The sequence below is a fragment of the Micromys minutus genome, assembly GCF_963924665.1.
Source record: "Micromys minutus genome assembly, chromosome: 12".
NCBI classification, from domain to species: domain Eukaryota; kingdom Metazoa; phylum Chordata; class Mammalia; order Rodentia; family Muridae; genus Micromys; species Micromys minutus.
In genome coordinates, this window is record NC_137981.1 from 38,197,155 (window position 1) to 38,304,390 (window position 107,236).

At 44.0% G+C, this 107,236-nt stretch overlaps 2 protein-coding genes across 2 annotated transcripts; one reads left to right on the plus strand and one right to left on the minus strand.

The window, feature by feature from the left end:
- The first annotated feature begins 833 nt into the window (after positions 1–833).
- Positions 834–11,711, plus strand: LOC308428194 (RNA transcription, translation and transport factor protein). Its single transcript, XM_080926583.1, has 8 exons — positions 834–973; positions 1,922–2,046; positions 4,250–4,349; positions 6,754–6,840; positions 7,605–7,693; positions 9,306–9,374; positions 11,266–11,314; positions 11,411–11,711. Exons 1-8 carry the CDS (start codon positions 913–915, stop codon positions 11,563–11,565), a joined length of 735 nt encoding a protein of 244 aa, XP_080782709.1. The 5' UTR covers positions 834–912; the 3' UTR covers positions 11,566–11,711.
- Positions 11,712–11,846: 135 nt separating this feature from the next.
- NID2 (nidogen 2) lies at positions 11,847–68,541 on the minus strand (the record flags this gene model as incomplete). Its single annotated transcript, XM_080926945.1, has 21 exons — positions 11,847–12,417; positions 12,537–12,649; positions 13,538–13,661; positions 14,742–14,899; positions 16,692–16,863; positions 17,314–17,443; positions 19,430–19,599; positions 20,111–20,332; positions 23,909–24,157; positions 24,902–25,021; positions 30,342–30,485; positions 31,370–31,498; positions 32,006–32,149; positions 39,702–39,932; positions 40,991–41,191; positions 41,715–41,960; positions 42,557–42,706; positions 51,190–51,911; positions 56,795–57,027; positions 67,213–67,521; positions 68,314–68,541. The coding sequence occupies 21 exons, from the start codon at positions 68,539–68,541 to the stop codon at positions 12,407–12,409; spliced, it is 4,206 nt and encodes a 1,401-aa protein (XP_080783071.1). The 3' UTR covers positions 11,847–12,406.
- Between the last annotated feature and the right edge of the window lie 38,695 nt (positions 68,542–107,236).

The following is a 107,236-nucleotide window of genomic DNA, read 5'->3' on the forward strand; positions in this document are numbered from 1 at the left end:
GGTAGTCTTGCTCATGTTGCCTGTTACTCTGTAACTTTGCACTATAGCTTTGCCTCAAATGGAACTATTTTGCTTTTGCAAATTTGGAGACGAGGCTAAAAAACCCCGGACCATGCAACTTAGAACAAGCACCGACAGCTTTGCTAAAAAATAAAAAGAAGGTTTTAAATGGGCGCTTTAAATAAAGCAGTCGGGTTACAGAGTGGGGACATGGATCAGGAAAGGCAGGAGAGAATAAATGGCAGGAGTTAGTGGCTCACTGAAGGTAGTGAGAGTTTTGGGGAGAAGGCCGGTTCCCGGTTTCTAACTTCACTTTTTGGCGACAAACTAAAATATGGCATAGGGGTTGTACGTAATCTGTGCATCACTCCAACCAGTCCAAAAAAATATCCTGCAAGGATCTTTCTTTTCGATCTATGCATTACCAGCGTTCAAAGAGGACCAATTAATACGCTAAAATATTAAGCAGCAACTCAGAGCCAATAAGAGCTATAGCCGATCGAAGGGAGAGTACAAACATCTTTTTTCTTTGGGGTTTGGTTTGGTTCTGGGTTTGCCTGCTGTAGCAAAAAAAACCCCATAAAACCCAAACAAACCAAAAACGGAGTTAGATCCATGAATCGTGGCTTCCGACTTGCTTCGGCCCATTGTACAACTAGGAAGCTGACAATAAAGTTTATTTGAGCGTCGACGTGCCCGACGTGGCCCCGCCTCCTCAGCAGCAGCGATGATTGGCGAGCGCTTGCCGGTTGCCGGCGTTCCTAAGCTGCGATTGGTTCCGTCCGCCGTCCGTCCAGAGCGTCGGTCACCGCCCCGCCCCCTCGCCGCGTCGCCGGTGCCTGAGCCGCCCGCCTCACCTCGCTTCTCCTGTCCCGGCGGAGGCCCGGGCGGCCAGCGCGAGCAGCGGGGACCATGTTCCGACGCAAGCTCACGGCCCTGGATTACCACAACCCCGCAGGCTTCAACTGCAAAGGTGGGTGGTGGCCTCGGGGTTCGCCGTCGGCGTCTCCTCGGCCGGCTCCGACTCAGACCCGGCGGCCGCTTTCCCGCGGCTTTCCGCACGCCGCCCGGTCCCTAGGCAGCTTGACGGGCACCTGCTGGGGCAGCGGGGCAGGGTAGGAGACTGGGGATGCTTTTGGGGCGCGCAGAAAGTTAGTGGTCGGCTGCCGGGGTGGTGGAACCGTTCAGAAAAAAAAAAAAATATTGAAGTCCTGCCGGCCATGGGAGACCGGGAGTGAGACAGGGACCAGGGTCTCATTCTGCTGTACATTACGCACCGGTAGAAGCGGGGTAGCAGCGTTTGATCTCTATCAGGGTCTGTGCTGGTTTTGTACTTGGCTTTTTACTCAAAGCTTGGTGGGTGGCGGTAGAGCCGAAATTGGGGTCTGAGTCCTCAGTTCATGTGATGTGTAAAACTAGGGTTTTTCCTGAGGATTTCTGGGGAAAATCTAAGGAAGAAAATGCATCCTGGTAACTGTACACTATCTCCTAGCTTTCAGATATCAATATTTGTATTCAGGGTGTTTTAATCGTTTATTTCTTGTTTGTTTTACTCTATTTGTTTGCTTCAAAGTTTTTACCTGCCCAGCCCCCCTTAAACTCTAAAGGGACCAAAGTACAAGTACAACATAGGGAACAGTTTTCCATGCATGTTTAATTCATTTACTATCCAAAACATCCCCATGAAGTAAGTCTCATTTTCCTCATCTTTTATCTGAAGAATCTGAAGCTTAGACAGTGTATCCAGTTTTCTGATGCTCAACCAGAGTTTGAATATATTGAGTGATCTATGGCTCTACAGTCTGAACTTTGAGCTCTTGCTTACTTCTCTTGGGGTCAGTTAACGTAGTGTTTGCAGGTTAGAAAGCCACCAAGGATCATGAGGGCTTCTAGTGACTTTATATTTGTTGTTTTGTTGAAGATGAAACCGAATTTAGAAACTTTATCGTTTGGCTTGAAGACCAGAAAATCAGACACTACAAGATTGAAGACAGAGGTAACTTGAGAAACATCCACAGCAGTGACTGGCCCAAGTTCTTTGAAAAGGTAATGAATCAGGAAGTAAAAGGAAGCGCACAGAACGTTTGTAAAAGCTGTATGAGGTTGAGTTGAAAATTCCTATATTCTTTTAAGATATAATAGTGATCAATATAAGTAAAGCTAATTTCATGGATTCAAAATTTGCTGTTTTGATTTTTTAGAGCAAATTATAGTATCACCTAACAAGTCTTCAGTATTTAAACATCATTTTCTAAATGGCACGGCATTCCTTACAGGTTTGCCTACATAATTTGTATGTATGCGTGTGTATGTATTTTTATGTTAAGTATCCACAGAGGCCAGAAGAGTGCAGCACATCTCTTGGCGCTTTAGTTATGTTAGGTGCAAAAATGCAGAGATAATACTTTTGAGTGCTTGTCTTAGTTACATTTCTGTTACTATAAAGAAATAAAAGAAAGCATTTACTTTGGGATTTGCCTATGGTTTCGGAGGATGAGTCCATGACCATATGCTGAGTGTGGCATCAGGCAGGCAGGCATAGCACTGGCCGTAGCTGAGAGCTCACATCCTTATGTTAGTAGGAGTCAGAGAGATAACTGGGAATTGTGGGAACTGAGAAGATGTGTGGTGAGGGTGACTTTTGAAACCTCAAAGCCCACCCTCAGTTACACACTTCCTCCAGCAAGGCCACATCTCCTAATCTTTCCCAAACCAGTTCCACCAACTATGGACCACACATTCAAGTATATGAGCCTTGGGGGCCATTCTCATTCAAACTATCACAATACTCATTAAAAGACGTAGTTGGAATGCCTGAAAACTTGAAACTGTCATGTTTATTTTTTATAGGTAAGGTACAGATGTCCCTATATTTGATCGAATGTTTCTAAAAAGCTTTCTGGATGTTTTTGTGGCTAGAATAGTTTCACATTGATTTATTTTGATTTTAGTAATATTTTTTCAGGAAGAATTGTTTCCAAACTCAATAGAAATTCCATTATGTCATTACAGTAGTGTCGGTGAATAGGAATGACAGTGGCAGCTGTCTCTCTGTGTCCTGTTCAGGAGCCATATACTTGATACGCCTGTTCTCACAAGTGTTTGCCCATAACAAGGCCTATATGCTTTTTGCCTCTGCAACTACTTCTAGTGGTTTATCTTTGTTTACCCTTAAACTTTTAAAATTTTTCAGTGGACTTTTAAAAATCTTAAAATATAGTGCTAATGTTTTCTGTTGGTTCACTTGGCCTCTGCAGCTGTTCCTCCATGTTAAGGTGCAAATGGAAAAGTGTGCAGAGATTAGAGACAATTACCTGTTTAAAAGACCCAGACAAAAAGTAAAATAAACATAAACCATAAGTCACCCAAATACTCTCAGAAATGCTGTTTAAGGTATCTTTGGAAACATGTATTTGGTAATCAACACTGATCTTAAGTTGTTAATTGTTATCTTTAAAATGCTTTCAGTACTCACAAGTGTTTTTTTTGATTGTGGCCAAATCTTATGAATGAGACTTGTTTGTTTTACTAAAGGAATGGAATTTTTGGCTAGAAAATGAATTTTGACGAAAACGCATTGATTTACAAATCATCCCTAAAGTTTTCTCTGGAAGCTTTGTTGCTAGGATGAACTTTGAGCTCCGGAGAGACTGAAGGACCAGCTCGTTGGCCTAAAGGACTTGTGTATAGCTGACACGCATGCTCCATGGCTTGATCTGTTAAGCACTTGTACATGAGATTTACATACGAATGATAACGTTCCAGTAACTGACCGAACTGTCCTTCTAAAAGTCGCACTTTTTATCTAATCGCCCTGTGCTTTGGGACCTGGAGTCAAAGCTAAGGTTCTGATCCCACATGACAGTGATTTAGCCAGTGTTGAGTATCAGAGTTTTCTAGGCTGCAGCTTTCTTGTCTAGATGAGATTGTTTTTTTATCTCGTTGTCCTACCTGGGATCTCCAAGTGCAAACATACTTTAAAAGGGAATATTGTATTGTTTTCCTTAAAATGGTAGTTTTAAGCATTTTCTTCCGAGCTGTATAATTACAATAGATGCGGTGGTGCACACTGAAATCCTAGCACCAGGAGAGTGGAGGTGAGAGAATCAGGAGTTCCAGGCCAGTCCTGGAGATCAGGGATTCAAGAGTCTGGAAGAAATTCTTAAAGCTCCAAACTGAGCCCTCTATTGGTCTGCTGTTCTGTGGCTATATGATAATGAAATTGATTTCCTCCTCCTTCTCTTCACAGTATCTCAAGGATGTTAACTGTCCCTTCACGATTCAGGATCGGCAAGAAGCCATTGACTGGCTTCTTGGGTTGGCTGTGAGACTTGAGTATGGAGATAACGGTATGTTTTGTGCAGTGTGTAGGTGGGTGTTGACTCATGGGGCTTCTTCAAAGATTGTTATTTTTAGTTGTTTATGTATTATATGCATTCCTACTGTACCCAGAGGCCAGAGAAGGATATCAGATCTGCTAGAGCTAGAGTTACAACTGTGAACTGCCGTATGGGTACTGGGAATCTAGTCCAGGTTCTTTGCCAGGGGTTTAACCACTGAGACACCTCTCCAACTCATCTTTATTTCAGTGTTGTGGGTGTTTTTTGTTTTTGTTTTTTAAGATGAGAAAAGGTTGTGGGAAGATGTCTTTTGTCTACTATTTTACTTTTGGTTTATTTTATTACAAAAAAGTGGAGTGTGCTTTATTTTGTCTTACTTATATTTTCCTTTTAGAATTTGGAAGTTGTTTTCTGAAAAAGGTTAATAGAATACCTTAACAAAGGAACATTACTTGGTTAATTTGCCAGCTTCCACAGTCTACAACTAAGTCATTGACACTGTTGCCAGCCTCAGAGCCCTCGGGTTTGCAGTATTGGTTGCAACAGCTATTTCACAGGGGATAGAAACATACTGGTGTGTCTGATGCTGGTGCACGTTAAGACAGCACAGGCCTGCATGTATGTGCTGTGTTTAATCTTCTATTATCTGAAGCTTTTGAGTTTGGTGACAGTGGAAAGGGTGACTTATTACACTTTCAGGTCCTAGATGTGTGCTCTTGAAACCTGTCTGACATGTGTGGCTTCTCTCTGCCCCACCCATCCCGTTACCTTTAGTCTCTGTCCGTGTCTGTTGTATCTCCTCTGTCCCTGCTGCTGCAGCCCTGCTTCAGCTCTTGTCACCTTCTGGTATCAGGTGGTACCACCTCCTGTTGTCAGCTGCATGTCCTTTGGCTAACTTTCTGAAATGTGTTTTAGAATGAAGCTTCTTTCTAAAGACCAGCTCTGGTTACATCTTCTAATCTAACCCTGTGATGATGGAGTGTGTGGGACTGTACGCCTGAGACCTCAGCCTTGCTGATGTTCTGGGCCTGTTTCCTGCTGTGTGGGAGGTTATTTGTAGCAGAGTATCCTGGGACACTGGGCCTTATCTAGACTGATCCTCAGCTGCTCCCAGGTGGATTCCTAGCCATCCTCCCTTGTCTTTTCTCATCATATTTGCTCCATCTTAAGCCTTCAGGGTTGTTTGTGCTGTAGCTCAGCACAATGCATTCACTACTGTTTGCATTCATTTATTCCTCGTGTGGTTTCAATAAAGTCTTGTGTATGAAATGTCTTTTTTATATTGGGAAAAGAAAAGTTGAAAGATAAATAGTGTAAAAGATATATTACAAATCTCACCTAGACAGCATGCTTTGTTTAATCTTCAGTTTTAGCACTGCAAGAACAGAGGCACGGAGTTGATTACGGCAGCAGTGCTGGCTCTCACCTGCAGGAGGCGCTGGTGTTCTTACCATTATACAACTAAATTTGTTGAACTCATTGAGAATTTGTGTGCCCTTCCATTACTTAAGAAAACTTTTATTCATATGCCAGTGAATGTTATTAAAATCCGATTTAAATTTCACTATGTTATAAAAGTTTAGGTTGATAGAAAAATTATAACAGTACTAAGAGTTTTTTCTTATACCATGATCTGAGAAGCCATTTTTGGCATTAAGTTTATTCATTGCTTCTTTTAAAATATTTTTCAAATGAAAACAACATACCTTTTAAGCTTTTAATTTCCATGACATTTCAAGTCTGTATGATACATTTTAAGATATTTTGATTTTTTTATGTTGAAACTAGTATTTTACGTATTGAAAAGATTTGGGAGAATTTGGGAGATTTTTTTTTTTTTTTTAGTGTTTGCTCAATACTCTTTTTCTAACTTTTTTTTTTTTTAACTTGAGGCAGGTTTTTTGACAAGTTGCCCATTGTGCCCAGATTTAATTTGTAGCTCCAACAGGCATGTGACTTGTGATCCTCCTGCTTGGCTTCTGTAGCTGGGATTAGGGATGTGGTGCCTTCATGCCCTGCTTCTGTTTAGTTCCTAGGACTTAATTACTAGCGTGCTGTCCCCCCTCTGTCTGCCACGTGCCCCCCACCTGTTCTTCAGCCCCAAATTCGAGAGAAAATTTAAAACGAATGTTTCCTAATCTCTAGATGTTGAATTATTTTTAGGGATGTTTATGTCTGTAATCCAAACTTGAAGTAGAGAAGGGTCAAAGGTCAGGGCCAGCCTGTGGTACAATAAACGTTATCTTAGAACCTTGTGTCAGGTGTAAGTAAGGATTTCAGCTTAAAATGTTACATTATCTTTTGTGTAGTGAAGTATAATCTGACTAAACTAAATTCAGTAAATAAGCAATATTTATCTTTATTTTAAGTTGCAGTTATTTTACCTTGTTGCTTGTTTTTTTGTTTTTTGTAGCTGAAAAATACAAGGACTTAGTACCTGATAACAGGAAAAACACTGACAACGCAGCTAAAAATGCAGAACCACTGATCAACTTGGACGGTGAGTGGTACATGCAGGTGGCAGCCCTGGCTGTGTGGCTGCTTTCCACCTGTGGCAGGCAGGACACATGGCCTAGTGAAGGCTGACATGGGTGCACCGTCCGTCACTCGGAATAGTTGAATGTTAGAAGACTAGTGGTTTTTTTTTTGCTTCAAGTAATTTGGATTTTGATTTCTTGTTCATTGTGACACTCATTGGTAACTTTCCTAGCAACATAATTTTTTTTTTAATCTAGTGACAAATGGTAAAATGTTTTATTATTACAAGTCTCATATGCCCTTTCCTTTTAAAGCCAGAATATTATGGAAATTACCTAGAGTATAGTGTGTTACATAAACTTTCACTGGCTGATTCATTGTGACCTGCAACAAGCTGTTCTTAAGTGGGGAATGAGCTTCTTGCATACTCCAGAGCCACAGGAAAGTGCTGAAGAAAACGATCCATTGAATGCATCTGTATTAAAATTAATAGCTTTGGGGAGAAACATTAAAGAGTGTCTGTAAGTGGTCTTGCAGACGGCTCCAGGGAAAGCTTACTATGAGCTAAATTAGTCATTTATGGAAGTTCCTCGATGTGGCTGGTGTGGTTAGTAAGTCTCCTGACTGTAGACATGTTGTCCTTGCTTTATGTCTTTCCTTGAATGCAGCAGACCAAAGGCGAGTTAGTCCTAGAAAGCTGCTGCTTCTGTAAACTTGTGTGTTCAGATAAGCAATTAGGATGTTTGTAGAGCTGGTTTTTGCTTATTCACTTTTAATCTTTTATAGTAAATAATCCTGATTTTAAGGCGGGTGTCATGGCTCTGGCTAACCTCCTTCAGATTCAGCGTCATGATGACTACTTGGTAATGCTTAAGGTAAGCTGCCCATTTTATTCTTGACAGAAATTGCACATGTAGAAAAACCTTAACTTTTCTATATGCTATCTGTTTTTACTTAAGTTTATAATGGAGTGATAAATAGAAAGTCAGAAGAATGTGGGACCTAGAACACATACATTGTTATTATTTTAATCTGTTCCACATCATCCAGCAGTAAGCTGGTATCTGAGCATTAACTCTTAGTACATCAATGTGTTCTGTCTTTACAGTGATGAAATTTCACTCAGTCCTATTAATAATCATACTGAGAAATACTAGAACCAATAAACTGGGGCCTAGGGAGCTGGCTCCGCTGGCAAAGTCTTAAGCCTAAGGACCTGGGTTTGGAACTCCACACCCATGTAGAAAACCAGGCACAGTGGTAGGTAACTAACCCAGTGCTGGGAGGGCAGACACCTGGGTCCCTGGGCGTGCTGGCCAGCCAGCCGAGCCAGGTCAGTATGAACCACCTCATATCAGCACTGCCCTCACTTTATTTTTGACAAATACCTAATTCTGCAACGAGGGGCTAACTTAAGAAAGGTACACACCCATATTCACAAGTTTGCACAATTATGTGTATACCTCACACCCAAAGGAAAGGTTTTATTAGGAAACAGATCTAGAAGGTAACGAACATCCAAGGCAGAGTGATAGCGCCTATTCTGCTCGGTCTGTTGAGAGTTCAGTCTGTGTTAAGGAAGGGGGAAATGCCAAATCACTAATGGTGAGTTTAGCCACACAGCAAAACCAGCATAGCAAACAAATGCTCTCATCTTCAGCATCTTCCCTTTCTAGGTAAATCATGCAGCTTATACCTCTACATCGAGGAACACAGCTTTCTGAAAGAACTTGTTGATTTTGAGAAAGGAAACCATTTCAGAAAGTGCTGTGACTGTGCAGTGGGCGGGGCAGGAGGACGCAGCCTTGGAGGCTGTTAGGTGACCGCTGTTGCAGATCTCAAGAGTGAAGCTTACGATAAACTACTTCATAATAAGTGAATCAACTTCCCTCCACCCAGAAGGGTTATAATTTAACCTTATTAGAATTGTATGGGTTACGTGGACAGTTTTACAACAGAAGTAGTGTTCTTAGCTTAATAGAATATTCATGTTGAATCTAGATGGATTTTCCTCACCCAGCTTGGATGCCAAAGACATCAAGTTGTTAGTGAAATTTAGCTGTTTCAAAGTTTATTTTTTGCTCGATCTAGTATGTAAATACTTCCTAGGGACAGTCCCCACATCAGTTTCAGTCATGAACTAAGGTAGAGGAAAACACATAATGCAGTATATTTGGGGTTACTTGTACCAAACCTTGAAGACCAAGAGTACTGACACATACAGTAGCTATATCAAAAAGCTTTATAAGGTCCTAGGGCTAGATCCATAATTACCCTCTTGGGCATTAAGTAATCATGGTATTGTATGGAGGGAATCTTAGGTTTGCCAGGCACTAAAGTTAGCATATTAAGGGCTGATATAGCTCAGTGGTAGAGTACTTGCTTTGTGTGCATTAGAACTTGGGTCCAATCCCAGGGGCATGAATGGACATTTGAGTATTAGAGATTTGCCAAAATAGTAAGCTTGGTCTTTATTGGGTTTCCTAGGCAATTCGCATTTTGGTTCAGGAACGTCTAACACAGGATGCAGTTGCTAAAGCAAATCAAACAAAAGAGGTACGTGTATTTCTAAGATTCTGAGCCAATTAATGGAAATTCCTGCTGGTATTGCATGCATTTAAACTTGTTATTTACACATCTGGGCTGGTATGTTGCACACACCTTTAATCCCAGGACTCTGGAGTCAGAGGCAGGCAGATCTCTTGAGTTTGAGGCCAGCTGGTATACAGTGTGTTCCAGGACAGCCGGGACTACATAGAGAACCCCAAACCACACTCCACACAAAAAAGATGCCAATTCTGTTGGAGCAGGAGAAAAGGTAGCCAGATTTGATTAAGTAAACTCAATGTATTCAATAACTGAGGTTCACATAAATGGGTGAACAGTGAGTTTCATGATTGACCACATTTCACATTCTAGAGAATCTACAAGTCCATTCAGTCTGCAAACTGAGACAGGTGCCAGGGGCTAACTTGTGAAATGTGTTGGACTGTTGGATACATGGTAGAAAAGGGCAGGATACACTTACTACTTTTATGTTAAATCTTGATCTCACACACTTGTGGTTCTTTGTAATTTATCTCCTTTTGCTCAGCATGTCATGGCCACCTCCCCTTGAAAATACCGCTAGAGTATTTTTAACCATGTCTTCAGTACAGATATCCCTGAAAATGCCAGGTATGGAGATACAAGCATTTAGTCCTAGTACTAGGAGAAGGGAGGTCTCTTTGATTTCAAAGCCAGCCTGGACTCTTGAGGGCTTAAAAAAAAAAAAAAAAAAAAAAAACAAAAGTGAAAGAAATAAGGAAAAATTAAATCTCCCCAAAGCCACAATGCTGAGAATGTTCTTTGGTAAGGAAGAGCAGTTGCCGTTATCAATAATGGTCTCTTACTACACAGATGTTGAAGTGACTTGCCTTGGGGCATAGCCAACATTCTGCGGACTCTCCCCCTCCTTTTCTCCCCTCTCCCTCAAGTCCTCCAATGCCCTTTGTCCTGTGACCCCTTTAGTAAGTCCAGTAGTAATGAAGGGCTGCTGATGCCAAGCTGCAGTGTAGGCACCTCTGAAACACACCCTGCTTTCTACTAGGGGTTCTTACTAGCTTAATTATGTATGGATTGGCCACTGGAAACTGGATCAAAGATCATCTTATTTCACCCACACTACAGAACAAGCAGCAAATTGTTCTGGCATAATAGTCATTCATTCACCAAAATGATGTCTTTGGTTTGGAGGCAATGCTGAACAGTGCTGAGCCAGAGCTCTCTGCTTCTGTTTGCAGAGTAGAATCTAGCTTTTCATTGCTGCAGTTTCTAACTTCAGATTACTATTCTTTGTGGCCATCCCTGACTGTTTGAGGGATATGGTGGATTTCAGGGATTGCTGTTCCTTGAAGGTCTGTTGGCAGACAAAAAAGAACCCCAGTTTGTGGTGCCAGGTGACCTGTAAAGCTACTCAACTAAAAAGTCTACTCTCCTTTGTTCTCTGTTATTAGCCCCGTGAGAGAGCCTAGGTGGAGCAAGTTAGCAGAAAGCCCAGACTTCCTGGCCTCCTTTTTGTATTAGGTAGTTATTGTGAAGTGTAGTTTGGTATCATCATTCCTGACTAAAAGTAACTTCTATAATAAAATACTAACATACATAAGGATAATCTGGTAAACAAGCTGGCTGAAAACAATGTTTGAGATACATTCGTATACTTTGTAGTTTCATTTGTAATCTGATTTGCACAGCACTTGTGTAGCCATGTTAAGTGCAGTCTCTGCTGGCCGGTTTTACGGGCTTTGATGTCTCTGGGTACATTTGAATAGCACTCTTTCCTGGGTGGCTGGAAAGCCAGGTCATCACAAGGTAAAATGTAATAGTCCCTAAACCAAATAGCCAGCTGGTCTTTAGTTTCAAATAAGAAAAGTGGCCCTTAACTAAATAGTCTTGTTTTGTTTTAAAGGGCCTACCTGTTGCTTTAGACAAACATATTCTTGGCTTTGACACAGGAGGTAAGTTATTTTGAGGGACTTGGTGTACTGAGGTGAGTGGGTGGCTGGAAGCACAGAAACCACACATACAGATGCAATGTTCTCGTCTTGTGACAGACGCAGTTCTTAATGAAGCTGCTCAGATCCTGCGGTTGCTGCACATAGAAGAGCTCAGAGAGCTACAGACAAAAATTAATGAAGCCATAGTAGCTGTTCAGGCCATCATTGCCGATCCAAAGACAGACCACAGACTGGGGAAAGTTGGAAGATGAGCACGAGGGTGTCAGCTTGTCACCTGCTTCGGGACAGGAACCGTCACACCGGCATGTGCGTGGAGGAGTCCCAGGAGACTGACCATGTTCTAGAGATTTACCACCACTGCTTTTTTTCTTTAATAAAGTTGGAGACGTAAAAAGGCTTTTTTGTTCTGCTTTGTTTTGAATTGGTGTACTCTGCTTCTATAATTATTGTCCCCAACCCTTAACTTTGTCCTGGAATAGATATTTAGACCACAAGCAAGCTTTAAAATATTTTATTGGAGTTATATAGAAAATTTAAGAACTGCTGCATCTTTGGTGTTTTACACAGAATACTTCTGAGGGATGCTTCTGTAGAGGCACTTGGGAAATCATTCTAGCACCTTTAGCATAAATAAAGTCTGAGGACTTCACCAGGCAGTATAAATAGGCTGGGTCAACCCCATGGTCTGTCTCTGACAGGGGTCTCACTGGGCTTTAGGAAGTTTTCTCAACCATCCGTTTGCTTCACTTTTCTTGGCCAGGTAGAATCCATGGCAAACAAAAATCAGATTTAGTGTCTTTGCTCTAGTTGGTTCTTTGTTGAATGAATTTGGCCTTTTAAATAACTGTCTACAAAAGTTGATTTAATAAGCAATGATTAAAATTATGTTTTAAACCTTTTTTTAAAATACAGTAGTAAAGATTGAGGTATACATTTCACAAGACATACTTGAATCTCGCTGTACTGAAAATGCTCATTTTGTGTGCCAAGAGCTCATAATGGCCAATTCCTTTTTCACTGTCTTTGCCTTTATAGCAAATGTTCTTAGGTCAAGATTCTTGTAAACTTGAAATCCTCCTATACATTTAATGTTCATTTTCTTCCTGTGGAGGGGAGTAGAAAGCAGTATTTCATTAGTTAAGACAGGCAGAGACAGTTACCACAGCCCTTCTCACCCACTGGTCCAGGGAAGGAGCATGGTGATGCACTTTGATGGGCTCACCTGTCGGGCAGTAGGGGTAGACTGCAGTGATCCCATAGAGGTGAGACCGCTGCTCGGGGAGAAACTCATCAGTAAACTGGCCACTGTCTTTATTCACTGATATAACACCATCCCTAGTAAAAGAAGGAAGAGGGATTCGTGGGTAGTCAGTCACAAGGTAAAGTTTCAGTGGATAACAACTGGGCAATCTTTTATAATACATTAAAAAACAATCAGGCTACATGAGCTTTGACTCCGTTTGTCTATACCAGTGATTCTGGATGTAGCCCCTCCACTAGTACCACCTAGGAACTTATAGGAAATGCAAACTACTGTTCCTTCTCCCTAGCCCTTCTCTAAACCAAGGTCCTGGGACAGGACACAGTGTATTTAATGTTCTATGGGCATAGGAACTCGTGGTTAAATCAGTTCCCAATTCTGGCTAGGTCCATGGGGTCTATTCAAGTACTGCTGATAGGTATTGTGGAAACTGTAAGAAGAGGGAAAAGGATTCAGACATGCGCCTCTGTTCTATTTTGAAGTGTTCAAGATGGGGAGTCAAATAGCATTTTTCAGTCTTTAAACAGTTGGTTATTGTTACTGATATCTTGTTTTTTAGAACAGGACTCCTCTGTGTAGTTCTGGCTATGTAAACCAGGCATACCACCAACTCAAGAGATGCCCCCTGCTCTGCCTCTAGTGCTGGGATTAAGGCACACACCAGCATGTCCTGCCTCTTGGTGTTACTTTGTACCGCTTAAAACTACTCTCTAAGTGCATATTTAAATAAATGCTTCTTATTAAGTAGTTTATTGCCAAGTATCTTCAATTTACCTGTTGCCTGCAAGCAACACCATTAAACTTCAGGGTAAAATGCAGGGACGATTTCAAGCTGTAACCCTGCAAGACTGGTTGGTGTCTACTAACAAAGTCTAACAGGGCTTCCAACCAAAGTTGCTGACTGTCAAAGCACCGTGTTCTCCAGAACCCGCTGCCCTCCCAGGCTGCTGCAGAGTTCTCACCTCCGCCAGTCCGTGTGGTAGAAGTGATCTGCATAGCTGACGATGCTGAAGGGGTAATTGAGGTGGTTTTGGATGACACGTCGTCCAGTTCCATCAGGTAGTGTACACTCGAGTTTTTTGGTTCCTTTTAAGACAACCAAGAGGGAAAATGAGTTCTCTCCATGTCCCGAGCAAACCACTGCTAAAAATGAGGTACCAGAATCTCAAGGGAACAGAGGCAGAATTTAAACTTAGGGCATTTTATGTCCATGGCAGTCCACATTATCATCTGTAAATCTTGCCCTAAGATTCCATCTGGTACGACAGAACTCTAGGTTTGAAGTTCAAACTTAATCTTTTCATGCAAGAATCTAATATATTGAAATCTGGCAGTGTCTCTAAGGATGGCATTAAAGATAAGGATTTTTATAATTATAAGTCTGAACTTGTAAATTGAAAACATGCAGACTGGCCAAAATACTTATATATTTATAAATTCTAGGTATAAGAAAAAAGAATATGATAGTGGTTATTTTTATTTGGTAATACTTTGAATGTTTGAAAATTAAAGAGTTCAAGAATTTTCAAATTTTATATTTCTTAGGAAGACTGAATTTCATATACCATTTTAAAACAATATTTAGGCAGCCGGATTGTAAAAACACCCAGCTACATAGTTTGTAAATTTGAGACCTTTCTTATTTTAGTAGAATGAGATATAAACACAGTGTCTTTAAGGTTTTGGGTAATGCAAAGTACTCCACAGAATAGACAACCCCCATGTTAACCAAATGCATTTCTGGAGGAGGGCATCCTCTCAGAGGATCACAGCACGCCAAGTGATAAAAGTCTTTTTAGTTAAACTATAATAATGGCCCAGAAGGGAGACTAACCTCAGCTCATCCAAGTGTCAACAGCAGCCAATACTTTAAACTTAAAAGCTTCCAGGTGTGCAGTGGGGTCAGGGGTCAGGACAGATATGCTATACAGTGAGGTCAGAGGTCAGGACAGATATGCTACACAGTCTAGCCTCCCTAAGCCCCAGAAAATTTACTGTAAGAATCACTCTAAAATGTTCTTTTAAAGCTTACAGATCTGGCATGCTCTGTGCCGACAGAAATTTAAACCAGAGGATCTAAAAGATGGGCAAGATTTGGTTTGCAGTGACATCCCAGGAGTGCTCACACTACGGGAGGCTCATCTCTCTCCACATCACCAGTACTACCTGCGTCTGCCCAGCAGAGAAGTTTGGAGAAGGGGTCAAAGGTTAATCCATTGGGTAATCCAATATCTTTGTTGATCAAGATTCTTCTGTTTTCGCCGTCTAAAGAGGATGTTTCAATTTTCGGAGCTTCTCTGTTCCAGTCTGTCCAGTACAAGTTGCTGTGGATTAATTGTAAGGTTGTTATGAACTGGGATAGAGCTTAGTAGTGGGGCTCTTGTTTTAGTATATAACCTCCAGCATCGTGCCCCTACACACACACACACACACACACACACACACACACACACAAACCCTAGGCACCAGCCACATTGGCCACCACTGACTGCTACCTCCTGGGATTCACAGACTTTATTTCCTTGAATTTGGTTGAGTTTGGTGTCTTGCTATGAGTTTTTTTTTTTTTTTTTTTTTTTTAAATGACTTCTGTCCAGTGCTTTTTTTTGCTCCCCAGGGGAAGCTGGATTTTATACTGTAAGCTACCTCTTGCCCAATGGCCAGCAATAGCTTAAGGCCTGCCAACATGAACCTTCTTTCTCAGAAAGTCTGGATCAAGCTGGCCTTGCCTGGCCGGTACCTTGATTGCTGTTTCTTGACATTACCTCACCCAGATACCTCACAGTAATAATGTCGTCTTAGGCTGCCAAGGCTTCCTGACAATCATAACTGTGGGAACTCATTATCTATTAACTGTCTAGATCCGTGCATCTCACACGCCGGATGCAGAAGAAACCCTTAATTTGTGGAACTCTTGAATTAGAGCTTGGGCCCAGAATTCAAAGAATTAGATTGGTTAGAAAAAGTCTAGTCGAAGCTATGTTACAAAGAACTGGGTGGGATGGAGGGATGGAGTTTTCTGGAAAGCACCAAGTGTTGAAAGGGAAACTTAGCTATCCTGCACCTGGCAATGACCTGGACCAACACTGACCCAACAAACCAAATATTCAGCAGGCTCTCATTAACTGGAAATAATAACTTATACATATGGAAACAGGGCTACAGAGCAGAAACAGTGAGACCTCCATGAAAGCTATACATATTTGGTGGTTGAACCACAGAGAACCCCAGCAAAAGGGAGAGACCCAGTTTCCTCTGTGTGGACATCACTCCTTGTGCGTGGCAGTAAGGGCTGTTCCCGCTTTGTGGGGGATCCACACAGTGAGCAGTTTCCTTGGCGATGAGTGGCTAACCCTCTGGGAAGCTGTGAGGGCTCAAGTTACATGCACGCAAACTGGTGTGACATTGTCCTCTAGACTCTAGATCTTGGAACCCAATGACTGAACAAGGCACCATTGTTTATAGTCCCTGCCCTGTCAGACTAAGTACCAAGAGGAGCCCTAAGGGTTAGTTAGTCCTTCAGATAAGGAACTTTCATGTGTAGAACTTTAAACCACCTTTCAGAAGAACCTTCACTGCCTTGCAGGGCTTCTCTGTGTTCGTGGAAGGTGCATTTCAATAATTCTGGGGACCCTTGGCCCAGACCTGGACACCCCAGTGACAGCCTTGGTGGCTATCACAGAAAGAACATTTTTATCTGGACTTTGTACACTCTCCATCTAGAAACAAACAAACAAACAAACCAACCAACCCAAACATCTGCTGTGGGCTTTGTGCTCGAGGTACTGCTGAAGGAAACCACTCCCTCCTGTTATTTTCCAAGGCCCTGTCTATGATCATCTGATTCAGGGAGCCACTGGATCCTCCCATGATGGAGTCTAAACTCTTGGTGTGACACATCTCATCCCAGGCTAATAAACACTCTTACTGAATGTCATCTTACGTCCTGCCTCATACAATGCAAGCGCTTTAAAAAACAAACAAACAAACAAACAAAAAGCCCTAATATGCCCATGAGAATGCTTGACACCCAGCATTCCTATGCTGCATAAAAGAGCCAGGGGCTCCAAAGCCAGATCTAGAGGTGAAATGAAAGAACAAAGAAAGCCAGCTAACCCTCGTATCGGATCCACAGTGATGGCTCGTGGATTCACCAGGTCTGTGTGGAAGAGGACCTTACGCTCAGAACCATCCAGTCTGGCCCGCTCTATCTTATCCAGGCCACTATCTGTCCAGTACATTGTTCGACGGAAGTGGTCGACGGCAAGTCCTTCGGGGCTTATCAGACCTGGACACAAAGGTAAGACAAGAGCATTGGCCAGTGTAGGAGGCAAATTCGAGTTTCTTATCTGCTGAACAGCTTACAGAATCCAGAGCATGAAAGCCTTAATCCCCATAACGAAGGCCAAGAGGAATGGATCCTCGACTGCCTTTTCAACCATATCCAGCCTCTCTGTGCCGCTCTGATGGCACCTGGCATCCGTGGTGCTAAGGACAAGCAATATAAATGCCAGACCCACTCCTCTGAGGGCAGTTCACCTCATCCTAAAATCAACTGTGTGTTCGCCACGTATAAACGCACTTGTTTGCAGAGGGACCAGGCTCGTGCAGCTTAAAATTAATTTGCACAGAACTTTACCTTCTCTTTCGACAAGAGTGAGAGAAACCAGGACTAAACGGGTCGATGGCAGGAAAATAAAAGGTCCCACCAAAGTGTCCATGGGAAGAAGCTGCTGACCTGAGGTAATGATGGTCTCGGGTTCGGCTCCTGCCTCCAAGCTGGCGCGGCTGATGGTCCGACCAGCAACGTCTGTCCAGTAGACCATCTTCTCCCGGCAGTCATAGTCAATCCCCACAACTATAGAGCCCTTTGTGGACCAATGGTGACATCAGAAGGGTTAGGATTCCTCGAGTCCCCAACCCTAAGTTCACAGCTATACTGCACTACTGTTGTTGCACTGCGGTGGTTCGAGGCAGCGGACAGGTAGACTCCTCCCTCGGGTCAGAGCCAGGCTCAGCCGTTTAATCTCTACGCTTTCATTTCCTCCAACACAGCAATCAGTAAGGGGTTTATAAAGTGCCTGATGGCAAACCTCCAGACACTAAACTCCTCCAGCACTGTGAGCCCCGGCTGTGAAAATGGTCATTTTATGAGAAAAATCAGTCCTTTCACTGATGAGAGGAGCATCCCATTAAGTAAGCCCTTAATATTTAATGGTGCAAAAGATGAACGCTTCCAAGTGTTACTGGCCCTTTCTCAAAGAGCCTTTCTAACTCTGACAACACGTGCCAACAGAATTTTCCCTACTGGGTGAATAGATTGAAACCCTCCCCACCCCAAGGTGTGATCTTCCCTGCCTCTTAATATAAGCATTCAGTTGTGCGGTATACAAGAGAGCCTGTAATTTAACAATTTGGGAGGACTGTGGCCACCAGCCTTTGGCTGGTAGTTTCTCCCTTTCCTTCCCAATGAATGACAGTCTTATTCAAAACCCTGAACCTGTAATGTTCCTGTTTGAGCTCCACACAGGACTTGCTTCTTTCCATTTCTAACCCACTTTCTTGCTGTGAAAACCCCCAGCAGACATGAAATTCAACATAGGCCACACCAGTCTCCGCCTTGCCCAGCAAAGCCTCCTGGGGCTTGGCCTAAAGTAGTCACCATGAGACACTGTATGAAGAATTTGGCTCCTGTAGAAAAGATGGCATTTATATGGGGGGACCTAAGGTCAAGGTACTTTTATTTGTAAATTAAATTTAAAAGGCCCTTCATCGGAGGCAAGAACACACCTTCCTATGGGTGGCAATGAGTCCAGGGATTCATGGGATTCATAAACCAAGTTTCTCAGTATGAAGGTCAAACTTTAGGTAACTTGCCCTAAAGTGTGGTTGTAACTCCCCCTTCTCCTTTAGTTCCACTATAACCATCACCTCCCTGCTCATTAGACATGTTCAGAAATGCAATCAAGTCGTCTGGTATGGTATGGTAAGATGGTTAGTATGGGGAAACTTATCAGCATTAGCCTTATAAAGTGGGATCGCACACTGGCTGCTTTGATGCTTTCTTGGGAACACCAGTTCATTAACAGAAGTAAACAGAGAGAACTCTGCCCTGTATGAAAAGTCTGCTCAGTGTACACTGAAGATGGTCAAGACCATCTTCCATGATAGCTATCAGTGTCTCTCTTGTTCCACTTCAGAGAAGAAATCCCTCCTTCCACATGGAAGTATCTTGCTAGCTCAAGAGATAACCATATGCATACCCAGGGGCGGAGCTGGGGGCAGGGGGTGAGGGGGCGGGGCAGGGGACTGGACAGGGCTGGGGACAAGGGGTGGGGGGTGCATGGGCAGCACACATTCCTCAAAGCTGCACAATGGACCAGGCAGAGCTCTAGGAAAGAAGTGAGTCAAAATGAAAGAAGACATCCTGACAAGCCTTTCCTGATTTCTACCCTACCATCTCAAATGACCACCTCCTGGGGTTTTGGTTTATGCTTAAGTTGTGTTTTGACTTCCACAAGTCTGTGACCTGAACGGAACCCCCAGGAACCTGAGGTAACAATGCTCTTCCCATAAATAGCCAACAGCTCTGAAATTCTTTGGCTTATCTGAACTTCCACGACACCCTGAAGACATAGCAGCTAGAATGGATCAAACATGATTTCCAGCAATTGGGCCCCACTAAAGCAGATGGACGCTCAGAAGATGCCAGGATTCCCCACACTTCCCTCTGAAAACTACAAAGTGCTGTTCCTCCAGGCCCACAAGCCCACAAGCCCAGCCTGCAGGCTCACCCTCATCCCAACCAAACCCCATCCTTATGGAGCCCAGCCCCCTGGAAAACCCCAGTTTACATGGAGTGACAGCAGGGTCCTGGCTGCATCCTTCTGAAGCCGGCTGCCATTGAGAGGCAAGTGGCCAATCTGCTGGCCCTGGGCATAGAGCAGGAAGGTGCCCACAGACGGAGGAGTCACATCAGGCCGGGGTGTTGGTCGGACCACAGGTGGAGCGACGGTGGGTATGCCTGTTTGTGGAAAGGTGGGGAGAGAAGGGAAACTTACTTTTGTCCATGAGAACCTCCAAAATTACCCAGTTCTTCATGGAACATATTTCAAAGAAATCTTGGTTTCTAAGGAATTTTTTTTTTCTTCAAAGATTCATTATTCAAACTTCTGCCATTTACTCAGGAGATAGACAACTAACCTCCAAAATGCAGAGTTTCAGGATGTGGTACAGCAGTCAAATGTTCACTGGGGCCCTAGGGTGGCATTGTCCCCTTTCACCCAGGGCTCAGGGGTGGAACAGTCACACTGTGGCCTGAGATGAGCTATTCTCATAGCAGGGACTACAAGCTAACGAAAAACCCAGACTGGGATCCTGAGATACCCTGATGATAAGTCAACCCAGCATATCGGTGAGGTGACTTTATTCATCAGACTTGGTAACCGTTCCCCTTCCTACTCTGCCCGCCTCAGGAAGCAAGACCAGAGAGCCCTCAGTGGCACAAAGGAGAGCCTGGGCCGTCCCATACTTACATGCAGGCATGGTGCCTGGCTGTGAGCGTGTGCCCTGCACCTCTCTGCCGTCCTTGTCCACACACCAACAGAAATCACTCTTCCCATGGCACTGCAGGGGGATGAAGTGGCCTAGGTCGTCACACTGTGGCACGTACTGGTCATCCCTGGGTGTGCCCCCGTAGTGTTCCAGCAGGCTTTCCCGCCAGCGCTCACAGACAGTCCGAGGCCTCTGCGTAGGCTCTAAGATGGAGAAACAAAGCCTTGGATGGCCAATCAAGATCAGTACAATCCCAGGTCCTAACTCGTGATCTCCTGGCCTTCCTTTTCCTCTCAAAGCCTTAGGCACACCTGTGGACGCTGGGCCAAGGAAGCACATGTGCTGTCAGAAACTCTCTGTGGGAACTCAGAAATCACCCTGATGTTCTTGATGCTCCTGTCTCCCAAGGCCAGGGGGACTGTCATGGAGGCCCAGCCACACCAACAGAACAAGAAGACAAGCTCATCCGTACACCTCACTCAGGCCAGTGGAGATGCACATGGACAGTTAGCCATGTGCCCAGGGCTCCTCTGATGACAGAACACTCAGTGACCCATATGACACTTTAAAGCAACTCTTTCCCACTTTGTCCCAAGCTCTTGCTAAAATAGCCATCACAGGCTGACCTATGTGTCCTAGAAAAAGAGGCCAAAGACCTTGCTGAGATGTAGGTAGTCCTTGGTTTCACTGGCCAGTTACAAGGAGCAAGAGTGACGGGACACTGTATACGGCACAGCAGAGGTGGCACTGAGCCACGGGGAACTGCTTCTTGGACTATCTGGTTTTGAGAATTCACTGCCATCATATTGCCGGAACTATCTCAAAGCTGAACCTTTTCTCCAGAGTCTAGTTTTCTGCTACAACACTGTCCTGATTTCTCTAGTTCTCTACACCCCCAACCCTCCTCAGATCCTCAGGCTTCTGGTTCACACCATGCATGACTAAAGACCTGCTGCTGGCTTCTGATGTATGCCAGTCCCTTCCACCACCCCTACCACCCCCACTAGGCTGCTGCCCCAGGGCCCGGGAGGCTCCGCCCCACACAAAGTCAGATCTACAGAGGCTGCACCCTGTCAGCTGTTGAAATCACTTTTTCACTGAGATTGGACAGCCTGCAGAGCCCAACTAAAGGCATTTCTGGTTCTGTTTTAATTGCTGCAACTCAAAGCCTATGCTATGCAGAATCACACAACTAATCTCCTCGCTACTACTATCTGGATGCATAAAGGAAACCTCAGCACAAAAGGACAAGCCGGGCTCCTGCTTTCTCCCAAACTGGCTCCCCGCACCGACGGTTCCACCACACAGCACCTGCATTTTCCATTGCTCAGACGGAATCACCCCAGTGCCCCCTTCTCTCAACTCCTCACATCTCAGGTCAAAAAAGGGTCATCAATTTTACCTCCAGAAACACTGACTAAAGGTGGACGTAGTAGTGCATGACCTTAAGCCAGCACTCAAGAAGCAGAAGCAAGTATCTCTCTCTCTCTCTCTAAGTTCGAGGTCAGCCTAGTCTACACAGTGAGTTCCAGAACAGCCAGGGCTACCTAATGAGACCTTGTCTCAAAAACATACCGAAACAGACCAAAACCAAACAACAATAACAAACAAACAAAACCCATAGACTATCTTGATTGACTTCTTGCCACTTCTCCCTTATGTCACCCTGCTTACAGGAATTCTCTCTCACACTGGGATCATGGCAACAGCCTTCTGGCTGGCATTTTTGCATCCCACCTTTCCTCACCAAACCAGTGTATACTTAGCCAGCAGCTACAATAGAGCATTTAAACCCAAGGCATCGTCATTTTACCCAGAGACCATGGCAACAGACTTTTGGCTGGCTTTGCTGTTCCCACCTTCCCATGCCTTCACTCAGCCAACAGCCACAATGGTACATTCAAAGCCCAGGGCATCTTAATTCATTTTTTTGCTAAAAAATCTCCAGGAACTTCAAAGAACGAAGCTGGGGGCATCACAACCGAGCTGGAGGGACCAGTCCTCTGAGACTGGTGGAGAGATATCAATAAAGTCCTGGATCTCAAACTCAGCAAGTTCAATCAAGACTCACGTGTTTAGGAAGTGTCTGACCCTCAGGCTGAGGCAGCTCATGACCCAATAGGAAACAAAGGCAAGACCAAAGTACTCCAGGACAGGAGGGGGGACTGCTACCCCCTCAAAAACTTGCCATCTACTTCACAGTGGGATGTGCTGGGAAAACCAACAACCCATTCTACACAGAACACCCCCAAGCGTCACTCTTGTTTCTGAAGACCACCCACATGGGTATGTGTCTGGATGGAGGCTCAGATCACTCACGGGTAGGCACCCTTCTTATTCCATACTGCTTTAAGCTACACTATTCAATCCTGAGCTTGCTTCTTTCCTGCTTCTGGTTGGTGAGGGTTCAAACAGTCTTGAGTGCAGAGCATGCTAGCCTCCATCCAACTGACCTGGTTATGCAAATAAGACTAGTCAGAGATGTCAGGCAGGGCCAAGCAGTGCCAGGGAAGAAGTCTGGGCCACGGGATGTCTGCACAAAGGAATGTGCCTGAGTCACTATCCTTAGCACATGTTATTTTAATCAACTTAATAGAATGCCAAGCCATCTCTCCATGGGCCCCACCGAACCTCTCAAACCTCTGACAGAGAGCTGGGGCTTTGGAGAGGAGCCATGACCAAAGCAGGATTTCTCTAGGCACCTTATTTTTTAAGGCTTGCAGAACTGTCTTCCTAAAGAACCTGTTAGAGGCAATGGGTGTGAGGTGTGGGGTGTGGGTTGTATAGGTCCCCAAATCAGTTTACTCCAGTGAATCTCTAGTTTTATTTTGAGAATTTTGTACAATCTATTTTAATCATATTCACCCTCCCTTCCAACTCCTCCCAGATCCATGCCCCTAATTTTTATCTACACAAATCTTAGAAATGCTAAAGTTATGAATGTTAAAGGATTGAAAACTAACTGCTGGAAACTGTCCAGCTTGGTGTCCCTCGCACATTAAAAGCTGAGATTAGTGGCTTGTGTATTTAACTTTTTTTTTTAAATTATAACTTAGCGGTTCTTTGGATACTAGCTCCCAGATCAGGAAGTGTCTGGGCTGAAGCAGCAGCATGTGTTGCCCAGTTCTGAACAATTCAGCACGAGGCTGGAGAGCTGCCCGGTGTAAGTGGCCTGCTGCTCACGCTGCTGGCGAGACTCTGCCCACCGTGACCTAGGCACCTTGGCATGAAGAAGGCAGATGATGGCCATGTTTGCCATGAACACCTTGGATCAGATGGATGGGATCCTATACTTCCTTTGAAAGCAGCTCTGGAAAGAAGGCCTTCCCAAACCCACGTTGGATTGGCTGAAAAGGGATGAGTCATTGATGAGTCATTGGATTAGAAGGAAGCCCGGTGGATCCATTCCGAGTTTCATACCTAATTTGCCCGCTAATATTAGTACAGCCTTCAGACTTCTTCCTACATGGTTACCTAGAAAGGAGTCTCGCTTTCAGTTAAAACGCTATGCTGGGAAAACCCTTTAGCTCGCTCAAGCCTCTCAAGGGTCACAAAGTGACTTAAGACACTCAGCTTTCAGTCACAACTCAACAAGGATCTATGCAGCTGGAGTCTAATGTATAATATATCACCTATATATCTTGTCCTTATGACATCAACATGCATATGGGGGTGTCTATGTCATCTGCAGAGTCAGAGCTGGGTTATAAACCACCATTTTCTTCCTTGATCCCAGGCCCAAGCAGGCATAAGGCATTTCTTTGGGGCAGGAGGCTCACCTGGAGCTGGTCCACAGTGAGGAGGGGTGGAGCCAGGTGGAGTCTGGGTACCAGGGACTTCATGGCCATTTCGGTCCACACACCAGCAGAAGCCAGTGCTGCCATGGCACTGCAGTGGCACAAAGTTTCCTTGGTCATCACACTGGGGGATGTGGATCTGTGACCCAGGGTAGGCATGCTGTGCCTGGGCATAGCGCTGCTGGTATTCACAGGGCTTCAGTCCTGAGACAGAATCTCCCGGAACCGTGTCTGAGGGAGACATGAGGGAGAAAGAGGAGGTGCTGCAACCCATCCCCCCATAATGTCTTCTGCGCTGAGCATTTCTTCCATACAACTGAAAGTTACTCTGACGTTGAGAAATAGAAAAACACTAACATTTTAGAGTCCTGAGTTCTTATTTTGGCTTTGCCGCCATCTATCTCTCCAATTAGTACTAATCCCCTCCATTTTCCCCGTACGTCCCTGCATGAATATAAATGTCAGCTAGCCCAGTTTGTCCCTCAGCCTTGGGGACCAATTGACATCTGGGCAAAAAGAAAAGTAAACTTCCTGGCCTTCTGGGAGACTCTGGAGAGAACAAGTTAACTCCATCCATTCTTTGGAGTCTAAGTCTGAGAAGCCCGGGTTATAGCAGCCACATTACTGTATGTTGGCCAAGCTCCATGAAAGCAGTCACCACGAGTACTGACTTCTGGCTCATTAGTACACGGGGCTCCTACTGAATAAGCTTCTCCTTAATGGGTTTTCCAGACAACACTCAACAAAGTAGATCAATTGGGTGGTAAACCAGAGGAGCCACAGGGTGAATGACAGACTCCAAGTTCACATACCCAACTAGCAATAAGTGGACATCAGGAGTCTACAGAGAAGAATGCAGACCTTGGAAAGTCCCCATTCTCTGGCCTCAGACCAGGTTCCATCTTGGGCAGGAAGGAAAATAAGAGGGAAAGAGCTGGGAGATCCCAGAGCTAAATCAGGTCTTTCATCACTTACCAGAGGTGCAGTGAAACCCGTCCCCGTGATACCCAGGCTGGCAACGGCAGGAGAAGGACCCGGGGGTATTGTAGCAGATAGCTGCCTCATGACATCTGTTTTCCGCACATTCATCAACATCTGCAGAGGTCAGGGACGGACAGAGAGGTGAGGAAAGGAAGGAAGGAAGGAAGGAAGGAAGACCATGACTTCACCACCCAACAGCTGTGTGACTCCATGGTCAAAGTACATATGGCTCAATAAGTTATCAACTTTAGAACATCCCTGGGTCTGAGCTGAGATATGCTAATGTCGAACAGCAAGCATAACAGAAAAAAATAAGACAAAACAAAAGCCATGTGCTGGCAGTTTTATCATCACTTGACACAAGTCAGAGACATAAAAGAGGAGAGAGTCTCAATTGAGAAAATAAGGTATTTTCTTAATTAGAGATCACTGGGGGAGGACCAAGACCACTGTGGGTGGGCATGGTGCCATCCTTGGGCTGGTAGTCTTGGGCTCTATAAGAAAGCAGGCTGAGCAAGCCAGTGAGGGGCCCCCTCCTTGGCCTCTGCATGAGCTCCCACCTCCAGGTTCCGTTCCTGCATGAGGTCCTGCCCTCTCCGCTTTGGATGATGAACTGTTATATGGAACTGTGAGTGCAATCAACCCTTCCTTCTGACAGTTGCTTTTGGTAGGTGTTTCAGAGTGATTGCAGCCTCAACAGAGACAGAAACAAATCCAGGAATGTGTGAGCTAACAAACGAAATGCATAGAAATCTGACCCAATCTGAGCATAGGTACTCACGGAAAAATGTTCCGCAGTGTACTTCTGCGGTGTTGTTTGGCTACCATGAACTCTAGAAGTTATTTTTTTTTTCAACTATTAACCTATACTGTAAATCATGAATTTCCTGTCAGCGGTATTACAAAAAAAAAAAAAAAAAAAAAAAAAAAAAAAGATTAAATACAGGAAACAAGTTTTCCTTCTTTGTTTGGCATCCGTTCTCTTTATACTCCTGTGGAGGACAGGTGTCAGATAAAGCCCCGAACACATTCTCAGTTTGGAAGGAACTTCAGCCTTGCCTGATCAGAGTGTTGTCTAAAACCTCCAACCAGAGACAGTCTTACAGAAACTTACTTTTCACTTGTACAAAGAGAAGAATGTTATTGGCACTTTTAAAACAACACATGCACTCGAGGGCCTGAACTTACTGGGCACAGATAAGCAGCCCAGGCCCCTACACTCTACATGAGATTCCCCGAGGATTGACATAATTGTACTCAACACTGCAAGACGAACCGCTGGAGCGAAAGGCAGTGTTTGGTGTGCCTTCTCTTCTACTTATTAAAGTTGGCCCAGGCTATGTCAACAGTGAGTCACCTCTTCCCCCCCCCACACACTCAAAACCCCCAACACACTCTCCCACGTGGAAATGCTGAAGCTGATATCAGGAATGAGGTAAGCTCTAGGGGGGCAGGAAGTCTTCCAGAGGAAAAAAGGGGGGAAACAAAAGGTACAGGTTTGACTTCCAGACATTGGCTAGACCAAAAACAAAACAAAGCATGGGTCACACCCACAAAAGCAAACAAATGTGTGAGGAGAAAACCAAGCCGAACCAAAACAACAACAAAAATACATACCACCTTGGAAAGTGGAACTTTATAGTGGGAGCAGGGACAGTCTCTACCAAGCCCCATTCTCCAGAAGCTCCTCCGATAGCTCAGGAGTTTTTTTGGCTGGCAGCCTCACTGTTCCTTATGCACAGGTATTCCATTCCCTGGACAGGAAGCCCCTGTACCCATCTAGGGAGCATCTGCTTACCCTCTGCCTTTGGAGAACACAGTGCCTTTGAGTCCAAGAACCCCTGAACGCTCAACAGAGCAAGATCAATTCCACCCCGAGTGGCTCTCCCTGGGCAAGAAGACTGTTTTTCCTGGCTATCTTCACTTCCCAAGATTAAGTTAGGAGTTGTTGAGTGACATCCTAGATAGCAACCCAGTTACTAAACAACTGTTATTTATTTTACTTTATTATTGGGTATATTTTATTTACATTTCAAATGTTATCCCTTTTCCAGGGTTCCCCTCCAGAAACCCCCCTATCCCATCCCTTCTCCCCCTGCTTCTATGAGGGTGCTTCCCTCACCCCCACCCCCCAAGAACTGTCATTTTTATCCTAGTAGCATACCCTGTCTCTTCAAAGGCCAGCTCCAGGGCACAGCCCAGTGAGGAGTTGGCTGAGCCTAGGGGGGCTCTAAAACCGACAGAGGAACCAAAGTTATAAAAATGAACTTCCAGCCAAATTCAGGAAATTCCAGCTATGTCAGAACATACTCTAAAAGTACTTCCAGTGTCGACAGGAACCCCAAGCAATGGCAGGAAGCAGGAATTCCTGACCCCACAGCCTATTGCAGGACCCCAGGGAGCCCTTTCTTAGGCTATTGTTTAACTAAGGGAGAGGGGATTCCCCAAGGTGGCTGAATCTCTGGCCTTATTAAAACCCTCACCTAAGGATACTGACCAAACCCGAAATGCCCACTTCCCCATTGTTACGTTCTTCATGGATGCCACAGTTATAGCAGACAGTAGTTGTCAGGAATGACCAGCAAGTAGGAAAAAAACTCTTGAAGAAGTTTAAAACATCACACCGGAGGAATCCCTGACCCCCAAGCTAGAGAACTATAGGCTCCCATGGAGCACCTCCATGATGAACACAGTAGAGTCAGGGCTGGCTTCACAGCGCGGGAGCACAAACACCATGGGGTTTTCAGGAAGTCAGAGCTCATTTCACAGGACGGTAAGTGTCCAGATAGAAGATGGGGAAGGACTTTGGCCTCTTCTCAAGGCAGGAGCTATCTTTTTAATCCCTGCGGATAGGAGGATGCCCATAACAATTAACTGGTGGGCGGGATGATGTTCAGGTGCTGATAGAAGACTCAGGTCAGGACAGGAGGACTGAGTGGAGTAGGACAGTCCCTTGTCACAAAGGCAACTGAAAAAAGGCAGCGAGATTCCGGCACAAGAGAAGCCTCCACCACTCACCCATTAAAACTAAGGGATCTGTTAGAAAAACATGTCTGGAGCCGTCCACTGTAGCTCATGCTTTGGAGCTTGGACATCCCTTCCTGCCCTCATTCTGAACAGAAGCAGCTGGGAGCAAATTCAACCACTGAATGACTGACTTGTGCTCATTGTTTTAATTCTCTGGTGCTGAATAACCTTTACCCAGAACCCCATGCTTTGGTCCATATGTCCTTGCCTTCTCTCTGCTTCCTAACTGTCCAATCACACATAAACGTCTGCTGTTCTTGTTTGTGTGGCATGTGGTGCTCTCCTTTAGGACCTGTAATTGTGGTTGTGGTAGTGACAAACATTGTTCCCTCTATGATCACACCTTCTTGTCAATGCTTTCCCCAGTGTCTCTGAGCACAGACATCCTGGGAATAATGTCTGTACCATTCATCTGCCTCCTGAACAAACATATAACAGACTCTCTCTACCCTTAACTCACATCTGAAACTCCAAGACCATCTGTTCTTCTGGATTCTTAACAACAACACGCCTGGGAACTCCCCAGCTCACACACAGGCCAGAGTGCTGCAGCTGGAGGGAAGGTGGAAAAGACTTGACTCTCTTTTTTGCATCAAAAGCCTCCTGCTGGTGATTTAAACCAGACTGAGAGCTCAATTCCAAGTGCAGCCTTTCCAAGTGCCTGGTTCCCAACAAAGCATGGCTGGAGGAAAACCCACACATCCTCTTTTCATCTGATGGAGTGTGCCTAAAACACAGACATGAGTACTATGAAACACCTCTCAATATGAATGCTTACACATATCCAACACGTTGTAGGTTTATTCTGTAAGTGACCTCCATGATTGGCATAGACTATCATGCGGGATCTTTAGGAAAATGACCCCTCTCTGAAGAGTGGATGGTTACCAAAGGTGGTTGTGGTTTGTTGGGAGGCCTTCAGGATGGACCTCATTGAGTCCTGTCCATGATGTGCATAATCTCTATCAAGCCTCTCCTTAGAGGCATGCGCATCACAACAAATATGGTAAGACAACATTGCATCCATCCAGCTGGCAGGCTACAATAAAGCAAGTCTTGTGACTCAAACAGCCTTGTCTCGATAGAGGCCCACATGACAAGAAACCAAAAGGCACAGCATGCTATGACAGAGCAGAGGCTCTGTGTCCAACAGTCCTGACACTTGTCCATACTAAGTGGTGACTCTTGTTTTAAGCCTTACTAGAGATCCTAAGAATTAACACCTACTGAATCATGCCCAGACTCCTGACCCACGGGGAACAGGTGGGGCCTTGTGAGGTTGTTTAAAGATTAAAGTCATACCCGATAGCATGCATGTTTAGGAAACTGAAGAATGCATCAAAAGAAAGGTTATTCAGGGAAGCTTCTGAATTGTCTAAATAGACTATAGTATATAACAGCACCGAAACTCAGTTATTGTAATGAATATCATGAGAAAATAAAGGTTGGGAAGTACTTGATGGAAAAGATAATCTTTCCTCCTTTGCCACCCCATACCTGGGCCTTCCAAGATAATGTGCTAGGACAGTCTTGGAACTCCCTGGGCTGCATGACCAACGTCAACAGTATGCCCCTACACCCCAATCCTTGTTCTATTTTGCTTTTTTTGTTGCTGAAATAAAACACTTACCAAAGGTGGTTTAGGAAAGTTCACTTTACCGTTTACACTTCCAGAACACAATGCATCTCAGGAACTGGAGCAGAGACCATGAAAGATCAGTGCTGCGGACCAATGCCTTGCTCTCCTGCTCACTCTCAGGTGCAAGTTAGCTAGCTCACTTTACTGCCCAGGAGTAGACCCCCAGTAGACTGGGCCCTCCTACATCAGTTAGCAATCAGGAGTATGTCCACAAGCAAAGATCAGTGAGACAGTTTCTCAACTGAGGTTCTCTCTTCCAGATAAATCTTGGTCAGGACAAGTTCACAATAAAAATGCCAGGTCTGATGGAATACCTCTTTGATCCTTGAAGCAGAGGCAAGAGGATCTCTTTGAGTTTCAAGCCAACTGGGGCTATACAGGGAGACCAGACCTTGTCACTCACCAACCAACCAACCAACCAACCAACCAACCAACCAAACCAACCAACCAACCAACCAAGTTAACCAACATAATAGCCCATCTCATCAGGTGTTTGATGAAGGTAAAAGAATTTAGAAAGAACTGTTAATTATGAATCCCTCCAGCCTAGACTAGCTCCAAGAAACAGAAGGTTTCCAGCTGACACCAACGCTCCAGGACAACCACAGGTGTTGATGACCACCCTTGGGCTCCCTGACTCTAAAGATGCCTGCTTTCTTTCAGCACTCCCAAGGCTGTCTGAGTTACAGGAGGAAAGAAGCTGTGTCTCTATGAGGCTGTATATCTAAAGGGACCATGCAGAGTCAAGACTTACCCACAGGTACTCACCAGAACACTGATGCCCAGTGCCAACAAAGCCTGGCAGGCAGGCACAGCTGAATGAGCTACCTCCGTGGTGAATGCACCGGGCCTGCCCCTCAGGGGCACATGTGTGACTACCATCAAGGCAAGGGTTGGAAGGTGGGGCAATCACTGAAAAGAAAGTGAGAGTTTAAACCTCTGTATGTGAGACACACACACACACACACACACACACACACACACACACACACACACACACGCACCTACAAGCCTTTCTCTTCATCACCCCATCCACAGACTAACAGCATCAGCATCAGCACACCTGTGAAGCTTATGGAATTCAGGGTCTCAGGGCCTGTATCTGTCAGAGTCTCAATTTTAGCAAGATTCCTAGCTCAAGGTTCATATGGCTATTAGAGTTAAGATGTGCTAGTGGGTGTTTATGTTCGAAATATTAGATATGACAATAAGTCCTCAAAATAGATCCAGGTTACAACTTCTAATTCCCTAGAGTAGTGCACACACATGACAGACAGACAGACACACACACACACACACACACACACACACACACCACACTGTTCCTATAACACTGTTACTTTGTCATCATATTAACAACGCTGAAATGTCTACTTCTCTATTACCAGGTAGCTCCATCAATCGGATAAATTTGGAATTCTAGGTCTTTCAGATCCATTCATAGAGGATATATTTATTGTGGATGAGGTCTTTGGATCCTCACATGAGACAGGCACTTGAATTCTTTCTAGAGCTAGAGTGTTATTAGTTGCTGTCCGATCATGTGACCAGGCCAGGAGTTCCAACTGAGAACATCGTCCGGTAACTCACTATGATACTTAAGATGGAGAAAACCCAATGGTGACGTGCCATTGTGATAGAACTTAGCTGAACTGCAGGCAGAGGGCTGCCTATTTCAGAAAAGCCACACACATCAGACCCTCTGTACAGCAGGTTCAGTAGAGACATAAGTGAATCAAAAGGTAGGACTCAGCAGCCTCCTAGCTAGCTGGAGGGAAAGGGATGCTGGGACTCACAGATACAAGAGTGCTGGTCATCTGCGAATTCATAGCCGCTGCGGCATTCACACCTGTAGCTTCCCACCAAGTTGACACACACAGAATTGGGACCGCAGCGATGGAAGCCAGTGGCACATTCATTGACATCTAGGCAAGTATGAGAACAGAAAGCACTGGTGAGAGAGTGTTCTAGAAACGAAGGTCCGATGACTTCGTTCTCCCAGCACTCTGAGGCTTCAGTGGGAATAATGGTTGGCAAATGAAAAGCATAGGAATTCCAGAGTTTTGGACACTGAGCAAAAACCCAAGTAGCAGTTCATCAGAAACAAGGAAAACCATTTTCAAATCTTTGCTGTTAAGCCGCAGGAAGATAATTTTTAAATACTTTGGAAATTCTTTTAAAAAGTGAAAATGCTTATATTTTCAGAATATGGTTTCCTTTTATAGCTCTAACCCAAATGCCCACCTTCGAATTCTCTTCCCAAACCTAGCTGGACTCTGCCTCAGCTTTCATATAACAACATCCAGATTTACAGAGGCTAACATCATTGCCTGAGGATGGCCACAGAGACCACAGTCTTCCAGACTGTGATGCAGGAAAGAGTCAGGTGAGGACCACGGTTGTGCAACAGAAACAGTGAACGCATCTCTTACCCACACAGCTCCGTCCATCGCCCTGGAACCCAGGTGTGCACTCGCAAGTGTACTCTACACCTGTCCCCGGGTGGCACCGTGCTGTTGTGTCACAAGTGTGGCTGCCGTCATAGCAAGGATTCACTGCAGCAGGAGCCGAGTCCACTATGCACAGGAAACAGAGAAAGTCGGAGTGATTGTCACAGAGACAAACATGGGAGAGATGAAGGAGATGGGAGTCCTTGCTACGTGACGGGTTCAAAGCTAAGGTGAACTACTTGCATCTCAATGTTAATTTCAAAGGCTTCCTTGTGCCTACTCTGCAGAGCAGGGTCTGGCTTTCAGTAAGTTTGCTTCCAGGGCAAGAAGGCCTCCTGCATCTCTTGGGCTTTTGGGATAATTCTGTGCTAGACTTCTGTTCACATAAGAAAGGTGAGCAAGAACCATGGGATAGATTACTTGAATTCAGAGTCAGCGAGCGTGTTGGCACAGACTTAACCTCCAGACTTCTGGCTCTGTGCCTGTCAGTCTCTCACTTCAGTCTCACTGTTTCTGTGGATTAAATCTAAAACCTCACAGGGTCTCAGGCTCTGTTCCAGTCAGAGTCTCGATTTTAGTAAGATTCCTAGATCAAGGATTCATGTGTCTTAGCTGAGAAGTGCTAGCATGTTGGGGATAAAAATACGAGGCATGGCGGTAAGTCATCCAAACAGACCTTGGTTAAAGTTTGTAATGCCCCAGATCACTGCATGCAAATGATTAACTGAAAGACAGACAGATAGACCCACAGATGTGCGTGTGCATGCAAGCACGCGTACACACACACACATAGTTTCTACTACCATTGCCACTTTCTTATCCTACTAGAGATTTGAACATTTCTCTATTATCAGCCATCTCTATCAGGAGAATAAATTCGAAATTCTAAGTCATTTTGAAACTTAATATATATGTGTGTAATTTTGTGATGTGTACGTACACACACATGTGCACACTTGAATGCCCAGTGTACTTGCAGAGAACAAGGGGCAGCTTCGTAGAGTGTGCTCACTCCTTCCACACTTATGTGGGTTCCAGGAATTGCCCTCTGGTCACTGATTAGATTTTTATCAACTTGACACACACTAAGGTCATCTCACTAAGGGACTCTGGTTTGAGGAAATGCCTCCTCCACCAGACTGGCCTTGATTAATGATTGATGTGAGAGGGCCCAGCTGACAGTGGGTGGTACAACCCCTGGGCAGGTGATGAGGTGTTTAAGAAAGCAAACTGAGCAGGCCAGGAGGAACAAACACTTTTCCAGGGCTCGCCCTCAGTGGATTGTAATCTACAAAATGAAGTAAACCTTTCCCTCCCCAAATTGGTTTTGGTCATGGAGTTTACACAGCAATGGAAAGCAAAGCAGAACATATGGCAAAGCTCCTTTACCCACTGAGCCATCTTGGGTCATCTTCAGCCCCCCCCTAAATTTTCTTTGTAAAGCACAATGAAATAAATAGAAATAGCTTCCCGTTGCCTACTCTCCCTAAATCTTGTGAACCCGTCTCTAAATGGCTTCTAGAGTGTCCTTGAGCGTCCCCTCAGCGGTGCTCAGAACTCTCCGTATCCAACCCCATTAAATCTGCACGATCACATGTGCAGACAGCAGACGTCATCAACAGCCTACCTTCGTTCTCTACGAGGCACACGGTCAGGTAACTTGCCCAAGGTTAGTCAGGGGAAGTGGGTAGCATCAGAAGAATCCAATCAGCCCCAGGCCAGGGCGCAGGCCGCCCACCTCTAACCTTATAAAGTTACCTATCTGACCCAAAGCCACGGACAACAAGGGTGACATTCAGATGCCCAGTGACTCCTTTCTGACTCCTCAATGCAAAATCCAAATGACAATTGTTATCTCCTGGTTTTGCTCTTTAAAATGGAACATAATGTATGTGTAAGGCTGACGTTCCCATTGAGGGACATCCTGAGCGACCTGTCCTCCCTCCTCCTCAGTGTGGCGGCTCTTTGTCCTTATCTGAGGTGTCCGCTTTGCCTGTCTGTGAATTGTAATCTTGGATACGGAGAGCTTCCGGAGCCCCCTGGACAGCTGTCAGTCTCTGCACTGAGCCACTACTGCTATCACACTACTCCGTGCATGAGATAACAGGGGCCTCTGCCTCTTAAGTCTGTGTCTGAACCCTGTCTTGGAGGGCAGGTCCGTACACACCCCAGGACACCCCACCTGTTACCTGTACAATAGTTGTCTCCCCGTTGGAAGCCAGAATTCTAGCATCTGCAGACACCTTGGCGGGACCTCTGCCTGCACCGAGCGGCAGGATTCTCTCACTTCTACCTCACCCAGGACTCCCCAGCCACCTTCTAGACTGTCCAACGTAGCTGTGGGTTACCCCAAGTGTTCGTTACCACAGCCTACTCCAGAGGGTCGGCTTCCCCGAATCCCTCAGGGCTCTCGATGCCTCCTTAGCACTTTGACCATCCCAATACCCAAGTTAGATTCTTCTGGTTTGCTTCAACAACAGCCTGCAGTTAAAGTGAAGGGCAAGGCTGAGATACCGCCGCTTCCTAGTAGACTCCTCCCATCCACTCTATAAGACACAGCACAGTGCATCCCTACGGCAGAACAAGACCTTGTCAGTTCCCCAGTCAGAGCCCGAGAGTGAGGTTGGCTATGGATCTGTCCTCAGTTCACCTCAATGTTGGCTAACGTAAGGGAATCTCTGCCAGACCAAATTACAAAACAAACAAACAAAAGCCTGCCAGCCATCTTGGGAATGCCAGCCTTCTTCTGGACCTGTTTGCCAAGGGACAAGAACCCAGCACTGGGGTAGCCGTGCTCAGCTAATGCGGGCCTGCAGACAGTTCCTGAAGCCAGTCTCTGCAGATTCTAACTAAGAACAGGGTCACAGCCTCACACCAGGCCCATACAAGATAAGAACCTCGCTCTCCCCACAATTACTTCCTCATTTTAGAATAGATATTCCAAAGGGAATAGTCATCTTCAATACACCTTAGTTTATAAATACTGAATGCTTAGCCTTCTCAGGCAGCTCCTTTCGGTGTCCACATTTGAGCCCAGTGAATTCCGGGAAGGATTAATGAGTTGTCAGAGCCCATCTCCCTGCTGGGCATTTAAACAAACTACTGTCCGTACATCAACACGAGCGCAACCACAATTACACAATACTGATTAACAGACAGCACAGTGACAGAGTCCCTGCAAAGGGGAAATGCAGAGCCCCGTGTCAAGAACAACGACAAAATTGTAAGAAAATCAGCCACTTCAGCGAGCCCTTCCGCATGCAGCCGCTAAGTGTAGCTTCCAGGAGCATCTTGAGAAAATGTTCCGAAACCACTTCACCGTTCATTATTTCTGAGCCTGCCAGCTCTCTCCTCTCACAGTCAGCCAAGGACGCACACGTCCCTCTTTATAGTCATTTCATATTTCACCCACTTAAACTAGTGACTCCCCGATGGAAGAGCTGGAACTCACTGACCCACTTAGAAAGAGAAGAATGGATTCCTTAAAGGAGCCATCACTGGGCTGTCGCTGAATTGGTCCCTGCCTAGACGTCTCCCAAAGATCCCTGGTAAGGGAGGAACGAGCAGCATGTTCTGCTCTGTGACAATATGACAAACAACTGCCTGGGACAAAGGACTGTGGTTGGAAGACAGCAAGGGCCACAGGCTTCTTCTCTTCTTCACTGGGAAATTGCACTATCTGGATCTTGCAAAGCCACACGGTGTTGGAGTTGGTCTTGGGCGCTGTGTATTCAGATGCTGAGTTCTGTGCCCTAAGATCAGGTTGCACTGGGGACATGGGCACTGTGTTGGCCGATGCTGTAAGGAATGCCCCCTAATAATCTCCAATTGGCTAATAAAATGTGACCGGGCAGGAGAGAGAGGAAGGCAGGACTTTGGACCGAGTGAGGGGATCTCATGTAAGGACCATGAGGAGAAGGACAGAAGAGAAGGGGAGGAGGAGGTCACCATGAGGCATGATGGACCATAGCACGTGGCCAACAGAAGCTCGCACATAGGACACACATAGAACACAGCAAGACTCAGTTGGCAAAACAGTCATTTATCTGGTTATTGATAGACTAGTTGGGTTACAATAGCTCAGAACCTGCCCCACAGTGCCATCAGCTTGTGAACAAAATCTGATCTTTATGTACTCAGGAGCTAAACGGGATAGAGTGGGGGCAGAACTCCCCCGAGAAATAAAATTACTACTGTAACACAGAGCCATGTAACGCACAGTTATGTGACCTGGCGTGCCTTCCAGAGCAATGGAAACCCCGTCTGGAACAGCTCCTGTGCAGTGACGGGGGGAGAAAGTGCGCGAGGCACAGCTCAATCTCAAAATGTTAAAATCTACACTCCTGTGGGGTCTGGGTCTATGCTAGAAGGTAGCTGTGACGTTGACAGAGGCCATGTGTTGCAGCTGAATATGTGGGGCAAGTGTGGGCTCTGGGCCCAGTGCCAGGGTCTGAGTCCCAGCCACTTTACCAGTTGCATGTCAAACTGTTTCACCTCAACATGTGATGTTTTCCATCTATAAATAGGGGACGTCACACCCCTATGGAGTAGAGGCTGCCGTGGGGATTCAACAAGCTAATTCATGTAAGGTTCTCAGGACAGTGCTTGGAAACACACCATACTATTGATTAACTAGCATTTGGGTGGAAAAGCTCACAAGACGAATTAGCAACTGGCACTTTCTGCTAGCTTGCTCTCATTTGGTAAGAAGAGAGCCAAAGGTATTTCCAAAGATAGGAAAACCACTTTCTTAAGTGAATCCAGGGATTCTAGGACGTGGATGGCTCTTCCTCACAGATCAGATCTCTGCGCTTGGAGAGGGCAGAGATGGGCATCTATGTGTGGAGAGGTGGTGTGTGTGACACAGGTGTGTGTTTGTGTGTTTGTGTGTGTGTTTTATCCTTCCTCCCCCTTATGGAGTCTTCCTTCTTGATTTACATTCTGCTCTAAAATCAAGCCGCATCTCCATGCATTATTTACTATGTTATAATGCCATCTTTGGCCGCCCAGTGCATAGATCCTAGCTCAGTTTCTTTTACCCAAAGCAACCAAACCAACAAACTGAGGTTTCTCCTTTCGTCCAAGGTCCTGATGATGCCTTCCTCTTCAGCTAATGCACTGCAGAGGCAACACCCATATTGAATCTGTGGAGGCACCAGCCTCAGCGATCCCACATCTCTCACAGGTGTAGCTGATTCTGGGCTCACAGTGTCACCAGTGACTGGGGGAGAAAGCTCCATGTATTGGTGAAGGGAATTCAGATGTCACCTTGATTCTCTGTGGACTTGATTTTGCAGACCCACCCTAGCTTGTCTAGGTCATGTTTATAAAGAGACAGCCTTTGAGGAACAAGCAGGAACCTACAAAAGCTGACAGAACTCCAGCACCAGTGGATCTGATGCTTCTGGCCTCCCTGGGCACCTGCACACACACACATACACACACACACACACACACACACACACACACACACACACACAAACACATTTAAAAGTAATAAAAATCTTTAAAAACTATCAGAGTCCACTTTGTGTGAAACTGTTCAGAGTTGGGTGCACTACGGCTTCACAGACTTAGAAGGTCCCTCTCTTCTCCACCATCTTCCTCTCCACCACCTTCCTCCCTACCATCCTCCTCTCCACCTTCCTCCTCTCCACCATCTTCCTCTCCACCTTCCTCCTCTCCACCATCTTCCTCTCCACCATCTTCCTCTCCACCAGGCCCATCACTGTTCTTTTTACCATCTCTACAGTTCTCCCTTCTCTGGTGTTGCAGAGTTGGAATCACCCAGTCTACAGCCTAATGAGACTGACTTCCACATAAGGTTCTGCTGCGTTCTACTGCTGATGGCCACAGAACGTTCCTATCTACCAGGTGGGGCCAAGGCCCAGTGAAATGTGAACCACTGAGTTGCTTCCTCTGGTTTCCTTCAGTGGAGATCCAATACCTGTGACGCACAACCTACTCACTTGAGGGGCAAAACAATTTCACCTCAGTCAGGGCTGCACGACCACCACGATGATCAATTCCTAGGACATTCATCACTCTAGGAAGGAACCCTGCACCCCTAAGTGATTATCTCTTGGTGTGTTCCCTCTTGTCCCTGGGCAACCATTATATCATGTAACTCTCTGTGTCGCCTGTGTATGGGCATTCTACATACATGGAATCAGGTACTATGCCATCCTTGTCACTGGCTTCTTTCACTTAGCGTGATGCTGCCAGATGCAATCTACTCATGCTGTAGCACACATGAGTACTCTATTCCTTTTCATGGCTGAGTAATACTCTACTGTGTGGGTTTAGGACTGTTCTGCATGTTCGTCAGCTGACAGTCATCTAGGTGCTTCTCCCTGTTGGCTGTTGTGATGTTAGTGTTACCATCACTGCCTCAGAACACAGAAAGAAATTCAGAAAGAACAGACTTATTCTGGCTTGGGCTTCCATCTACAGCCTAATTCTGTTGCTTCTGGCTATGGTAAAGTGGATCACGATGGTGGTAGTATGGGGCAGATAGGACAAGATATGACCCATGAGGTCATGAGGTCATGATCTACTTCTTCTAGCTAGTGCCCATCTCCTAGTTTCTGGAACCTCCCCAAATAGTACAGCTATCTGGAGAAGGCCTTTAGTGAATGCAAAGGTTTAATCCTCACATTTAGGTCTTTGATCCACTTTGAGTTGGGTTTTGTTTATGTGTGAGGTTGGACAAGGGCCCTACTTTATTCTTTTGCATTTGGATAGTTGATCCAAGATGATCTTATTAGCTATTAAAGGGTTCCTGGAATGTCTGTTTTAGAATCAATTGACTTGTTTCTGCAAATGAGCTAGTTGATTTCTGATAGAGGTTGGGCAGATCAATAAAACAATTTGGGAAGTAATACCAAATCAATATTACATCTTCTAATGAATGAACTTGGAACATATTGTCACTTACCTGTGCGTGTATATTTGTGTGTGTGTGTGTGTGTACGCGGGGGGGGGGGTGTTTCAAGACCCAAGTATTACGCTGTTTATGTCTATAGTATAGTGTAGTATAGTATAGTGTGTGTGTGTGTATATATGTGTGTGTGTGTGTGTGTATTGGGGGGGTGGTAACGTTTCAAGACCCAAATATTACACTGTTTATGTCTATAGTATAGTGTGTGTGTGTGTGTGTGTGCGCGCGCGCGTGTGTGTACGTATGCATGCACATGTGGAGGCCAGACGTCTTCCACGGCTGCTAATCTCCACCTTACATTTTAAATTTTTCCGTGAGTGTACATGCACAGAGACTCACATGCCATGGTAGCAAACCGCAGTGCATGTGAACCTCTTGGGATCCAAGGGATCAAGAACAAGGTCTTGTGCCCACAGCAATTCTCACAGCTCACTGATTCAGCTGTGCGGGCCAATGAGCTCCAGGGATCCGCCCATGTCCGTCTCCCCAGCACTAAGGGCCAAGCCTGGCTGGTACCACCCAGCCTACAGGTTGACACTCTATGCCTGTGTGTAACCTTTGGCAGGGACTGTCTTCTCCATGCTGTATATATCTGCCTGTCTACACCTGCAGGCCAGAACAACCTCACTGACTTTTCTCTATCTGGCACTCACCAAAACTTTACTCCTCCCACACCTGTTTTGAGGCTTCTATGAAAGGATGTGATTTTTTTCCCCCTCAACAAAATGAGATACATACCTTCAACAGGGCCAATCTGATTGGTCACAGCAAACCTCAGCACACCCTCATCCTCACTGTACAAAGCAAAGGCCCGGTCCACAGTCAGCTGCTGGGTGTCAGGGATGGCCAGGTGTCTGGGAGCGTGCCTGCATGCCTGGTAAGTGATGTTCTGCTCGATGTGGTAGGACCACGTTTGGTTGATAGAACCAGAAGTGAGAGAGAAACTTCTGGAACTGGAGGACATCACGACTGTAACAAACATTTTACAGGCAAAGTGGTGAGATTTTAAAATACTGAACACAACCATGTTCATGTTTGGTGTATTTTCCTAGAGTTTCCTACCCCATTCCCGGGAGCAGGTTCCCTTGAGAACTCCCAGAGGTTCTACAGGAAGCTTGCAAGGGAAGACCTAGAACCTCCTGGAACATGAGTGGATTCAAAGCCACACTGCTGAGGAGAAAGGGACAAGTGCTGCAGCTGTCATGACACTAGAAACAAGAGTCTCGTCCCGGTGTGTGAGAGCTGAGGGTCTGTGTTCCAGCCATTCCCATGTACCCAGCTCTCATGCTGGAAGCCGGGGGTACAGAACAGGTACTACTCAAGACATACCAACTGCAAAATGACAATTGTGACTACTGGAGCATCATACACACGGCTAATACTGCGAACAGATGTGCCCAGCCTTCTGACACTCCGACATGACACTATCATCTGCAAATGTGTTGGGCTATATTCACAGCTACCCTGAGACGGGGTAAGCTGGACATGCTTTGAACAGCGATTTACACTTTATGCAACTTATCAGCAGTAGAAAACATTTTTATTCTTATGCTAAAAAGTGAGAAAATAGACTTTCCAGTGATTTTTTTTCCCCCAGAGACTTTAAATGGCAAATCCAAGATGTGCATCGATTTATATGTTGACTCCAAATCTCGGCTTTGGTTTGGAACACTGGAAAGCATCTTTCTGTGACTCCTAAACTAAAATCAGCTGAAACAGTTACAGACAATCATACATTCTAATAGTCAATACAATCCGTGCCTAAGAGGATAGCATCAGTTATTACTATCAGAAAATAATGTGCAAATATATTGACATTCTTGTGTATAGAAGTAGGTACTCTGATTATCTACATATTTTATATATATTTAGACATATCTATAAATAAGAATGAAATTACATCAACCTCATTTTATGTTCCAAGCAGTTTGGGACACTCCTTGTGACTGTCATTTAAGCTAACCCTTGTCACTATCTTGTGAGGCCAGCACCATGTCCATTTTACAGCTGAGGAAACTCACACTTACCCGAGTCCCTGTGATGATAAAACTCTTTGTACGGAGTAATGTGGGCTGTGAAATTCGCTGGGATAAAGGGCACCTGGCCTTCAATGTTGGTCCTAATGCTCAGATAGTTCTCTGGGTCAAGCCCCTCGGCAGTTTGAGTGATTCGAACCCTCTCCTCTCCAGGGTAAAAAGTAACCTCCACATCATGGACGAAGGTAGCACCTGCAGGAGACAGAAACTCAGCAAATGGGTGACAACAAGAACTCTTGCTTAAGTCATTCTGGCTGGGGCTTGGGTGATACAGTGTCTGCCTATCACATAAGAGATGTGGGTTCAAATAGCCAATCACAAGTGTGCATGCCCTCTCCCCAGTCTGTGTTGAAGATGGTACCTATGGATCGTATGCCATGCCCAGGCTCAGTTCTAGAAGCTGCAGAGCCCCTGATCTCCCAAAGGTTTCAAAGACTCTCAATTCCCCTGCCCTGTTCTCTTTAAAGTCTGGCATATTAACAGAGAACATTCCAACTCGAACACACATGCTGAAGGATGATAGTAGAAAACAGGAATTGACCAGTCATGAAACCATCACGTTTCTGTAAGAGCAGAAAGCTTTGTATGTACAGCAACAACTCTGCAAATTCGAAACCTGGAACCCGGGCACATGTCTCCAGAAATAAACTCATCTGCAGAGGCTGCCCAGGTACCACTTTTGAATCCCTGTTTGCCAGATTTGAGCTCTGCTCACCTGTGAGGCTGAAGCCATTCTCAGAGCCTGGCTTCTCCAAAGCAAAGAGCCAGCCGAAAAGGCCTCCGATGGGCAGGACAGGGAGAAGGGCCTGGGCTGCCGGCTGTGGGATATGGCTGATGGCAGTGTAGGCTCTGCCATCATTGCCCACGATGTAAGCGTGTAGATCCACGTCAGTGAAGTGCACGGGAGTGTGACCCACTCGGAGGTGGCCACTCACCTTCCCATTCACTCGGTGAGGCGCCCCTGAAAGACAAAAGCAAGCCTTTCAGCCTTGGCCATCATCAGGCTGGGAGCAGGTGGACACAGACGAACTCACTCTCCTGACCGTGCTTCATGCTCACTCTTTGGAAACATTGGTTTACTATTATTATTATCACTGTTGATTTTGGCTTTCTTGAAATAAGCTTTCTATGGATGCCAACTGAAGATTCACAGTGAGATCCAGGCTAGCCTTCAACTCTCAATCCCTCCTGCTTCTCCTGTCCCAACAGTGTAAAATTTGCAGGCATGAACCACATTTAGTGTAACAAGTCCCTTCAATGGCCGGTTCTTCACTGGTCACCCAGTCCTGACTGTAATCTCTTCCATTCACCTTCTTTATCCTCCCCTTTAGCTCTACCAAGTTAGGAAGAGGGCTAAAATGGGAACACTTCAGGTCACTCTCAAAATTGGGAAACCAGTCCAAACCTAGCTGTCACTTAGTCATCCCCTGAACAGTTGTGGGTCACTGGTGCTGGGATCCAGGCAGCAGAAGTAAGGACCACCAGGCAGAACCCACACTGTAACTAGACACAGGCAGGTATCAACGAAACACACAGCCACCCTGGCCTGTCAATCACCTTCTGGCAAGCAGTGCCTCCCGTTTCCGTAAAACCTAGACTGGCAGTGGCAGCAAAAGCCAGTGGTGTAGTCAGTGCAGAAGGCGTGCTGGGAGCACTGGCCGTGGCTGTGTTCACAGCTTTCCCGGTTGGCGCCGTTATATGTGAAAACTGCAGAATAAAACAAAAGAGCATCAGAAAGGCCGAAGGATTCCAGCATCGCCACCGAGCTTCGCCGGACATCACAAGCGCTCCGTAGAGTCGGTTTGGACTATAATAAACAAATAGGTTTGCTGTTGCAAAGGCAGGAATAACATTCAGACTGAGGGATTAATTTTATATTCTCTGGCAAGAAGCTCAGACCACTGCAGCCAACTGGGTCTCGTGGCGACGCTGGAGAGCTGAGTGGCTGCATCGCTGTGGCCCGAGAGCAGCCCTGCAGGCAAACTGTAAGTGCTCCTTAGAGTGAGCTTTATGAAATCAGTTTGATGAGAAAAAGAAAAAAAAAAAAAAGAAGGCCAAATACTAGGCATTTTGTATGACGCAATGTAAGACTAACCTTTTGAGAGAAAGCCATAAAGACGGTGGTGGGAGTGCTAAGAATCAGGATCTAACTCTCAAGGAACCCAAGCCTAAAGGATGTACACACCCTTGTGTTCAAATGCAGGACTGGGGAGGGAAGAGAGAAGACCACGGACTAGGGTTAAGGAGCTCCAGGTCCTTGCAGGCTTTGTCCTTTCCAGCATGAGTATGGTTTTCATGCAATAGAAACGACCTAGTCCACAGTGACAGAACCCGTCTGAAGCAGAGTAAGCGTCATCCCCACATCTCAAATATTCTCTTCCCACTAAAGAGAGGTATTTGTGCAAGAGGAAGAAGAAATGGAGAGGGGAAGAACGAGAGGAGCCTGGAACCAATGCCATCATGTTATCATCTGAGGAAGATATGGCCAAAGTGTGCCTAAAGTTGGGTCACAGGCAGGTGAGTGCTTTATGCTAGGATGCTGGGCTATACCCCAATCTCAAGCAAGGCCACCAGGAGGCACGGTGGCTGTGCTCCCTTCTGCCTCCCACCACCCAGAAGTTAGAGTAGGCTAGAGACACCTAGAGAATTTGGATCAAGCAGGAAGGGCAAAGAGTTTTAGTACACTCTAGCCACTGATGCCAGTCTGAGTGTCCACTTTGGCCACTCAAAGGAATAAAAGAGGCTGTGGTGGCCTTCCAGGGCTTTGTCTGAAAATGAGGAAACAGGCCCGGGTGGAAGAAATTGATCACTCAGTGTTTACTGAGAGTATTCCAGGCAAGAACAAAACCCAAAACAATGAGAAGATCTAGCTCCCGATGTGGAACAATGTAGCAGAGGGAAAAACAGGTGCATCAGCAAACACAGTATCAAGAGCTAACATTTACACAGGCTTCACATAGACCATCAGCTTTAACATTAACCCTCCGTTTGGGGTAGCAAGTACTACTTTTAATCTGTTTTCCAGATAAAGAAAGGGAAGCAAAGAAAGGATTATGGTGACTCACCAGAAGAAGTCAGGAGGAGAGTAGCAAGCTGCTGGGTCTGAACTCTGAAGGTTCCAGATCCTTACTATTCCCCAGGGGTATCCAACTAACACTAAGGGTGTTTGCAGCATGTTAAGAAAAAACACACAGGTAAGAAGTGTCGGAGGGGCTGGAGATGGCTCAGCAGTGAGGGGTAGTAAGGACAGAAGTTCAGTTCCAACGGTGACTTCACAATCACCAGGAACTCCAGACATCCTCTGCCCTCTTCTGGCCTGCTTTTGCACCTACACTCATGTGCACATTCTCACACACACACACACACACACACACACACACACACACACACACACACACACACACACACGCATTAATTAAAATACTTATTGAGAAGTACCAAGAGCAGCATAAGCATTTGGCAATTACACATCCCTGGGAAGCAGCAAGCTGAAGGGGTATCAGGTCCGAACAACCTGGTTAAAGAGAGAAGCTCAGCCGTCAGAAGTCAGTGGGAGTGAGTGATCCCAGCTTGACAGAAATAGAAAATTAGTCGTCAACATTTTCTTTTAACAAAAAGTGACAGGCATTAACTTTTTTTAAAAAGAAAAATGACAAAACTTACTGCATTAAAAAAGGGCAGAATGGATCATGACAAGAATATCACAGGCTTTTCTATGGAGAAAACTACTTACTGTTATTGGTTTAGGAATGGGAGAGAGAGAGAGAGAGGGAGAGGGAGAGAGAGGGAGAGGGAGAGAGAGGGAGAGAGAGAGAGAGAGAGAGAGAGAGAGAGAGAGAGAGAGATTTGGTGATTTGGTGCACATGTACAGGTGTGCTCCTGAGTCATCCCAGGTGCACATGTACAGGTGTGCTTCTGAGTCATCCCAGGTGCACATGTACAGGTGTGCTCCTGAGTCATCCCAGGTGCACATGTACAGGTTGCTCCTGATTCAGCACAGATGGTGGCACTTCAAAAGGTCACAAGCTGGGCCATCTTCAGCTGCTCTGTGAGGCCACAGGCAAGCATCACCTGCACTCCCTGGCCTCAGAAGTCCCCAACGTGCACAGCCAGAGTCAGCCTCTTTTTTACCTCTTTTCTGGAACTAGGGCACAAAGGCAATCTAATGCAGATGGAAGGGGACTCGTTTTCATTTGTGTCCATTAAAAAGAAAACAGGTTTCCACACGACATGGCTTGCAAAGTAAGGAAGGGATAGATGGATTTTGCTGTTTCTGTTATTTTGTGAAGACTGTACTGTTCCAGTCCCGACTTTAAGCCTTATCGGGAAATGAAGCATAGAATGGAAAGGGAACCAGAGGCAGAGGAGTTAGGTTAATTCATCTAAGACACTAGATGTGATCACTGCGTGAGTCAGACACTGTCCAGTAGCTCAAGAAAGACTTTGCATGCAAAAGGCTATTTTAAAACTTAATTTATTTAGTGTGTGTGTATGTGTATGTGTGTGTCTTTGTGTCTGATAGTCAAAGACTAACCCATGAGAATCAGCTCACAAATGCATGCGCTCTCTCTCTCTCTCTCTCCCTCCCTCCCACCCTTCCACATAGGTCCCAGGTCATCAGGTATGATGACCCACTCTCAGTCCCAGGAAAGTGCTCTAAGTTAATAAGAAACCAGAATGTAAAAAAGGATAAGAGGCTTCCTTCTCAAGGCGAAGACTCCAACCACAACGAATGAACTCCTTATTGGAAAGCTAACCTGAGACCCTTCTCAGCTTTTTATGGAAATTTGTATTTTGAGAGTGGAACTTGAACCACGTGTGCGCCTTTTCCAGTCATGTGGCAGCCCTGGGTTAAAGAAGCTGTGCTCCATTTAAACCTTCGTCCATACACTCACATTCCTTTACATGTGAAATGGAAACATGTCAGCGAAAGCAAACACCTCAGGAGATTCTCTGTCTTTCACTTGTACAATAGTTAGACAAGTATTTACTAAACACTCTAAGCCGCGGGTCGAGAAGTCGGACAAACAGCTGCTCTGAAGCCTGTGTTCTCCTGGGCAGCAGCCAGTCAACAAACATGGCTGAGCGCACTGAGCTGGGGCCCTGGTAGTAAGAAATGCTTACCAATGAAGAGCATGAGAATGAAGATGTCTAGGAGACTCCGGAGGCAGTGGAGACAACATGAAGTGTGGGACAGGGAGGAGTTCGAGACAAGCCTTGGTGTGGGACACCGGAAGGGTGAAGCGGCTGCCCTCGGGCGCTCCGTGTGGAGGGCAGGCTTCCGGATGGGCAACTCTGACAGCTGCTGAGGGAGGGTTTCTTCGGGAAACTCTGGCAAAGCCCACCCTCAGCGTGGCATCTTCACAGGGAGGGTTAGTATGTTAGGAACACTGACCTTAAACCCATCACTTCCTAACTCTCGACGGGAATGCCAGGAATCCGTGCTTCTGCCTACACAAACTATAGCTGGTTAAGATGCTACACAGCCGAGCCTGGGCGGGCAGTGGGCAGCGGCTGCCAGGTTTAATGAGCTCAATTTTCGATACACTTGACATCTGAGGTCTGACAGCTGCAAAGGACACCCGAAGGGTTTTTTTGTTTGTTTGTTTGTTGTTGGTTTTTTTTTTTGTTTGTTTTCATTTCACTTTTAGGTGCCATGCTAGCACAGTAGGTAGCAAGTCAGTCTGATAAAAATCAAACTTTTTTTCCATTTAATGGTTTTAAACTCTCCTCATATCCTTAATAGAAAGAAAAATGGGGTGGGGATATGTACAAGAATAAAGCAAGGGTGCTGCCAGGGTACTTGAGGCTTCTCCTAATTGGGAGTTTTAACAAAAACAGAAAATTCTCCTCTGGACTTGCTCTGACCCATCCTTTAATTCTGTTTGTTTGCTTTTGCACAAAGGCTGAAGCCCTTGTCCTCAGCCATTGGCTTGCCTTCTCACAGAGTGCAAACTCAGGAGGCAAGAAAGTCCCACGTGCGCATCACAGGAGGAAACAGGGTTTCCTGCACCTGCCCCACGGCAGCCTGGGCAGACTTTGGCCTTTTACAACACTGACAGCTCCCTTGAGAACAAGAATCAATGTTTTCACTGCAGGGCAGATTCCCCACCCTCCCGCCCCCAAATGTTCCCATTTCCCAGAATGACAGATGCCACAGAAATACTGTATCTGCTTTCTAACAGACAGCAGTGGCATGCTTTCCCTTCCAGTCTGCATGGCCATTCTTTATGTGTATACAAGGTGTGTGACAATGCTGGTGGCAAACTGATCAGACTTACACTAGGTGTCAGGACACTAACAGGGACAAGACCCACCAGGGACTTTCTGCACATAGGTATCATCATAGGAATGGGACCCTCTAGTCACAGACTGTCTTGGCCACCTGGAGGTAGACTCAGGTTTGAGGCTTTTGGGGCCAGGAGGGCTGGGTTAAGTGCACAGCCTGCTAGAGTTCCTCCAAGAATGGACCCCCAGTGAGCAGAACACTTGCCTAGAAGGAGAGAAGGGATCAGCCTCTTCGAGGATAAATGACTTCCAAACAGAAAGAAAAGGACCCCCCCCCCCACCATGGGGCAGAACACATGAGTTGTCTAGAGTCCAGGGGCCCATACTTCTAATTCACAATGCCAAAGGAAACCATACTGAAGTTCGTATAGAAGAGCCTCAGCAGGTCCAAGAACACCCCAAAACCCGTTAGTCAGCCTCAGTGCCTGTCTGCCAACACAGGCAGTCTCCGGTCCCTACCAGCTGAAGCGTTTCTGGTAACTCCTTAACTCACCCTTTCCCTGGTTCCATTTCTACCTCTGTAACTACCTTTCCAGAGTGTTCTTAAACTCCTCCCTTAGATTTAGATTCCCCCCAAACCTACTTCAAGCATCCCTCCTTCGGTAAGACTTCTCTGACTGCAGAAGTCACTTAGCAAGACACTACCTATTTCCAGCCTTCAACCAGGAAGGCTAACACTATCTCTCCTTCCGGTTAATTCTGAGCACCAACCAAGATAATCTAAAGTAAAGTTCCTGCTTAGATTACCAGAATCCGCAATGCGGCTCAAGAAAACTCCCCCCTCAGTCTCTCACAGAGAGAAGCACGCTGGTGCTTGGGTAATTTCTTGGCTCGATAACAAACTACTGGAAAATACAAGTCAGCTCAGAGAAAGGATGCTCCCACATCCGCTGTATTACCGGCTCACCGCTGGCTCTATGGGTTCTGAAAGCAGTTTAGCAAATGATACAAGGCCAGAACCTAATGTGCCTGATGCAGACATAATTTAAAGAGAATCTGTAATTTTGATTAGAAAATAAAAAAATGTCTGTAAGTGGACAAGCATGTTGGTGCACACCTTTAATCTCAGCACTCAGGAGACAGAGCGAGTGGATCCTGGTAAGTCTGAGGATAGCCCAGTCTACATAGCAAGTTCCAAGAAAGCTAGGGCTACGAAACCTTGCCTCAATAGTAAATAAATACATAAATACATAATTTGTAGGACTCAGGTAGTGGGTCAATCAGCAAAAAATTTGCTTTGCAAGCATTAGGACAGGAGGTTGATTCCCAGAACTCATGTTAAAAACAACAACAAAAAACAAAAACAAAAAAACAAAACCAAGAGAGGCAGTTAGTTCCCTAGGGCTTTCTGGCCACCAGTTTGGTCTACTTGGCAATTAACTTCTAAGCCAGCAAGAAACCATGTAGATACATCCCTAAGGTGACACTCAAGGTTGTTGTCCTCTCTCCTCTACCCCAGTGCACCTTGCACACATACACACACAAACCTAATGAAAACAATACTAAAAACAAGAGAACTTTTCTTAGCCATTAACAAAATCCTAACTCCCTGACTCAGCAAACTGAACACCACACGCTTAAAAGGGGAAGTTACAGTTTCTCCAGAATCGAGCTCTCTATTCAGAAAATAAGGTTCAAACAGCATCTCTCTTCAAACTACACAACAGAGCTGTGGGGGAGCTCAAGTCCAGCCACCCCAGAAGCCCTGGGCTTTCTACCCTGAGCTGGTACTTGCAGGTCTCAGTCACCCCATACCATCAGCTCCGGACACCAGTGTTTCCTCTGAACATAAACAATAACAACTGCAGGCTTCTGTGCTTCACACAGCTCACAAACATTCTTTCTTAAGTACTGGGCTTTCATATGTGCACACATGGACGCACATAAATATTTTTTAAAATAGAAGTATTTTCTTTCCTCTAAGACTTAAATAAAAGCTTCCAGTTGGACAATCTCCTCCTGAATGTCTTTTTCATAAACATTCTGGCATTTAGATGTCAGTACTGGCTACATTTGGCAGCTGATAAATACCACAGTTCATGCCCCTCTTGGGTTATGCCGTTACCCTCAGTTCCCAGTGGCCAGTTCCATTTAGGGCCTTTCTGAACTCTTAAACAGCCATGCACCACCTTTGACACTGTGACACATTGTCATCTACAAAGTTCGCACTTCAAGAACCATGACTGAGTTACAAAAGGAAAACCTCAGAGTGTTTTAAGTAAGTTTACAGTTTTGTGCTGGGCCATATCCAGCTACGAAGGCTGCAGCCAACTGTACACACAGCTCCACTTTTCGATGACTGTGTGCTGCTCTTCTTGGGCCAGGGAACACAACCCCCAACTAAAGGCAACTCAGAAACACATCTGTACCACAAAAATTCCTTCAAGAAAACCTTTGATTCATGCCTTTAAATCTCTTTAGATAGAAAGACCTCACACTGAAACTTCTGGAGACTTTTGGAAGGACGTGAAAGTTCTAGAACCTTAAAAAAAAAAAGATCCATGCCTTTGGCTTTATAGAAACAGCTGCTCATCAGACTACATCAAGGAGAAAAGGAGCCAGGAGGCAAAAGCTTTTTAATGAGTTTTGTTTTCAGTTTCTCTGTTTTCCAACCTAGCGTTCACTTTCCACCCATCCACCCTGATTCCTAAGTTTTAAGTCCTCCAAAGATTAATAACAATGACCACTATTTTCTTTTAAAAAACTGACTAATGGTAGACGGCTTAGAATGTCTCATATATTCACATTAAATCCCGGCAATACATTTATATAAATATATAAAAAAACATCAAAGACTTGGGGGTGAAATTGGCCTCAATATGGCCAATGTTCAAACTTGACACCAACACTCCTACCCTATGCTCTGTTAAACACAAAGTTTTCTTCCCTACTCAAGTATTTCTCCAAACAACTCCCGAACCTGCAGAAAATGTCCCAGCAGAACCAGGTCCTCTTTGCTAGGTTATTGTTTTTGTCAAAACACTGAAGGAAAAACTGTCAAGTTGAAACGTGGTGGAGAGAGCTGTGACCTCTGACCCTTCCCTCCTGGCAGAGATCAGTGAGCAGGCCCTGGGACAGTGGGGATGAAGCTAGAGCCAGTTTCCCATTCCATCAGTGTGGATGAAAAGTTGTCCCCTCTGGGCATTCCCCTGCCTTCCTCCAGCTACACGGAAAGGGGACAGGGCTCCCGGGAGGTGAAGGCCACAGCTGTGGGGACGAGAACCAGAAATACCAGCAGACACAGGTGTCTTCCATGTTCTGTCCCTGCAGGTTCTTCAGCATCTTTGCCTAAGCCTGCACCACGAACTCACCCCAAAGCTCAACGGCTGTGCCCTCCTTCCTGTAGAAGCCTTGAGATGACTCAACCTTCCCTGAACTTGCAAACTGAAATACTTCATTACACTTGGGAGGGGAGCTGGCACAAGCCGCCCAGTTCTTTCCCCACTCCACGAGGCCTAATTTTCTTAGAACACATTATTAATGGTCAGGAGGCTCCAAGAAGAACTCTTTTGCCAAGATGTACTTGGCAAAGGGAATTGATCTCCTTTAACACAAGGAGGAAAAATCAGTTCCAATATGCTTGCTAAACTTTTCACCTATTCACTCAGAAGAAAACCACAGCTGTATTTTGTTGTTGTTGTTTTGCTTTGGAAAAGGTTTCACTCTATAATCCAGGCTAGCCTAGAATTCTCTCTATATTTAGCCCAGGCTACTCCTGAACCTAGACAATCCTCCGGCCTCAGCCTGCTGGAGCCTGCCGGAGCCTGCCGGAGCCTGCCCCAGCCGGCCTCAGCCTGCCCGGAACAAGGATGAGTGCAGGTGACTGACAACGTCCAGTTTGTCAACTCTGCTACATTGTCTTTAAACAAAACCTCAAATGCCCAGGTTTTCAATGCGCTTACCTTGATCATTAGAACTCACGTGGTCCTCCAGCCCTACCACAAATCTCCCTCCACTCAGGGGCGGCACGTGACCAGACACCGGGTAATTAGGAAGGATTTCTCCTTCCAGAGGAGGGACAGAAACTTCTGGCTCTGAAGGCACTGGCCCTGCCTCTGGATAGGACTTCGTGTTTTTGTTCCCAAGGTCTTCCTTGTCTTCCCAAGCTGCATCTGCCTCTGAAGGAGCTGGGGTTCTGATACCCATCTGATCCAAAAGCTCCGAGGGGTCCCTGAAATCCAGGACCTCTACCTCTCCCACAGGTGGCCCCTGTTTGGTCTGCGGGTCCAAAGAAGCAGATTCTGTTTCCCGGTAGGATGGCCAGTTACCAGGTACTGGGTGCGGCAAAGGAGAAGCGTGGTCAGAACCTGGAGATGAGGTGCCACCATCCACGAGCCCCGGATCAGCCTTTGAATTGAAAGACACATCAATTCTGCTGTGGCCTTCCAGGGCCTCCTCTGGTTCAACTGGTGGGTATTCAACATCCTCTTCATTCTCCTCGTAGTAATCGAAACTGTCCTCAGTATAGCTCTCCAGGGCTGCAGCGTGGTTGGAGGAGTGCTCCAGCGCTGAGGAGCGGGCTGTGGAAAAGTCGCCTCCAATCGTGGCTGGCCTGACATTTTCCAGGGCAGACCTGCTGCCGATGTGAAAAGCCCACGCTCCAGGAATCCCCAGGTTGCTTAGTCTAAGAACAAAGGAAAGAGCTGCTTATAACCAGTCCATTCATCTTCCTTCAGAATTTGTTTGGAAACCAAAAGACTATAAAGATCAAAGTCGAATTTTCCCTGCTATGTCAAACAGAAGCTACCGTTTAGGAACTTTGCTCTAAGCTGTCTTCGGTCTGGCATTGTGAGTGGAACACTAAACCATCAGGTTATATATGTCAGCTCCAGAAGCCAAAACCAAATGTTATGTCAAAAACCTGGCTGTCTTGAGAGAAACATGGGATGCATGCGTATTTTATGCTTTCTCTACGAGAATGAAAACTTAAACTGTACTCAAGCTTACTGAAGCTTACAGTTCCTTAAACGCTCAAGTAATACTGATTTCTACAAGCTTTGGACTGGCCTAGTCTACACCACTGCTTGTCAGTGCTACTCTGTGATGTAGGGGTGGTAGCTATGCTCAATCTTACTGAGAAAAAAGTTGGTTTAGAGAGGCTGGCTAGTTTTACGATCATACAGCCAATAGCGGCAAAGCCAGAGCATGAATTTCATGTTAACAAGAAAATCTGTTCCAAACATCTCCATGTACTATGATACACATGGACTGATCAATTAATGACAGAGGATGATAGATATCAGTATTTTCCAATGCCCAAGTCTAAAACAAATTTTGAGCAAATTCTCAACTCCGGTGAGAAACAAATGTGTTAAAATGAGGCTCAGAATCTGGGAACAGATCTTCATTTTCTCTGTAGAGTAGACCATGAACCCCCCTCTCTGTTCCCAAGAATCTTTTTTTTTCAGGAGTCTCACCAGATAGTCCCAGCTACACTCAAACTTGTGATCTTCTACTGGGACTGTGAGCATGTGGCACTCTTGCCAGCTCAGTGACCCACTATTTCAGTGTCAACAGCATACTGTGGAGAGGACAGCTATGTGCAAGACACCTAGCCCTAAGAGAAAGCTGGAATTAATAAGGCTCTGAAAAGCTGGAACTGGCCAATGACACCAATCCTGTGTTTGCCCTAAATACCATGCTCAAAAGTCTCCCACACCATGGAATTTCCTCAAAAGTCAACAATGAAGAGCAAGAACGAATAGCTAATAAGAAGTTTTAAAATTCACTGACTCGTATAACAAGAGATCTTTGTTCACTGGGGCAAGTATTCCAGTCTAGGTTTCTACTGCAACAATGTTTTTAAAACAGTTGAGGTTTTCTTCAGTTCTCTTTCTCATCCTGTGCACTGTCCACAAGCCTCTACCTGTGCGCAAGGGTGATACTGCTGTCACACTGGTTGGATTTTGTCACCTTGATGCAAACCTTGACTTATCTGGGAAGAGGGAGCCTTGTTTAAGAGATCACCTCAATCACACAGGCCTGAAGGCAAGTCTGGGGGGGGCATTTTCTTGGTTAAGGACTGGTGGGAGGAAGAGCAGCTAACTGTGGGTGGTACCACCTTAGGGTACCGGCTCTGGATGGGTAAGAGATCAGGTTGAATAAGACATGGGAGCCAAGCCAATAATGATCTTTCCTGGCATCTGCTCCAGTTCCTGCCTCCCTCCAGGTTCCTGTCTTGCCTTAGGCTTCCCTAACGCATCCAGGATAGTAAACCAAAGGACCCCTTTCCTCCCCAAGTCAGTGTTTTGTCACAGCGACAGAAAGCAGACTGCAGTTACTGCTACAGTTCCCTTAGATGCAGAAAGCAATCGTCATTCATCCCTTCTGCGATTTGCTACATTCACCTGCTATGGTTTCTTCCTTCCTTCCTTCCTTCCTTCCTTCCTTGAGACACAGTTTCATGTAGGTCAGGATAACCTTGAGTTTCTCTTCCTCCTCCTTCCACTTCCTAAATACTGGGATACTAGGAGTGAACCACTGTGCCCTGTTTGTGTGGGACTGAGGACAAAACTCTAGGCTTTGTGTCTGCAGGGCAAGTATTGGACCCCCAGAGCTTCATCTCTTCCCCTCACTTGGAATGCTTATAGAAATTAAGGTTGCAAATAAAACACACTACAGAAGACAAAATTCCAGGCTGATAGAATGACTCAGCAGGGAAACCCTCTTATCTACAGAGCTGAGAGCTATACCCAGAATCCACATGGTGCAGGGGGGGAGGGGCACAAACTCCAACAAACTGGCCTCTGACTCAGAAACCCACCACCCGCCCCACAACTGCCTCCAGCCCTCAATTCTGCACAGTAAATATAATTTTAAAAACTGAAACCAATCAGTAAGAGGAGACCCTGGGGCCTGAGCCCTTCCCCACAGCAGGGGTGCTGCTCCTGGGAAACCTCTTAAGCGTGGACTCGGTCAGCTATAAAAGCTTCAAAGAGGAGAAAATACAAATTATGGAAGAGAAAAGCTAAATAAATGCCTTCTAATGAGACATAAACCAATAACTTGGCATTTGCCACAGTGCCCGATGGGAATCTAAGCAATTAGTTTACCCTCCACTCTGAGGTTGTTCGGAATGCTTGTTGATAGAAATAATTTGTCTCCTAGAAAGGAAAACTGTCTCATAAAATGGGACAGCCATGCCTTCCTGCCTGAGCTCTGAGACAGAACACATGAGAAATCCCACATTAAAGGCCCAGCGCAGGCCCTGTGGGTAATACCTACCTAATAACTACTCTCTTCTCTTCCTGAATGTGCACACATGTCACAAGAACCCTGCAAACATGAATGATGTATGACCTTTGTATGAGGAAGGGATTTCAGGACTAGCAAGATGATCTCCTCCTTTGGGATAAACAGCAGAGCATCCAGAAAGAGCTAGGACCATGATCATGAGCGAACTTAGTTCACAAATGCTGTCCTCACAGTGCTGGGCATGTATGACGCCATGTTTAAACCCTTATGACAGTGATAGGCTGGAGAAAGAGGCCTAGGAGACACTGTTGAGCACGAAGACACGGAATGAGAGGCAAACCCCACTCCGGAAGGGAAGGAGCACAGCTGCCACTCAAAGTAGTGGTGGGATAATTCTGACTTGCGTTTCATGTCATCCCGTTGTCTGTATCTTGTCTCATTTTATTAAGCCTGAGGTACACTGAATCTGTCAATCATTCTGGTCATGTCTCACTCTGCTCCTCTCCGGCAAGTCTGATATTTCTGGAAAGCATCAAAGGAGGAAATGAAGGAAGAACTGGAGTGGGTGGATGGCGGGGTATGTGTGTGTGTGTATGTGTATGCACGTGTGTGTGACACTGTGTGTAAAAGCCTTTATCTTTGCACGAGTACACACATACACACTTATGGCCATGCAGATAGCAATTCTCATTCTAATATTCTATGATTCTTGGTCCTCCTTTACAGGTGCTGTGGACGTGCAGGACCTGTGTCTTAAAAAGCATATTTTGGACACCAACAGCATCTGGGAAGATGGACCAAGAATCACAGAAAAGCAGAATGAGAAACGGCATCTGCATGGCCATAAAAAGCTAGTGTGTGTGAGTGTGTGTGTTTGTGTGTGTCTCTGTGTGTGTGTGTGTATGCACCCGTGCATGCACACTCATGCAAAGAGCTTGTGAGGAGAGGCAGTTATGTTTCCCTACTAGAGCCATAAAGGCCTTCGTACACATGTGTCACACACCTGCATGCATGTGCACACGCGCGCGCGCGCGCACACACACACACACACACACACACACACACACATGCACACACCCTGCCATCCACCCACTCCAATTCTTCCTTCATTTCTTCTTTTGATGCTTTCCAGAAATATCAGACTTGCTGGAGGAGAGCGGATCGAGATGTGACTGGAATGACTGAAAAAATGAAACAAAATACAAACAACGGAGTACCATGACAACGGAGTACCATGACAACAGAGTACCATGACAACAGAGTACCATGAAACCCGAGTGAGAATCTCCCTATCTCTACAGATATCACCCCTGCTTCTGTGATTCAGAGCTCTGTCCACTATGGCTTGGCCATTTAACTCTGACATAAGCACCTTCCATAATTTCTGTAAGACTATCTGTAAAACTGGGGAGTTAGCTATGCTTACCGCCTAGAATTCTAGTGAGTTTTAACTAAAACCCAATCTGCAAGTATTTTATCGCATGCTTTGCAGCTAGAAAGTGATCAATAAATTCTTGCTGAGTCACTCTATCTGCCCACAATCCAGCTGCTGTGCACAACAGATGCATGCAAACATGTATTTCCTATAACCAAGAGGGAGTCAGTGTGACTGAGAAGCAGCTAAGGGGCCACAAAGAAAGTATTGTGGGCAAAGCCAGTACTGCAGAATACAAACACAAAAGAGCCTACCTGGAGTCAATAAATCTCATACGAGCACTAATTGGCTAGACAACTGCAGAATGGCCTAGTGCCTCACTACCAGAATAACCCACTGGGGAGACTAAGAGATGGATTTGTCTCTGGCAATGCTGTGGGCAAACCAATCAGATGATTTCAGGTGATAATGCCAGGTGAAATCCTGAGACTTCTCAAAACCTCACTCATCCCCCGCCCCCAATTACTCATAATTTAATCCTTAACAATACCTGTTTTAAAAACTAAAGCATGATGTCTCCTCTTGAGAAATCATTAACCTGAAGAGCCTCCACTGAGGCAGTTATTACTGGATATGTTTATGTAGCTCCAAGAACAATGTTTTTTCATAGCAAGCCCCGGTGGTTCTACAAAAACAAATATAATCGCTGCTGGTTCTGGTTTCTATGCCTGACTGACAGTCCAGGAAAAATAAAGGATCTTTTATATCTTGGAGAGCCTGAAGCTCCGGGGTCCAAGCTTAGCTCCTGGTTTTGAGCCAGTGCCTTTCTCAGAAGCCACTAAAAGTTATTATCAAATGCTCTCTGGTCACTTGAGATCGTGTCCCTCCTGAATGTCTTTCCAGTGGCATGGCCCAGGCACACACTCCACATTACTTACTGGTAGAGATTCTTCACAGACTGCTCAGTGTTAGTGAGGCTGAAATACAGCGCTTCTCTCTTCAGATCATCTGCCTCCCCTCGGCAGAAGCCCACCCTAGCGGGAAGATGCAGCTGAACATTGTAGGACTCTTTGGGTCGGGTTCCAAAGAACTGAAGGCCATTGGCAGGATAGAGAAAGAGGGCGTAGGTATCAGATTCATCAAATGCCAGAACAGCCTGGAAAGTGTTCAGCTGTGGACAAAAAGGAATTACAGACATGCTTAAACAAACAAATAAACAAAAGAAGAAAAACAGAACACAGGCAAAGTGCTCCAGCAAGGTGCTGGACCCAAATCCTTTTTAGGATTTCTCCACATTGGTTTTGAACACAATCTCCTTTAGAATTCCCTCTTCAAATTACACACATAATTTTGTAAACCTTATGAGTCATTATTTTGAACCTCTTCTACCAAGTTAGATCAATAGTTAAATGATGCATAAATAAAACACTGGTTTAAAAACGTTAGGGCTGCAGGTAAGAGGAGTGGATAAGGAAGAAATAACTAACACTAAGGATGTTTAAAAAGCCATATGAAGGGTCCGAGAGATGGACAGGTAAAGGCACCAGCTGCTCTTCCAGAGGCACGGGTTCAATTCTGAGCACCTACATGGCCATGGGAGCTCACATCTGCCTGGAACTTCAGTTCCAGGACTTCTGACAGTCTCACACAGACATACATGCGGGTAAAACATCCATGAACATTAAAAAAAACAAAAACCATATGAAAACCTACTTGCCAACATACAATGAATATTTAAAATCTTACATGAGTGGGGGTTTGGGTAATGCTCCTCCCATTGGCCACAGGTCTTAAAAAATCCAGAGCCAGGTGTAAGACACCTCACCCCTCAAGTTGTTGGTCAAAGATGTCACAGAGACAATACCAAAGTTGTCAACTGTCATTCCTCAGGGTACCCCATCAGAATGTGACTGCGAGATCCTATAGCTGATGACACCACACATTTAGGTCAAAGAACTTAAAGAAATCACACACAGGCATGTACACACGCATTCACGCACACACACACACATTTTAAAGCGTAGATACTTACCGGGAAGCTTCCATCCCTGCTAGCTATCCTTTTCTATGCTAGTAGATGTTAGGCAGCTTACAGTCTCACCCCACCATGACTGCTCAGGGTTACATAACAAAAGCCCTGCAAGATGTACTCACGGGTGCCATAAATGGCAGGAATGTTGAGGATCATCAATCATTTTCTGGGTGTATGTAAGTAAGGCCTGCTCTGCAAGAGGAAACTTCTGCCTGGTATTGTAAATCTGGCCAAGAAACCATGGCGGAGGGGCTCATAAGCCCTGGGAGTGAACCATGACCATTATTTTGTTAAATGGATATATAGTATCAAACTATACCAGCTATAAACTCACAGATTAGCACAGCTCTCAGTGGTCATTGGGGGAGCATCTTCGTACAGTGGATGGTAGTTAATACACACATTCATAACTAGTCCAAGTATAGAGAACAAACTATCTGTGGAGAGCTCAGCCACAGATACCCGCACCTGTACCTATTTCCCTCAAGGCTCAGGGAGTATCGGAAAGAAAGGAGATGGAAAGGGTTAAGAGCCAGAGGTCAGAAGGAATGGGGTCAAAGAATGTCTTGTGCCTGTGACATGGCTGTTGTACTCATAAACTCACAGCAGCTGTGGCGGCCAGCGGAAGAGCAAAGCACTCAGCATTCCGCATGGTTGGGGGAGAGCACAGACACCCCTACTTATAGCTGAGAAGATACTGATAGTTGATGACTGTTAGGGGAGAGAGAGTTTTCTTAAGGGGTGTGGTCCCTGGTGGATGGACCATGCTGCAGTGGTAGCCCCTCACCCACACCCCGATAGGCTTCACTGTACGAAGGGGGTTATTAAAACAAATAAAAGACATGAGGTGGATATACTGAAATATATTGGATAAATGTCTGAAGTTCTCAAAAGTAATGTTAAGACCGTGTATTTAAAACTGTTAAGGTTGCAATCTCCTCCAGTCCTCCAAACTCTTTTGAGAATTCTGAACAAGGAACAAAATTAACTTGCTCATTCTTATACCCTTAGTCCTGGTTTGTAATCTTGCGTCTTGGCATCTCTCATACAAATCATCCATCCACCCACCCACCCAATGCCCACTGCAGGCAACACTTAGTAAGGAATCGACTGATCAAAAAGGCCTCCTTACTGATCTCACAGCCAAACTCCCCTTCCTCTTCCATCTCTTTTCAACATGAGTTATCCCGCCATGTTTCAGATGAAGAAGGAGACCCTGGAGCTTGCTTAAGGCAACGAGTCCAGCAGTCCCACAGTTCGTCCCCTGCAACAGTCAGCCATCTGAACTCTACCTAACAAGCCATTCCAGGGCACATGCTCTGACCCAATCTGCCTTCCCAGACTTGGCTCCGATAAGTCCTCAACAGTATTTAAGGGTCCGAACTCCTGCTATGTGCTTTGATGCTGTGTTCATAGTTCCTTGCACCAAGAATATCCTAACCAGCAAGCACTGCCTCCTGGGGTCTGAGTACTGTGATTCCCTACGGAGTACCCACGTTGTTGGCTTCCGGGATGTACTCAGCTCATGTAGATTGCCTGGTTTGGCTCTGAACTCCACTCACTAACCCATCTGAATAGTAATTTATCGTGACTGGGGACAGGCATGGTGGCAGAGGCTACAGAGAAAGGAGTGTCTAGGACATCAGAGTGGGGGTGGGGTGGCATCACAGTTGCAGCCAATGAATGAAGATAAACACGGCGGTAGTCAAAGCAGACAGAGAGAGACACACACAGAGAGAGAGAGAGACAGAGAGACAGAGAGAGACACACACAGAGAGAGACAGAGAGAGACACACAGAGAGACAGAGAGACACACACACACAGAGAGACAGAGAGAGAGAGGCAGACAGAGAGACACAGAGAGACAGAGAGACACACACACACAGAGAGACAGAGAGAGAGGCAGACAGAGACACACAGAGAGAGAGAGAGAGAGACAGGGAGACAGAGAGACAGAGACAGAGAGAGACAGACAGAGAAAGACAGAGAGAGACACACACAGAGAGAGAAAGAGAGCCGGAATTAGCCCTTTGTACTTCCTACTCAGTTTTCTGCCTTTACCACCTCCTTCCACAAAGAATGAGTAAAGGATGCTCCACTGTCTTCGACTCTGTAGTCAGCTTCTTTCACTAGATCATATTTGTTTTTACAACTTAATAGGGAACTGGGAAGACTTTTTTTTGAAATTACTCACTTTATAAAGAAGATGAATGACAAGGAGAAAAAAAAAATCACTTATAGGTATCCTTTCCTCTAGTTTAACTTTGCTGTGACTGCAATAAAACTCTGGTAACCATGGGCAACCCTGACTGATGATGTGAGTTCTCTGCCTGTACCTGAGTTCTGATGTTCTGACCTTTCTGGGGAGGGTGGAGCTTTGCTGCTGAGATGATTGAGCAGCACAGCTGCAACAGATGTGGCAGATGGAGACTGAATACACGGACCTTTTTTGTTTAAAAAAAAAAAAAAACAAGGTTAGCAGACTCCCATTTAGAGAATACAGAGGAGTTGCATAGATTTGATTTTTTTTTAAAACCATATTAATATTGCATTCCTTTGTCTTACTACCCGAACCTCAAAGCTATACTTTAGCATTACATGTCAGGTAAAATTAACATTTGAGATGTTCTAGAACGAGACAGAAAAAAGGCGCGAGGACACATTCGTTCCTTGTATTCAATTTTGAGGATCTTCTTGTGTCGTTTGAGGTTCGGGTAGTAAGACAAAGGAATGCAGTCACAGCAAAGTTAAACTAGGGAGATCAAAAGCAGAACGAAGATTCCCATCCCTAAATAGCCAATGGCGGAGGCTTCTGGCGTGCCGGCCACAGTCCACATCACAAGATAAGGGCGAACCAAGGTTCTAAATTTAGAGAAATTCCATATGATAAGGGCTGTCTACATGTGGAGATCGGAAGGCGGTGGGGAGGTGGTCTGGGGAGAGCTGAGGAAGCTGTGGATGGAGAGCCTGGCTTTTTAACCTGGAGATCTGTACATTTAGTGCCTTACTGGTTCTGTGTCTTCTCTGTGTCACCTTTTGAGAAGCACTCACTTCACATGGCAAGTTTTTAATTTCCTTGTCTCCATTAAAATAGGCAAATCCCAGAGGAAAAAACAACAAAAACTTCCTTTCAATATAGTTTATGATCCCCAAGTACACTCCGAAAGAGGTTAACTGCTTAAAAACTGCCCACACATGAAAAAACCCCTTGTCAGGGTTACAGATGTTCACACAGAACGGCTAAGAGGCCACTTCTTAGGTCCTGAAGGGCCCCTCCTCACAGACACCCTCTGTCTGACTGGTTTCCAAAGGGAAAGGCCCTCACATTCCCAGAGACAACCTTTCCAAGGGCCCTCCACACAGGTTCTGAAAGGAAGCCCTCAGATGCACTGCCAAACCCTGTACAAGAGTCACTGACTCGAAGCTTCCCTGGAGAGGAAGAGAGCGTGCCAGGGAGGAGAGGGGCTCTCCACAGGATGGAAGCAGCGCAGAGGATCAGGCCAGAGCTGCCTAGCTGCATGGTCTCCAGTTTCCTGTTCAGACAGAAAACCAGAAGCCTTCGGGAAACCACACAGGAGCCTCCATGTTCTTTCTAGATTCAGAATATGGCTTTCCGGTGTTGATAGGACACTGGCAGAGCCCGGTGTCACAACTAAGACGTACCATCTGACAGGAGTAAGACATCAGCCAGCAGAAAGCCATCTTTACAAAAAGGGATTTGTTTATCCAGCCTTAACAACATGATAACAAAGTTAGAAATGGGGTGATCTCTTCCTGGGGACAAAGTTCAATGTTCAGTCTTCCTTAAGGACATTCTCTGGAATTTTAAGGCCACTGGTTCTGGCCTCCTACGCTTGGTGTGAGCACCAGCCTCCACTTTGTTATTCTTTCCCTGTTCCTGTGGGGGTGCTGGCACTCTTGGGGTGTTGTTCCATATTCACTCCAGTATTGCACAGTTAAGAAAAATGCCTAATACTTTCACAATGGCACAGTGTGTCCTCCTTCATGTGTAGTCTTCAAAAACACCTTAACAGTTTTCTTCCACCCACCTTCATTTATCTAGTTATCTCTATTCTCTTTGTCTTCACTGACATGTGGTAAATTATACACATACCCTTCCTGTGAACTCTAGCTCCAGAAATTAAAAGCTCCAGCTAAATCCAAAGTTCTTGATTAACAACTGTCATCTCTGTACCAACCCAACACCCGCTGTCCCACGTTAAAGTGTTCAGTGATCAACTGTGATGGACACTAATGACTGTCAATCTAACAGTATCTAGAACCATCCAGGAAATAGCCACAGGGCATGTCTCTGAGAAAGTCCGAGAAGGTGTCTTGATTAGGTTAATTAAGGAGAGAGAAGACCCACCCTAAAAACAGACACCACCATTCCTTGGGTGCAGTCCTGGGACTGCATACAAAGGAGAAAGCAAGCTTAGAACCAACATCCATCTTTCCCAGCCTCCAGACGACAGATACGATTCCATCCTTTTCTGAAGCAAGACTCCTCCACCCCCATCCTTCTCCCAGGATGCAGCCCTCTTGCCGCTCATTCTCCCTTCCCATTCCTGGGGTCCTTCCATGCCAAAGGAAATTCCTCACCAACAAAAACATTCAACATACTGCATAACTCAGTTCTTGATAAGGCTTTCCCCTCAGTGAGAACACAACAGCCCTCCCCTGAAACCAAAAACACACAGAGCAAAAATAAAATAAAATAAAATAAAGTACCTATCAGTACTCAGATCTTCCAGCCGTAGCCTCTTTGCCCTGTGAAGTGACAGTTTAAGAAGTCTCAAATTAACTAACAGAACAAACACTTTATTTATTCATCTTTTTTGTGAAGTTGCACCATGACACTCTTGCATGCCAGGTAGAGCACTGCCACACCCAAGTGTGACCATCACGGAAAGAACGAAGGGCGGCAGAAGCATTTTACACTGTGAAGATGTTATTCCTCTGATGTCATTTCCAGTAACTAATAGTGAGATTGCTACACCAGAGGTAAGAAAACTGGAGATCACAGGATCCTCCAGGCAACAAAGAAGATTACTGTGTGCCAAAATCTACCTTAAAAAAAAAAGTCTATCAAAGCAAGAGCTCAATCCCAGGGCTTTCGAATTATTCAGAAGAGCCGTCCATAGGAGTACTTGAAAACACCCTGTGTACAGACCCTCATCGAACAGAACAAATCCTGAAGCCCACTCAGCCTACAGCAATATCTGAAGAACAATCTGGATGGAAAAGTTAAAAGAAAGCTGCACGAATTTCCCCACCTAATTCCCCAACAAAAAGATAAGAGTCCTTATAAAGAGGGCAAGAGGAGGCTCAGCAGGTAAATAAAGTCCCTGCCTTGAAATCTGAGTTCATTTCCAGGAACCCATGTAAAAGGAGAGACCTGGTACCGGGAGGTTCTTCTCTCAAGCTCTGCGTGTGCACCATGCTGTGTGCACACAAAAATCATATAAAACCACATACCGTACATGTCATACACACCCTACACACATACATCATACACACACAAGTGGCGTCAATGCAGTATGCACATACCATACATAAACACCACATACACACTGCCCCCCCAAAAGGAGAAAGTGTCAAAGAATGTTGCTGATGAAATGAGAATCCTAAGAAGTAAACTCATCTCTCTGGGGCTGCAACCTTCACGTTAGAAAAACACCAATACACTTGGGACCCACCGCAGCCTCAAGACCCCAGAGGTTCGGTGCAAATGCATCTTGCTCTATGTTTTTTTGTTGCAAGAGGCTAATTCAGCTGAACTTGCCCTGGGAGCAGCAGAACACCAATTTCAAAGTGACAGTGTCATCAAAGGGTCCCTCACAGCAACTTCACTCTTCACTCCAGTTCACACCTCCTTTGAATGTGGCTCCAAGAAGTGTCCTAGCACTAAAGCCTATGACAGTTGTAAGCTATCATGTGAGTGCTGGAACTTGAACATAGGTCCTCTGGAAAAAGAGCCAGTGACCTTAACCAGGGAGCCATCCCTCTGCCTCCTCTTCTTACCTTCTTGCAGGAGTGTTTTATACTGTCTCCTCAACACAGTCCCACAGGTTAAGTGACATCACTACTGTTTATTTCGAGGAAGAGAAAATAATTTCCAAATCTGTCTTAAGTGAGGCAAAGGCACCTAAGAAGACCTAGTTTCCCCCTTTCTTACACTTCCCATACAAGGCCCATTTTCTATGCATGAATCATGTAAGTAGTTACAATAATAAACACTAACCTTACTTATCCGATGTCTTTAGAAAAAGCACAGCTATTATTACTGTATTATAATGGGTCTTGTATGGAAAGACAATGTGCATAAAATACAAGCTTTAAAAAATTAAAAAGAGAAGTGTGATGGCGTGAACTGACGATTTAACAGCTATCTAAGTAGTTTGCCCTTCAACCCTTACTAACTACTGTCACCAGAAGATCAGTGGCTCAGCTAGTAGAACGCCTGCTCAGAATGCATACCCGTAACTCTGGGTTCGGTTCCCATTGACTGGGCAGGGTGTGACATTGCACACCCATTATCTGTGCACACAGGGCAAAAGGATCAGAGATTCAAGATCATCCTCTACTATGAGATTTGAAGCCAACCTGGGATTCATGAGGCCCCATCTTAAAAGAGAAAGAGATGGGGTTGGGGGAGAGGGGGGAGTCTATCAAAAGCAAAACAAAAGAAAAAACAAGAAAAGTCAGACTCCTCCACTTCAGATCATTCAAGGCTGCCCACTGTCTGGGTACCAATCTGCACCCCTCAGAAGGGACAACTTGTCTCTACCCTAGAGCCTTTGTGCCTTAGATAACCCATCACCCCTGCTCTTCTGAAAGACACAGTGCCTGCCATGCCCCCAGTACATTAAACTCCAGAGCCCAGGCCTTCTATCCAGCAAGAATTAACTTAGCTTGCTCATGAAACCTACCTAAATGAATCCCTGAACCCAGGGGTTAGGAGGAAGCTCTAGGTAGAGGGGCCACCATATTACCATGACAAAAGTTTATCAGAGGTGTCCCTACTAAATGTGAGGACTTCCAGTGTGAGAGCAGTCCACTCCGAGTCTGTATCTATTTCAGTGCGATATTAGGCGTTGTATAAAACTGGCCTCCAAATTAATAAATATCAACTATGTTCAAGTAGATTACACATGCATACACACGACTCTGTTACACTGATGGCCTTTTGCTTTGTTTTGTATTTTTAAGATTGTAAGAGAAGCTGAGAAGGCAGCACAATCTATGAAGTGTTTGCTGTGCACGTATGAAGTCCTGAGTGTGATCCACGGCACACATATGAAAAGCGGGGCATGGCCGCACACTTATAATCTCAGCTCTGGAGAGAAAAACAAGCAGATCCCCAGGGCTCAGTGGCCAGCAAGCCCAGCCTAACCGGGAGGCCCCAGGGCCCAGAGACACCCTGAGTTGAAAGACAAGATGGCTCCCAAGCAAAGACATTTAAAGTTGACCTCTGATCCACACATGCATGGGCACACATGTGCGTGCGCACGCACACTCTCACTCATAAATGAAAACTTTTAAAAAAGACTATAAGAAAACAGAAATATTAGGACTATTTTGTTTTCGATTATTAGGCAAGTGTTTAAAAAATAATGTATGAATGAATGAGTGGAAGAAAGCTAGCAGTGGAGTCTGTCTTCTCTAGCCCTCTAGCTGGCTGGGCTGCAGAAAGGAGGCACCGTGCTTGGGTTGAAGGTATTCTGTTGAACTGTAATTGAGATGTTAACCTGTAAAGTAGGAAACTGTAAGTTCAAATAATGTTTATTTCTAGATGTCTGCTAGTGCAGACTTTAGGAAAACATGTCTCTTCCTTTAAGAACACGGAACAAAGCACAGCCACTGTCAATGGGACGATAGGCAAGTTCTAAACCTCTTAGGGAAGACACCACTTCTGTAGCTGAGAAGCACTGGGGGAGTTAAAGCAAACTGGGTTTGGCTCCTGGTCTACGCCATTTTACACCCAGGTGGAATGTCACAGAGGATTCTGTACCTATACCAGGAATGCAGAGATCTGCAGTCACCCACCCACGCCCACTTCACATGTCACCAGGATCAAAGCCAGGTACAGAGTTGTTGGTGCTTTCTCCAGCAAGACTGCCAAACAGTGTCCTGCAGACAGAAGTATGTAAACTGTAAAGCAAGGGGGGAGGGGTGAGCTACAGGGAGCTTACTGAGAAGTACATGGTATCCTTTAGCACTTTCCTGTGATGTCAGCTAAGGCTGTGCAATGATTTGACTCCTTAAAAAGCCTTGGCTTCGGGGAGGTGCTGGAGAGGTGGCTCCGCAGTTAAGAGCACATGCAGTCTTTTCAGCATGCTAGCTCAAATCCCTGTGTCCACTGTCAACCAAGCAGCTCACACACAACTGCCTGTAGGCAACAACTCCAGCTTCAGGGAATCCAAGCCCTACCAACACCAGCAGACACACACACACACACACACACACACACACACACACACACACACACGAATAAAATAAAAACCTCGAAAAGTGTTTTATAGTACTGATTATAATTTTAAAAAAACATGGGAGCAACCTTAATGACCACTAGGAAGGGTTATAAATGTACTGGGTGGGGTTGTATAAGGTTGTTAATAAGTGTTACAGAAACACACCGACAAGACCATAGTATCCAGCAGAACAAGCAACTGAAACAGTAATATGGGCACTGAGAACCCACTATTGTTAATGGCAGCAAAATGCTAAAGAAACTAGAAATGTACATACAAAAAAAAAAAAAAAAAAAAAAAGAATGGGTTATTTTTAGTTTGTCGAGACAAGGTTTCTGTTTATTCTGACTGTCCTGAAACTAACTTTGTAGACCAGGCTGGCCTCGAACTCACAGAGATCTACTTGCTTCTGCCTCTGCTGGGATTAATGACATGTGCCACCATGCCCAGCTCATACCAAAAAAAAAAAAAAAAAAAAAAAAAGGTGGTAGAAAAATAAGACGTTCTTTTTTTAAGTTTCCTGAATTTTTCAATCTTCCCTTCAATGAACATATCATTAGAAATACTATAGGTGGTTCCAGAAAAGAAAAAAAAAAAAAACTGTAAAAGTGCCTCAAGTTCCCTCAGAGTCTTTCTACTAAGCGATTTCCCTTGCTGATTTAGCCAAGTTAGGGAGCCTTAGAATGCTCCCGGAGACAATAGACTTCACTCAGAAGCTGCCTAAGCACTGGTTTCATCCGGTTCCACAACGCCAGATCAAGGGAATGCCTCCCAGTCAAAGCCTTAGTTCCCACTCACAACTCAAGCCCATCCCTTCAATTTGTTCAGCTGCAGGGTACCCCTCGCTTACCTCTCCCGACGGTGCAGCCCCGCGCCTGACCTCCTCGTAGGCGCCCACGTGCTCCCAGGTGGCCAGGAAGACGTGGGTGGGGGTGAAGCTGGACCCGGACAGCGGGAAGCCTGTGCGCACATAGCGGGCAGCCAGCCTCAGCACAGCCGGGGAGGTGTCCTCGCGGTACAGGATCCGGCCCCTGCTGTGACTAGTGTCTATGTCAGCCAGGAAAGGGGCGATGGCTGGGAAGTCAGTAGGAAAATCATCATCTACATATTGAGTCTCCCTGGGGAAGTCCTGGGTGGAGATGATGCCGTTGGTGCCCACCTACAATAAGACCACGGGGCGGTGAGACAGTTCAGCAGGTAAGAAGGACACTTTGCCCTCAAACCTTAAGGCTTGAGTTCTGGGACCGGACACAAGATGGAAGGGGAAAAACAAAAAAACAAAAAAAAAAAAAAACAAAACAAAACAAAAAAAAAAAACTGGTTGTTCTCTGATCTTCAAGTGCACGAGGTGGCACGTGAACCCGGCTCCCATAAACATTTTTAAAAGGACAAAATCGTAATGGTCTCTCAAACCCAAGGGCAGCCACCATGCTCTAATGGTATGCACCCTACGATCCCTCGGAGCAAAAGAGTTCTACTCAAGTCAAGAAGACTCCCTCTCCTCACAGGCTGAGACACATCCAGGGTAGCAAGTTCAACTTCAGCGACGGTCTTGCTCCTACACCACCCCTCAATTGCACTGCGACCCACAGGTGCGGCCGCTCTCAAACCCGTCCATCTTTCTCCACCACTGCACGCCTTGGGCGCCGCGTCCTTAAGAAGCTAACTATGCCGGCGTGCACGGCCTCCCACCACCCTAAACGCAAACCCCACTGGCAGCCTCAACTTCATCTTCCTGTCTAGGATGTCAAAGTAGAGGGGCACGGTTCCAGCTCTCCCTTGAAATGATCCTTATTCCTCCACGGCAGGGATCAAGGAGCTGCTGCACCACTGCTAAGCCTGGTCCCCGAGGGGGGCGACTACAGTTAAACATGGAGGTTAGCTGTTCCACACCCAGGGAAGAGGCTACGAGTCCCACACCCAGCCGCGCACCTCTGGGAGCTGAACTTACGTAGAGGTTGCTGAACTGGGCATCGTAGAAGCGCAGAGGTATTGCCAGCCTCACAGCTGCCGAGCTTTCGTCGTCGCCCTCGGGCAGCAGCTGGTCTCCCCATGACTCCCCGTAAGGAAAGAGCTCGTCAGGACGCAGTGCCCCGACTCGCGACAGCAGCAACAGCACCAGCAGCAGCGAGAGCGATGAAGGCGGTGCCAGCCGCCCGGCTGTCGGGTCCCAAGACATGCTCATTCCTCCCCGGTTCTGCCCTACACTCCGCGAGTTCCTGCGGGCCACACTGCCCGCCAGACTCCAACTCGGACCTCGGGTCCGCAATGCGGGCCCGCCCAGCGCGCTGATTGGCTACAGCTCTCGGCCATTGACCAATCAGCAACTCTGAGAAAGTTCGCCAGCGGCCACTACATCTGGTTCTCATTAGGTTTTCTAAGACTGCTGTAGTTTGCTGGTGCGGCCGGTCTGGGAAGTTGAGGCAGCTGGCCCGGTCTGGTCTGGGCTGTCCCTACTACTCCTGGGCTGCCCACAACTCTCCAATATGGGCTACGACGCTGCAGGAGGTGACTCATGGGCTGGAGGGACCCTCGGCGCGCGCGTGCAGCTGTATGCTGGAGCGATTGTGCGCATTAGGTTGGCAGAGCGAGGGAGGGTAATGACTTTACACTCTGGAGTTCGCGCCCTGCCCTGGGGTCCGGGGTACCCCTCTCGCTAGAGGCCAGGCCCTCAGATAAAGATTCAAAGGAGCTTTGTCTCCATTCGGGGGCTGCTCCGCCCCACCCAAATTTCCTGCTGAGAAGCATGCCTTTGTGAAAGGCTGACTCCCAAGTTCTATCCGCAAGCGCTGGCTAACCTTTGGGAGGACACTGCCACCCTCTGAAATGTCCTCCCCCCAGCTTGTTTGCTTTCCCTGGGGAAAACCACCCCAGAGCAGATGGTGAATCCCACTTTGTGTGACCCCCTTGAATTGGAGCCTGGAGTGAGGCGGCCAGGCGCCGGGGCGGGACGACTGAGTGTTTCTCCCAAAGCCTGGGAGCATAGGAACTGCCCTAGCAGGAGGCCACAGAGTCCGTAACCCGAGCTGCCCTGTAGGACGGGAAAACCTCACAACCTGGAAAGCAGCTGCGCCTGTGTTGGGGAACCCCCTCCACCATAAACATCCCCTCTGCTAAGCCCTAGGAGCCGGATGCGATTTTATTACCATTTTATTATCAGGAGCGTGAAATTTCCCACATACAGTCCGTTTTCTCCCGGCTCGCCCCCCCCACCCCAACAGGCTCGTTAAAAGCAAAGGTAGTTTTTTTTTTCTTTTTTCTTTCTTTCTTTCTTTCTTTTTTTTTTTTTTTTTTTTTTTTTTTTTTTTTTTTTTTTGAGGATCCTTTAAAGGACTCTCAAAAAACAGCTTTCTCTTTGTGTTTACCCAGCTATGTAATTCTTAAAGACCCAAGGGGCCAAATACTAAAATCCTTGAAGACACCAGACTGAAAGACTCCTAATTGACACAACAAAAAAGGCCCAAAGCAGTTTGCTCCCACAAGCTGGAGAGGGGTATGTTTGCTCTTACAGAAAACAAACTTAAGTTTGCACATATTTTTTTTTCTCATTTTTCCTCCTGGGACCAAATATTTACATTTTGCTGAGAACAAAATGGTGTCTCAAAGACAAGAGGTGATTTGACTTGTCCAAGGTCACCTTCTGTTACTCTTCCACCCACCCTAAATTCCTCCGATGGTTAGACACCCTTACATTCAGCACAACAATAGCAGCTAGCACTGGTGGTCTACCCTACAAATGGGTGGCAATTAACGCCAAACCCAGATGGAATCCCCACAGCCTGATTTCCTAGTGCTCCGTCCTTTGATAAGCCCTCTCCCCGGGAAGGGTGGGCTAGACTGTGACTTCTAACCTACAGAATGGGACCATAGTGATGGAAATTCACTTCTGAGGTCTTGCCAGCCAACACCATTATCTTCATTGGTTCTGAGGAAGCTACATTCTACATTAGGAGGGCAAAATATAGTAAAGAATTCCAAATAGCCTCTGGTCATCAGCAAGCAAGGAACCAAATTCTGCATCCAAGAGTCATGTAAATGAGCCTTGTGGAGTCTTGAGGTAGCACTATGGCCCTGGTTGACCTTGGTTGCAACTATGATAGACCCTTGAAGCAAGCTTTAGTTAAGCCATAACAAATTCTTAATCCATAACGGCCCTGAGAATTACCAAATATATGTTGTCTTAAGACATTTCATTTGAGAATCACTGGACAGCAATAAATAACCAAATCAGCAGGGCACTATGCTAAGGAAATTAAGCTTGGAGAGTGTTTCAGGTTTTTTTTGTTTTTTTTGTTTTTTTCCTTAAATCATCATTGCCACATGACTGGTGTACATTGGAGCTTTTGTCTAATCTTTAAACTTGTACCCTCAACCTCAAATTGTACTGATTCAATGACATTTTTACTTTGCAAAGTAACTTAGGTTACTTCTCTTTCTTCATCTCTGGCTTTGCCATCAGCTTTCAGATGCCACCCCTTGTATTTCATGATGCAGAAGAAATCACACACTAGTCCTCTCCCCTATGGTAGGTAAGTTTTCCCATCAGTCTATAAATGACCCTTTGCATCTTTCAAGACATAAAGCAGAAGTCTTCAGAAAGCTTTCCTGGAAAACATCTTGATTTCTCTTCTTGCTCAGCACATGCCCCACGCTTACCATGGTGGAATCTCTTCCCACATCTCTCCTGTGATCTGATTAGCCACCATCACTATGCTTTGGGAGAAGAAATTTTGCCTTATTCTGGGCCTATTATGATGCTTTGAAATTCAAGAAATAATTGTTGAATTAGTGAAGCCAAGTAAGCCACCCTAGGACTAGGACACAGCTCTGCTGGCCCAGAACAACATTCTTTCTTCCCCACCACCTTTTCTACTAATCGGACCTAATCTGTAATCCTCTTTACCAGGCTGCTTAGCAACCCACCCACTACTGTTCTCCAGTTTCCATCATTTCATCTCCCGTTCATTAACACAATATTCCTGCAAGTTTACCCTTGTGGGTAAGATATGAGGGCTTTCATGACCTGGTTCTCCACCTTACAGGCTCACCATCACAATAAGGTTCAGAAAATTAGGCATAAGGACAAGGCTCTAACATATGCATTCGCCAGCAAAACAGGCAAACTGGCTTTGAAAATAAAGATAGCACTGGCTTTGATTCCTGTGTAGTTTAAGAACCAAGAACTGGATCCAGCAGAGAGATGGCTGAAGTGCACAATCTTGAATCCCAGCTGTGCTTAAACAGACATTCTTTGGAGCTTTTATTCTAATTTATTTGTAAACAACTCCACCGCACCACAAGAGAGGCTTCTCCTTTAAAATGCCATGTTGTGTCTTGGGGAAAAGAACATTTCTGTCATAGCTGTTTCACTAGTCAGAGGGAAGAAATGCTTCTCTCTGGTACCCATAGCTCCATTTGCAAGGATAGACCTACCCAGCTGGCTGAAGAGGCATAGGGCCATTTCAAGCTCAAGTTGTAAAGGACTGCAGAAGTGTTTTGCCCTCCTGGGTTGGGTCCTTCCAGTAGACTGAACACCATTTGAGAATTGAGATGATTTTTATCCCTCTCAAGCTAGGGTCTGAACCAGACACCATGCCTTCCAAAAGATCTCAAGTGACTCTCCACACATTTCTGTTATGAATACCGTGACCTTGAGAATGATGATACTTCCTGTTATTTTTGCTTAGGAAAATGAAAGCACATCTGTTCCTCAGTGTGCAAATAGATGCAAGTCCTCAAATAGATGATATAGTCTATGTATGACCAGGCTAGCCACAGTCAATGCACAGTCAGAGGAGCATGCTCAATGGTTAGTCAGATGATCATGCTCCATGGATAGCCTAGAAGTGTATGCGCCATGGATCCTCAGACCAGTGCAAAGGCAGATGAGCATACTCTCCGTGTAGCCCAGTGCTTTGGTACTCAGGGATCCTTTGCATAACTTTACTATCCATTATATCCCAAGATTGGAGTGTTGGCCTGTGAAAAAACAGAATTGGGCAGATTAGCGTGTCTTCTCAGGCTGAGGCTCAAGTGGAACTGTGTTGGGCCCAAGAAATACCATTCGTAAGACAGTATTTGATGTAAAGTGTACCGTGTATACAGACTGAGTCTAGCAATCTTGTCATCTGTGCCACTGAACATGTACAGAGAGATGGTATGGTGGACCTTCAGATTCTTTCCCCACAGTCTTCCTCTTCTTTTCTTTGGACTCAGAAGCTTCCTGTTGTTCAGATCCAATGTGCAGTAAACCTAGGAAGGATGGCCACCAAGCTGACAAATAACTAAAATGGGTCAGGCAGTCATGATTACAGTTGCTACCTCCTCCATTGCAGAACTCATCCCTTGGATGTTGAAACTGTGTCTTATGACTTCTTGTATGCACCCCCAGGACAGCACTGAGTTGTGAGTTAGGTGCAGCAGAAGGGGCTCGGAGACAGCTGAACAGCTGACAGAATTTGCCGCTATTACAGAGCTCCTGAATTTGATACTCAGCACAGGACTGTCTGTTCATACTCTAACTCCAGGGAATGTGGAGACCAGAGACACGCAGACACACATTCCTACACATAGTTAAAAATAAGAAGAAGAGTAAATCCTAAAGACATTCACAATAACAAAATCGAACAATTATAACAAGATGCTTTAATAAAACTCATTTTAAAACCTATGCATTATTTATTTCTGAAAACTTGGAGGCTGCAGTTAGTTGGCCATGAATAACTAAAGCAATAAAATGCAAAGCCATGGAAAAGGGGAGATGCCTCAGTGCCTTTCCTCTTTCCTCCTGTGTCTCCAGCCCTTCCCTTTCTATTGGCCTTTCTCCTAACCCCTAAATATGCCCCAGTCGAGCCATTAAGTTTTTTCTCTACTTCCTATTGCACTGGTTTTCTTCCTCTGTATTTTTAGAGCTCTGCTGAGAAGGAATTTAAACCAACCAGCTGCCTTCCTTTACACTACAGGGAAATGGATTGTCCCATCTCCACCAATAGACTGATAGGATCAAGACCAGCTATGAAGTCACATGACAAAATTCTCCATGCATTTTTTACTCTTTTACCTTGTTGGACCCCTTTGGTATTTCTGGCCCTTCTAGAGCCTCTTTCTAGAAATTCTCTGCCCCCTTGGCTTCTCCGGTCATCTCCTTATAGAGTCTCCCTTAAGGTTTTCATCTTCTGCCTCTACTCTCTAAAAACATGTCATTACTGTGGCCTGCCAGACACTTCTAATGACCCCTCCTCCCAGCTATAGTCTCAGATCCAGCCCTGAGCTTTTGAACTTACATCCAGCCCTTTGCTGAGTTTCCCCTGAGATGGCCCCTGACTCCACATCAAGAACTAGATTGGAGTTTCTAAGTTCCAAGTTCCTTAGCCGCCTGTTTGTTTCATTGTTACCATTAACCTGCCACAGGTCCTCATTGTAACTCACCTGCTCCCTTTGGTTGAAGAAATGGTAACTTAACTTACTCATTGGTTATTCCCAGTTTCCCATGCCCAAACCTTTTGTACAAGGAGGATTATTGCTTGCTTAGCTTCTCTTACAGTCAAAGGAAGCCATTGGAGGTGGTATCTACCTGACTGGCAGAAATCTACAGAGGCTGTTGGTCTCCGGAAGGGCTTTTATGATGGTTGATAAAGGAACTGTTGGCTTATATCCCTCTCTTGTATCCTTAAACACGATTGCAATGTGCTGTGCTCAACCAACCATGTTCTTATGGCGAAATGGCCTTTGTGAGAGTGAAGTATGACAAAGCCAAACTGCAGAGCTGAGTATCTGAATCAGTCAACGACTGTCACCTCACCGACTGTCTGTCTCCACCCCTTCACTATGAGAGAAAACACACCCCTGCTGGCTTAAGCTTTTCTTACATGGGGCATATTTAGAAGCTAGGAGAAAGGCCAATAGAAAGGGAAGGGCTAGAGACACAGGAGGAAAGAGAAAAGGCACTGAGGCATCTCCCCATTCCCATGCCTTACTAATACACTCTACCCCTAAATTTGTGCTGTCCATAAAATTTAAACAAATCTATGACATGTCTCTGTCTTACATGCTCAGGTGAAGCTTCCCCACCTTCCTGAAAAGCTGATGCTGTCCTTCAGTTCTGCATCTCACCTGCTCTATCCTGTTCTTTCCAGACTTACATCCTCAGAACTCTGAACTGTTTCTATCTATTACCCTATCCATAAAAACAGCTGGATCCTGGTACACCTCAGTGGATGCCTCTCCTTACCATCCCCACCTGCAGATGTTATGAAGGACCTGCTCTTTCTGCATGCCTAATACGTGGGCATATCTGCCTCAGCCTTTGGCCTAAACTATCCAGTTCTCTAGTTAGGTCTGTCATTTCCAAAGGCTACAGGGATTGAAATATAGTTTCCATGTACATCTTTGACCCACTTTGTCTCTGTCGCTGTCTCTGTCTGTCTGTCTGTCTGTCTGTTTGTCTGTCTGTCTCTGTCTCTGTGTCTCTGTCTCCCCCTTAACAGCCACCCCTCCCCTGGTGCTCTGTTATCTACTTAATGTAGACACTTAAGAATGCGTGTTTCTCTGACATAGGACAAGAGAAAGCTTTACAAATGTATTCCTGGCTGGTCTTGCATAGTCATTGGAATATGGTCAGAGACACATAGTATCTCTTTATCTTATTTTTCACAACACGGACTGCTACACAGGGCTGTTCAGTAAACCCTTACAGGCATGAGTAGGAAAAAATACTACTAGGAAGGCTTTCCCAACTCCCACACTTTTCCTGGATAATCCACTCCCTGATTCTTTGCATTCTTGCTACATTCTTGTTACTAGAAATAAATGGGACTTGAGTTTAAAAAAAAAAAAGGCAAACCTACACACAAGTTATACTTAATTATATTGTTATCGGTTGTCTATGTCCTCCACACAGAAGTCTTCCCCTCCCCAGATTCTATGTTTCTCTGAGGTTCTACTTTTCACTTCCTTTAAGACTTTCACAGCTGCCCTAACACAGTGTTCTATAAATAAGGGCTGATGGACTTCTGATGAGTTGGGTGGTGGCCCAAAAGTAACATCGGTGTGAGCTGTCTCCACTGGTAGTGAAAGCAGCCATGTTTCCAGTTTTCTTCGGCTTTCTTTGTGCTGTTTTCCTAGCTATGCTGTGCTTCTCACCAAATCGAATCACCTGTTACTGTTGCTTGTGACCTGCTGGCCATCGGCATTTTCCCTAGAAGTTGGTACTTGAGATGGAATGATATTCCTGAAGCCAATAATAACAATACCAGCCTTAACTTAACCATTTGCAGCCTGCAGGACTCAAGCTGGGGACCCTTTCCACTGTTCATCCAGTGAATGGGCCCCATTTTCAGATAAAGAAATGGAGTGGAGAGGGATTACCTGACTTAACCAAGAACCCACTCAGCAAGAGTAAAAAGCAAATCTAAGCCCAAGCTATCTGGCCAGTGACCACCCTCAAAAAGGCATCAGCTGAACCTCTAATTCTGCCAGCCTGTTCTTATGTTTCCTATTTTCATGAAGCCAGACTTATGCTCTCTCAACTGGACATACCTCATAAAATTAGAGGACCTTAAATATCTAAATTCTGTAGACTGAGGAAATATGACCCTAGGCCCTTTAAAAGCCTACAATTTAGATTTGTTGATGATATTGTCATAATTTATTAAAGACCCACCACACAAAAGACATTGCAATGAATTTGCAATCTTTATTACATTTTTATGAGATAAGAAAATTGAGATTTTGAAAGTTTAAGTGGCTTGCTCCAGTTCCAACAACTAACAGTAGTTAAATAAGAATCTGGATGGTCCCCCAAATTAACCTCACACATAAACACCTATGCTTCATTAATCTGGCAGCAGGAACTGGGGTTGTAAGCCATCCAGAACGACTGCAAAGTTCAGAATTCTCAGAATTCCTCCAAGCGTGAGCATCAGACATTACACCACAACATCAAATACTAAATGAAGAGTGGGTTCCACTGACATAGATGATATCAATTGCTGGTAGTGGGATGTTCATGCCATACACTCTTCATCTCTCTTCCTTTTGAAATACTTTTGTTGAGATTATCCTGGGCAGTAGTGAGTTCTTACCTGTTCAGTGATGGAAAAGGGGCCTATGTTCTAAGGCTGCTTTTCTTCTTCTTTGTTTTGGTCATTGGCTACTTTAGAGTCTTAATTTGGAATTATTTAGGTCATGTTAGACTATAGGCATGTTTTGGTGGTGGTGGTGGTGGTGGTGGTAGGTATTTTAATTTTTTTTTTTTTTTAATTCCAGCACTCAACAACTATTTAACTTTTGGTACCAATTTCTGTTCTAGTCTTACTTGTATTATTGTCATACCATATCTTGCCAAAAAGCAACTGAGCATAGAAGGGATTTTAGTGGTTTGAATGAAAATGGCTCCTGTAGGCTCATATGTTTGAATGCTTAGTAGGAAGTCCCAGCCCACTATGGGCAGCACCATTCCCTAGGCTGGGCCCTGAACTATATATAGAAGGGAAGAAAGTTGCCAAGTAAGGATCTCTTTATGCTCTCTTTACTCTTGTCTGTGAATATTTTTCAATCATCTGTCTCAAATTCCTGCCTTTATGATTTTCCCGCAATGATGAACTGATACCTGAAATTGTAAGTCAAAAAAAGAAAACCTGTCTTACTACTATTATTACTTACTTATTATTATTCTAATGCTATGAGGAGACACCACAACTAAAGCAACTCTTGTCAAAGAAACCATTTAATTGGGGGCTTGCTTAGAGTTTTAGAAAATCAATACATATCATCTTGACCAGAAGCAAACAGGAAATGGTGCCAGAGAGGTACCTCGGCTGAATGAATATTGATTTTGTTAGGCTTTCTATTTTAAATTTTCATTACATTTTTTATGTGTATGCATGTATATTATGTATGGGTACGGAGGGTACTTGTGGGTGGTTGCTCCTTCTACCATATGTGATCCAGGAATTGAATTCAAGTCATCAGGCTTTGTGGCAAATGCCTTTGCTGAACCTTCATGCCACTTAATTAAGAAAATTGGATATACCATAGTCATTACCATAGAGCAGCTTCTTTATGCCCCTTATTTGGAAGGTCTAGTTTCTTAGACCAGACTCTTTAATAGTACTCAATAATAATACTGAGTATGGAGTAGGATTCTTCCTTAGAGAGTCAGAAAAAATGGATATGACACAGAAAAGTTTAGCTTTTCAGCTTCACCCAGAGGTCCTCCACCCTATTCTCCTTTTTCCTTGCTTCTATATTATTACCTAGGTCCCCTTCTACCTCCCTCCTTTTTCTTGCTCTGGATACACTCTTACCTCTCCTCTATTCTCCACATAAATTTAAAAGAAAAGCAACCCAAAGCAATGCTTTTATTTTACTGTATAATAATAATAATAATAATAATAACAACAACAACAACAATGATGTTATTATTGTATATATACATTGTATGTGTGTGTGTGTGTGTGTGTGTGTGTGTGTGTGTGTGTACACAATAGTATTAGCTTTACAGTTCTTACAACTGAGGAGATTAACCTCAGATACTCTAGTACTGCCTAGTGTAGCATTATGAATTACATGTTAGACCTTAAGCAGACACACTGAGTTCAGTCCAGAAACCCATCAGACGAGAGGCTCCTTGCCCTGGCTGTAAAGCACCTGTACATCCAGTGTTTGCACATGGAAGAAGTTGAGGAACTTAAGGCAGACATGACTGAGCAAGGTGAGGGTTCCTCCAGTATGAAAGTTGGTTGCTGTTAAGGCTTGGCATACTCCATCCATAGTGTTGGGCATGTTCACAAGTGTCTGGCTTCCCTGATGAAGGGTTTGCCTCTGTCTCAATCATTCTGCAGTTGTGTGGAGTTTTCCAAACTGTAACTATGAACTCCCAGACTTCCCTCAAGAAATGAGAAAAATCACTGTTCCACCATCCTCTCGGTTTCAGTAGAGCCAATGCCAGTTTCAAAGCTGCTTCTCTTGACTGGCCATAGCAAGGCCCTGGGATAGGTTCAGAGGTTCGAGGAGCCTGGTGATGTAGCTAGTCATCAGAGTTTTCCTGGCGTGCGCATGGCCCTGGATCCCATCCTCAGCACAATAGAACGAAAGCTCACTTGGGAAGAGGTTTCTAAAAAAGAAAACGTGAATTGAGTATATTTTGATAGCGTGTTTCTTTTTGAAACAGTAATTTTAGATTTACATACAATCATACTCATTTTGATACACAGATCTCAGAGAGTGACAGATGCTTAGAGACATGTGAGCAATACCACAGCCAGGAGAAACAACTAGCTGCTCTGTCCCTAAGGACCTCGCTGGGGCTTCCACTTTCCTCATACACCACCATCAGACTGTGTTCTCCAACCCTCTGGCAGTGTTGCTTTTCCCACAGCATCCTATAAATGGGAACACAGAGTCTTTGACATCTGGCTTCTTTCTCTTAGCCCAACGCCTTTGGCCTTCATTCACAGATTGCAAATATGTGTGGCACGGTTTACTTTATTGCACTGCACCAGGGTGTCAAGGCTGCCCATTCACCAGTTGAAGGACAAGAGCTGCTTCCAGATGGCCATGGCTGCGAATAAATCAGCCACAAATATTTGTGTGTGATTTTTGTATGAAAGTAAGTGTCTGCCTTTTCCTAGAAGTGGAATTGTTGGGTCATTGGCTAAGTGTATGTTTAACTTATTAACAACACTTGCAAACCTCTGAGTGGCTGCACCCCTGGAAGCCTCCAGTAATGTGTAAATGATTTGCTGTTGCATCTGCTCCAGCATTTGGTGTGCACACCTCCTGCAGTCCTGTAACCATGATTGGTATGGGACAGTATTACATTATGACTTTAACTTGTGTTGTTCTAATTGTAATAATCGTTATTTGATGTTGAGACTATATGACTATTATCTCCACATCCAGATGTTTGACACAGTGATGATTTTATTTCAAAGATGATACATGCATGTTATTAAAAATAGAAAGATAATACATTGCCAAGATTGGTGACACATGCCTTTAATACCAGCACTTGGGAAGCTGAAGCCCAAGAGTTAAGAGTTTGAATCCAGCATGGGCTGAAAAGTGGGTTCATGTTGGCTCAGGAAGACACTTTCTTAAGTAAACAAATTAAAGCCAGGCAGTGGTGGCACATGCCTTTAATCCCAGCACTCTAGAAACAATACCTTTTTGAGTTCCAGGCCAACCTGGTCTACAGAGCTAGCTCTAGGACAGCCAGGTCTGCATAAAGAAATCCTATCTCAGAAAACCAACCCACCAGCCAAACAAACGAACACAAACCAAGACGAAAACCCAATGATAGCATGCTATAGAAATATTTTATAGAAAAAAAGTTTTCTATAAACACTTCAGTTTCTGGTTGTAGCTACTGTTAACATATCCTCGCATGTTTTATATGCTAGCATATACTTTGTGTATAATTGTTTTGCTTGTACGTGTGGATGTGTGTACCACATGTGTGCCTGGAGATCAGAAGAGGAAGTTGGACCACTTGAAACTGGAGGTACAGGCAGTAATGAGTTGCCATGTGGAGGAGCAGTAAGTACCCTTAACCACTGAGCCCTCACTCTAGGCCCAGTAGCATATGCTTCTTATAAAAGTTGCTGTGGGTGTCATCAAAGCTGTGGACAAGAAGGCTGCTGGTGCTGGCAAAGTCACCAAGTCTGCCCAGAAAGCTCAGAAGGTTAAATGGATATTATCCCTAACACCTGCCACCCCAGTCTTAATCAGTGGTCTCAGGACTGTTTGTCTCAATTGGCCATTTATGTTTAATAGTAAAAGACTGGTTAATGACGACAATGCATCGTAAAACCTTCAGAAGGAAAGAATGTTTTGTGGATCTTTGTGTGTGTGTGTGTGTGTGTGTGTGTGTGTGTGTGTGTCAGTTTTAAGTTATTAGTTTTGAAAATCAGTACTTTTTAATGGAAACAACTTGACCAAAAATCTGTCACAGAATTTTAAGACCCATTAAAACAAGTTTATCAGGAAAAAAAAAGAGCATTTTCTTTAATGCTGGCATTTTGTATATACTACTTGAGAACTTTTTAAGATCGTTTCATAATAATCTCATATAATATTTATATTATCTATTTTTCCTCAGGTGACTTTGTGATAATCCCATGTTTTACTCATATTTTATTTATATTTTCTAGTAGAACATAGATTTACTATATTTAAGTTGAAAAGTCATAGTTTGACAATTCCATGTTCCAAAATAATAGCAATAGCACTTTTGGTATACAAGTAAAATTTGGGGTAAAATCTACTAGTAAAGCCTAGTCATCTTAACCTTAGACCTCTGGGTGTGTTTGCTTAACTTGAAAGGAATAAAGGGAAAATCCAGTCAATACTTTAAAAAGGATCCTTTTACACACAGATAGGCACAGTTAATTGTACATTTATTGTACTGCTAAAGGATGAAATTACACATTGCATGCTTTGAGCATGTGGCAGTTCTCTTAGTAACATATGATTAATTGAATTCTGCAGAGACATGAAACAGGGTCCAACTGGTTTCATGGTGATGCCTCAGGAAACTCAGTGTGGATAGCTGCAGTACCGTGGGGGTGAGCAAGACGACCAATAATACGTGGCGCTGTATTATTGCTTCCCTGGGTTGTCCACATTAAGCAAGCTGATTCCAGTGTGGACCCACAGTAATCTCATTAGAAGGCAATTCTTTCTGCATCAGTCACTCCCACTGGCTTGTATAATACTCTCAGGGGAGCTGAATGAAGTCCCACCAGTGTCCTCTTTTTTATTTATTTGATTTATGTCTAGTGACTTAACCCCAGACCCTGGTGTTTATTTAACTGAAAGAAATAAAGGGAAAATCCAGTCATGGTTAATGTTCCTTTTATCCATAGATAGGTACACTTAATCCTAAAAGGGCTTTACAGATGGAGAAAGAAGATGATTATTCTCCCTCTCTCTCTCTCTCTCTCTCTCTCTCTCTCTCTCTCTCTCTCTCTCTCTCTCTCTCTCTCTCTCTCTCTCTCTCCTGTCTCAAGAGTATTTAATGTTTTGGTTGTCTAAGCAAATCTCTTGCAGCTGCAGCTGTTCAGTTCTCTGTTCGTGCCAAGGACCCTTTGTTTATAGTAAGTGCACCCAAGGAATTGTTCTTACACAAGTTGTACTACTTAAGCTCTTTTGCAAGTCTCAGACTTTATCACATCCACAGGGAAGCAGAACCAGGCTCTTCTTTCTCAACATTCTTTCTGGTCAGAGCAGAATGAGGAGGATTTGATTTCTTGCACAGCATTTCCTAACCTAAGCATGCTTGTGGTTTCCATGTAGCTATGAAGGAGAAAAGACTTCCTTGGGCCTATTTCTGAATGCACCCAATTCCGTGCTAGGCGAGGACTCCTTGGAGGGGCCTGAGCAAATAGTCCATCTGTTGAAACCTTCAAGTCAGCAGAAATCAAAAAGCCAAAGAAACAGGGGAAACAACTTGAACAGAGGCTGCAGAGGAACAGGAAGGACAGGACCATGGCAACTCAGGGCCTCTCATAGCTGTGGGAAAACCCAGTTGACACATTTCCTCCCCCACCCTTGTTTTTTAATCAACAAACAAACAAACAAACAAACAAAAAAACAAGGTCTTGCTATACAGCCCTGTTTAGCCTCAAACTTTTTATTTTTCATCTTTATCTTCTCAAGTTCTATGGCTACAGGAATACACCACCACACCTCTATTGTAGACCGCAGGCATACTTCTTTCTCTTCCTTTGTCTTTTCTTAGCGTGGGGTGGGGGGTGACTGTGTGTGTGCTTACCTGCCAGCCTGCCTTTCTGTCTCTGTGTGTCTGTGTGTCTGTCTGTGTGTGTCTATCTCCTGTCTCTGTCTCTCTGTCTGTCTCTCTGTCTGTCTCTCTCTCTCTCTCTCTCTCTCTCTCTCTCTCTCTCTCTCTCTCTCTCTCTCTCTCTCTGAGAAAGGACCTCACTGCTCTAGAGCTCATAGCCTTGCTGGCTGCCAGTAAATCCCCATGGCTTATCTTTTCAGTACTGGAATTTGAATCACAGGCTATCACACCTGTTAGTCTCTGTCTATCTGTCTGTCTGCCTTCTTCCTTTTCTTTTTTCATATTTATTTGTTTTGTTATTGGTTGGGGGAGGTTGTTTTAACCATCTCTCCAGCACCTAGACATGCTTTTAAGGCCTATGAATTTTGTTTAAATGCTAGTTACAGATGCTGGAGAGGTGGTTCAGCAGTTAAGAACACTTGTGGTTTTAGAACGAGCCTTAGCAGAACAGGCACTCAGGCCATATGCCACCAGGAACAGCTGAGATCCAGGGGCACAGGCCTGGTGAGACTGCCCTTCGAGTAGCCAGGGCACAGAGAGGTCTGGGCCAAGCACCCGGAAAGCAGGTCCCCCTACCCCCCTCCCCCATTGGTTCATGGGAGCAGAAACTCTGCCATAAGGACTTGGTTTCCACCCAGAGGGCCCTTGCTTTCAGAACAAACGCTCAAGCCATCTGCCACTTGGAACAGTGAAGATCCAGGGACACAGGCCAGGTATACGGGAGAGACGGGAACCAATCAATGACAACAAGATCACGTATAATCACAGACAACAAGATAGAAAGAGGAAAGCAAAAAAACTTACCCCAGGGAAACCAAGACAACCCGGCAACACCAGGACCCAGCTGTCCCATCACAGCAAACAGCAGAACACCAAACACTCCAGAAAAAGAAAACTCAGACCCGAAATCATCCTTCAAGATGATGATAGAGATCCTTAAACAACAATTGGAGGAAAAGCATAAAGAAATAGAAGCTTTTAAAGAGAAAACAAGAAAAACACTCAAATCAAAGAACTAGAGGAAAACAGAACCAAAGAGATGAGGGAATTGAAGAAGGAATTTAAAATGGAAATGGAAACAATAATGGAAACACTAAAAGAGATAACCCCAGAGGTAGAAAACCTAAAAAAGAAATCAGGAATCACAGATGCAAGCATCTCCAACAGACTACAAGACATGAAAGAGAGAATCTGAGGGGCCCAAGACAACATTGGAAACATAGACAAACCAGTCAGAGAAGATGCAAAAGCGAAAAAGTTCCTAACCCAAAATGTCCAGGAGATCCAGGACACAAAAAAAAGATCAAACCTAAGGATAATAGGAATAGAAGTGACCGAAGAATATCAACTAAGAGGCACAGGAAATATCTTCAACAAAATTGTAGAAGAAAACTTCCCTACGCTTAAGAATGAGATGACCACGAGCATAAAAGAAGCCTACAGAACTCCAAATAGATTGGACCAGAAAAGAAAATTTTCCCGACACATAAGAGTCAAAAACACCAAGTGCCCAAAGCAAAGAAAGAATACTAAAAGCAGTAAGGGAAAAAGGGGTCATGTAACATATAAAGGCAGACCAATCAGAATCACACCCGACTTCTCAACAGAGACTATGAAAGCTAGAAGATCCTGGACAGACATCATGCAGACCCTAAGAAAATACAAGTGTCAGCCCAAGCTGCTATACCCAGCAAAACTCTCAATCACCATAGATGGAGAGACCAAGATATTCCAAGACAAAACTATAAAAGTTGCTGTGGGTGTCATCAAAGCTGTGGACAAGAAGGCTGCTGGCTGCTGACTGCAAACCCAGCACTACAATGAATTATAGGTGGAAAACCCAATACAAGGAGGGAAACTACATCCTAGTAAAAACAAGAAAATACCTAATCAAGAAAACCAAAAGAAGAAAGACACACAGGTACAATACTACCTCTAAAAGCAAAAATAGCAGGAAACAGCAACTACAATTTCTTAATATCTGTTAACATAAATGAACTCGATTCCCCAAGAAAAAGTTATAGGCTATCAGAACGAATACATAAACAGAATTCAGCATTTTGCTGCATACAGGAAACTCATCTCAGAGACAAAGACAGACACTATCTCAGAGTAAAAGGTAGGGAAAAAACCTTCCGAACAAATGGCCCCAAGAAGCAAGCTGGGGTGGCCATTCTAATATCTAATAAAGTACATTTTCAACCAAAAGTTATCAAAAAAGATAAGGAAGGACACTTTTTACTCATTACAGGGAAAATTTGTCAAGAGGAACTCTCAATCCTTAACGTATATGCTCCAAATACAAGAGCACTCATATTCATAAAAGAAAACCCACTAAAGCTCAAAAAATATGTTGCACCCCACAGAATAATAGTGGGAGACCTCAACACCCCACTTTCATCAATGGACAGATCATGGAAACAGAAACTGAACAAAGACACAGTGAAATTAGCAGAGGTTATGAACCAATTGGAATTAATAGACATTTACAGAACATTTCATCTTAAAACAAAAGAATACACCTTCTTATCAGCACCTCACGGCACCTTCTCCAAAATTTACTATATAATCGGTCACAAAACAAGTCTCAATAGATATAAGAAGATTGAAATATTCCCATGCATCCTATTAGATCACCAAGTCTAAGGCTAGTCTTTAATAACAACAAAGAGAATAAAAAGCCCATAGAGACATGGAAATTAAACAATGCTCTATTAAACAATAGTATAGTCAAAGAAGAAATAAAGAAAGAAATTAAGGACTTTCTAGAATTTAATGAAAACAAAAACACAACATACCCAAACCTATGGGATGCAATGAAAGCAGTACTGAGAGGAAAACTCATAGCTCTGAGTACTTCCAAAAAGAAACTAGAGAGATCATACACTACCAACTTAACAGCACAGTGGAAAGCTCTAGAACAAAAGGAAGTAGATATACCCAAGAGGAGTAGATGGCAAGAAATAATCAAACTCAGAGCAGAAATTGACCAAACAGAAACAAAAAGAACCATTCAAAGACTCAACAAAACCAAGAGCTGGGTCTTTGAGAAAATTAACAAGATTGATAAACCCTTAGCCAGACTAACTAGAGGGCAAAGAGAGAGTATCCAAATTAACAAAATCAGAAAGGAAAGTGGAGACATAACAACTGAAACTGAGGAAATTCAAGAAATCATTAGATCCTACTACAAAAGCCTATACTCAACAAATCTGGAAAATCTGTAGGCAATGGTTGTATTCCTAAACAGATACCAGATACTAAAGTTAAACCAGGACCAGGTAAATCATTTAAATAATCCCATAACATCTAAAGAAATAGAAGCAGTCATCAAAAGCCTCCCAAGAAAAAAAAAGCCCAGGTCCAGATGGGTTCAGTGCAGAATTCTATCAGACATTTATTGATGACCTAATACCAATACTCTCCAAACTATTCCATGAAATAGAGTCAGATGGAAAACGACCTAACTCATTTTTTGAGGCCACAATAACCCTCATTCCTAAAGTAGACAAAGACCCTACAAGGAAAGAGAACTTCAGACCAATCTCACTTATGAACACTGATGCAAAAATACTCAACAAAATCCTTGCAAACCAAATTCAAGAACACATCAAAATGATCATTCAGCAAGATCAAGTAGGCTTCATTCCTGGGATGCAGAGATGGTTTAATATATTGAAATCCATCAATGTAATCTACCATATAAACAAACTCAAAGGAAAAAAACCACATGGTCATCTCACAAGATGAGAGAAAGCATTTGACAAAATTCAACACCCCTTCATGTTAAAAGTCTTGGAAAGAACAGGAATCCAAGGCCCATACCTAAACATAATAAAAGCAATATACAGCAAATCAATAGCCAACATCAAACTTAATGGTGAAAAACTTGAAGGAATCCCACTAAAATCAGGGACTCGACAAGGCTGCCCATTCTCCCCCTACCTATTCAACATAGTACTGGAAGTCCTGGCCAGAACAATTAGACAGCAAAAGGAAATCAAAGGGATAAAAATTGGAAATAAAGAAGTAAAAACATCACTCTGCAGATGACATGATAGTGTACTTAAGTGACCCCAAAAATTCCACCGGAGAACTTCTACAGCTAAAAAACATGTTCAGGAAAGTGGTTGGATATAAAATTAACTCAAACAAATCAGTAGCCTTCTTCTACTCAAAAGACAAACATGTGGAGAAAGAAATTAGGGAAAAGATACCTTCACAATAGTCACAAACAATATGAAACACCTTGGTGTGACTCTAACTAAGCAAGTGAAGAAACTGTATGACAAGAACTTCAAACCTCTAAAGAAGGAAATCAAGGAAGATCTCAGAAAATGGAAAGATCTCCCATGCTCATGGATTGGAAGGATCAACATTGTAAAAATGGCTATCTTACCAAAAGTAATCTACAGATTCAATGCTATCCCCATGAAAATTCTAACCCAATTCTTCATTGAGTTGGAAAGAGCAATGTGCAATTTCATCTGGAATAACAAAAGACTTAGAATAGCAAAATCCATTCTCAACAAGAAGAAAATATCTATTGGAATCACTATCCCTGACCTCAAGCTATGTTAAAAGGCAACTGTGCTAAAAACTGCATGGTACTAGTAAAGAGATAGGCATGTGGATCAATGGAATAAAATAGAAGATCCAGAAATGAGCCCTCACATATATGGTCACTTGATTTTTGACAAAGGAGCCTTAAACATTCAATGGAAAAAGGACAGCCTATTCAACAAATAGTGTTGGTCCAACTGGCACTCAGCATGCAGAAGAATGCAAATAGACCCTTTCTTATCTCCTTATACAAAGCTCAAGTGCAATAGGATCAAAGGTCTCCTCATTAAACCAGGTACACTGAAATTATTAAAAGAGAAAGTAGGGAAACATACCTTAGAACACATAGGCACAGGAGAAAATTTCCTGAACAGAACACTAATGGCTCGTGCTCTAAGGTCAAATATGAACAAATGGTACTTAATGAGATTGCAAAATCTCTGTAAGGCCAAGGACACTTTCATGAAAACAAATTGGCAACCAATAGATTGGAAAAAGATCTTTACTAACCCCACATCTGATAGAGACCTAATATCCAAGGTATACAAAGAACTCAACCAATTAGACACCAGAGAATCAAACAACCTTATTAAAAATGGGGTACAGAGCTAAACAAAAAGTTCTCAATTGAGGAATATCGAATGGCAGAGAAGCTTCTGAGGAAGTGCTCGACATCCTTAGCCATCAGGGAAATGCAAATCAAAACAACCCTGAGAATCCACCTCACACCAACCAGAATGGCTAAGATAAAAAATTCAGATGACATCAGATGCTGGCAAGAATGTGGAGAAAGAGGAACACTTCTCCACTGTTGGTGGGGTTGTTAACTGGTACAACCACTCTGGAAATCAGTCTGGTGGTTCCTCAGAAAATTCGACATAGTACTATCTGAAGACCCAGTTATTCCTCTTCTGGGCATATACCCCAGAGACACTTTAATATACAACAAAGATATATGCACCACAATGTTCATAGAAGCTCTATTTATAATAGCCAGAAGCTTGAAAGAACCCTGATGTCCTTCAGTAGATGAATGGATACAAAAGTTGTGGTATATTTATACAATGGAGTACCACTCAGCTATCAGAAACATGACTTTATGAAATTCTTAAGAAAATGGATGCGTCTAGAGAATATCATCCTGAGTGAAATAATCCTGTCACAAAAGAACAGACATAATATGCAATCACTGATATTTGGATACTAACCCCAGAAAGTTTTGAAAACCCCAGAAACAACTCACAGACTATATGAAGTTTAAGAAAAAACAAAGGACAAAAAAAAAAAAAAAAAAAAAAAAAAAAAAGAAAATGAAAAACCATTATGCTTAATCTTTACACACCAAGAAAACTTTGACTATTTCCATGTTACATCTTGTTTTACCTGTACTTTATGCTCATTTTAACTAGTAAGATTTTAATGCATACTATCAAACCTTTTAAAAATTCAAATACTGACAAAATGTATTCGTATACTTTTATGCAAAAATGCTTAAAATCTGTACATTTATCTTTGTTTATTTTTTAAGTAATAAAGAAAAGAAAGAAAGAAAGAAAAAAGAAGTAGCCCTAGCTCTCATTTCTGTGGATCAGACTTTCCCTTTGGATTCCCACAGGTGCCAGGCATACACGTTATGCACATACAGTTAAAACATTCATATACATAAAATAAGATTAAAAGTCTAAAAATACTTTTAAAAAGTTGGTTATCACAAACTGGTTATGCTGGTGCATGCTTTTAATCCCAGCAGTTAGGGGGCAGAGGCAGGGAGATTTCTGTAAGTTTGAGGTCAGTGTGGTCTACATAGTGAATTCCAGGACAGCTAGGGCTACATAGTGAAGCCCTGTCCCAAAATTAATTAATCAAGAAATAATAAATTCAGTTATCTTTTTCTGACTAAAAATTACATAGTTTCAGAGATGAAACTTCAGGTAGCTGACTGCTGACTCAATTCTAGACATCTTTTTTTTTTTTCCATCAGAACTGCTTTACTAAAATATCTGAAATTCCATTTGATTTTGAGTTTTGGTTACATTTTTGATTTTGGTTTGGCGTTTATTGAGACAGGGTTTCTCTGTGTAGTTTTAACCGTCCTGGAACTCACTCTGTAGACCGTGATGGCCTCAAACTCAGAGATCTGCTGACTCTGCCTCCCAAGTGCTGGGATTAAAGGTGCGCACCACCACATCCATGGAAAGTTCCGATGTTTTAAAAAAAAACTGTAAACACAGCCAATATCCTGATAAGTGTTTGTTATCACCAGTACAAGTAACCAACAAACAACGTCTGTCCCATAGCACTTGACTAAAACTGCTTCTCTCTGGTGTTCATTAACTTCTCGATGCCTTCTCTAAAGGTCACCTGTGAGGTGTAAGAGTCTGGTCTAGCCTTAGCCTAGACCCACTTCACTTGCATTCTGTGTGATCTCCACCAAACCATTTAAACTCTTTGGATCTCTAAGTTCTCTTTTAATGAAGTAAGGGAAACAGCAGTGTCTCCTCGAAATGGTTATGACTAGGTCAAGGTAGAAACACCATGTAAACCTCTAGGGTAGTGCAGGGCTGGGTTCTCACTAGCAGTGTTCTGGGAAGGACCCTTGTGGGAATGAGCGGTCAGGTGACAAGACAGGTATGCCAGGCTCCTCGGGGTGTTCGATGACAATCAGAACGTACAAGATGAGCTTCGTGAGCTGGAGACAGCTGATGTCAGGAAAAGTAGATTTGGTACATTTCCTCACAAGTCCGTTCAGTGCAGTCAAGTTAGTAGCTGGAGATTCGCAATGGTGAGATATTTATGGGAACCACAAATACTATGAAGCAGTCTCTTCCCTACCAAAGCCCCAAATGGTAAACTCTCAGCGCAGCACACTGCCAGGCTGGAAGCAGCTCTGTGCCTCACCAGCTCTTAAATCTAAAACCACAGCTTCTTGAGCTGGAGACCAACTGATGTTTGGCAGCAATAACAGATTCGAATACTCTGTATTGCGCATGTGTCATAACAGATTCGCGTACTCTATTGCGCATGCGTCATGCTGGCAAGGAGCGCCCAGGGAAGCGCCTGGGCTCAGAGCATTGAGTGTTACAAACCACCCAGCTTTCCCTAGTTAGTTCTCTGCTCTCCTAGTAACCTAGCGGTCTCATTTCAGAAGACAGAGACTTTTAATGTTATCTGACCGTTATGCCTCGGCAAGTAAATGCCAAATCCATACAGCTCTGGGTTTCATTATGTTGAAATGTTTGGTTTCAAAAATAGCTGTTTGAATTGTGACTTACCTTTCTCAAGAAAAAAAAAAAACATGCAGTGAATTTTGGCAATCATGCAATGAATTTCCGAAATTGCTGCAAATATACCTTTGTCAGCTAGGTATTTATTTTTCGGTATTCTTAGCATTATAAAGTCAAAATCAATTAATTCTGAAAATGTAGAAACAATGAAAAATACTATGCCCCACAATATTAAATATTCACCAATATAATACACATTATCTCATTGGCATGCAAATTTGTTTTCTCTTTAATAAATGGTGAAAATATCAAAGCATGGCTTTGAAATGAATGATGATTCATTATCATAAATGTTTGATGTATATGACTACTTTATCTACCTGTATGTCCTGATTCATGTAGAAATGTTTCAAATGAAAAGAGTATCAAGTAGGAATGTTTAAGAAGCCCTGCCTTTGGGCCGGAAAGATGGCTCAGTGGTTAAGATCACTGACTGCTCTTCCAGAGGACTCAGTGTTCAATTCTCAGCATTCATATGGCAGACACAAGTGTCTATAACCCCAGGATCTGACATTTCACACAGACGGACATGCAGGCCAAACACCAATGCACATAAATAAAATAAAAAGTATATAGATTGCTGAAAGCAAAGAACCCCTGCCCTATACCAGCTCCCTCAGGCAACCAAGACTCCAGCTTCTTGCCTGTACTTGAGAAACATGTATGTAAGGTAAAGGAGTGTCAAAAGTGAAGCTGGAGGTCAGGGTGCAATACCTGGAAAACTGAGGCAGGAAGACGGCAAGCTTGAAGCTAGCCTGGACTTTATACTGAGCCTTGTTCCTTTCCCCCCAAAAAGGATCATTAAAAAAAGAAGAAAAGATACAGGAAGGACTTAAAATGTAACAGTAAACAAATTGATACTTGCCAGTTCCTGTTGAAAAACCAAGAGAATACAAATCTCAGCTGAACCTTGCATCTTTTATTTGTTTGGATAAACACCCTATAAAGATAAGAATACTATGTTGGAGTGAATTGGTGAGCCAGGCTTGGGAAAGAGTTTTGTTTTGTGGGGGGAAATTCTATTCAAGTTCTTTCCTTGTTTCCGTTTGAGAAACTGTTTAAACAAATTTGAACATCTAAATAAAGATAGACTCAGAGCCCCAAATCCAAGTGCTCTGGGTCTCCTCTGAGCAGTGTTCAACAATGTTGGGCCCAGAGCCAGAACATGTTAGAAACGTTTTGAACTCACCCCACCCTGTCTCCACGGCCATCCTCCCCCAGAATCTGAAACAGCGCCAAGAATGGGATCTTGTAAATGTCTTAAGGCTTTTATCCTTTCCCCTTAAAAACAAAAGTCCCTATGACCTTGCAATGCAACAGATGGGGCTGAAGAGAATACAGGAGAACTGTGGGGCAGAAAATGTACTGGCAGACCACTGGCTGACATACTCTTGCTTTGTGGCAGGAAGAGCCCAGACAACCACACAGCTGGCTTCCTTTCCAACTCTCCAGACGTTCTCCCCAGTTCATTCATCAAGCAGAGAGCAAGGTCTCACCCCAATGGGATCCTTGACCCTCCTAGGAGCTCAAGACTATTCAGTCAGGCAACTCCGGGATGGGCCATGAAGTCCCCTGCTCTCTGTTGCTATAAAGCATGCAGAGGGAGTGGTGGAAACAGGAGAGGAAAGACTGATTCTAGACCCTGGTGAGGCTCCGGAAGCCACACCTCATGGGCTGGGGAAGGACGGAGAGAGGAAGCTTCTGGAATGCTCTCCTGTGTTAGGGAAGTTCTAATACTTCCCTTTTGTCACTGCTGTCTGCCTCCTTTTGTTGGCAGGGCTGCTAGGAGCCTGGAATGCTCAGTGTACCACCCTAGGCTAGTCACATACCAGCACCAGCATGTGTGTGTGTGTGTGTGTGTGTGTGTGTGTGTGTGTGTGTGTAGAGACCAAAGTCAGGTGTCTTCACTGACCACTTTTTAATTTATCTTTTGAGACAGGGTCTCTTGAAGAACCCAGTGCTTCTAGGCTGACTAGACTGGCTGACCAGTCAGCTTTGGGCATCTGTCTGTCTCTGCCTCCCCATGCTGAAGTTACAGATGTATATGAGTATGCCCTGCTTCTTAAATGTGTGCTGGAGACACTGACTAGGTTCCTCATGTTTGTGCAGCAGGCACTTTATAGGCTAAGTGTGGTGGTCTGAATAGGAATGGCCCCCATAGACTCGTGTTTGAATGTTTGGTCCATAGGAAGAGGCACTATTAGGAGGTGTGGCCTTGTTTGAGTAGATGTGGCTTTTGTTGGAAACAGTATGCCACTGGCAGGGATTTTAGGCTTTGTAGTCTCCTTTGCTGAAGTTGAGCTCAAGTTACATCCATGCTCGCTGTGGACACAGTCCCCTTCTGCTGCCTGCAGATAAAGATGTAGAACTCTCAGCTCCTTCTTCAGCACCACGTCTGCATGATGCCATGCTTCCTGCCATGATGATAATGGACCAAACCTCTGAAACCGTAAGCCAGCACAATGAAATGTTTTATTTTGTTTTTTAATAAGAGTTGCCATAATCATGGTCTCTCTTCACAGCAATAAAACCATAACCAAGACATTAAGCCTCTAGTCTTCTACAGAAATTTTCTGGTACACTGTTGTATAATAGTTTCCTCTAAGACTGGAACATTTCATACTGCAGGAAAGTTCCTTAAGTAGGTAGGTAAAGGACTCAAAATAGTTTTAGGAAGTCCCTAAAACTGAGGAGACTCACTGTGTCTATTCCTACCAGAGTAATCATTAAAAGCTGAGAGTTTCTCTCCAATGAAAGAGGGCTACAGGAGGATTCTGAGAGCAGAAAAGCTGCAAAGAAGACTCTGAGCCCAGACCAGCTGCCTGGAAGAAGCAGAAACCAGCTGAGTTGCCTGGAATATGTTAATACTGGAGCCCCTTGGGAAGAACACTCTGCAACTTTCTGAGCTGCCAACAGGCTGTGCTGTGTGCTCCAGGTTTCCTAACTTAGTGAGCTGTTAGCCATGTTGGGGTGGGCCTGGGTGATGCAACTGTCTTTGAGTCATTTCAGCCCCTGTAAGTAACCCTTAACCAATATTCCTGTAAGTAACCCTGGGAAAACTCATTGGTTTCAACAATTTGGACTTTGGTGGTTGTAAGTGTTGCAGCTCTAAAGGGGAAAGGTTTCCCCAGTGGAACCATTGTTGCTCTGAGGGTGAAGAAAGATAACCTAGCAACTGGGAACCAAGGAATATCACAAAGTCACACTGCACAACAAACCTCACATGAGAGATTTATTTGGAGAGACACAAGAGGGTGCCTGCCTCTGCTTGGATGAGAAGCAGCAAGAAACTGACAGGAGGCAGGCTTTATATAGGGATTCTTGAGGGTAGAGTTTTCCAGGGTGAAGATTTCCAGGGTGGATATTGGTGGGATCTCAATGCGAAGCCAGGGATTGGTGGGATTTTGACCTCAGGGGTTGCTGGGTTATCACAGCACACACCCGTAGCATTTCCAATCTACGCTATTGCTGTGGAAGCTAAAAAATAAGCAAAACTGTTTTACTCTGTTCCATCTACAAGATTCTACCTCTGAAATCCTTGGGAAGCTGAAAATTTACCAGTGGTCCATCTAGGGTTAGGGTGGTCTTTTCAAATGTAATTTTCCCTGTTCATCTGCAAGTTCTCAGACTTCAGTTCTCCTTCTCCAACTTCACTTTGTGAATCCTGCATTCTGAGGCTAACCTAGAACCACAGTCACAGTCAGAATAGCCCCCGTCCTTCCATTTTTTGATCTGTGCCAACATCACCTATTTAAAACTAAAACACAGATTCTCTGTCCAAAGGATATGGTTGCACTGCAAAGTACAGGAATTCTCTCTGCAAAGATTAGTCCTGTTGATAAAGTTTTACGAGGAGGGTTTAAGGGTAAATTGTAGCCAGCAGTGGTACTTTATGTCAATAATGACACAGGGGAGGAGGAACTAGAAGGTGTGGCGGTTTGAATACTCTTGGCCCATGGAAGTGGTAGTAGGTGGGGCCCTATTGGAGGAGGTGTAGACATTTTAGATGAAGCACGTCACTGTAGGGGCAGATTTTGAGGTCTCCTCCTAGTACTTAAGTTCTGCCCAGTGTAGAAGAGAGCATCTTCCTGAGTGCTTACAGAAGAGAGTCTCCAGGATGCCTATAGATCAAGATGTAGAACTCTCCACTCCTGCAGCACTACGGCTGTCTGAACATTGCTGTGCTTCCCACCATGACGGTAATGAACTAAGTCTCTGAAACTGTAAGCCAGCTCCAATTCTTGCCTATATAAGAGTTGCCTTGGTCATGGTGCCTCTTCACAGCAATAAAACCCTAACTAAGGCAGAAGGATACCTGTAATTCAAGCCTGGAGTTCATAGTGAGTTGCATGTGTGACTAGGCTAAAGCCTGTGACCATACCTCAAAACAACAACAGAAGAGTGAATCTTGATGAAAACTATCTGTGACTTTAACATTCTATCGAATTATAGCTATAGTTCTTCATGGAAGATGTGGCTACCCCTTCCTACACTGGTCCCAATTACTTTGATAGTTGTTTGAGTGTGGACATAGTCATTTTCTTGGTCAGTGAGCTATGAAGAAACGGATTTGTGTGGTTTTGGAAGAGGTCATGACTCATCCTAAGGTAAGCTAAAAGTAGGGAATGACTTGATTACCAGTGGTGACTAAATGACAGTGAATACTAGGAATTTTTTTTTTTTGTATTTATATTTAATTTTATGTGCACTGTTTTTTTTTTAATTAAGACTTATTTATTTATTTTATGTATGTGAGTATACTGTCACTGTCTTCGGACACACCAGAAGAGGGCATCGGATCCCCATTACAGATGGTTGTGAGCCACCATGTAGTTACTAGGAACTTGAGGCAGAAACCATGAGGAATGCTGCTTGTTAGTTCACTCCCAGGATCATGCCTGGCTAGCCTTATTATGCAGTTCATGTTCACCTGCCTTGGGATGGTACCACCCACAGTAGGCTGGGTCCTCCTGTGTCAGTTACTAAATGAAGCACTCCTGCATTACCATGTCTTCAGGCTAATCTGACTTAGGCAATTTTTCAGTGTAGGCTTTCCTCTCAGCCGACTCTAGAATGTTGGGTAAACCAGAAATGGTAACTGAGGCTAACTCTAGATTTGCTATGTGGAGGTATGGCTTGTCCACTCAAGGAGTCAAGGTGGCCAGCCTCTTTATTCCAGTCACAGGATAATAAAGACTTTTGCCCTCAGCTCTGCTGACTGTCCAAACATCTGAATCTGACTTCGATTAGCATCCCGGATACCTCCACTCCAAATTTTGCTGACTATTACAGCTTTCAGCTCTCTGTAGCCCACAGCTCATGCAGAGTCCAGCTGCAAGCATGGAGCTTGCCAAAAGTGCTATCATCCATCATTCTGCTGGAGTTAGACACTGCCCCTGGCTCAAGCCTGTCCAGCAAGCCTGTCTGTAATTGTATGCTTCCTCCCCCCTCTCAAGATCTCTGTTCACCAGAAAATTACTGTTTTAATATCAGGATTGTGTGGGCACCCACTGGGATTTCCAGGTTCTTGTTTCTTGGAGCAAATTGGATGGAGACACAAAGAAAGAGGCAGGCAAAGCAAAAGAATTTGTGAAGAAAGATTATATTCCTCAGGGAGGACGTGGGATAAAGCACAGATATGTTTAGAAGTTCAATGGCAACAGTGCTCAAAGGATGGCTACACACATGGGTGGGTGAAGAGTAGGTGGACAGTGGGGGGGGGGTTCTTGTCGTCTGGTGAAGGTTTGGGAATCATTTGTATAGTGCAGACTTTCTCATACATGCTCTCTTATGTGTGGTCCATAGAGAGTCACCTACAGAAAATGCAGTGCCCCTGAACCTGTGCCAATGACTCCAGGCTGTTCTTAGCCTGTCTCGAGGTGTCCAACCCACTTTTTTGGCAGTAATTTTTTCATATGCTAATATTTCAGCCTTTGTAAAATGCATTTTGGACTTTTTTTTCCCTAGGGAAATATTGTGAAATTGTAATAACTGCATGTCTTATACCAACATGGCCCAAAGAAGAAACCAAGACATATAGCAAGGTTACTCCTGCAGTTGGTTTAATAAATAAGACTCATCTTTGTATTTTAAGTTAATGAACTACAACTTTGTTTGAAGACAAATTTCAAGTCATTTAGAATTTTAAGAGTCTTCAGGTGTGAAACAAGCCACATATTTGAGATGGTCTTAAAGCTGTGGAGAATCAGAAAGGGAGAAGTCTATCCTACAGAATAAAGCTTTTAGTTCTTTTAAATCTCGGTGGGGGCCAGCCTCTGTCAGCCCTGAAATGGTGTACATGTCACCTGAAGATACTTGTGTCCCTGGCAAGGCTCGTCAACCAGCATGGCTTTAGTCACTATAACCTTTTTGCATTTATTTATTTGTGTCTATACATGCATGCACAAATGTCATGACATGCATGTGGGGATCAGAGGACAAGTTAAAGGAGCAAACTCAGGTCACCAGACTTGATGACAAGTACCTTTGTGCTACTGAGCAATCTTGCCATCCTGAGTTGCTGGAATTTGCAAGCATTCTAGCCCACTAGTTTTGGTGGAGAAGTAAACCATGGCTCCAGGAATGTCTTCCAGCTTTTAAGTGAGGACTTCCAATGCCGTGCCTCGCTACTAGGCCATGTGCAGGGCAGTCTTCAAGGCTGGAGCTGAAATATCAGCTTATTTGGTTTTGGGGACATTCTCATCAACAGTTGTTTCTATACATGGTCACTTAGATTATTTCCTGTTAACACACACACACACACACACACACACACACACACACACACACACACACACACACACAAGCACGCACGTCCTAGATAATCGATTAAGGTAGAGAATAAAGTCCCAGTATTGGAATGAAATTCAACACCACTTTTCTTTTTGACTTGCCATGTTCTTGGGATGCTTCAGTGGTTTTCTGGAAATTTATTCAATAGGGAACTCCGGGCAGTATAATTTTTCACTGGAGATTAAGGTTCATTCTCTCTCTGTGACATCTCTTTTTGCCAAGTGGACAAAGCCCTGTTTTCCAGAATCCTACTGAGGGCAGTGACTCTCTAACACCCTGGTTTCCTGCAGCCGTGGTAAGAATTGCTCCACTAGACTTTTGTCTTCAGTGGGATTTCTGTGGGATGGCTGACTGTTCTCTCCCTGGATAACTATTGAATCCCTGCAGATGCCTTCAGGACTAAGGGTTTCAGCTTGGGCTTGCTCTTTACCTGTAATTTCTTCCCTGAGCTTTTTGGATGGTATATGGTTCCTGTTGTTGAAAACTTAATTTAAACATTAACTCTGAGGGTCTGAAACTAGCTTCTTTTTTATTCTGGGAGAAGATTGACTGGCAAAATAAGTATCCAACCTAGCCATATCTGACCTTAGTGAGAATTTTAATATTGTTTACATTTGATTTATGTATTGTGTGTGTGCATGTGTGCACGCACATTTGAGTGGACATACACACACCATGGCACATGTCTAGATGTCAGAGGACAACTGACTCGCAAGGTTTGGCTCTCTCCTTCCACCATGTGGGTCCCAGTAGTCAGGTCAAACTTAGCTCATGAGGCTTGGGACCACGGACTCAGTTGTCTCATGAGGCCCCACTACATTTCTTAAAACCCAAATTATGACTGAAGTTTTACATCTCTGCCCTAATTTTCTGCTCATTTCACACATGAGCTTGTTAAAGCAGAGGTGTCTTAGATCCCAGGAAAAACAGAAGCAGTCCCAACCCCGCAGTTACACCTTGGGCAGGAGCCGCCATCTGAGAACCAGTCTGTTCCTTCAGACAATAGGGTTGTTTTTGGATTCACCAAGCTTTACCAAGATGTCCCAAGTTATGTATACCTCTGTCTACTGTTTTAATTTTATTTCTATATTTGAAATTAGGAATTTAAATTTAAGTTGAGCAACATCCCATAGGAAGCTTATAAGCACTGTTTTGAGCCCTTAACTTTTCTATGCTTTCTTCTCCCGGGCCAGGATTTGAACCAATCATCTTTGTTGTCTCTTCTATGGTGAGTTACAAGTCCCTGCTGTGGGCATCTCTGAAGCTCCTTTTCTAGTTAATCTTTCTAGTGCCCCAAAGACAGACCTAACATTATCAGTTCTCTTTATTTGCTTCTCTAACATGGCTACATTTATTAAATCTCTTCTTTCTGTCCTTTGCCATTACTCTGTTATTGTTATTGTTGTTATTTTTTGTTTGTCTTTGTTTTTTTTTTCCAGGCCTAGTAGGGGCTGCTGGGAACAGGATGCCTGCTTCAAAAATTAGATACACAATGAACCAAAAGGAATTTGGACTAGCTCATCAATTCTATTTTATATAACCACTTACTTGTAAGCTAATTTGGTACCATGTAACTAATGGAGGCTGTTGGTTTTATTTAGCTCTATCATTTGCCAGTTTTTAAGACAGACTGATGATATAATTAGTTTCTCCAAAGCATTTACTGGAGATTTGTGCTTCAAACGACCACTCTAAAAGGTAGCAAAGCACAAAGCTTAGATGGTCCTCAAAGACAGAGCCTAACCTAACTGTTGATAAGGTTCAAGCAGATGCCAGAAAGAAAGGAAGAAAGAAAGAAGAAAAGAAAGAAAGAGCTCAAAATCTGTGTTTGTTGTGTACACATAAGGCAACGACATTCTCTGCTTAGGAGAAAAACAGTAGAGCAGGAAGCAGCCTGGGGCAAGCTCGATTTTCTTCAGTCTTCAACCGAAGAAGCAGGGCAGGATTCACCCCTACCTCATTTTTTAGTAGCATCACTGCTCATATCATGCTTAGCAGGATTTTAGAACAATTTTCTTTCCTTTGAAGAGACTCTCTACATTCTTCTACATCTGTGCCTCTAGGTCCCTGTTACCATGTTGCAATCACAAACATCAGGCTTCTCAGGCCTGTACTGCAGGTAGATGGTCATTGGGATTGTGAGCAAGTAGTTGATCGGAATCTCTTGTTTTTCTGAAATCCTGCCTCTCTTACAGTACTTCAAGTACTCAGGATCAAATAGAGATCCTTCCATGTGAACCCAGAGGCTTACGTCAGGGTCTGACAGTCGTGAATAGTACCAGTGTGCTTAGTCCTAGCTTAGTCCTGCATTTCTGGAATGTATTTCAATTGTCCTCAGTGGTTCAGGAGCCTCTCTCCAGTGGCATGGGAATGGATGGATGACTGTAAGCTCCATCCTTGTATGTTCAACAGAACTTCTTTGTCTAGTAACTTGAGGTAAAAGGAAGCTTGTGGATCTCTACAGCACAGGAGAGGATAGTTTGTCTTCTGAGCCCTGTTGATCCTTGTTTTCCCTTTGGGAAATGAGGTGTGGGCACAGACACAGGTCACCTAGGATATTAAATTTATCTTCCTATCATCTTCTTTTGCATAACCCTTTCCATCTTGGTAGAGGGACATAAGGCACCTTGGTCTTAAGGTCTGTAAGACATAAGGTCCCTGGGTACCAAGTCCAGCTGCAGGGCTGTGCTGCAGTTTCAGCTTCCAACCTTTAGCCAAACTTTCTTATCTCCCTTTTATATTGGAGCCAGGGAGCATCATACATTTTTTTTTCATCATTAGGACCAAAGCTATTCCAGTTCTTGAAGATGCACTGTTGTAGAGAGTCCAAGAGAACTAAGTGTCTTAGGGGAAGGGCAAGAAATCAAGGTCCGTGGAATGTGAATGAAGTCCCTCTCACCACAGGCAGACCTGATGGGTCTGGGGGTCCTTCAGTTATGTCACCCTGACGCATGTCCCCAGTGAACCTGAGTAGTGCCCATAGAAGGTTAAGAAACACTGGCTTGAGGTGGGAACCTTTCTCTGCTTTCTTCTCTCAGTTCAGGGTTTGAACCAATCAAGTTGTCTCTCCTGCAGTGAGATAGAAATCTCTGTGGTGGCCATCTCCAAAGCTAATTCTTTCCCCCTGCCGGAACAAGGTCTCCCGAGAAGCTCTACAAAGACCCATGCTCTTAGATTTGGCAGAGGAAAAGCTTGTCTACATGATCAGCTCTGGTCAAGGTTATCCTTGGCAAGTGTGGGGCATCCAGGATACATAAAACCTTTTTTCAAAACACAAGAAGAGTACTGGCCCCTAAAAACCCTTTCCTCAAAATTTTACTAAAACATTTTTCTTACTCATATCCTGGTTTCTTTCGTTCTCTTTTTTTCCCTATCAATGGGGAAGCAGGAAGAGTAAGTGAGCCAGCAAAATAAAAAACCAATTAAGAAGTGAAGGGTATCCAGAGTGTGGTGGCACATGCCTTTGATCCAAGTACTCAGGAAGCAGAAGCAAGCAGATCTTGAGTTCAAGGCTAGCCTGGTTTACAGAGTAAATCCCAGTACTGTCAGGGCTGCACAGAATAAACCCTGTCTAAAAAAATATATATATATAAGCAAGCAAGCAAACAAACGAAAAACAAGAAAGAAGAAGGAAAAGAGGAAGGAAGAAGAGGAAGAAAGGAGGAGAAGAGGAGGAGAAAGAAGAAAAGGAGAAGGAAGAAGAGGATGGGGGAGAAGAAAAGGAGGAGAAGGAAAAAGAGGAGGAGGAAGAAGAAAAGGAGGAGAAGGGAGAGGAGGAGGAGAGGGAGGAAGAGGAGGAAGAGGAGGAGGAAGAGGAGTAGAAGGAGGAGGGGCAGTGGTGGTGGTGGCTTTGGCATCAGCATTCAATTCCAATCGTGCAGGGTAGGTCTTGTGCTTCTGGGTCTGCACGAGGCATTCAGCAATCCCATGCTAGGCTCATACCATCAGCCCAGTATTCACAATACAGTATCTAAGAATGCAAAGCCATATACTAACACCACATATGGATTTCATAGTCACTGGGCTTATTTTCCTTTTCCTTACCAATTCCCCCATCAGTTTAAAGCCTGTGTGATTATAGCTGACTTTAGATCTGTTATGAACGAGATGGTCTATCAAAAGAGTGGATAAACAGAGATCCACTACATCCTTCCTTCTGTTTTCACATGTCCTGCCTCCCCTTGATTTTGCTACTTTGGCTCTCTACCCCTGACCATTCTTTCTTCCACTGGCCTGGTACTGAAAGGCAGATGTGACCTTTGCTTTTCCCTGCTCTTTCTCTCCAGGCACTCTTGGTATGCTCTAAGTCGTCCCTTCACTTCCTGTGTCACGTATGTCCCAGTCTTTCCATTTTCAACACGAGTTTTGTCCAGCCACTCCTTGTCTTGCACAACCACCAGCGCAGACCATCTGCACTCCAAGCTGTCACAGAGATGGAGTGTTGTTCATTAGGCACCACCCTACACATGTGAAATCTTCTTATGTCTTTTTTAAAGCCATACCCAATATACAACACTTTAAAAAGTCAAGATTAATTTACATTTCAACCATGTTTTCAGCTTCCTAGAATGTTCTCTGGATAAAAGATTTATCCCCTCACCTTAGAAAAGTAAGGTGACTAACTAAGAGGTGCTCAATAGTCTTTGTACCTTAGGTAGCTCTATAAACTACAGAGATAGCTGACAATGCCCTTATTTGAACATTAATGACAATGTCCATCTTAAATACACTATCGTAGGCCCATTGCCTTCCTTGGTGTTTCTTTTGCCCTTGTTTGCTTGTTGCTGTTGCCCAACAGAGCAAGCACTCCTTGACCAATAGATTGCCATCTATAGCATCATTATGCTCTAGTTAAATGCTGCTCTGACCCGACCCTGTAGCCTGTAGCCCTGCATTCTCTGAGAGAGAGGATTCTCTTGACACTGTAGGAAAGCCCTAAGCATATTTTATTCTGAAATGTCTGACCTTGGTGATAACTCTAATAGACAGTTATTTGGTGACTGCTCACATCTTAAGAATGATCATTGTATGGCTTGTGCTCTAAGGTCAAATATCGACAAATGGGACTTAATGAGATTGCAAAGTTTCTGTAAGGCTAAGGACACTGTCAAGAAAACAAAATGGTAGTCAACAGATTGGGAAAAGATCTTTACCAACCCCACATCTGATAGAGGCCTAATATCCAAGGTATACAAAGAACTCAAGAAGTTAGACACCAGAGAATCAAACAACCCTATTAAAAAATGGGGTACAGAGCAAAACAAAAACTTCTCAAATGAGGAATATCTAATGGCTGAGAAGGATCTAAGGATGTGCTTGATATCATTAGCCATCAGGGAAATGCAAATCAAAAAAACCCTGAGATTCCACCTTATACCAGTCAGAATGGCTAAGATCAAAAATTCAGATGACAGCAGATGCTGGCAAGGATGTGGAGAAAGAGGAACACTTCTTCACTCTTGGTGGGGTTGTAAATTAGTACAGCCACTCTGGAAATCAGTCTGGCGGTTCCTCAGAAAATTGGACATAGTACTATCTGAAGACCCAGTTATTCCTCTTCTGGGCATTTACCCCAGAGACGCTCCAACATACAAAAAAGACACATGCACCACAATGTTCATAGCAGCCCTATTTATAATAGCCAGAAGCTGGAAAGAACCCAGATGTCCTTCAGTAGATGAATGGATACAAAAATTATGGTATATTTACACAATGGAGTACTACTCAGCTATCAGAAACAATGACTCTATGAAATTCTTTTTTTTTTTTCACTGAAAATCTTTATTTTAAAAAACAAAGATAAATGTACAAATCTTAGCATCTTTGCATAAAAGTATACGAATACATTTTTCAAGATTGTAATTAAGTATTTGTGGGTACATATACATACACATATGTATATATGTAACGATAATATAGGAAAAGAGGCCATATATTTGAGGGGATAGAAGAGAAACTGGGAGGGGCTGTAGGGAGAAAAGGGCGATGTGATACAGTTCTATTTAATTAAAATATATTCTTTTATTTTACTTGAACTTCACACAGTCTGTGAGTTGTTTCTCGGGTGTTTGGAGCTTTCTGGAGTTAGTATTTTATTATCGGTGACTGCATATTATGTCTGCTCTTTTGTGACTGGTTTATCTCACTCAGGATGATATTCTCTAGATGCATCCATGTTTTTTTTTAGCAACTTTATTTTACAAAACAAAAATAAATGTACAGATTTTAAGCATTTTTTTGCATAAAATTATACAATACATTTTTGTCAGTACTTTTTTTCAGATTTTAAAATAATTTTTACATAAAACTGTATGAATATATTTTTTAGTCAGTACTTGATTTTTTTTAAAGGGTTGATAGTATGCATTGAAAACTTAATATTTACAATGAGCATAAAGTACATGTTAAAGAAAATGTAACATGGAAATAGTCAAAGTTTTCTTGTTGTATAAAGATTTTTTTGTTTTGTTTTGTTTTGTTTTGTTTTCTTTATTTCTTGGACTGCATACAGTCTGTGAGTTGTTTCTGGGGCAGTGTGAGCCTCTGGGGTTAGCATCCCATTATCAGTGACTGCATATTATGTCTGTTCTTTTGTGACTGGGTTATCTCACTCAGGATGATATTCTCTAGATGCAGCCATTTTCTTAAGAATTTGGTCAAGTCATTGTTTCTGGTGGCTGAGTAGTATTCCATTGTGTAAATGTACCACAATTTTTGTATCTATTCATCTTCTGAAGGACATCTGGGTTCTTTCCAGCTTCTGGCTATTATAAATAGAGCTGCTATGAACATTGTGGTGCATATATCTTTGTTGTGTACTAAGGTGTCTCTGGGGTATATGCCCAGAAGTGGAATAGCTGGGTCTTCAGGTAGTATTATGTCCAATTTTCTGAGGTATCGCCAGACTGATTTCCAGAGTGGTTGTATTAGTTTGCAACCCCACCAACAGTGGAGAAGGGTTCCTCTTTCTCTACAACCTCACCAGCATCTGTTGTCATCGGAGTTTTGGATCTTGGCCAATCTGACTGGTGTGAGGTGGAGTCTCAGGGTTGTTTTGATTTGCATTAACCTGATGGCTAAGGATGTCGAGCACTTCCTCAGATATTTCTCAGCCATTCAATATTCCTCAACTGAGAACATTTTGTTTAGCTCTGTACCCCATTTTTAAATAGGGTTATTTGATTCTCTGGTGTCTAGCTTTTTGAGTTCTTTGTATACCTTGGATATTAGGCCTCTATCTGATGTGGAGTTGGTAAAAATCTTTTCCCATTCTGTTGGCTGCCGTTTTGTTTTCTTGACAATGTCCTTAGCCTTACAGAAACTTTGCAATCTCATTAAGTCTCATTTGTTAATCTTTAACCTTAGAGCTTGAGCCATTGATGTTTTGTTCAGGAAATTTTCTCCTGTGCCTATATGTTCTAAAGTTTTCTCTACTTTCTCATCCAATAGTTTCAGTGTATCTGGTTTAATGTGGAGATCTTTGATCCACTTACACTTGAGCTTTGTACAAGGAGATAAGAAAGGGTCTATTTTCATTCTTTTGCATGTTGAGTGCCAGTTGGACCAGCACCATTTGTTGAATAGGCTGTCCTTTTTCCATTGAATGTTTAAGGCTCCTTTGTCAAAAATCAGGTGACAATATATGTGAGGACTCATTTCTGGATCTTCTATTCTATTCCATTGATCCACATGCCTATTTCTGTACCAGTACCATGCAGTTTTCAGCACAATTGCCTTGTAATATAGCTTGAGGTCAGGGATAGTGATTCCCGCAGATGTTTTCTTGTTGGTGAGGATGGATTTCGCTATCCTATGTCTTTTGTTATTCCATATGAAATTGCACATTGATCTTTCCAATCCCATGAAGAACTGTGTTGGAATTTTGATGGGGATAGTGTTGAATCTGTAGATTGCTTTTGGTAGGATGGCCATTTTTAAAATGTTGATCTTTCCAATCCATGAGCATGGGAGATCTTTCCATTTTCTGAGATCCTCCTCAATTTTCTTCTTTAGAGGTTTGAAGTTCTTGTCGTACAGGTCTTCACTTGCTTAGTTAGAGTCACACCAAGGTATTTCATAGTTTTTGTGACAATTGTGAAGGGTACCTTTTCCCTAATTTCTTTCTCCACATGTTTGTCCTTTGAGTATAGGAAGGCTACTGATTTGTCTGAGTTGATTTTGTATCCAGCCACTTTGCTGAACTTGTTTATCAGCTGTAGGAGTTCTCTGGTGGATTTTTTTGGGGTCACTTAAGTACACTATCATGTCATCAGCAAAGAGTGATGTTTTTATCTCTTCCTTTCCGATTTGTATCCCCTTGATCTCCTTTTGCTGTCTAATTGCTCCAGCCAAGACTTCCAGTACTATGTTGAATAGGTAGGGGGAGAGTGGGCAGCCTTGTGGAGTCCCTGATTTTAGTGGGATTGCTTCAAGTTTCCCACTGTTAAGTTTGATGTTGGCTGTTGGTTTGCTGTATATTGCTTTTATTATGTTTAAGTATGGACTGTGGATTCCTGTTCTTTCCAGGACTTTTAACATGAAGGGGTCTTGAATTTTGTCAAATGCTTTCTCAGCATCTAGTGAGATGACCATGTGATTTTGTTCTTTGAGTTTGTTTATATGGTGGATTACGTTGATGGATTTCCTTATATTAAACCATCCCTGAATCCCAGGGATGAAGCGTACTTGGTCATGATGAATGATCGTTTTGATGTGTTCTTGGATTCGGTTTGCAAGGATTTTTTTGAGTATTTTTGCATCAATGTTTATAAGTGAGATTGGTCTGAAGTTCTCTTTTTTTGTAGAGTCTTTGTGTAGTTTAGGTACGAGGGTTATTGTAGCCTCAAAAAATGAGTTGGGTAGTATTCCATCTGATTCTATTTTTTGGAATAGTTTGGAGAGTATTGGTGTTATATCCCCAATAAATGTCTGATAAAATTCTGCAATGAACCCGTCTGGACCTGGGCTTTTTTTGGTTGGGAGGCTTTTGATGACTTCTTCTATTTCTTTAGGTGTTATAGGGTTATTTAGATGGTTTACTTGGTCCTGGTTTAACTTTGGGATCTTGTATCTGTCTAGGAATTCTTCCATTTCCTCCAGATTTTCCAATTTTGTTGAGTATAAGTTTTTGTAATAGGATCTGGTGATTTCTTGAATTTCCTGTTTCAGTTGTTATGTCGCCACTTTCCTTTCTGATTTTGTTAATTTGTATACTCTCTCTTTGTCCTCTAGTTAGTCTGGCTAGGGGTTTATCAATCTTGTTGATTTTCTCAAAGAACCAACTCTTGGTTTTGTTGATTTTTTCAATGGTTCTTTTTGTTTCTATTTGGTCTATTTCTGCCCTAATTTTGATTATTTCTTGCCGTCTACTCTTCTTGGGTATATCTGCTTCCTTTTGTTCTAGGGCTTTTAGCTGTGCTGTCAGGTTGCTGATGTAAGCTCTCTCCAGTTTCTTTTTGGAAGCACTTAGGGCTATGAGTTTTCCTCTCAGTACTGCTTTCATTGCATCCCATAGGTATGGGTATGTTGTGTTTTCGTTTTCGTTGAATTCTAGAAAGTCATTAATTTCTTTCTTTATTTCTTCTTTGACCCTGCTATAGTTTAACAGAGTGTTGTTTAGTTTCCATGTGTACGTAGGCTTTTTGTTGTCTTTGTTGTTGTTAAAGACCAGCCGTAGACCATGGTGATCTGAGAGGATGCATGGGAGTATTTCAATCTTCTTATATCAATTGAGGCTCGTTCTGTGTCCAATTATGTGGTCAATTTTTGAGAAGGTGCCATGGGGTGCTGAGAAGAAGGTGTATTCTTTTACTTTAGGATGATATGTTCTGTGTATATCTATTAATTCTAGTTGGTTCAAAGTCTCTGCTAGTTTTGCAGTGTCCTTGTTTAGTTTCTGTTTCCATGATCTGTCCATTGGTGAGAGTGGGGTATTAAAGTCTCCCACTATTATTGTGTGGGGTGAAATGTATTTTTTGAGTGTTTCTTTTATGAATGTGGGTGCTTTTTTATTTGGAGCATATATGTTAAGAATTGAGAGTTCTTCCTGACAGATTTAAAAATATGGAAAGCTTCACGAATTTGCGTGTCATCCTTGTGCAGGGGCCATGCTAATCTTCTCTGTATCGGTCCAATATTAGTATATGTGCTTCCGAAGCGAGCTCGACTCTATGAAATTCTTAAGAAAATGGATGCAGCTAGAGAATATCATCCTGAGTGAGGTAACCCAAAAGAACAGACATAATATGCAGTCATTGATAATTGGATACTAACCCCATAAAGCTCTGAACACCCCAGAAAGAAATTATAAACTTTATGAAGTTCAAGAGAAACAAAAAAAAAAAAAAAAAAAAAAAAGAAAAGAAAAAAAAAAAGAAAGAAAGAAAGAAAGGAAAAATCATTATGCTTAATCTTTACACACCATGATAACTTTG

Coding starts and splice junctions, on each gene's coding strand:
- LOC308428194 (XM_080926583.1), top strand. CDS start 913: ATGTTCCGACGCAAGCTCACGGCCCTGGATTACCACAACCCCGCAGGC. Junction 2,047..4,249: donor GGCCCAAGTTCTTTGAAAAG/GTAATGAATCAG, acceptor TTCTCTTCACAG/TATCTCAAGGATGTTAACTG. Junction 7,694..9,305: donor ACTACTTGGTAATGCTTAAG/GTAAGCTGCCCA, acceptor TGGGTTTCCTAG/GCAATTCGCATTTTGGTTCA.